A 140,377-nucleotide genomic window follows, 5' to 3' on the forward strand; every position below is an offset into this window, starting at 1 on the left:
TGACAGAGAACAATTCTAAATTTGATTCATTTAGCAATAACTTCAAAGAATTGCATAAGGTGCTGAGGGGGCTCCCAGCGGGGAATAAGACAAAACCTTTTCTCTGAGGCTAGCCCAGTGGGAGGGAGAAGCTGTACAAGATAACACAGGGATGAAGAGGTAGGAGAGGGGTGTGGTGGCTTTGAGGGCCACTGGTAATAACTGTAGCTGTTTTCTAAATGCTGGTGCTTTTTCAGATGACCTGTTCTAGCTCATTTAAATCTTCACAACCCTATGAGGCCAGGGCTATTATCCTTATTTTTATGGTGGAGGAAACTAAGGCACAGAGAACTTAGGGAACTTGTCCTTCGCACCACTGCAAAATGGCGAAGCTGGGATCTGAACAGCAGCCTGGTTTCAGAGCCCTTTTTCTTCAATGTCGTATTTGCTGATGACCTCTCCCCTGCATTTTCTGTGATGTCTACAACCTATACCATATCTTACCCACGCTGGTGCCCACACGGGGACTCAGTGCCACACACCATGGTCTGATGTCCAGTGTAGTAAAGTGGGAATAAAAGGCAGAAGGGCACTGTTTCTAAAAGCTTAATCTCAGCAGCCAAAGCCAGAAGCAGTTAAAGCTCATCCTGTGCTTTGAATCTCTCCACTCTTCCAAGGCCACCACTGGTCGGGGAGGCAGGTCAGGTTATGGTGCGGACTGTCCCATGCTTAGGAAAATCTCCCCCGCCCCCACTGTCAGGTTGGACAAACGTGACCTCTGGGATGTCACTACTCCAAGTGTGATGTCTGGACCAGCAGTCACCATCTCCTGGGAGCTGGATAGAAATACAGACTCTCTGGACAGATGCTGAATCCCGACTTGCTTTCTAGCAGGCTCCCGGTTATTCTTGCGTATGGTAAAGCATGCCAAGCGCACTGTACTCAGGCCCTTCTTTCCTTCTCTGAGCAGTGATGGTACATTTCCACCACTCCCACGACCTGGGTGAAAACGGGCATTCTCAGGATTATAATTCGGGGAGGTAAGTGGATGGATGTCTTATTCTTTGCTCTTAGAGGTGGGCCCAATGATGTCTGCCCAGTTCAGGCCAAAAGAAGTTTCTACTTCCCTAGAGTCTAGAACAGTACTTTGCCCAACACCATCTCTGAAAAGTTAATAAAGTCATTTACATAGTTTGTTGTTGGGTTTTGCTTTTTTGTTGTCGAGAGGAAAGAAAGAGAAGCATGGAGAAAGAGGCTGAAGGTGGGGAAGGCTTGAGGAATACAACTTTTTGGTCATTCCCTAAAGTAACCCATCATTTCCAAAATTTATGGAATGACAAAGGAAGAAGATTAAAGCTACAATCCCCTCTTCAATCAAGGAGCTGCCAATTTAAGGAAGCCACACTACATACCACCTCTGGGTCCGTAACAACATAAAGGGGGGTTTCCCACAAGTTCAAGGGATGCTGTAGGTCTCTCAGCACATCCACCTGGCTAATCTACACAATTCCCCCTCACTCAGAAATGCCAGTGGATATCACTTAAATTCTTTCTTAGATACTTACTGCCTTTTTAAAGTCCGCCCTGCTCTTGAATAGAAGTCCACTGGAGACCCACAAACCTAAAATGTGAAATCTTGAAGATGAGCCCTACAATCCTACTTGAGATGGTTCATAGGTTAAAATGGCAGTTAAAACTTCACACAGTCTTTAAAATCAGAGCCCAGAAGCAATTTCAACCATCAGTGGCACTTTATTTTGGAAGTTTCTATGTATTACATAGACGGCAACTTCCTTTCTGTTACCACCCCCCATTAAAAAAAATCAGAAAGACTGAAAAAACATATGAAATCCCTTATCCAGTTTCTCTAGTCCTAGGTTAAAAAAAACTTAAGTGGTGCCTCTCCTTCATGACAATACTGCTCTTTAAGGAGAAGTCATAGTCCACCCTTATGCTCACTACAGAGTTCGACTCCTTCCTGGGGAGAAAATGGTCAGTGTTTCGGTTTGCTTTGAATAAATTCCTTTCTCAATTATTACACATTATCATTCCCCACTTGACACCTTCTTAGAAACTTGATTGTTGGATGCATTTTTCATTTGGCAAAAGTCCAACGTGGCTTTGCGTGGGATGTCTAAGTGTCAGAAGCAGCAGTGTTGATGTTCTGGTTTCGAGAGGGAAAATATATATAGAGATGCATACATTCCCTGGAAGAACAAATGTAGGAGACTGAAATAGGGTGTGCATGGAGTTAAGAAGGCTGATAGACACTACTTGGTTTTGAATTCTGTGGCTGTCAGCCACTGAAGACTGCGGTGTAGGCCAGAATATAAATCTCTGCAGGAAGAAGTTTGGTTAGGCACCACGAAATGACAGAGCCGGCTGCATTTTGTTCCAAGTGTATCAGAACAGACACAACCAAGGAGGGGCTCATTTGCAATGGGCAGTTCCCCGTGAATGACTACTTATGAGCATTTCCGTGAATGCTCTGTCAACAGAGGCACCGGGGGAAGAGAAAAGAAGTATCCTATTAAAATATACTTCCGGGGCGCCTGGGTGGCTCAGTGGTTGAGCGTCCAAATCTTGATTTTGGCTCAGGTCACAATCCCGGGTTCATTGTATCGAGCCCTACGTTGGGCTCTGCGCTGAGTGTGGACCTTGCCTGGGATTCTCTCTTTCCCTCTGCCCCTCTCCCGCACTTGTGAGCGTGCTCTCTCTCTCTCTCTCTAAAATAAAATTTAGAAAAATTATTTAAATAAAAGAAAATAAAAATATACTTCCATCTCTAACTCACCCAAGACCCTAGGTCTCCTTAGCTCTGTGATTTGCAAGGCCAAAATGAAGTTTAAGTGTGTGTCATTCTAGGTCATCTGGAAGCTGGTTCACCGAGGCCATCTCAGAGGACCTGAGTGTGCCCAAGAAAGCAGCAAGCCTACCCAGAAGGGTATGCCTTAATGATCTTCACATCATCCACAGGGCGGTCCTGGGAGTTCGTTTCCACCATTCCTACTCGATTCACCATTCCTATACCCTGGCACACACGGCCGAAAATGGTGTGTTTGCCATCAAGCCACTGGGTAGGGGCTAGGGTCACAAAAAATTGGCTGCCGTTGGTGTCTGGCCCTGCATTGGCCATTGCGAGAATTCCGGCCCCTGGTGGGAAAAAGGAAGAAAGAGTATGAATAACCCCCAAAGCTCCAGCCTGGAGCGTGTCACACCATCCCAGACTTTGTTCTGGCCTCTGTCCTCAACCACGTGACCCAAACAATCTTGCCCTCAGGGCAGGCTCTCCACCTTTGCACCAAAGGCCATCACTGCACTACCCCAACAACCTCATCTTCCTGGTGTTCACCTACTCCCCAGCTTCTCTATCCATGATGATCCCCACCAACTGCTGGGCCGTGTTCCTGATTCCGCTCCAAATCCCAGCAAGGTCTCCTCCTTCTCTGAGGAAAGCAGACTGTAGTTATAGTGCAGAACTACAGACACATAGTATATAAATATAACTCCCAGTTTATGACAGCAACATTCAACAACTAGAGGCTAGAACACTCAGGCCAGCACTTTGAATTGCTCAGGACCCTGAGAGAGGCGTCATCTTCTCTAATCCACCACGGCTCTTTGTGGCGCCGTAGCTGGGCAGCGGCATGGCACCACGCCACGGTGTCAGGCATGCGCCCTGGATCACAGCCAAGGGCAAGCTTTTAAAGTCCTCTCCCTCTTCCTACCCAGTCCGGCCAGACTCTTTACTTACCCGTGAATTTCAAGTCTGGATGAAGTTCATCTTCAAACTGCTTACCATAGATAGATGCACCACCTCGACCTGCCAGATTAGAAGACAAGAAGCCAGTCAGCTAGTCCCACGCTCTACCTCACGGCAAGAATTATGGTTCAGGGTCAAAAGATTCTTCAGAGTATACAAAAGGAAAGAGCAGTGAGCACACCTGGCCCCTGCTAAGTATATTGCAACTACGTAGCCCAACAGCAGGATCAAGCACAGACATAGCACATTTGGATCACTGGTTTCATTCAGGTAGGAGGTTTCTTTTCAAAATAACACCAAGAGTGTTTTTTCCTGGTTATTAAAGTAATACGTGTTCACTGTCAAATATGCAGAAAGCATAGAACATTAACAATAGGACATTAAAGTCCCCTATAATCTATCTATCTACAGTTTAACTACCATTTATAATTTGATGGATTAAGAGATTTCTTAATTTTTAACTTTTTTATGAGTATTTTAGACAGGAGCGCCCCAAGCCTGAACCCGGTGCCCATCACAGACATCGCTGATCAACCAACATTCCTCCCTGCTGAGCTTCGATGGGCCTCTGTGGCCTACCAACTCAGAACTGTAGGCAGCCATGTTTAATGGACCGGAGATGGCACAAGACTTAAAGAGCTACGCGCCGTCCTGAACCTAGATGAAGGAATAACATTCATTTAAGTCAAAGATACCCAGCTTAAGGAAAACAGAGTGGAAAGTGGCAACGTGGCAGAAAGGAATATCACAGCAGGCAGAGTCCGTGGAGAGGAGAGGTCGTGCATCACTAAAGAGATTATGAAGAGACGTGAGATTAGGAACGCTTTGCTAGCAACATCACCACCTTCCGCCATTTATATTATGTCCACGAAAGTGTGGCGCTGGCACCCAGGTTCTGTTCTTAGAGCAAAATGATACAATAAATATGGTGTTCCCAAAGGAAAAAAAAAATGTCCAAATAGGAGGCAACTCGCCTAATCAACTATTTAGCAAAAAAATATGACTTGCTGAATTACTCTGGTTTCTCCAAGTTGACCAACGAAGACAGAACAGCCTGGAAAAAAGTGAACATTGGGTTCATCAGCTTACTCTGCTTGCCTGGCAGCCAGAAAACAGCCCAGACACTGGGAGCTCACCTCCTCTTACAGCCTGCTATGAAAGTAGGATGTTAATGCACCATGTTCCTCCCAGGCCCCAGGGGCCAGCTAAGGTGTTTCCATGGTGAAAATCCCTTGCAGTACTTAGAATGTTCCACCACAGAGAGCCTGTCATAGCCCCCGGTGCTGGAAGAAAACACTTCTCACGCAAAGAAGAATGGGGGTGAATCCTAACAGACTCAGGGAAACCTCCCACCCGGCCCAGGCTACCTATGCTTCTGGAAAAGTACCCAAATACCAAACTTTATAAAAATTTGTTCCAAAAATTCCAACCTGTCAGTTTACTTCTCAAGAGCAATCATGTAACCAATATATTATCTCAGACTACAGAGTCAAGGTTCCTACCTGAGGCTGGGGGCAGAGGGGGTGGTTAGTGCTAGGGCTGACTATGAAAGAGAGGGCCATGGGCGCAAACTGTGGTCAAGCCCTAAATCCAGGGCTTGAGTGAGCAAACGGAGGGCGAAGTTCAGTAGCGGGCTGTTCGTCGCAGGCTGGGCCTTGGAAGTGGGATCCCTGCAAGCCGGGGGCTTCCAGGATGAAACCTCAGGGCCCCTGCCCTCTAGGAACTGAAAGCCGTCACATAAATGGCACCAAGAACAAGAGGGTTAAGGGATGGGCCAGTCAAGAGTCACAGATGAAGCCCGGGGGTTAAGTCATTAGAAGGAGAGGAGAGGAAAGAGCACGGGGGGCCCCCTCTGTACTCACCAGGCATAGTCTGACCAGTTGCAACTAGTGTGGGGCTCTACAGCACCATTTACACACAATATGTTATCTTTTCATAATCTAATTCAACCCAGTAGGGTTTGCAACAAAATGTCAGAAAGACAAAGAATTCCAATCAAAACATTCCTTTGGGCATGTGAATTGGGGAGAGACGGTAGGGGGACAGCCACGATTAAAGAGTTTTCCAGTGCAGAGCAGGGTACCCAGATGCCAACAATCACTTATAAAGCTGACAATTTGGAAGCTTTGCAATCAAAACTTTGCTGTGTGCCGAGTCTAGTACAGATACAATGGCGACAGGCACTGATCTGTTTTGTAAACTCTGTATTCTGGACGTTCTTTTACTCTTCTGTCCCTTCTCTTCAACATTTATTCCAGGTATTTAATATCTCAGATGTACAAAAGAGACAAGGAATAATGAGACAAACAACTGCACCCTCGCTCAGGAAGAGTGTGGTCAATCCAGTCAAAGACACCATGCACACACTCCCCGCCCTCCGCACCCACCTCCCCGCCAGCTAACAACTACTTCAAAGAATCACGTTTTCCTCTCAGGTAGCCATTGTGCTGGCCAGGAGTCTGTCCCTTCCGTGCTTTTTCCTTTTTACTACCTAAGTATGCACCCTAAAAAAATGCATTGCTGCTGTGCATATTTTTCGGTTTATATAAATGGTATTATACTCTATGTATTCTTCTGCAATTAGCTTTTCTTTGTTCGCCATATTTATCCATTTTGTTCCATGCCGCTCTCTGTAGTATTCGTTCCAACCGTGCGATTGTAACACCAATCTTACCTTTCCTCATGTCGATGGGTGTCTGGGATCCTTCTCCTGTTTCTGCTGTTGTAAACCATGCTGCAGTAATCATTCTTACGCCTCTCTCAGACAAGTGCGGGAGCTCTTAGGGACAACACCTCATGGGCAGGCAGGGTCACGGTTTGAGTATTTCCCCATTACCAGATTTCTTCCAACAGCTTGCCAGAAGTGGCCCCAATGTGCCCTCCCACCCACAGTGCTCACTCTTACTGCTCTAGGCGCTTTAGCCAGACTTCCTAACATTCCTCAGTCTGAGAGGTGTCTGATCTCTTGGGCTTTAATCTGCATTTCCTTGAAGGTGTGCATAACGCCACGTTTACTGGCTATTTAGCTTTCCTCCTCTGTGAACAGCCACTTATCTACTAAGTGGTTTGACATTCATATACATAAAAATATGTATATAATTCATATATATAACATATATAATTCATGTATATATATATAATTTGTATATTACTAGGATTAATATTTTGTATACTAATCCTTGGTCAATTAATGCTTTTGCAAATACTTTCTTCCGGTGGATGAAATTTTATCACTCCTTTTAATGGGGTCTTCTGCTGCACAGAATTTTTTGCAGTTGAAATCCCTCAATCTTCTTCTTCATGATCTTCTGCTTTAAAAAAATATTTCCTTCTCCCCAAGACCCCTCCGATGTCTCTTCTTGCTCACTGCCTGGCAGAAAACTCCCACGATGAACTGGAGCGGCATCTAAGACACGGTGGTTTCAAAGATGACCATACTTGGTGCTACTTACCCCATCGCTCCCATGCCACAGCCCCTTTTGGGACCAGTCCCAAAGCAGTACAGGTGAGCCAGGGACCCATGAAGAGGCCTACGTGAAAGCTCTGCCCGGGGCACCTGACACCAGGAGGCGACTGACCAAACCCATCAAAACCTCTTTTCTGGCAAGAGAGCATCTAACAGCAGGTTAGCTGTTCTCTGAGCATTTCTAACTCTTTCTCTAACCCCTTCTCCATGGCCTACTTCAACCTCAGGAACAAGAGAGGCAGGTACTGACCAGTGCCTTTTGCAGCTAGGGGTAGTCAGATGATCTGGTTCGGACTTACTGATACAAACAGAAGCCTGCTGAGTAGAGTTTCTGGGAAAGCTAGAACTTTCCTGATAAAAAGGGAAAAACATGCTCCTTTGTCTTTCACCCATAGCTCTTTCCCCATCTCTCTTTTTTGAAAGCAGAGGTGATGTCAGGAGCAGCAGCAGCCATATTGCAGCCATAAGACAAGTCTGAGATCCAAGGCCAACACACTAACAATGATGGAATGGAAAGATATAGTAAGCTTGGGTCCCTGACAACTCTGTTGGGCAGCTGAACCAAGGCCTGCAACTGCTTACCTTCAGACATTTTCTTATGCGAGAAAAACAAAAGCTCTCTTTGTTTAAGCCGGTGCAGTTGAGTTTTCTGTTATGTGCAGCCAAAAGCATTCCAAATTGATACAATCGCTGTTAGTAACAGAGTCTTTGGAAGAGGGAACTAACAGGTGGAGCTGCTGCTGTTGGATTACCAGGGCAAATGCCAGATACCAGATCTAACATGGGAAAGAATGCTACATCTCTCCAAGAAGCTTTGAGGGTCTTAGGAGTCCTGTCTTTCTCACTTGCCTCTGGGGCCAGAGAGATCCAGATTTCCATTCCAACTCCACCACCAACTGGCCGTGTAGCCTTAAGGAAGATATTTACCCTCTCAAAGCCTCAGTTTCCTTGTCTGAAAAATGGAATAGTAGAAGTACTTCTGTCGTACTTCTGTCTCGTAGGACTGTTACAGGAACTAAGTAAGATCGTGCACAGAAACCACGCAGTGTAAAGCATGGAGCAAACACTGTATTATCAGCGATGATGAGCTATCTTTTTTTTTTTTTTTAATGTTTTTATTTATTTTGAGACACAGAGAGAGAGAGCACGAGCAGGGGAGGGGCAGAGAGAGAGGGAGACATAGAATCAGAAGCAGGCTCCAGGCTCTGAGCTGTCAGCGCAGAGCCTGATGCGGGGCTCGAACTCACAGACTGTGAGATTGTGACCTGAGCCAAAGCTGGATGCTTAACTGACTGAGCCACCCAGGCGCCCCTGAGCTATCTTTAACGGAGATAACCTGGGCATTTTCCTGTGAGAGGCAACTGTAGGTAGTGATTAATACTTCACCTTAGGAGTCAGCCTGCATGGGTTTTTGCAGTTCCTCAATCGGCAAACCTCCACCACTCCCTCACTGCTCCTTGCTCTGAGTGTAACTCTGCTTATTTCAATGACAAAAAAGGCAGAGAACTTTCACGTGCTCTCACCACCAAATCCACTCCCCTTCCCACATCTCCACCCATTTCCCTTCCTTCTTCTCTCATTAATAAACCGTTCTTGTGACTATCCCACCACCATGTACCTAATCGAGCCCATTCACCGTTATGGAACTTTGCAACTACAATTCCTCCCTCTGCTGTACCATTTTTTTCTTTCTAGTAGACCAGGCCTATCAGCAAAAAAAAAAAAAAAAAAAGAAAAAAAAGAAAAAATGAAAAAAAAAAGGTCTTAAAAATTAAACACAACACTCCAAGTATCCCTATTCCTCTGCGCCCCTTCACAGAAAAACTCCCCAAAAAAGCTGGCAACACTTGGTGTCTTGGCTTCCTCTCCAGCCTCTAAATGCGCTCCAATCAGACTTTTGCCCTGACCGCTCCATTACAATGGCTCTTGCCAAGGTCATCAGTGACCATCACGTCATTAAATCCAATGGCCAATCCTCAGGCCTCACCTTGCCTGCTCCGTGAGCAGCATCTGACAGTTGATGTCACCCTTCTAAAAATCCCACCTTACTGGTGGTGGCTCCTCCCCTTCCTCTACTGGCTCCTTCTCCTCTGCCCCCTGTCCTTTTATACGTTAGACCTGCACTGATGTGTGAAGACCTCCCCTTCCAACCACTGCTCTCTTGCCCCTTTAACTTTCACAGGCGTTACTCCAATCAAGCTCTTGAATGTCTAACTCTGTCTTAGCATCTGCTTCCCAGAGGATCAGAACCGACAGAACCACTATCACCCTAGGCCAAATACAAAAAACTCTAGCTTTGATAAACATCACAAGCTTCCAATTGGTCTCCTTGCTTCTAGCCTTGTCTCCTCTTTTCCAAGCCAGCTGGTTCTCCACATGGAAGTCAGGGGGACCCTTTTAAAACAAGCCTCATCATGGCAGTCCTCTGCTCCAAATCCTCCGGTGACATTTCATCACGCTTAGGACAAAATCCAAAGTCTTCACCACTATGAGACTCCATGACCTGGTGTCCTCCTACCTTCCAAAGTCATCTTCTGTCACTCTTCCCCCCACTCACCTGCCCTAGCCACTTGGTCTGTGCTATTTCTTGCCAAGCATCCTCTGGTCTAAGGCCTCTGATCGCTATTCCCTCTGTGGTGTCCCTGCCCCTGACAGTCTCAGGCTCACTACTTCACTTCATTCAGAGCTCTGCTCAAATGCACCTTACCAATGAGGTCTTCCCTAATCCCGCTATCCAAAATAACACCTCCGTGACTCCTGTGGTTGTCAACTGAGGGTGAATTTGCCCGTTAGGGACATCAGACAATGTGTAGAGACATTTTTGGTTGTCACACTGAAGGGTCTACTAGCTTCTAGCAGGGAGAGGTCAGAGATGCAGCTGAAGAGCCTACAATGCACAGACAGTCCTCTAAGCAAAGAATTATCCAGCTCCAAATGTCAACAGTGCCAAGGCTGAGAATTCCTGCTCTACCCCCTTACTACAGCATTTTCTGCACATCATTTGTCATGATAGTGATAGTGTATTATGTACTTAGTTGTTCACAGTCTCTCCCACTAGAATGAGAACTTCACCAGGGCTTCCTTAATTTACTATTGTATCCCCAGCTCGTAGAACATGCCTGGAATATGGCAGGAGGTCCAAAAGATGTTTGTTAAGTAAGTTAACAATCAAAATAAAGAATAACATTTTTTAAAGCTCCTATTTTGGGTCAAGACTGTACTCACCATTTTACAAACATCGGCTCATTTACGACTCACAACAACTCCATGAGGTGAACACAACCACAGTCTGCATGTATAGATAAGACGACTCAACGAGCTTACACAACTTGTCTACATTTAGTAAGTTCAAGTGAAGCCAAGATTCAACCCCAAGCCCACCAGGCTCTACGACCCTGTTCACCCCACACTCCATGACCTTGCCATCTACCATGGCTGAGTTAAATTTCCTCACTTATTTTTCTTATCCCAGACTCAAGAGTCCCAAAATAGTTCCAGAATAATATTAGATCAAATCTGAACTCCTGTCTGGGAGTCTCCATGAACCGGTCTGATCTTATCCACCATGCTATCTCTAACTACTCTGTGCACTCTGTCCCTAACAGCTCCTTAAGTGTCCCCTAAACATGCAGTTCAAGGACCTCAGAGATCACATTGTATGTATCTGTCCTGGACATGGAGAGGTGGCCGGTCCAGCATGTGAGACACAACATCTGGGGTGCTGCGCTCTCCTTCACACTCACTTGTGCCTCTACTCTACTCATTCTTCTTCCTAAATCTAGAATGCCTTTCCCTGTCCTCCTAAGAGTTAAAAGTCTACATTTCCTTCAAGGCCCACCTCACAATATGCCTCCATCCATGCTAATTCCACTCCACTGTACTTTTTCTCTTATTATGAATTATTCCAACCTATGTCATATATATAACCCAGAGTGTACCACCATAAATTTGCATATTATATTACCTTATAGTTGTTTCTTTTCTTTTCTTTTCTTTTCTTTTTTAAGATTGAGAGAGAGAATGAGAGCAGATGGAAGGGCAGAGGGAGAGAGAGAATCCTAAGCAGGTTCCATGCTCAACGCAGAGCCCAACACAAGGCTTTATCCCACGACCCTGGAATCACGACCTGAGCCAAAATCAAAGTCAGACACTTAACCGATGGAGCCGCCCGGGCACGCCTCTATTGTTGTTTGTTGTAAGAACCATCTTGTCTTCCTGGCAGAGGAAGGAGAGCTGTTAAGTAAAAGAAAATGCCTCGGCTTCTACTGCCTAAGTCTCTTCACAGGACTTGGAACAGCACAGGATACCCAGCAGACTCTGAGCAGATATTCACCCAATGAATACAATTAACGATGAGCTGGCCGTTCCACAGTTAAATTTCAGGTGTTCCTGGGGCTACCAAGAGGAGATGAGGAGTCAGAGGGAGGGCGATGTGCAGCGTAATCAGCATGCAATTAATCACCGCGATCACGCCAGCTGGTGAGCACGGCGAGGCTAACTGCAGAGCGTGAAGAGCGAGAGGAAGAGCCTGACAGCATGCCACGTCTTACAGGGAGGAGAGGAAGGGAAGAAGTTAGTAGAAGCAGATAAAAAAGACAGCTAAGGAAAAAGCCGGCATAGTTATTACAACAAGAGAAATTTTAAAGAGGAAAAATAGTTTAAAATGATGCAAGTGGGGTGCCGGGGTGGCTCGCTGGGTTAAACGTCCGACTCTTGAGTTCAGCTCAGGCCATGATCTCACCAATCGTGGGTTCGAGCCCCGCATCAGACTCTGCACTGACGACGCAGAGCTTGCTTGGGACTCTCTCTCTCCCTCTCTCCCTGCCCCTCCCCAACTTATGCTCTCTCTCTCATAATAAATGAATAAAACTTAATAAATGAATAAACGCAGCAGGAATTCAAAGGTATCTGAATTGAGAAAACACCTGGCAAAGGTGCTTAAGAAAGACTGTGGAAAGAATAGTTAGTTCCAGAGTAGCCAGACCAAGGGACAGGGAGGGACAGAAACAGTACATCGACTTGCTGAAGAGCCCAGGATGCGTCATGCTGTTCACCTGAGATATTTAGCAAAAAACATGTCGCCTAATCAGCTAGCAGTTCATATTAGTGACCCAGGAGGGCCTAACCTTGTTTGCCTTCTACCACAGACCTACCAGCTCAATCATTCATTACACTTGAGGCTGGATGCAATTACTTGGAAATCTTTTGAGTGATTCCATTTCATTAAAATTGCATCATGGAAATGTGACATTATGAAGGATTGCAAAGCAATTACAGAAATATAGGGAAGCTCTGACATGAACAACTCACATCTGAGTCACTTCCAATTCTTGTACATTTATCATGGACTCTCTCAGTTCACTGGCGTTATGAATTAAAATTTTATCTCGTAACGAGAGAGAGGAAGAAGACAGGAAAGTACATCAAAGTGCCGACAGGACACTTTCAGATAAAGAAAGAGGAGTGAGGCAGGCTTAGACTCCCTCCATACCTGATGAAACAGACAAAAAAAATTCCACTTTTTTCCAAGCCCCAAATTCACCAGCATCAACCAAAGAAAAAGGAAAGAAACTTAGTACAAAAATGCTGAGAAGAGTAAGCCAAGGAAAGAGAGATTCTTCTGCCTGCACTCCCTAAAAGTAGTAAGCAGGAAAGAGAGTGTGGAACCCAGAGAATTCTTACAAATAGCCTCCAATTTTGAGAAGCCAACAGAAGTGGGTGAGCAACCCTGAAAAAACTGAAGAGAAGTCCCTGAAGACAGAAGCCTGTGCATACCACAGGGGCTCAGCAGCGGCATGGCAGGCCACCAGCCACGGCCACCTTGGGGGAGCGGGGGGGCACTGGGCCATGCTGGGGTTCAGGACAAGCTACCCCAAAATACAGCACTTGGGCACACTGAATATTTCAAATTGAAGGAATCTGAGAAACGTCAGGTACAAGAAGGACACTGTGACATTCCCTTGGAGTAGGTCCTAAGACTCTCATGTGAAAGGTGCCCTCACTATACCTGGGGAAAAGAACATCCCATTTCTTTTTTTTTTTTGTTTTAATTTTTTTTTCAACGTTTATTTATTTTTGGGACAGAGAGAGACAGAGCATGAACGGGGGAGGGGCAGAGAGAGAGGGAGACACAGAATCGGAAACAGGCTCCAGGCTCCGAGCCATCAGCCCAGAGCCTGACGCGGGGCTCGAACTCACGGACCGCGAGATCGTGACCTGGCTGAAGTCGGACGCTCAACCGACTGCGCCACCCAGGCGCCCCAAGACCATCCCATTTCTAAGACAGAAGGACCCCAAGAGGAAGCTGAACGAACAAGCCTTGATGTTTACTACATTCAGTTCAGACCCCTTTCGTCCTAGCATGTTTTCTCACAAGTTTCCACTCTAGCACAGAACACTCAAACAATGAAACCACCCTAGCACAACACTGTCAAACCTAGCACAAAAACACTCAAGTATAATCATTTCTTCAGGTCTTTTTTTTTTTTTTTTTTTTTTTTAGAGAAAGTGAGAGCGAGCACAAGCAGGGAAGAGGGGCAAAGGGAGGGAGGGAGGTGGAGAAGGAGGGAGAGAATCTTTTTTTTTTTTTTACATTTATTTATTTTTGAGAGACAGACAGAGAGCATGAACAGGGGAAAGGCAGAGAGAGAGGGAGACACAGGATCTGAAGCAGGCTCCAGGAGCTGAGCTGTCAGCACAGAGCCCGACGCGGGGCTCGAACCCATGAACTGTGAGATCACGACCTGAGCCCAAGTCGGAAGCTTAACTGACTGAGCCACTCAGGCTCCCCGGGAGAGAGAGAATCTTAAGCAGGCTCCGTGTTCAGCATGGAACCCAATGTAGGGCTCAATCCCATGACCCTGAGGTCATGACCTGAGCCGAAATAATCTAGCCAAACACTCAACCAACTGAGCCCATGGGTCTTCAATTCTTTATCAAGGCTCCGGTGTCATCAAAACTTAGAACAAACAAATCTGTATGCTTTTCTATCAATCTCTCCTGTTATGGAGACCCAGCTATGAATGAAAAAGGGTAGGAGGATCCTTCTCCTCCACTACAGCTGTTCTCAGGGGACTACCCAGAGTCCAGGGTTGGGGGAGAGGTCTCCAGGGAGAGGGCTTTACTAGAGGCTGGGGAAACAGAACAGAGGCTGGCCCTCACGTAAGGTGCTCACTCAGCATTAGCTCTCCCACTACCTCATCAGGCCAGAATAGGATGGAGAGAAAGCAACCTAGCATCTGGAATGGGAAGGACAATGACAAAGAGGATCCACTTGTACTGTATCTGAACAAATAAAAGGTACAAACAGCATCAGTGCCGACATACATTAAGCATAGATAAGATGAAAAGAAGTGGCACAGAAACTATGCAAACGTATTACAACAAATGGAAGGAGAGAAAGAAAGGAAGGGTTGTAAGAGAAAAAACACCTCGTGGGGCGCCTGGGTGGCTCAGTCGGTTGGGCGTCAGACTTTGGCTCAGGTCATGATCTCACAGTTTGTGAGTTCGAGCCCCTCATCGGGCTCTACACTGACAGCTCGAAGCCTGGAGTCTGCTTCAGATTCTGTGTCTCCCTCTCTCTGCCTCTCCCCCATTCACACGCTCTCTCTCTCAAAAATTAAATAAACACTTAAAAAAAAAATTAAAAAAAAAAAGAGAAAAAACACCTCAGGAACTCAGTCTGGGAGAAAACATAGTCCAAGAAGGGCTTCTCCGCAGCTGTCTCAAGCTACAGATGCTTCAATAGAAATAAGAATCCAATAAAACAAAAGCTCAAAGACGAGATAATAAATCAACAAAATAAGTGAAATGACTGCAGAGCTATGGAAACAGATTGAGAGCCCAATAACACCAATACAGTGCTAATAAATCAATCAGAGCAGTAAAGGACAGAACAGACATGACCACAAGTTGAATAAGGCACAGAGTAAAGGTCTAAGATTATCTCAGTGGATGCAGGACAAAACAGAAAGACATCATCTCACACACTCAGAAGAAATCTAATAGGGGCGCCTGGGTGGCTCAATCGGTTAAGGATCTGACTCTTGATTTCGGCTCAGGTCATAATCTCACAGTCATGGGATTGAGACTCACTTCTGGCTCCGCGCTAAGTGTGGAGCCTGCTTGAGATTCTCTCTCTCCCTCTCTCTGCCCCTCCCCTGCATGCATGCTCCCATGTGCTCACGCTCTCTCTCTCTCAAAATAAATAGGGGACCCCGGGTGGCCTATTCGGTTGAGCATCTAACTTCAGCTCAGGTCCTGATCTCACAGTTTGTGAGTTTGAGCCCCACACTGGGCTCACTGCTGTCAGCGCAGAGGCTGCTTTGGATCTTCTGTCCCCCTCCCTATCTCCCCCTCTCAAAAATGAATAAACATTAAAAAAAAAAAAAAGATTCTTAATAACTAAATAAACATATAAAAATTTAAAAATAAAAGTAATGTAGGGGCGCCTGGGTGGCGCAGTCGGTTAAGCGTCCGACTTCAGCCAGGTCACGATCTCGCACTCCGTGAGTTCGAGCCCCGCGTCGGGCTCTGGGCTGATGGCTCAGAGCCTGGAGCCTGTTTCCGATTCTGTGTCTCCCTCTCTCTCTGCCCCTCCCCCGTTCATGCTCTGTCTCTCTCTGTCCCAAAAAAAAATAAATAAACGTTGAAAAAAAAAAAAAAAAAAGTAATGTAACATATGTGAAAAGCAAAGGTCATAAAACAAAGAATAACTAGTTTCCCGAACTAGGAAATCAGAGCAAGTGACAGAGAAAATATTCACCAATACAAATCAAAACACTTGTCCAGAGCTGAAGGAGTAAATCTGGCCTCCATATTCTCCAAAGCCATGTTTACAACCAGAAGTCAACAGAACAGACCTGTCTAAAAAAATCTGAGGGAATGAGTGTGGCCCAAGAACAGAATACCCAGTCTTTTTCAAATTCTAACATGATGGGAGTTTAAAAAAATGTAACACCCTCCAGCGCCTGCAATACAAACCACTCAGCAGGAAATTCTGCCCTCCAGCCCTTGTGAACAGAAAAGTCTAGTGGTAAACACTGAACCCTCTGAAATGTAGAACCCATACTGTAGCTGAGGGAATGAGGCACAGAATGGAAAATGTGCCCTGATGAAAAATAAAACTAATGACAAAAATTGAGAGCAAGGGAGGGAGGAGTGTAGGTGTGAGGTAACAGAAGAGATATAGATGTGTATATATCTCTGTCCCCAGTTCCAGGCACAGAGCTCCTGAAACTCCTGTAATTTCCTACATGATAAGAATACTAGGGGCAACTCTTGTTCTAACATTTGGTCTTTGACCTGTCCTTGAAATTGGGCTTTTAAAACCCTTTGAAATTCCTAAGTGATAAGAGCATTAGGAGCATCTTTTGTTCTAATGAGGCAGGTGGACTCCTGGATGGCGACTGGTCCCCAGAAGGACCAAGCCACGACTAGAAGCATGGAATTTTCAGCCTCCCATCCCCCTACCCCTGCTTCTTCAGAGAAGGGAGAGGGGCTGAAGTGGAGATAACGATTGGTCATGTCTACATGAAGAAGCCTCCATAAAATCCCAATACTATAGGGTTCAGAGAGATTCCAGGTGGGCAAACACATCCCCGGATCGTGACGTACCCTAATTCCACAGGAACAGAAGCTCCTGCCCTGGGGACCCTCCCAGACCTCACCCTGTCCATCTCTTCATCTGGCTGTTCATCTGTATCCTTCATCATGTCCTTTAATAAACCGGTAAACGTCTCCATGAGTTCTGTGAGCTGCTCTGGCAAATTAAGGGACCCCAAGGAGGGGGTTATTGGAACCTAGGCTTGTGGCTAAAGGGGGGCCAGGGGAAGAGGGGCAATCTTGTGGGGACTGGGCCTTAACTTGTGGGATCTGATGCTATCTCTGGGTAGATAATGCTGGAACTGCGTTAATCTACGACACTCACTTGGTGTCATAGAATTGCTTGTAGTAGGGGGAGGGGGAGTGATAAACCTAAATACATTTGTGTCAGAAGTGAAGTGATCTGTGTTAGCAGTAAGGGAGACATGCAGGAGAAAAACAAAGGAGGAAAGAACTAGGTTTTTCCCATCACAGAATACAGGCAAAACTGAGTTTTTTTCTAAACAACAGGAATGGGTAAAAATTTAAGTACTGACTGCCTCACCTTTCATAACAGGAAATCAATTTTTTTGTTAAGTATACACAAAATTAAATGTTTTTTTGTTTTAAAAACAGTAACATGCATGACATAGTCTATTGTCTTGAAATCATCTCTATTTAGCTAGTGATCTATCCATTCATCCATCCTTTTAACTAGGTATCTGAAAAGAAAGATTTCTAGAATAATGTCCACCAACAGTTAACATCAATTGTTTCTGAGAAGTGGATATTGTGAGAATAATTAATAGTGGCTAGAAATCTTTAGGAAGGGGGCACCTGGCTGGTTCTGTCAGTTAAGCATCTGACTCTTGGTTTCAGTTCAAGTCTTGATCTCATGGTTCGTGAGTTCAAGCCCCACATCAGGCTCTGCATTAACAGTGGGGAGCCTGCTTGGGATTCTCTCTCCATCTCTCTCTGCCTCTCCTGTGCTCTCTCAAAATAAATAAACTTAAAAAAAGAAAAAAGAAATCTTTAAGAAGTATATGTATAAATGATCTTCGTGTTCTTTTTTCTAGTTTCCTATATCTTCTGTATTTTTAAATGTGTCCATATACATTAAAAACATTGAATACCTCTGGTTATAAAGGATAAATAGAGAACAATTGAAAATGACAAAGAAGAACAAGATTAAGAAAAGACTGGCACAAAGATTATCAAACTTATTTAAAGGCAAAAAAAGCAGGAGCAGAAATTAGCAGAGAGAAAACGCAGACTGAGAAGCAAGGGGCCTTGAAACTCACGTTAGCACGCACCAATTTCACTAATAAATCCCATCTAAATGACGGTAACTCCCAAATTCATACCTCCATCCCAGATCTCTCCATGAACTCCATACTCCTATCCCTTCACTTATTCAACATCTCTAAATGAAGACCTGACAACGATTTCAAATGTAATGTCTAAAACCAAAACCAAATTCTTGATTTTTCCCTCCACACATGCTCCTCTCTCAGCCTGCCCTATTTCACTGAATTCAACTAATGTTGGCTTGGGGCACCTGGGTGGCTCAGTCAGTTGAGTGTCCGACTCTTGATTTCAGCTCAGGTCATGATCCCTGAGGGTCACAGGATCCCCAGGGTTGTGGGATCGAGTCCCACATTGGGCTCCACACTGAGCATGGAGCCTACTTAAGAATCTCTCTCGGTCACCTGGGTGGCTCAGTTGAGCATCCACCTTTAGCTCAGGTCATGATCGCACAGTTTGTGAGTTCAAGCCCCGCGTCAGGCTCTGTGCTGACAGTTAGGGGCCTGGAGCCTGCTTTGGATTATGTATCTCTCTGTCTCTGAGCCTCCCCTGCTCACACTCTGTCTCTTTCTCTCTCTCGAAAATAAATAAACATTTAAAAAAAAAAAAAAGATTCTCTCTCTCCCTCTGCCCCTCTCCCCTGCTTGCTCTAAAATTAAAAAAACAAACAACTAACGTCGGCTTAACTATACCTGTCCCCGTTGGGTCACCTCCCTGGATCATGAAGTCTTTGATGATTCTGTGGAATTTGGTGCCATTGTAGTAACCTCGACGTGCCAACTCTGCAAAATTCTTACAGGTCTTTGGAGCATGCTTCCAGTACAACTCCAGCACAATGATTCCCATGCTGCGGGGGGGGGGGGGGGGGGGGGGGGAGGACAGTAGAGTTCTAGTCAAGAACAAGGTCACAGCAAACAGGAATATTATGGGACTGATCCAGGACTCTTTATTTTCAAACTTATGTAAGTCATGAAATTGTAATAAACATCAGATCTCATGCTCAGCAAAGGAAAACACCACAATGTAAATAATATAAACACAGGTATCTTCTTTGAGTAAAACACATAGGAACTTCTGGCACTTCTTGTAAACAAAATAACTGTGGACAACTAAAAATTCAAACTAGCCGGGGGCGCCTGGGTGGCGCAGTCGGTTAAGCGTCCGACTTCAGCCAGGTCACGATCTCGCGGTCCGTGAGTTCGAGCCCCGCGTTGGGCTCTGGGCTGATGGCTCAGAGCCTGGAGCCTGTTTCCGAGTCTGTGTCTCCCTCTCTCTCTGCCCCTCCCCCGTTCATGCTCTGTCTCTCTCTGTCCCAAAAATAAATAAACGTTGAAAAAAAAATTAAAAAAATAAAATAAAATAAAATAAAAATTCAAACTAGCCGTATATATTAAAAAAAAAAAAAAAAATCACTGATCATGGGAAACCAGTATAACCAACCCTCAATTTGGAAAAAAATTTCACTTAATACTTAATTTGTCATTTTTTAAAAAGAAGGTATTATTATATCAGGAATTTGTATTTATTTAAACATGCATAAGTTTCTGGGTAGGGGTAGAAACTTGACAAATGGGAAACAGGATGGTTTTTAATGAGTATTTTTTTTCAAACTTTTGTATTTTTGAACCATGTAAATATATTACCTATTCGTAAAAATTTTAATGGGAAAAAAAGGTACAGTTTGTGTGTATTTAAGAGAGGGTGCAACAAATGCAAAACCTGATTACTTCACATCTCTATACGTATCAAATGGGATGAGCCCTTCCCCTCTACCTCCCCCCGCCCCCCAAGTACTGCTCAGGAAAAAAGTAAAAGACTTAGGTGCCTTCCCCTCTCCTCTACTTCATCACTCACCTAGATCTTAAGCTCCAAGAACGTGAAAATTGAGGCAACTATGTATAGTCTGGATAGCCAGTGCCAAGCACAGCATAAGCACTCTATAAATATATATATGTGGTATATGCTAGAACATAGCTCTCTAAAAAAAGCCTTTCTACCAGCAATTCATCCCCTACTAACAATTCAGCAGGGATCGACACCTACTCTGTGCAAGGCATGGTTCTAGGCGGTTTTTTCCCTCATGGAGCTTATATTCTGGTGCATATTTTTTAAATACAGGGAATAACTTTTTGGAATGGCAATCAGGAAATACCTATACAGTTATGAAATCAACATACCTTTTGACAGCAATTTCAACTTCTAAGTATTCTATAACAAAACTCACAAACGTGCTGCTAAAGGACACGGTATGTGGAAGGATATTCACGCCAGTATTTGTCATAACAAAAAACAAGAGGCAACTTAAGTGTCCTTCAAAGAAGTGACTAAAATACAAAATATCCATACTATGGGCAGCTGTATTAGCAAGTGAAACAGAAGCAAATTACAGAAAAAAACATATATACAACATATATACAGTATGATCACATGATTTTGTTTTTAAGAAACAACATAAAAGAGACGGCCATCTGGCTCAGTCGGTTAAACCTCTGACTCCTGATCTTGGCTCAGGTCATGATCTCACAGTCTGTGAGTTCAAGCCCCACGTCAGGCTCTGCGCTGACAGCACAGAGCCTGCTTGGGATTCTGTCTCTCCCTCTCTCTGTCCCTCCCTCACTTGCTGTCTCCTTCTTTCAAAATAAGAAAACAACAACAAAAAGATAAAAGAAACAACACAAAAGAGATGTTTAGATGTTCGCAGAGAAAGATGTGGAAGGTCATCCAACAAACTATTTACTGTTTTTACAGGAAGAGGTGGCTTTCGCTTACTCTATATACTTTTGCACTGCTTGGATTTAAATGTTGATTTATTTTGCAACTTAAAAAAACGTGAACAGGTGAATTCAGAAATTGCTTTCAAGTTGGGGCCTGAAGTAGGATTTTGGTGGTGGGGAAGATGACCAGGGAGCAAAAGCAGCATCTGAGAACCGTGCTCCAGGGGAAAACAGCACGAGCAAGAGCAGAAAATAGAAAAACAGTAACTGGTCCTTGGCTACTGATGTGGGAATGGCAGAAGATGCAGCCAGAGAGGGAAGGCAAAGGCCAGATGAAAAAAATAATAATCTTGAATGTCAGGCTACCATGCTTTAATTTTACACTGTTGTAGAAGTAAGAAGTTACTTAGGTTATTTGTACTACTTTCTTAAGATCACTTTGGACTTTTTCCAAAGAGGCAGTGGAATGAATGGAGCTTAAGAACCTAGCATGTGAGGCAGCCGGACCAGGCTCCAAATGAGGTTTCCCTACTTACTTGCTGTATGAGTCTGGTCAAATCATTTCATCTGTAAATTCTGGCATTTCTCCTGCTAAAACTGGAGAGAAGGTGGAATAATACCCATGTGGGTATTAAGTGGATTAAACTATATGAGATGCTATATGTCAGGGGCATGGCACTCGCTGGTTAGTGCTCAGTTATAGCACTCTTTGATACTGGGGGAAATGTGTCTCTTCCTGTGCCTTTCTAATAGTTTAATGCAACTAAACTGCTTACAACATTAGTAGTTACTGTAACAGCTGTATAAACAAGCCCCACCTAGATGACCGCAACTCTGAAATTCAAAAGCGGTGTGTGTCTTAGGCACCTCTTTTTTTTTTTTTTTTTTAATATTTATTTATTTTTGAGAGAGAGTGCACACACGCACAAGTGGGGAGGGGCAGAGAGAGAGAGGGAGACACAGATTCTCAAGTAGGTTACAGGCTCTGCGCTGTCAGCACAGAGCCTGATGCGGGGCTCGAACGCAAGAACTGTGAGATCATGACCTGAGCCGAAGTCCGCCACTCAACCGACTGAGCCACCCAGGCGCCCCATAGGCACCTCTAACCTGATTCCAGATGCAACGTCGCTGGCTTGCAACCTCAACACACGCTAGTTGAATGAATGAATGAACCACCGGGTGGGAGGAGGGCAACCAGGCCGCTGTCGCTGAGGTCTCAGGAAGAACCAGTGTGGAGCTCGGACGCGGAAGGTGGCGGTCCCCACTCAGCGCTCAAGCTGCCCTTACGGCCGCCGCTCTACGCTTCTCCACGTGGAGGCCAGCCTCCCGGGGGAGCGTACCCGGAACCCAGCCCCGCGGCAAAGCCGGGGCTCCGCGTCGCCACCGCCAGCCCAGCCCCGAGGCCCGACCCCTCTCACCTGGTCTCCAAGTACACATTGGGCGGCTGCCAGGAGTCTGGGGGGATCGCCGCCATAGCGCAGCGCGCGCAATCCAGCAGCAATTGCTACTTCCGGTGTCGATGCCTGGGGACCCGCCGCTGCTGCGCACACTTCCGGTCCTCGCCGTTCAACCCTTGCTATGGCAAGATTTGGGGAGTTGAGACAAGGAAGAAGGAACCCACTTCCAAGGCGGAGAAGCTGGTATGTGAAGCGAAAAACAGAACGGCTGCAGAAACGGAGAAAAGCGCAAGCTCCATTGTAGGGGGTGGTCTCCAAGTGAAGAGTGCGACACTCTCCTGTAGCTCTGATTGGTTCGTTTAGGCGGGGAAGGCGGGAAGAACCAGAAAATCTGCACTCCGATTGGAGTTATGTCCTAATTTTCCATTGGAAGAAGTTCTAGTTCCACAAAGGGGCTGGGACTTGAAAGAGAGAAGTAGAATGGAAGGGAATAGAAATGAGAGGTGCCAGTATCTGACCTTTGTAAGGCCCTGTACAATTTACATAGCACTTACATTTTATTATCTACTCCACAGAGCAATCCTGTAAAGTAGATATTATTGTTCCCATTTTTCAGATGTGAAAACCGAGACCCAGCAGTTAAATGACTTGTTCATTTGTCTCTAGCCATACAGCAAACCTGAGCCTGAAGACTCCAAAAAGTAAAGCAAAGAGTCTGGGACAGAGAGAGGAAAAGGGTCAGGAAGAAAATGAGAAAGAAGTAAAGGGAGAGACATGAGAATGAAGATCAAAGAGATGAGGGCTAACGCAAGGCTTAGAGTGACTGGCTGGGATATACGGGATAGAAGGTTGTTAGGGAGGCTTGTTCAGGGTCAAAGAGAAGCAAAGTAGAGGCCCTGCAAGGTTTGGAGGGAGGAGGAGAAAGAAATGGGGTAAGTAAATGTTGTAGATGCTTTGCACACTGGTTAATAATGATGGCTACAGGGCGCCTGGGTGACTCAGTTAAATGTCAGGCTTCAACTCAGGTCATGATGTCGTGGTTCACAAGTTCCAGTCCCAAGTCGAGCTCTGTGCTGACTGACAGCTCAGAGCCTGGAGCCTGCTTCGGATTCTGTGTCTCCCTCTCTCTCGCTCCTCCCCCGCTTGTGCTCTGTCTCTCAAAAGTAAATAAATGTTAATAAAGTTTTTAAAAATTAAAAAAAAATAACGATGGCTAAATGAGTTCTTACTTTATGTCAGGCATCGAGCTAAGAACTATGGTGTACTTTCACATTGTTAAAATCAAACACAAATGGAGACCAGACTTGAAAATTTCCTGAGCAGGCAAACCAGTTTAGTCATATAGGCAAACCTTAATTTATCTTGTTCTGTAAAATAAGCGAAACTTAACTTGGGCCACTTCTTGTTAATGCCTCTGAAAATCAAAAACAAAACTTAAACTGTTCTCAAAATTGATATGAAGTAACTACTCTTTTTAAAACTTTTTAAAATATTTAAAAAATATTTTACACTGTCAGCACAGAGCCTGATGTGGGGCTCAAACCCATGAACTGTGAGATCATGAAATCAAGAGTTGGACGCTTAACCGACGGAGTCACCCAGGTGCCCCACTATTTTTTCTTTTATTTTGAGAGAGAAAGGGAGAGTGCACCAGGGGAGAAGGGGAAGAGAGAATCCCAATCAGGCTCTGCACTATCAGTGCTGAGCCGGATGTGGGGCTCGATCTCACAAGCTGAAATCAAGAGTCAGACACTTAACCAACTGAGCCACCCAGCACCCCATGAAGTAACTACTTTTAACCCATCCATATCCCTAGGAAATTCTAATACTATAAAATATCTGAAGAGTAAAAAGCCACACTATCTCCTCACCGGATAAGCTGCTTCATAACGATATACCTCCGAACCTCATTCCATGTTCGGTTTGAGTGCTTCCAGTTTGCAAACTATTTTTTGTGTATGATGCATTTTTACTGATTACTATTTCAGTGATCCACTTAATCTTCAAAACTCCATGAAGTTGATGTTACTATACCCTTTTTACTTTAAGGAAACTGAGCCTTACAAAGATTAGGTGACTTGTTCAGTATCACAGCTGTGAGTATCTACGTATAGTTAGTTCAATCCTATTTCCCTTAATTGTCAGGTCGGAATAAGGGTATACGGTGTTGTAGAGATCAACCAGACAGTGAGCAGGCTGGGCCTCTCCTTCATTTCTGTGCCTTTCTCGCAGAGTACCAAGAATAGGGTGTTCAGGTTTTGTTGAATTAATAATGGGCAGAGAACTACATTTTACACTGATGAATGCTGGGCTACGGTAAGGTATAATAAATTTTACACTTTCTGCAGTCTCGTGTTCATGTCCTCTTTATGACCCTTGAGCTGAACAGAAAGAAAAGTCTTTATCATTGGTCCATTCTGTCTATTGCTATTTGAGTTACCTTTCTCTGGATCTTATGTAGTTCCTTACTATCTATTTTGGGTGCCTTAGGGCACAGTGAGGATGCATTGGAGTTTTACACAAGAATAAGTCAGTGTCTTGTAGTCTCATTCCAAAATCCTTCCCCAAGAGACTCTGTATTTGTTGGCCTTTTGTCCCCAAGAGAACATTGGGTGACTTCAGGGAGGAATTAACAGAGATTTCTGAGTATAACTAATAGTCCACCTTAAATTACTCTGAGTGTCTTGTATTTACTTCATCTATTCTGTTAAGCTTAATTTGTCTTCTTAATAAATGTGCTTTATTAAAACCAAAATTATAAACTCTTACAGAAACATCATTTTGGGGGCTAGAAACTTGAAGATCATCCTCTTTCCCTCTGCTCCCTGTAAGTGATACATCATCAAGACTTATCAATTCTTTTTTCCCAAATTACCAGGCTTATTTTAACACCAGGCTTATGTTAGAAGCCCCCTTGTGGGGTTGGTTCCCTGCCTTTTGGCTTTTCCCCACTAATGCATCCTGCACACACACCAGCCAAAGCTTTCCTCCCAAGATATCTTGTATGTCACTTTGCCAAGAAATGTGAAATGGTTTCCCTTGGCCTGTTCAAGTCCCCAGGGCGCCTGGGGACTGAGTTGGTTAAGCTTGATTTCAAGCTCAGGTCATGATCTCAGGGTTCATGGGATCAAGCCCCCCCGTCTGTGCTGTCAGCACAGAGCCTGCTTGGGATTCTCTCTCTCTCTCTCTCTCTCTCTCTCTCTCTGCCCCTTCCCTGTGTTCTCTCTCAATATAAATAATAAATAAATATAAATAAATAAATAAATAAATAAATAAATAAATAAACATTAAAAAAATAATTTATAAAAACTAACTAAATAAAATAAAGTCCCAAACCACTTGGCCTGGGCTTGAAGGGCCTTCACCCTGACTTCCCCAGCCTGATTTCCTACCATTTCATCCATGCCTTAAATGTGCCACCAACATTTCCACTTTCTGGGCCTTTGCTCAGGCCATTCCCTTTCCTTGCAATGCTTCCCAAACCTCGCCCATGCCTGGGTCCCAACTTCTTCAGAAATCCTCTCTACCCTTCCTGTCTGCGAGTAGGTTCTCTCCCTTTCTCCCTTCTTGGTCTTTAGTCCTCTGCCACCTTTCATTGTTGTCTAGCCGCTTGTACACATTCTCTTCTCTCCAAGTAGATTGATAAGAGCCCACGTTAGGGACCACGTCCAAGTTCGGTTCAGTTCAGCATTCCCACAGGGCCTGGTCCAGGCCTGAACCTGAACAGAGAGAACCTCCAGTGGCTGGCAGAGCTAAGTCACCACAAGCAATTCTGTGGCACAGAGTGTTACTACCTGGAAACCTTCTCGAGGGTTTTTCTAAATGCCAACAGAAGCCCAGACTAAAGAAATGAGTATGTTTATCCATCATTTCCGTCCCTATCCTCTCCCCCAAACCGTTCCTCCTCCTGTGCCCCAGTCACTGTTGTCCTAGTCACCACACATCTTTTGATTCCTCACCCTCCTTCAGCTACATCCCCACACACATTCCAGATTGCCAAGCACTTTCACATTCATGATCTCTTCTCCCACCAGCCAGGTTTTAGAGTGGAGGGCTCTGAGTGACCAACAGGAGGAGGCGACAAGCTGCAGGGCCCACAGGATTTAGTGTGAGCTGGAGCCCAAGCCTTTCTCCTGCCTTCCACCCCTGAACCTTTCTACAATCTGATTTGTTGTACCTGGGAAATCTTCCTTGAGCAGATTCTCGTTCTTCCATTCCTTTTACCTAGACCATCAGAGTTGTTTTTCCCTTGAACTTTCCAAAGTTAATTTTTCCTCCTCCAATCTAGCCTTCGTCCATCCCACGGGATTTATATGGCCATAACAGAACTCTGATCCCATCACAACCCCACTCAAAAACCTTCAGTGGCTCGCCACTGCCCACAGGTCAAAGTGTTAGCATTCAAGTTCTTTCTGGCTATGCCAAACTGATCTTTAAAGATTGTTTAGGGGCGCCTGGGTGGCTCAGTCGGTTGAGCGGCCAACTTCAGCTCAGGTCACGATCTCGCGGCCCGTGAGTTCGAGCCCCGCGTCGGGCTCTGTGCTGACAGCTCAGAGCCTGGAGCCTGTTTCAGATTCTGTGTCTCCCTCTCTCTGACCCTCCCCCGTTCATGCTCTGTCTCTCTCTGTCTCAAAAATAAATTTAAAAAACATTAAAAAAAATTTTTTTTAAAGATTGTTTCTTCTGGGGCACTTGGGTGGCTCAGTTAGTTGAGTGTCTGACTGTTGATTTTGGCTCAAGTCAAGATCTCACAGTCGTGAGATCAAGCCCTGCCTGTGTCTTTTTTTTTTTTTTTAATATTTATTTATTTTTGACAGAGAGAGACAGAGCATGAGTGGGGGAGGGGCAGAAAGAGACGGAGACAGAATCTGAAGCAGGCTCCAGGCTCTGAGCTGTCAGCACAGAGCCCGATGCAGGGCTCAAACTCACGGACCGCGAGATCATGACTTGAGCTGAAGTTGGACACTCACCAGACTGAGCCACCCAGGCCCCAGTACCTTGTGTCTTTTGATGATGAGAGGTGGTTTCTAATTTAATTTTTTTGATGTTTTTATTTATTTTTGAGACAGAGAGAAAGCATGAGCTGGGTAGGGGCAGAAAGAGAGGGAGATAGGAACTGAAGTGGGCTCCGTGCTGACAGCAGAGAGCCTGACATGGGGTTTGAACTCACAAGCCAAGAGATCATGACATGAGCCAAAGTCGGATGCTTAGCCAAGTGAGCCACTCAGGTGCTCCGGTTGCTAATTTTAGTGTGGTAAACTGTATCAATTTATCTTTTACAGAACATCTAAATTCTGACTAGCCACATTTAAGTACTCACTAGTCACTTGCATGGCAATGGTATTGGACAGAGCTACTCTAAAGTTTTGTTTCAATTTTTTTTCATATAGAGCTATAATACACATAGAATTTATTTTGGTGTATGGTGTGAGGTTGGAGTTAAGTTTCATTTTTTCCTATACGTATATATAACCGAGCCAGAACTATTTATTGATAGCATTGTCCTTTCCTCAGTCCTCAGTTGTACCTCTTTGTCATAAAGCAAGTGTATATATATGTGTGGTTCTCATTTTGGTCTCTTTATTCTGCACAATTGGTTTGCCTATCCCTGCATCAGTATCACACTACCTTTGTAGTTAGCTTTATTAGTATGAACCCAGTAACATTTTGATGGCAGGTCTCTAGCAGAAAAGTTAGGATCTTGGCACTAAGGACTGGGCAAAATAAGTAGCCTGGGTTCTAATTGTGACCCCACCACTCTTTGTGTAATCTTGAGCAAGTTAACCTTTCCGTAAACCTCAGTTTGGTTGGTATGAGGATAAGTTTTCAGGGAGGAAGAATTTCTTCTGCATTTCAAGGTCCTTCCAGCTGGACAAAGAACCAAACTGACATGAGACAGAATAACAAGAGAAAATCAAATTTAGTTTCATACATGTGGAGAATGCACACGCATACACACACACACACACACACACACACACACACGAAATTCCAAAGATAGCCAACATGAGACATCCTGAGCTAAGGAGAGGGGCAGAACTTGGGAATACAAAGGAAAGGAAGGCCTTGTTCTATTAGTAGTAAGGCGAGAGATGTTTGGAAAACAAAGATTGCCCTATAAATTTCTTAGGTAAAGAGGGATCTCTATTAATAGTTCTTTCTGGTATAGGCAGGCAGTTGAGGGGGTGGGTAGAGAGCTTTTCCTAAATCTGCTGGGTTTTTATTGCTTTTATTTTTTTAAAGTAGACTTCACGCCCAATGTGGGGCTTGTACTCACCACCCTGAGATCAAGAGTTGCAAGCTTTATCAACTGAACCAGCCAGGTGCCCCTTGGTTTGCTTTTAATTCAAAATAATCATCAGGCCAAAGTGTCCGTCTTTGGGTGGCCTGCCTTTTGGCCCCTATAGGGACTATTTATATGATAGGGTTGTTGAATTGGTTTCACAACCATAAAGGGTTGGTAATGTCTCGCACAGAGTAAGCTCCAATAAATATTTATGAGTGGGCTGTGTGTTTATTTGTATGATTTGTTTGCCTGTCTTTCTTTTAGACTAAGAGCTCCTAGAGGTAAGGGCCTGCCCTCCGTTACCTATCCTTCCCACTCCTTAATGCCTAACACGCTGCCTGGCACGGAGTAGGGGGGGGCCCAATCAAAGGCTGTTGGATGAATCAGCTCAGCTGCTGAATCCGCGCGAGCGCGGAAGAGGACAGACCCCGGTAAAGACTCAAGTGGGCCGAGCAGAAAGAACCTGACGCCAGGGGGAGCAGGAACCCGCACTCTCCAGATATCGCGGAACTTCGCGCGCGCGCGTGCGCGCGGCCAAGTCGCGGGTTCTGTTTCTGACGGAAGCGCGAGGCGTGAGGAAGGAGCTACCCTAGCACGCGCAGCCTTGCCTGTGGCGTGGGAGTTGCTTCCGGGTTGCGCGCCCGGAAGCAGGAAGTTGGCGGCTTACCCTCCTCGCCCGGAGGCTGAAGTCCCCGAGGCGGGAGGAGCCCGAGGGGGCGCGGGCCCCGCATGTGAGTGACTGGGGCCCGAGGCCGGGAGGGGGGAGGCCGCCCTGTGACAGCCTCACCGCCGCTCCCGTCCGTGACACCCTCGCGCGGCCCTTTTCCTCTTGCCCTTGCGCAAACCTCTTTTCTGAGCCTCTGGGGTTTTGCAGATTGACAGCACCGCCGGCAGCTCCCCCAGGGTCGACTCCCATAAGACGTCTTTTCCTTGGCTCCGCGGGGCCGAGCAAAGCGAGGTCGACCCTGTTGGAACTTGTTTCGCAGGTGTCACGGCAGTGTCCAGAACACCATCGGTGCTAGCGAAGTCTAGATTTCACTGCTCTTTTGACAACATTCTTCATTTTTTGGTATATGGAGTGGATTCCTGGCCCCCCTTCGAAACACCTTTTATTAATTGTTACCCGTGGAAGCTTGCCTTGTGTCAGTGGAAGTCTCGGTTCTTGCATTCCCCACAGAAGATTTACACGAGGATCCGCACTGGCATAAAGACCGTGAGAAGGAAGGTAGCAAGCACAAAGCAGTTTTTTAAAGGGCGGTACACTTTCAGGATGGAGTGGGCAGGCCTGGAGTTGGCGACTGCCCCGAGGCTACAGTTGTTTTTTCACTCCTACCAGTAGGGGGAACTTTGACCCTGCTAGGTTCCTGTCGAAACTGTCTCCGGAAACTGTCATGTCCGTTTCCCAACGGGGATGGCAAACTAATACAAATGCATTGTAATGAAGTCTAGGGTTACTCTGGGGCACAAGAGTTAGAGAGAAGCGCAAGCCTTGTACCTGCTGCTCTGGGTCCTAGAGCCCTGGAAAGTTGGGAACCTTTTGCCCTCAAGTCTCTAAACGTAACCTGTTTATGGCCTTCCCTGCCTCCAGCTCATAGCTAACCAAGTGCCTACTCTGTTATTTCCCCTTCAAGGACTTGGGGCTCTGAAATCTTTCAGGTTGAGGGCCAAAGTCAAGCTTCTGTAGCTGCTTCCTACTGAACAGGGGCAGTGTTTTTCATTAGAGTTTCACTCTTTGATATCTGTCTGGGCCATGAGGAGGTAGTATGAGGTTATAGGGTGGAATAGGGCTTGTGTCCTGGTCTCAGAAGGTTTGACCACTCCAGTCCAGGGGCTATAGTAGTCTTGATGTTTTCTCGAAAGGGGCTGATATCCTTGTTGCAGTAAGAGGTGAAGCTGGTCTTGTCTACCACAAGAGGAGATGAACTTAGTTATAAGATTAAGAAGACATGGTTCAGGGGCGCCTGGGTGGCGCAGTCGGTTAAGCGTCCGGCTTCAGCCAGGTCACGATCTCGCGGTCCGTGAGTTCGAGCCCCGCGTCGGGCTCTGGGCTGATGGCTCAGAGCCTGGAGCCTGTTTCCGATTCTGTGTCTCCCTCTCTCTCTGCCCCTCCCCCGTTCATGCTCTGTCTCTCTCTGTCCCAAAAATAAATAAACATTGAAAAAAAAAATTAAAAAAAAAGAAGACATGGTTCAAAAAGCAAAAGGATCATGCAAAGGAAAGGCCCCATGAAGGGAAGTATCCATGACATAAGACCCCAGGATAGGGAGATGGTGGATGTGCTTGCTGATAGGAGACGATGGGCTTGCATTTGAAGTCTTTTGATACTTTCTTGAATAACCTGACTGATGGACATAAAAGCAACATTCTTCCTGGACTAATGTGCCCCTTTGGGCTAAAGTGAGCTATCTAATGCCCTTTGATTTTGGAGGACTACCCCTGAGAGTGACCACCAGGATAACCAGACTGGAGTTGAAGGAAAGCTTACCTGTAAAGGAGGTTAAGACAGAGTAGGTGGCTCCCGTGTCTAAAAGAAAATTAATTGTCCTACCTGCCAGTGAGTTGAGTTGGTGGCCTAAGGTTGCCAAGACTTACATAGTTTCTTGAATGGATTTGCCTAATTCTTGAGAGAGTGGAGAAGGACAGTCCTCGTGATCCCTGTGGCCAGTCCTAAGGCTGCTCCCTAGGAGGGCCCCTAGCAAGAGGAGTGTAAGGACCTCCTGCTTGGATATGGGTGTTTCAGTTACCATAGAGAGGGAAACTCTTTGAGTAACTCCTATGAGGGATACATCTGGAACTAACCAGGCCAAAGAACAAGTGCCCTTCCATCCATCTGGAAGGGTCACATATGCTTGAGTTCCAAAAATAGAGTCCCTTCTGAGGACACAGGTGAACCTTGGTTAGAATAGAAAATAAAGGCACTTTGGGGCACCTGGGTGGCTCAGTCGGTTAAGCGTCCGACTTTGGCTCAGGTCATGATCCCACGGTCCGTGAGTTCGAGCCCCGCATCGGGCTCTGTGCTGACAGCTCAGAGCCTGGAGCCTGTTTCAGATTCTGTGTCTCCCTCTCTCTGACCCTCCCCCATTCATGCTCTGTCTCTCTCTGTCTCAAAAATAAATAAACGTTAAAAAAAATTTTTTTTTAAAAAGAAAAGAAAAGAAAGGCACTTTCAAAAGGGGCTCCCCTAGGGCCAGCAGTGGCCCTAAAGAGGACCAAAGCCAATATGAAGGTGGGCAAAGAGGTCATGACTAGATGTTGTAGAGTTGCGTTGCTACTTTAACACCGTTAAAAGACCCACTCTTTTAATTTTTTTTAAGTTTGTTTTTGAGAGAGAGAGAGAGAGAGAGTGTGAGCAGGGGAGGGGCAGAGAGAGAGGGAGACACAGAATCGAGTCAGGCTCCAGGCTCTGAGCTGTCAGCACAGAGCCTGATGTGGGTCTTGAGCCCAGGAACCATGAGATCATGACTTGAGCAGAAGTGAGACACTTAATCAACTGAGCCACCTAGGTGCCCCTTAAAAGACCCACTCTTAACCTTCCCCCAAAGGTCACCATCACCCCCCGTCCTTGGTCCTCCATGTCTCAATATTGTCAGGGCCACCCATCAGCCCAGATAACCTCCTTCTTCTTCAATACACCTTATTAACAGCCTTGTCCCCTGTTGGAAAAACTCCTGGAACATATGTTCTGGGATCCTTATCAAAAGCTCCTCTTTAACAGTGTTAAAGTAGCAATCAGAAACACTTTCCCAAAAGAATGACTCACCTGCCGAAGTTAGGTTGAAATTATAAAGGCAGGGAGACAAGGGAATAAAACCCACTGGGGTCCCAGATGTTGGGTTAGTACTAACACAGATTGGGAAGGTCATATTAGAGAGTTTAAGTTGAGTATATAACAGTCCCAAAATAGCAGGTGTTGGGAGGGGCCCCTGAGCATTTAGGATTTTTGTGCTGTGTTCCATGACTTTTCTTTGGAAGTTTCTTGCACTTACGTGGGGCTGGGAGGTCCATGTTGGTATCCAGAGACGGGTATAGGTGAAACTAATGGGGTTATTGGTGGTGGCCCACAATGAAGCAGGTGCGGGAGTTACAATGGCTAAGTGGGGTCCCACACATATCCAGCAAGGGGAATTAGAATTGGTGTTGTTGAGATAGCCTTGAGCAGTATTAAGTGAGGGGGGCTACGGGGCAGCATGAGGCAGAAGTGGCTTGTGATCAAAGAGGTACCATACCTATGGATTTCTTTAAGGGTGTAGTCTTGGAAGTCCCCCTGTAGGACTACACTAAGGTATTGGACATAACAGAATAGAGGATTTTAGGATTTATCTGAGATGGCCCCTTTTTGAAGAGCAGTTTGAGGTCTTCCAGTGGCTCACCGGTATACTCAGAGGTATCAGGGTTGTCCTCTTTGTTAGAGGTCACAGCAGGCTTGGCTCGGGAGAGATGGATCCAGCTGGAGATTCCTGGGACCTTGATGGTTGTAGGGGTGGATAAAAGAACAGTATAGGGTCCCTTCCATAAAGGCGTTTGTTGGGATCCAGGAGCTCAATCTATCCAGGTTTTAATTAGGACCTTATCTCCTGGTGGGACCAGGGATGTTGGGTTTGAGTGGTCTGGCTTTAGTAGGACCTGTTTTTCCCATAGAGCCTCTCAAAGGCACTGACTGAGTCCCAAGAATGTATGAACGTTAGGTTAGCTTTGTTGGTAGGCTCTTCACTCCCATAACCAGACAGGAGTTGAAGGAAAGCTTACCATAAAGGAGGCTAAGACAGTAAGTGGCTCCCATGTCCAAGAGAAAATTGTCCTACCTGCCATGTCAAGGGGTCACCCTGGGCTCTGTCACAATGAGGGAAACAGTGGGTGGAGGAGCCCATTGGTGCCATAGGTTGCCTCAATCCATGGTGGTGACAGCTTGAAGGGATGCTGAACCCCTGGTTGTCCCATTAGTGGGGCAGTCTCTCAGTGTCCTGTTTGAGGACATTAGGACAGGCCATATTAGGGAGCTTAAGGAACAGACATCTCTCCAGTGTCCCTCCTTTTTGCAATGGTAGCAGGCTCCTTTTGGTGTCTCCCTTTTGAGGGGGCGACCCTGGGGTGATGGCTGGCATTGCAAGGCCACCAGGAGTTGAGCCTGTCTCTGATCCTTACGTTTTTCCTTTTCCCTTTTTTTTTCCTTCTCCTGGTGCTGGCCATAGAACACAAAATTGACCACCTTAAGGAGTTCAGAGCTTGGGATGTCTGGCCCTAGGGATAATTTTTGGAGCTTCCTCCTAATATCTGGGGTGGCCTGAGTGATGAGTCGACCATTAAGAACTGTAAGACCAGCCTCTCATCTGGGATCAAGAGTATGTTTAGCTGAAGTCTCTCTTAGTCTTTCCATAAAGGTTGTGGGGTTTTCTTCCTTTTCCTGGTTTATGAAAGCCAGCTTGTTATATAATTAATTGGCTTTGACTGGCATCTTGACATTCCATTTGTTAGATTATAAGATGGTCTTGGGACCATTGCCCTTGTGCAGTGTCATAGTTCCAATGAGGATCTGTTATTGGAACTGCCATGTTATCTGCCAGATACCTTGCACTGGAACTATGAAGTTTATCCCCAGATTAGATGGTGGGCTCCCCAATTCTATCTCAGTCTGCCTTGGAGAGAGTCTGATTGAGAATGAGCACTATGTCCTTCCAGGACAAATCAAAAGTTAGTATAAAACCCTGAAGTCCTGACACGTTAACCGTCAAGGTCCTAGGAAAAATCTCCCAAGTCCTTCTGGATTTGGTGGAGATCACTCATAAAGAAGGGAGTTTGGACCCACATGGTGGTTCTGGTTGGCTCAGCTATTTCCTGGAGGAAACACAGAATTGGAAGGGGCTTGTTAGGACTTGACAGTGTTGGTGGTCTTGGATATGGGGCAATGGATCATCGTTTTGGGCTATGGTAGGATTTGGTGGGGCTTGGGGAAGCCTCCTCTGGTGGTGGGGGAGGGGACTTAGGACTTAGGCCTGTGAGGAAATCTAAAGTGGACAGCTGAATTTTGCAGGTTTTGAAAAGCCTGAGGTTTGTTTAACATAAAGGCTTGGACCTAAGGGAACTGAGACCACTTTGTCTGGTCTATACAAAATAGGTCTAGTTTAAGATGGTGTTATAATCCAGTGTCCAATTGTAGGGCCCTGTTGCCCCATCTCTTAGTTTATACTGGGGCCATGCTGTATTGCAGAAAAAGATGAGCCTTTTCCTCTTTAAAGGTTGGGGGTCAAACTTATCCCAGTTAGTGAGGATGCATCCCAGTGGTGAACCCCTGGAACTGCCATCAGGTTTCCCATATGTAAGGGAATAGCAAAGAGAAGGGGAAGAAGTAGACACAGTATTCCAAGAGTGTCCCCTTGGAATGTTGTGTATCAAGAGGAGAGGTGGCCTTTCTACCTCCTTTGAAGAACGACCCTTCAAGGATGTCCCCTCAGGTGAGGCGCACAGCCCAAATTAGTATTATTGCAGCCTGTCCTTTCTTTACTTGCCTCCCCCAAATTGAGGTGCCCATAAGGGAGGGATCTGGTGTATTTTATAGTCCCTAATGAGTCCCTGAGTGCCAGGATGTATGCCCCAGCCTTCAACATCTATGTGGTCCCATTTCCAGATTTCATCCCAGGCTCCTCTTAGGTTTTTTTTTTTTTTTAATTTACATCCAAATTAGTTAGCTTATAGTGCAACAATGTTTTCAGGAGTAGATTTCCTCTCCAAAGTATTAACTCGAGGAGTTGGAATAGACACAAAGATTTGCCCTTACCCTCTTAGAAATAAACTCCCGCTGGGGACTGTGATTATCATGTACCCACCTTGGATTTAAGTATCAGAGGCTGATTGAGACCATCTTTCCGGAAAGGGAAGGGGAGGGAAACACGTAAGAAGGTGTGATTTGAGGCAACAACACAGAGGGAGAACTACTGGTTAGATGAATCATCCAGGAGATTGAATGAGTATGAAAATGGACCGGCCCAGCAGATGGAGAGGCTTTCACATATATACAGCACGTCCTCGGGGTTTGAGGGGCACAGACTTTGTGAGAGTGATGGCAGAAGTGGTTTAGGAGAGGAAGAACTATAGACAGTAACAGTAGTGGCCAAATTGCAGAGTGAGTGAGAGCTGACCTCCGAGAAAGTAAATCAGATAGGGATCCTCTAGCCTCAGCGGGGTGAGGACTGTCTTACCTTGGGCGATCGGAGTCGCGGCACCAAAAGATGTTACTGGGGGAAGCTTGCATGGTGTCAGTGGAAGTCTCGGTTCTTGGATTCCCCTCGAAAGATTTATAGGAGGATCCGCGCTCGAATAACGACAGAAGGGAGGTACCAAGCAAAAAATGGTTTATTAAACCACCAGTACACGGTCATAATGGAGGAGACGGGGGTTGAGGAGTCACCGAGGATACAGTTTTTTCTAAGTAAGTAGGGTCTTGAGCCATGCAGGAGGCGGTCTCTAATGGAAGCTGCCTCACATCTTTGGGGAGATGCCTCCTACCTGTGGAGGAGAACTTTGACCCTACAAGGTTCCTGCTGGAACTGTCATGGCGTCACTCCCCACCAGGGGGCGCAGAACCTGTAATGCAAATGCCTTATAAAGCCAGGGGTTACCCTGGGACAGAGGTTGAAGAGGAGAACGCATGCTCTGCACCTGCTGTCCTTGCTCCGCTAGCCCGGAAAGTTGGAAACCAAATGTTTGTTGTCTTTCTCTCATTAAAAGTAAGCTCCCACAGGTAAGGGCCTGCCCTCCATTACCCGTCCTTCCCACTCCTTAATGCCTAACACGCTGCCTGGCACGGAGTCGGGGGGGGGGGGGGCAATCAAAGGCCGTTGGATGAATCAGTTCAGCTGCTAAATCCGCGCGAGCGCGGAAGAGGACAGACCCTGGTAAGGACTGAAAGGGGAGGAGCAGGAGGAACCTGACGCCAGGGGGAGCAGGAACCCGCACTCTCCAGATCTCGCGGAACTTTGCGCGCGCGCGCGTGTCCAAGTCGCGGGTTCTGTTTCTGACGGAAGCGCGAGGCGTGAGGAAGGAGCTACCCTAGCACGCGCGGCCTCGCCTGTGGCATGGGAGTTGCTTCCGGGTTGCGCGCCCGGAAGTAGGAGGTTGGCGGCTTACCCTCCTCGCCCGGAGGCTGAAGTCCCCGAGGCGGGAGGAGCCCGAGGGGGCGCGGGCCCCGCTTGTGAGTGACTGGGGCCCGAGGCCGGGAGGGGGGAGGCCGCCCTGTGACAGCCTCACCGCCGCTCCCGTCCATGACACTCTCGCGCGGCCCTTTTTCTCTTGCCCTTGCGCAAACCTCTTTTCTGAGCCTCTGGGGTTTCGCAGGTTGACAGCACCGCCGGCAGCTCCCCCAGGGTCGACTCCCATAAGACGTCTTTTCCTTGGCTCCGCGGAGCCGAGCAAAGCGAGGTCGACCCTGTTGGAGCTTGTTTCGCAGGTGTCACAGCAGTGTCCAGAACACCATCGGTGCTAGCGAAGTCTAGATTTCACTGCCCTTTTGACAAAATTCCTAATTTTTTAGTATGTTGAGTTGATTCCCCGCCCCCCTTCGAAACATCTTTTTCTAATGAAGTGTGGACTTGTATGCAATAAACATAGCATGTAGGATTTCAGAGTTATATGACTTGATTTATTGACCCGATAATGGGGTGTTTGTAATCACCATTTGCTACAAAAATCTCCTGCCTAGTGTTCCTAAGACCACCAACCTTGCTGGTCACAGGTTTTCCTATTTAAGAGCTCGTATAGCCTTGGTATTTGCGAGTATATTTAAAGTCTTTAGCCATCGCTTGATAATAGAAACTACTCCCGGATGCTTAACTATTCTGACTTTTTCAGGTTGCTCATTTGGTTGTTTCCATGGTGGAATCCTCTATGGGCATTTCTCCCTTAATGAAATGGTGTGTTCAGGGTTTATCACAATTTCTCTCTAAGGAACAACATCCTTTAACCTAAATTCAACTTTGCTACGTTGAAGTTTGACTAAAGTTCACTTAGTCCAACTTGCATACCAGAGAGTGTCCATGTTAGGCTCTTTCTGCTTTGAACCAAAACAATTTTCAAGATCCAGTTTTAATCCCTGTTCCTCTAACAAGCTACCTAGCAACACCACAGAGATTGTCTAAATGAGAGGTTCCTAATCTACTCACCTAAACCCTCCTTAGGTTGATGTATTTTTAAAAACAAGAAGAATAAATGGTAAAGTAAACCAACCATTAGTTAAATTAGTTTGAGAACAGAATGACCAGTTCCTTTGTATAAATCTGTTCAGAAGATACTGATCAGGTTCCATGACTCTGAGGTGAATTTCCATGTCTGTTGTTAGTTTCTTCTGATATTTTCTCCACTTATCTCTGCTTTCAAGGGTTAAATAACAAAAAATTCAAACGAGTAAATTTAAAATTTTTTTTTTCAACGTTTATTTATTTTTGGGACAGAGAGACAGCATGAACGGGGGAGGGGCAGAGAGAGAGGGAGACACAGAATCGGAAACAGGCTCCAGGCTCTGAGCCATCAGCCCAGAGCCCGACGCGGGGCTCGAACTCACGGACCGCGAGATCGTGACCTGGCCGAAGTCGGACGCTCAACCGACTGCGCCACCCAGGCGCCCCAAACGAGTAAATTTTGAACATCTAATTGCTGTAATTAAATCATGAATCAGGCAGCATCCCATCTGACAAGTAGAGAGGAGCTCCTAAAGGGCTACAGGAAAGGAAAGGTTTTTCAAGGTAGAGAGTGAAGTAAAGGAACTGATTTTTTTTTAGGCATTGCCAGTTTTTTAGGCAAGGTCATTCTAAGGGGGAATGGGGTTTATCAGTAAATGTTCTAGCACTGACCAGGAAATTCCACGTTGGCTGGGTAAAGTCACATTTCCAAGGGATTTGAAACTGCAGTTAGCTTAGATGTTAAGTCTTGGTTTGCTGACTTGGGACCCTAACCTAAGTGACACCATTTTGGGCCTGTGGTTTTCTTTTTAACACAAGGAACAATTTAGTGTGAGGAGACATGGAAATAAATATAATACAAAGCGATCAGAGTTGTGTTTAGGGTTCAAAGGACAAACATCAAGGCTGGAATAAGGAGTTCACTGATTGGAAAAGCATGGGGGCTTTTCCCCATGGTAGGCAGAGACAATTATTTGTACAAAAGCAAAAAGATGTAAAATGGGATGGCAGTGAAGAACGTGAAGAAGGAATAGGAAATGAGACTGAACAGGTAGGCAGTGACCAGGTCATAATGGGAAGCTAAGTAATTTGAACTTCGTCTTATTAAAAGTACCAAGTCTTAAATTTGGGTATTGGGACAAATGTTTTACATTCATCATCTCGTAATCCCTTCACAGCAGTGTTGGAAAGACACAATTACCCCCATTTTATAAAATGATGAAAACTCAGAGGCTTAGATTAAGTACTGTCTCATGACTATACAGTAGTGGAAGATCAGGTGTTTGTATTTAGCTTTTTCCAAGTCCATTTGCCTTCTTAACCACCTTGCTAAATTGTTCCACAGCAGGACATGGGGATTCAAGGAAGTCGCTTTAAATAGACAAGTAACATTAGCTGATTTGTTTCAGAAAAATAATTTGTGGGGCGAGTTGAGGATGGATCAGAGAGGAGAAGGAGAACTGGCAGTATAGAGATTAAATTTATCTTTGTGATGGTCCACGGGACAGATGTTGAGAGCCTTGACTACCATCAATGTAGAGCTAAAAAGGAGATGATGAATGTGGGAACTATACAGGGAGTAGAATCGAGGATTTAGTGATTGGTTCATTAGTGGTGATGAAAAAGGAGGGGTTTTAAATATGGAGAACTGGTGTTTCCATTAATTACAAAACAGAATATAGTAGGAGAAATGGGTTGCCGGGGTGGGGGGGCAGGAATAATAAGGCACTTATGGGCACATTACATATAGGGAACAGAAGGAAATTTCTGCCAGAGTGTCTGGTATATAGATAGATGGATGGGTCTGGAGTTCTGGAGGGTTTTAGACTGGAGAAGAGATTTGGAAATCACTAATAGCTGGTAGTTAAAGCCAGGGAGGGAATGAGAAGATCAAGGACAACTGTGATGAATACCAGCATTCAGGGGTATGGTCTCTGAGAAAAGAGAATTATGCTAAGGTTTGAGAGCACTTGAGGGAGGAAATGGCTGGCAACAGGAACTTCTGTGGAGAGGTCAGTTAAGGTAGTAATTGAGAAAACGTCCTTTTGACTTGGCATGTAGAGAGCCATTGGTGACCTGAGAGCTATATTAGTGGTGTGAGGGGGGCAGAAATGTGATTTGAGTGGTTAATAAAGACATGGAGACCTTAGAAACACGAAGGTGAAGTGATGCCTTTTTTTTTTTTTTCTTTTCTTTTTTTAAGGAACTTGGCTCTGGAGGGAGAACATGAGCACTGGAATTCTAGAGAGAAAGGATTTTTTTTTTTTAATGGTAGAAACTGGAAAAGATGAGGATACGAGCAGGTAGAAATAAAGTTTATTTATTCTAGAGAGAGAGCATGCAAGCAGGGGAGAGGGGCAGAGGAAGAGAGAGAGAAAATCTTTAGCAGGCTCCATGCTCAGCACGGACTGCACCTGGGGGCTCAGTCCCATGACCCTGGGATCATGACCTGAGCCAAATTCAAGAGTCGACCTTCTGAGCCCCCGAGGCGCCCACCCCTTTTTGTGTAGCTAGATGCATCTATTTTGCATCTTAGACTTGCCTAGCTGGCAGAGCTGTTTAGTTTGGAAAGCTGAGCACCTCCAGGTGTTCACTGTCAAATCAGTGTTTAGGACATATTTATAACCATAAGGAAGTTCTGTATTAAACAGGACAAAGGAGAGGTTCGCATTTAGTTGGACCTCTTAACCTGTTTTCTGCAGTAAACAAACTTTTATTGTAAGTTCTGTTAGAGTCATTCTATCGGTTATGCCTCTGTCCTGTTTTTTTCCTAGACTGAGGCACAGAAGGAATTGTGGAGAACATCTCATCAGAGCTGTCAGTGGCTTCCTTCTATTCCTGAGATGCTCCTTCAGAAGTGAACAGCCTCCTGGCTTATCTCCCCTCCCCCCCCCCCCTTACCTCCACCCTGGCCTCCCTTGAAAGCAGAATTTCTTAACCTCAGCACTCTTAACATTTTGAACGGGACAGTTCTTTGTTGTGGGATGTTTAGTCTTCACCCACTGGATGCCAGTAGTGCCCCTCCAGTTTTGACAATCAAAAATGCCTCAGACATTGTCAAATGTCCCCTGGGGAGCAGAATCACCCCTAGTTGAACTGCTGTTCTAGAGCAGTGTCTCCCATTTGGGAGTGTGCCTCTTCTCAACAGGGAAGAGTTTGAATACTTCTGCACCAGGATCCCACTCCCAGAGATTCTGGCAATTCAGGATGTCTAGGGTGGTGCATGATACCTTGATTTTTATAATTCTGCTAGTGACCCTGCCTGTGCCCTTGCAGGTTAAGAGTCAAGCTCACTCTTTGGAACTTCCCTCTGTGGCAAAGCTCATTCCTGCTAGAGTTGGATCTTCTTTCTTTCTGGAGGTAAAGGAATTGCCTTTGCTCAGCTGATTTCAGTCAGTGCCCTCATACTTGATGCTAAGGCATGACTTTGTGTTTGAGGTTTTTTTTGTTTTGTGTGTGTGTGGTGTTTTGTTTTGTTTTTTGTTTTTAATACAAATCCTTGTGTTGAAGGCTTTCAGATCTCAGCAAGGGAGCTGCTTTGCTGGTATGAAATCCCAACCCAAAGGGACAAGATTTTTTGTGTGTGCTTAATTGACATCATATCTACTAGATGCCAGTACCCCTCAAATGTGACCATCAAAATGTCTCCAGACTTTCCAAATGTCCCTGTCCAGAATTGCCCCCAGTTGAGGACCACTTGTCTAACGAAAGCCAGAAAGAGGGCTTATTATGAAGATCCCCACGTGCTCTTAGAAACTTTATGAAGTTATTGATAAAGACCCTTCCGGTAACTTGGGAAATATGTCAAAATCTCAAGGAGAAAGGATGTACAGCTTGCAAAAATATAGTCAGTATCATAATACCATTGTATACTTGAATTACCAAAAAAAAAAAAAAAAAAAAAAAAGAAAAAGAAAACCAAAAACTGTTGTTTTTGCGATAAAAACTGGGGGTTTAGTGAGGTTTTTATGTGTCCTGAAAGTAGGCAGAGATTTACAAAGGTTGTGAAGTAGTCATCAGAAATGGTGATAGTTGATTCTCTTTTGAACCTCACTTGTACTTCTGTTCCCTTTACGGTTCTCCTAAAGGCCCACCAATATGATGTTCTCTTCTGCCTGAGGGATTACCTACACGTACCCCACCTTCCAATACTTTTCAGAATTTTTTACTGGAATCCTTTCTAGAATTCTCCCTGCTCTCTTTTCTAGTCCTTTAATGAGTTTTAGTGGATTTTGACTGGATGTCGTTGGGTAATTTATTGTAGTTTTTTTGAACAAACATTATCCTTGCTTGCTTGCTTGGAATATCTTTGTTAATTTCGACAGGAAAAAACGCTATCTCTGGAATCACTAGTCACAAAATCAAGATGTGAAAAATGTTGTAATAAGTTATCGCTTTATTCTTTTTCCAGGAATCGTTGTAATTGATCACTTGTCCAGTTCTCAGCCAGTCATTTGTGATAATCGAGGGGCATGGTGTTGTGGTTTCCAGACTGCCAGCTCAGAATAGGAAAATACTTGGTAAGGGAGGCAGCATGCATAAAGGTTAAAAGCATCAACTTGGAAGTCAGGCACACTTGACTCCACATCCTGGCAAGTTATGGAACCTTTCTGAGCCTTACTTTCAACATCTGTGAAATGGGGTTAATCACATCTACCTTTTGGCAAAACAAAAAGCAAAGAGACAAACCAAAAAAAAAGACTCTTAACTATAGAGAACAAACTGGTGGTTGCCCAAGGGGAGGTTAGTGGAAGTGGGGGGAATGGGTGAAATAGGTAAAGGGGATTAAGAGTCCACTTACCATGATGAGCACTGGGTAATGTACAGAATTGTTGAATCACTATATTGTATACCTGAAATTAATAGAATACTGTATGTTAACTATACTGGAATTAAAATTAAAAACTTAATAAAAAAAAATCGCACCTACCTTTTGGGATTGCTGTGATGATTTACTAAGATCACGTTTCTTGTGTGCTTAGCACGGTGCCTGCATTTAGGATGGCGCAACTGGAAGTGGTCATTTAGGAATGTAATTGGACAGAAGTCTTTAGTTTCTAATGAATTGAAGTTTTTCTACTTCCCAAAGCCTTCCAATACCCTTAAAATTTTAGAGCTAGAGGGGACTTCGAAAACCTCTTAGTTCAGTCCCTTTATTTTTTTAGGTGAGGAAATAGACCAAGTGACTTAGCCAAAAATCATAACAGTATAGTTTAATAAATGCCATAGCAGGGGTAAGTTCAAATTCTATAAATATACATTTTACAAGACCAGTGCTCTAACCCCTGAGCTATAGGTCCTATAAGTACACGTTTTAAAAACATCTTTACTGAAATTAAATTTATATGCCATAAAATCCACCTGTTTGAAATGTACAATTCAGGGTTTTTTAGTATGTTCACAAAGTTGTGCAACTATCACCGCAATTTAAGTTTTGAACATTTCTGCCACTCCAGAAAGAAACCCTTGGATCTACCGACAGTCAGTTCCCATTCTTCTCCACTCTGTGTCTGCATAACCACTAATTAATCTACTTCCTGTCTATAGATTGCCTCTATTATTAACTTTTTGCATTTTATTAATACAGTCTTGGGGCGCCTGGGTGGCGCAGTCGGTTAAGCGTCCGACTTCAGCCAGGTCACGATCTCGCGCTCCGTGAGTTCGAGCCCCGCGTCAGGCTCTGGGCTGATGGCTCAGAGCCTGGAGCCTGTTTCCGATTCTGTGTCTCCCTGTCTCTCTGCCCCTCCCCCGTTCATGCTCTGTCTCTCTCTGTCCCAAAAATGAATAAACGTTGAAAAAAAAATTAAAAAAAATGTTTTAAAAAAATACAGTCTTACAACATGTCATCTTTTTTGACTGTCTCCCACTTAGCTTAAGGTTTTCAAGGTTCACCTATGTTGTTGGTATCCATACTTTATTCCTTTTTATTCAATCATATTCTATTGTATGGATATACTACATTTTATCCATCCATTTAGTAGTTCATGGACATTTGGATCGCTTTATTTTTGAGCTATTATGAATAATGCTTGGATATCCATGCACAAATTTTTGTACAGAAAGTTTTTGAGAAACTGTCCAGCTGTTTTCCAAAGCAGCTGCACCATTTTATATTCCCACCAGCAGTGTACAGGAGTTCCAGATGCTCAATATCTCCCAACTTATTATCTGACTTTTTTTTTAAGTTTATTTATTTATTTTGAAAGTGCAAGAGAGAGCGAGCACGGGAGGGGTAGAGAGAGAGGGAGAGACAGAATCCCAAGCAGGCTCTGCACTGTCAGCGCGTAGCCCGACGTGGGACTAGAACTCTTATCAGAAATAGAGTTTGCGTATATTTTCCCCCATTCTATGGGTTGTCATTTCACTTTCCTAAAAGTTACCATTTGTAGCACAAAAATTGTTAATTTTTAATGTCCAATTTATTTTTTCTTTTTCTGCTCTTGCTTTTGGCGCCGTATCTCAGAAGCCATTGCCTAATGGAGGGTCATGAAGACTTTTTCCCCTGTGTTTTCTTCCAAGAGTTTATAGTTTTAGCTCTTACGTGTTTGATACATGTTGAGTTAATTTTTGTGTATGGTAGAAGGAAGGGTCCTACTTCATTCTTTTGCATGTGGATATCTAGTTGTCCCAGCACCATTTGTTGAAAATACACATTTTTAAATAGAGTTTACACCATCCTTTTATCTGAACCTTGAAATGAAAGCCTATGTGGCCTAGGAAAAACACAGTCTGAGCAAGAGCAAAGAGTTTGGGGAAGGGATTTAGCCTTTTAGCGTGTGGGGGTTCCCGCCCCTCCCCAACCAATTCCTCAGTCTAGATTACCTGCCTGTTAATTCACCATTGGAAATCCAATACTGTTTTATTTCATTGGTTTGGGTTGAGGCCCTGGTATGAGCATTCATTAAAAATTCTGGTGACTCCAGTGTGGAGGCACACTTAAGAGCTAGTGAACTAAAGGGTTAATAGTCCTACCAAGGACCAAACCGTCAGTATCAGGAGGTGCTGCTGGAAGGGGAGATAGGCTGAGGTGCTTGCTTTTCTCCACGGAGCTGCAAGAGCTGCAAGACCGTTGTCCTTGGCTCTACAGGTGGCAGCATCTCCTTACTGAAAAAATAGAGTTGTTCCACGTCAGTGCTTTCTGGGGTTAGAAGCACTTTGGGCGTGACATATATGAACTAAGACGACTTCTACATGTAAGGGAAAAAGAGACCAATAAAAGAGCATAAATCCCAAGCACTGTTTTTCCTTTGGTAAGTGACAGAAGATGTTGTCTTACAACACAAGCATTTTTTAAAAAGAACGATTTGATTGCATGTTACAAGAGAGTATTCTACTCTGCCACTTTAGTTTCTACCTTTTCTTCTGTGGCCGCTGTGAAACAGTTTGGCTTTAAAGTAACTATGAGAACAAATTGAATTTTGAAATTAAAGATCTTAGGTCTTTCAAGTATATGAAATACAAGTAAAATGCTCTTTATTGTCTAAAACTGTATTTGCAGAAAAGTATGAGGACTCTAGCCTGCAAGGTCTGAGCAGTCCCAGTGCCGTGGTTTTTGTGTTGCCTGAAATTCTTGCTCTGCCAGTAGCAAAACGTGTCAGTACGTTCCCCATAGTAAATCTTGCAGTGCTTAGTTCCTCCTGTGTTGCTAAAAGGCTTATCTAATACAAATGCAAAGAAATAATGGATCAACAACACTCCATATTGCATTTCTTTTTAAGTAAATTACCAGTAGCAGACCTCCTGTGATTGGTTTCAATAATCCTTTTGGTTGGCACTAGTGTTTCAGAGTCCCATTAGGGATTTATTGTGCTGTAGACTAGCGCTCCTCAAAGTGTCTGTGAACCAGTAAACTGTGTTACTAGCCCACAATTAAGGAACACTTAAAAGCTGTGTAGTACTAACTTGACCTAATCTAGACGTTCGTTATGTTCTACAAAAGCATTGGCTTGCAGTGGATTGGGGAAAACAGGAAGCTGGTCCTTCCCCATGAAGCTCTGTTCTAAGTGAAGTAACTTTGAGGGGTGCCTGAGTGGCTCAGCTTTGGTTAAGTGTCTGACTTCAGCTCAGGTCACGATCTCACAGTTTGTGAGTTCGAGCCCCACGTTGGGCTCTGTGCTGACGGCTCAGAGTCTGGAGCCTGCTTCGGATTCTGTGTCTCCCTCTCTCTCTGCCCCTCACCTGCTTGCTTGCTTGCTCTTTCTCTCTCTCTCTCAAAAATAAATAAAACATTAAAAAATTTAAAAAAAAATAAAGGAAGTAACTTTGAGGAAGAAGGTATTTTAAAGAAACCATCTTTCTTTTTACATTTACTTTCTTTCTCTCAGGGATTTTGTACTGGAAGACATGGATCTTGCTGCCAATGAGCTCAGCATTTATGACAAACTTTCAGAGACTGTTGATTTGGTGAGACAGACAGGCCATCAATGTGGCATGTCAGAGAAGGCAATTGAAAAATTTATCAGACAGCTGCTGGAAAAGAATGAACCTCAGAGGGGACCACCCCAGTATCCTCTCCTTATAGCCGTGTATAAGGTAAAAATGTGTTTTGACTTGGAGATTCCTTAAACAGAGCACAAACTCTTCAACTTTCTCCCCAAATTTTACTGTTGACTGCTTCTACCATCTAACCTTAGTTTTCCTATGAATAAGTTGGCCTTTGCTCTTGTTACCATGAGTTACTAGGAAATTTGACCCATTTTGTTAAATATCCATGATGAAAGCTATATATTTATAATTAAACTGTATTTGTGTATACTTTTTAATGGAGGACATAGCCCCATAGAAGCCTGGTGCTGAGTGGCTCAGTTGGTGGAGCATGCAACTCTTGATCTCCGGGTCGTGAGTTCAGGTCCCACTCTGGGCATAGAGCCTACTTAAAAAAGAAAAAAACAAAAGGAAGAAGAAGGTTGGTGAGCCTTGCAGTTCTCATAGTTCTCAAACTTTAAATGTATTTCATTCAGGAGTGAATGTAGCCAATTTGGCAATAAATTATATTTAAAAAAATAAAATATAAATAAAATAAATTTAAAAAATGAAACCATAAAAGGTTAAAAAAATGAACGTAAATGACTTGTTTATGAAAATGGATTAGTTCCTAAGGCACAGTGAAAATAATGGAAGAGGCTGGGGTTTTTGGTTTGTTTTTTTTCTTTTTTTTCTTGGCATTAAAGTATTTTGTTTGCTGGGACAATTATTAATCCTTTTCCTGTCTTTCCTTATAGGTCCTTGTAACCCTGGGATTAATCTTGCTCACTGCCTACTTTGTGATTCAACCTTTCAGCCCATTACCACCTGAACCGGTGCTTTCTGGAGCTCACACCTGGCGCTCACTCATCCATCACATTCGGCTGATGTCCTTGCCCATTACCAAGAAGTATATGCCAGAAAATAAGGGAGTTCCTCTGCATGGGGGTGATGAAGACAGACCCTTTCCAGGTAGAATCCTGCATTTTACTACTTACACGGTGTTCTTGACAGTGTATGGTGGGAAAGGAAATAACATGTACTGACATCTAATGAGAGACACTTTCCCACTTTTGTCTTTAAAAAAATTTTTTTTGTTTTTATTTTTGAAAGAGAGAGAATGAGCTTGAGCGGGGGAGGGGGAGAGAGAGAGAGACAGGCAGACAGACAGACAGACACAGAAAGACAGAGAATCCAAAGCAGGCTCCAGCTTCTGAACTGTCAGCACAGAGCCCAATGCGGGGCTTGAACTCACAAACTGTGAGATCATGACCTGCACTGAAGTCGGACACTCAGCTGACCTGAGCCACCCAGACACCCCTCAATTTTGTCTTATTTAATTCAGTCCCCGCTAAAACTCTATTTGATAGGGGTTTTTTTGGGTTTTGTTTTTTTGTTTTTGTTTTGTTGTCCCTGTCTTGCAGATTGAGGAACTGAGGCTCAGAGAGATTAAGAAATTTGCCAGACAAACACTCCTGGGGGAACCAAATTCAAACCCCCTGATTCCAAAGCACACATGGTGGAGATGAGTATTTTTGTTTATAAGGAAAATTTCAATGTATCTTATTCTACCCTTTTCTCTCCTGTGATCCCTATCCATAATAGATATTTTAATAAATAGCTATTGATTTATTGAAAACATCTGAGTCCAGCTTGCTTTTAACCAGATCCTCGAATAGTCCTTAGCCTGTTGGGCTGGGTTTTTGTCCCACTTTGTCTTACTCTTTCAGTATAGTGTTTTCTCTGCCTCACAGTATGCTTAGTGCTCCTAAGTGGGCAGTTTTGCCAATAAGTTGAATTTAAGAAACATTTAAATTTAGTAACAGTGTATCAGTGGGAGCACAGGAATTTCTGGTCTGACATACCATTTGAGGAGTTTCCTTTTGCGAAGATTGTAACGTGTGATAAGACTTGAAATTTACCTTTTTTTTTTAATGTTTATTTTTGAGAGACAGAGTACGAGTGGGGGAGGGGCAGGGAGAGAGGGAGACACAGAATCTGAAGCAGGCTCCAGGCTCCGAGCTGTCAGCACAGAGCCCAATGCAGGACTTGAATCCATGAACATCGAGATCATGACCTGAGCTGAAGTTGGACGTTTAACTGACTGAGCCACCCAGGTGCCCCTGAAATTTGCTTTTTGAGAAAGAACAGAGGGCATTTTATTTTATTTTATTTTTTAAAGTTTATTTATTTTGAGAGAGACCTTGAGCTGAGGAGATGTAGAGAGAGGGGGAGAGAAAGAATCCCAAGCAGGCTCTACGCTGTGAGTGCGGAGCCTGATGTGGGGCTCAAACTCATGAACTGTGAGATTATGACCTGAGCCAAAGTCAAGAGTCAGGTGCTTAACCAGCTGAGCCACCCAGGTGCCCTGCATTTTATTATTTTGGTGGTATTCATCTTATTTGCCCAGATAAAGGAATATGGAAATTAATTTCACAAGTGTATTATGGGAGTTTTTGTGTAACTGTTCTGAAACCTTTAGATTCCAACATAACTGGAATCTAAACTGTTTAGGAAGCATGCTTTCTCCTCAGTGTTGTGTTCAGAAAAAATTTCCTAGTGGAAGCTACACTTTATAATGTTACTCTTTTCTCTTTTTTAACTTTTTTTTTTTTTTTTTTTTGAGAGTATGAGAGAGAGCGGGGAAGGGAGCTCAAGCTGGGGACGGATAGAGAGAGAAAATCTTAAGCAGGCTCCAAGCCCAGTGCAAAGCCTGACATGGGGCTTCATCCCTCGACCATGAGATCAGGACCTGAGCCCAAATCAAGAGTCAGGTGCTTAACCAACTGAACCACCCGGGCACCTCTATAATGTCACTCTTTAAGCCAAGATCTAATCAGTCATAAAAATCCCTTGTATTGAGTCTCCTTTGAAAGCTATTTTTGTACACTTGAGGAAATTATGGAAAGATTTTCAAAATTATGCTAAAATCAGAGGAAGGGAACATTGTAAAGCAAAAAGCCTTGTGAGGTTTTTTTGGTTTTGTTTTTTTTTTTTTTTTTAGTTAGCTCATATGTATAGAGTTTTTAATTCCAGATATAACTTCCTTGTATTTTTGAAATGTCATCAACAAAGCTTAAAAAAAAAAAAAAAAAAAAAAAAAAAGTGATGTTTCCAACTCCTCTGTCAGAAAGGTCCAGAGCACATGGGGGAAAGACCCAGAGAAACTTGTCAGGCCAGCCTGATGCTGCTTCCTCACACGAATCAATGCATCAGCCTCCTTTCCTGTCTTCCTCTCACTGCCTCCCTAAAGGCATCTTCTGCCCTTTGGCACACAGAGATCAAGTCAGCAGTTTTTAGGACCAAATTGATGGCAGTTACTCTGTTTCTCCCTGTCCTGTAAGGGAAATTTCCTTAGGCTATTGAGTTAGGAAGTGACAGTTGATGGACCACTATTGCTCATTCTCTAAATCAGAGTCTTAATAATTCAAGAAACCTTCGTGTCTTGTCAATAAGCCTAAATATTGGGTTCACTCCAAATGAGTATTTTGCCTTGCAGGTGGAAACTGAATTCTTGGAGCTCAGTTGTAAAGAGAGAGCATTGGAAGGGTGTGGTTTTTAGCTCTTTAATGTTGTTGACTATTAAAGTGCTGCTTTTGGGGCGCCTGGGTGGCGCAGTCGGTTGAGCGTCCGACTTCAGCCAGGTCACGATCTCGCGGTCCGGGAGTTCGAGCCCCGCGTCAGGCTCTGGGCTGATGGCTCAGAGCCTGGAGCCTGTTTCCGATTCTGTGTCTCCCTCTCTCTCTGCCCCTCCCCCGTTCATGCTCTGTCTCTCTCTGTCCCAAAAATAAATAAATGTTGAAAAAAAAAAAAAATTTTAAAGTGCTGCTTTTACTTACCAGTGTGGATATTGATGCACCATATATTCTTGTGTGTGATCATTCTGGGAAGCTGTGGGCATGTACAACTAATAGCATTTTGCATAGCATTTGGAAGGAAACTGAAGAATACATAATAATATAAGGGATAAATAGAAACATATGGAGGAGAATTAGGTACAAGAAATAGGAACTGCTGGGCCTGTAAGAGGGCTAGAAAAGGAAAAAAAAAATAAATTATCCTTCCTGATATCATGGTACCAATGAACCACTGCCTTTTAGTTAGAATTACTTAGCAGTACCTTTGAAGTAAATGTAGAGGGAACATGGCCTGGCAGATTCAGCTCCCTAAAGGAAAGCCCTCAAGCATATTGTTTCCTAAGGGCTGGCCTGTCAAAGGCCCCTGGATCATCTGACACTCCTTGCAGTGGCGCCTTGGGAATGACCGAGGGCACTGGGAGCAATGGTGAATACCTGACCTCTGGTAGTTTCTCCTCTTGACTCCACCCAGGGAATAAGAGGCAGCAGAGGTGGGGTTCTTTTTCTAGGTTTCAGCCTTCGGTAGGAAACCCTGCTCCTGAATTCTCTTGATGAGAAGAATGGAGGGACTCCATAGTGACTCACGTCAGCATCCCACTCTGCAGCAGAAAATAAATAAGCTGACACTTATTTAGTACTTACCAGATGCCAGGCCCCGCTCTAAGGGCTTTCCATATATTGCTTCATTTAATCTTTACATTATCCCTGTGAGGGAAGTTCTGGTTGTATGCCCGTTTTAAGGATGGAGACACCAAGGGCCAGTGACATTATGTCACTTGCCTAAGGTCCTAAGGCTACTAAGTCATGGAACCATGATTCAAACCCATCCTCGCAGTCTGAGCTCTTAGCTTCTGCTGTGAGTAGGGTGTCGCTATACACTATACCCACAGAATCTAGCTTTTAGTTTGATTTGGGAGTTCTGTGCTCTCTCTCAGCTCACCAGATGCCTCCTTTCCACTCCCTGGTGCCCAGAACAAGGTTTTTCTGGCTGGCATTGCATGTCCAAAGATAAACCATCCTTTGGGCCCTGGCCCTTTAGAATTTTCCTGAACTAGTCTTTTCCTAGGCATTCCGCCCAGCTCATCTTCCCAGTCTACAGCCTTATGGGTAATGTGTGACTTGTTTGACTTAATCCTTTATCTGATTAACCCATAGTTTTCCCTTCACGGTCACATTCTTAGTCCCCCCCAGTCCCGACCTCATATCTTTATGTCCACTTTGATCCTACCAGCCATCCTCTTGGCTTTCATCCTTCCATGGAATCACTGAGTCTTAGAGCTAAAGAGGAACTTGAGCACTGATCTAATACATAGCCTTGTTTTGTAAAGAGGGAATTGAGGACAGGAAAGGTGAAGTAACTTGTTCACCCAGCTAAAAATGCCTCACTGGCACTCGAACCTTTATTTCGTAATTCTAGTATGGTGTTCTCTCCATCACACCACACTCACTGTCTGCTATCTTTGCCCTCAGCCAAGCCAGGCTCCTGCATGTTAGGCCCAATTTGTTTACTTGGGACATCAGTAATTTTTTTTTAAGGTTTTATTTTTGGGGCACCTGGGTGGCTCAGTCGATCGAGCGTCTGACTTTGGCTCGGTCATGATCTCACGGTTCGTGGGTTCAAGCCCTGCTTCAGGCTGTGTGCTGACAGCTCAGAGCCTGGAGCCTGCTTCTGATTCTGTGTCTCCCTCTCTCTCTGCCCCTCCCCTGCTCACACTCTGTTTCTGTCTCTCGCTCTCAAAACTAAGTAAACATTAAAGAAGAATTTTTTTTGAAAGATCTTATTTTTAAGTAATCTCTACATCCCACACAGGGCTTGAAATCACAACCTTGTGATCAAGAGTCTCATGCTTTATCGACTAAGCCAGCCAGGCGCCCCTAGGCATTTATAATTTTTAATTATGACACCCATTGATGCTGAGGCGGTCTGAGATAGTCTCATATACAATGGAAAAGTGTATCTCTGTATCTGTACCGCATAATTGGAACTTTACATATCCATGACCTTTCAAGGGAAGGTTGGAGTAGATCCAGCAACATCAAGTGGTTTTAGGAGTAGATCATTCAATGACTTAGAACTGAGGACCAAAGCAGAGTCTAGGCTAGTGCCCAAAGATGAACTGCTTGGACCTCAGAAAATGCCCTACTATTTTATTTGCAAATAAAATTTGAGGTGATGATAACAAATATGTCAAGCACTTACTGTGTAGGAGGCACTGTGCCATGTACTATGTTGTGTATTTTCTCAGTCCTTACAACAATTACAGAGGTAGTTACCATTTTTCTGTCCCTTCCAAAGATGAGGAAACTTGATATGCAAGGGGGTTGACTAACCTAAAGTCTCACGTTTAGAGTCCACTTAAATGTATATATATATATATATATATATATATATATATATATACACACACACACACACACACACACACATATACATACACACACACGTACATGTATACATACATATATATATATATATATATATATATTTTTTAAGTTTATTTGAGAGAGAACACACATGTGTGAGCAGGGGTGGGGCAGAGAGAGAGAATTCCAAGCAGGCTCTGCACTGTCAGCATGGACCCCAGTGCAAGGCTCTATCTCATGAACCACGAGATCATGACTTGAGCTGAAATCAAGAGTCGGACCCCAACAGAGCCACCCAGGTGCCTCTAGAGTCCATTTTTTAAAATAGAAGTATAGGGGTACCTGGGTGGCTCAGTCTGTTAAGCATCTGACTTGAGCTCGGGTCACGGTTTCACGGCTCGGGTTCGAGCCCCACGTCGGGGTCTGTGCTGACAGCTCAGAGCCTGGAGCCTGCTTCAGATTCTGTTTCCCTCTTTCCCTGCCCCTCCCCTGCTCATGCTGTCTGTCTCTCTCTCAAAAAATAAACATTAAAAAAATTTAAAGTTGAAGTATAATTGATCTACAATGTTACGTTAGTTTCAGGTGTACAACATAGTTATTGGACAAGTCTGCACTTTATGCTGTGCTCACCACAAGTGTAGCTGCCATCTGTCACCACACAAGGCTAATACAGTACAACTGACTGTATCCCCTATGCTTTACCTTTCATCCTCATGACTTACTCATTCCATAACTGGAACCCTGTATCTCAGCCCCCTTCACCCATTTTGCCCATTCCTCTCATCCCCCTTCCTTCTGGCAACCATCAGTTCTCTGTTTTTTTGAGTCTCTTGCTGCCTGTTTTTAAAAAAATATTTTAATGTTTTTTTATTTATTTTTGAGACAGAGAGAGACAGAGCATGAGCAGGGGAGGGACAGAGAGAGAGCGAGACACAGAGTCTAAAGCAGGGTCCAGGTTCTGAGCTGTCAGCACAGAGCCTGACGTGGGGTTCGAACTCACGAACTGTGAGATCATGACCTGAGCCGAAGTCGGACGCTCAACCGACTGAGCCACCCAGGCGCCCCCCCCCCTTTTTTTCTGATTCCACATGTAAATGAAATCATATAGTATTCATCTTTGTCTGTCTGACTTAATTTCACTTAGCCACAGTACCGTCTCGGTCCACCCATGTTGTTACAAATGGCAAGATCTCATTCTTTTTTATAACTGAGTAATATTCCAGTGTATGTGTGTAATATGTGGGGTTTCACTTCTCTGTCACACTTTTTTAAAATTTAAAATAGCTATTATAAGGAGGTTTTTTTGGAGCAAAGAAACGTTGGACATTAAAAGAAAGTTAGGAAGTTGCCATCCAACTTCCATGGGCCTTTCTGTCTGCTGCTGCAGGAAGAGTGGATAGAAAGAGAGGGAAGGCTGGAAAGAAGGCACATGCAGCAGGTAAGGTGGCCGGAGAAGAGCTCCATCCTGGAGTGGCCTGGAATGGCCTGCTCTGTGCTGCTGGCTATTTTCCAGGATGGGATTTTGCTCACTTTGTGCTATCATGGTTCCAGCCGATTGTATAGCGAACATTATCAGGTGAAGCCATCCTATCTGGAAAGATAGAGGCCACGTTGGAAGTCTGGGTACTTCTCCTTTTTGGGGCATTTTATGGGAAGGGGAGGAAGCACCCCAACCATACACCCCATACACACCCAAGACAGTTCACTGCCTGGCGATTCCCCAGTCCCTTCCCACCAAAATATAAACACTTTCTTTATCCACCTTGGTGATCTCAGGGCTGTAGAGAAATCAAAAGTAGCTCTTCCTTTTGAAGATTGGCTCCCCTAATTCAGATGGATGGCATAAGTTACCCCATTCCAGTGATCCCTTTTCCTCATTACTTCCCCCTCTTCCTTTGCTGGACGCCAGCCTGGCCAGTGTCTCTGCTCCTGTAGAGTACCTCTCCAGAGGCCTGCCTTCTTAAGATGACTGAACCCTCCATTTCATAAGTTTTCGTGGCCTCCAAAGACATTTCTATTTGAAAAATACATTAAAACCCATACAAAGACAATAAAAAGGTATACGATTTTTATGCTTAAAAATACACTTTTAATAAAGTAAAATTTCTCTTGATCCCTTTAACTCCTCCACCAAACCAACCCCTGGTAATAATTTGATATACATCCTTCTGAGTTTTTCCATGGCTGTACAGATAGATATACTTTTGGGTACACACGCACACATAGAGAAAGGTCTTATGTAGCTTGCGTAAATACTTCCAGCTACTACCAGAAGTTGGGTGGCTTAAAACAACAGTAAATCTGGGGTGCCTGGATAGCTGAATTGGTTGAGCATCTGGCTCTTGTTTTCTGCTCAGGTCATGATCCCAGGGTTATGGGATCAAGCCCCGTGTTGGGCTCTGTGCTGGGCTTGGAGCCTACTTAGGATTCTCTCTTTCTCCCTCTGCCTCTCTCCCCTAAATCAAGATCTCAGTAAGACTGTACTACCTCTAGGGAAGATTCTTCTTTGCCTGCTTCTGGTGATTGCCAGAAATCCTTGGTATCCCCTGGCCATGATAGCAGAACCCCAGTCTTTGCAGCCATCTTTACATGGCCATCTTTCCTCCATGTCTTTTGTATCCTCTTATCTTCTCATAAGGATACCATTTAGATTAGGTTTAAGGCCCACTCTACTTCAGTAGGACTTCATCTTAATTAGTTACATCTGCAAAGATTCTGTTTTCAATTGTGGTCACGTTCTGAGGTTCCAGAAAGACTCGAATTTGAGAGGGACACTATTCAACCCAGTATACACATTTTTCAGGATCTTATACTATTCCATTCTGTGACTATTCCATAATTTAAATTTCTAGTTTTTTGTTTTTTTGGTTTTTTTGGGTTTTTTTGCTGTTATAAAATGCACCTGGGACATTCATATATACGTACCTTTAAAAAGTTTTTTAAAATAATTTATTTTTGAGAGTGTGCATGCAAATGGGGGAGGGGCAGAGAGTGAGGAGGACAGAGGATCTGAAGCAGGCTCTGTGCTGACAGCAGAGAGCCTGATGCAGGGCTCAAACTCACAAACTGAGATCATGACCTGAGCCGAAGTTGGATGCTTAACTGATTGAGCCACCCAGGTGCCCCCATATATACATATACTATTATTCCTGTAAGAGATTCTTAGAAGTAGAATAGCTGGGTTAAAGGGCATTTTCAATTATAATAAATACTACCCAGATTGTCTTCATAAACTTATACCAACTTTCATTAACAGTATATGTTGCTCACCAGGACTGGATATTGTCACTGTTTTGCCAGTTAGAAAACTAAAGAATGGTATCTTATTTTAAGATGTATTTTTTTTTACTATTATTGCAGTTGGATATCTTTTCATATGTTTTATAGACCATTTATATTTATTTTTCTGTGAATTTACTGTGAATTGTCCCAACATCATTTATTGCATTCATCCTTTCTTCACTGAATTGAAATTGACCTTTATCACAAATCAAATATTCTCACGTGTGTGTGTGTGTGTCTGTCTGTCTGTGCCGGATTTGTTACTGCATTCTTTGTTCTGTGTTATTAAACTTTTTGTCTGTTACTTTATAAGAACATAGTTCTTATTATTTGCAATAGTTATGTTTCATAAAGTCTATGCAAACTTTTTGTTGCTTTATAAGAAGATACAGTCCTTTCTCATTATTTTCTGTAGTTATGTTTTATGAAGTCCCTGCAGACACTGAATTAGTGTTTGCACTAGTTACTAATTAGTAATTACTAATTACTGACCCACTGCCCCTAGGGAAACTCAGAGTTAGGTTCCTGAGAGTCTCTGGGCACATTTTCATCAAGTGATGAATACCTGACTTTGTTTTATGTATATTTTGTTTAAAGATACCTTATTTAATATATATTGTTGATTCATTAACACTGAATTCACGTCAACAAGCACTATAACTCCTACCTAAACAAAGCTTACCCAACACATGTATTTTCCCTGGAAGGCACATCACAGCCTGCTTGCACTTAGGAGTGCTAGAGAGTACTTTAGCACTGTGCTCCGAGGCCATTTTTTAATTAGTGAACTAGTTGTTGAGTTTTGGGTTCATAGCAAAGCTAAGTAGAAAGTGCAGAGAGTTCCCATATACCCCGTCCCCAAAAACAGCATCCTTGGGAGCCATTCTGAACTGCAAAACCACAATAAGAATGCGAAAACCGTGGCACCAAGTAGCCAAAAGGACACTCGTTTACAGTTCGAAGGTGAAGCAAAAAGGTAGAGTGTTGTCTCCTTCCACCTCAGCTAGAGTTCGCCCCTCTGCATCACCACAAGAATTGATTGGGGTTACAAATAAATTTCAGAGAGTAAGCAGGTTCACAGATCAGAGTCTGTAAATAATGAGGATTGACGGTACTTTCTGAATTACAGTAGCTTTATAGAATGCTGCTATACGTTTTTATACTTAGTAGCGCAAGTTCCTCATTTTTTTCTTATTCAAGACTTTATTGTCTACAACTCTTACCGTACGATATTAGACGAATAAGCCAGTTGAAAATGGGCAAAAGATTTGAGTAGACATTTCTCCAAAAAAAAGATATGCAGATAATGGGAATGTAAACTAGTGCAGCTGCTTTGGAAAAGTTTGGCAGTTCCTTGGAAAATTCAACACAGAGTTATTAAGTGACCTAGTAATTCCACTCCTAGGTGTGTACACAGAAGAATTGGAAACACATGTCCACACAAAAACTTGTATGCAAATATTCATAGAAGCATTGTCCGTAGTAGCCCCAAAGTAGAAATGTCCAGCAACATATGAATGAATAAGCAAAATGTAGTATATCCACGTAATGGAATATTACCTGACAATAGAAAGGAAAGAACATTTGATATGCACTGTAACATGGATGAACCCAGAAAACATGCTAAATTAAAGAAGCCAGACAAAAAAGACCCTATATTGTACAATTCCATTTATTTGAGATATCAGGATCTGCAAATGCACGAACACTAAAAGATGAGTAGTTGCCTAGTGCTGGCGGCAGAGGGGTTAGAATGGGAAGTGTCTACTAATAGGCATGGGGTTTCTTTTTAGGGTAATAAAAATGTTTTATAATTAGATAATGGTGATAGTTATTCAACTGTGTGAATATACTAAAAGCCAATGAATTGTACACTTTAAATGAATGAATTTTTCTCCCTCTCTCTCTGCCCCTCCCCCGTTCATGCTCTGTCTCTCTCTGTCCCAAAAATAAATAAACTTTGAAAAAAAAAAAATTTAAATGAATGAATTTTATGGTCTGGGAATTAAACCTCAATAAAGCTGTTTTTTTTTGTTTTTTTTTTAATGTTTATTTATTTCTGAGACAGAGACAGAGCACGAGTGGGGGAGGGGCAGAGAGAGGAGGACACACAGAATCTGAAGCAGGCTCCAGGCTCCGAGCTGTCAGCACAGAGCCCGACGCGGGGCTTGAACTCACAAACTGTGAGATAATGACCTGAGCCAAAGTCGGTTGCTCAACCGACTGAGCCACCCAGGCACCTTTTTTTTTTTATTTTAATGTTTTATCTACATGGAGAAATAAAATAATGCTCTTTCCCTCCAGTCTTGCCCTCTTTATGCCCAGCATGGAGAGAGGCTCGAGCCATCCAGTGACTCATGAGCAGTGAGGGGTGAGGGTCCTCAGGTCCACCATCTGCCTGAGGTGTATCATATGAGGCTCTTAATGTATTCTTTTTTTTAAATTGTTTTTTTTTAATTTTATTCATTTTTGAGAGACAGAGACAGAGGGTAAGCTGGGGAGGGGCAGAGAGAGAGGTGGACACAGAATCCAAAGCAGGCTCCAGGCTCCGAACTGTCAGCATGGAGCCCGATGCGGGGCTTGAACCCACGGGCTGTGAGATCGACCTGAAGTCAGATGCTTAACACAGACTGAGCCATCCAGGCACCCTCTTAATGTATTCTTTAATGGTATCTGTGCCTGCGGGGGGTGTCCTCTATAGATTTTAAGCAGTGACCATGCTTTGTAATTCATTTGTATTACCTAGAATGCCTTCTGGCCCTTAAATTATTTCCAGAGTTACTTGGGGCAGGGGATGGATTATTGCCTGTTCTTATACATTTACTCTTGTAGATGAACTTCAGAATGAGATTGTCACAGCCTCACCCTACTCCTACCTTCATCAGAAGCAAACTCTGGTGGGAACCTATCCAAGTTCTACTGAATATACTTTTGGGTAGACTTGGCGTCTTTGTAGTATTTAGCCTTCCTGCCCAAGATTGCGGTATGATATGTTTATTTATTCAGGTCTTATGTTATGCCCTTCTTGTTAAATTTATTGCTGGTTGTGAAAGAGGCCATTTTCCGTTCCAATTTTTAAATGACTGTGGCCAGGAGAGTAAGAAGTAATTGATGTTCCTGTGTCTGGACGTGAATGTCTTATATTCTGCCACCTTATTGAGTCCACTTTTTAGTACTCTATTCTTTCTTTTTCTTTCCTGATTTTCCTTCCCAGGGTTTTCTTCTTCCACCTGCTTCTGAAAGCATCTCTACCTGGACATCCCAAGAATATCTAAAGTTCAGAATAAAACTGAAATTAACTAAGTTACAGTTAAAATAATGTGTCTGTGCTCTTAGGTTCAGAACTGCTCACTGCTAGCTCTTGAGACACCTTTATAAATTGAGAGAAGATGCCCCCTTTCTCCTGACACATGACTCTTATCTCCTGGGGAGATTGCCATACCTAACTGATTCCGTCTGAATATGACGCATGACCGCAGAAAAATGTCATAATGAATCTGCAGGTGTCTGGCGTCTCCTGTGTCCGGGCTCTCTTAGACGAGGTGCATTCAGGCAGTCTCGGCTGCAGAGGCATTCTTGTAGCACTGCTTATATTTTATTTTATTTTTATTTTTATTTTTTATTTTATTTATTTTATCTTATTTTATTTTATTTTATTTTTTTCAACGTTCATTTATTTTTGGGACAGAGAGAGACAGAGCATGAACGGGGGAGGGGCAGAGAAAGAGGGAGACACAGAATCAGAAACAGGCTCCAGGCTCTGAGCCATCAGCCCAGAGCCTGACGCAGGGCTCGAACTCACGGACCGCGAGATCGTGACCTGGCTGAAGTCGGACGCTTAACCGACTGCGCCACCCAGGCGCCCCTATTTTATTTTATTTTTAATAAAAACGTTTATTCTTGAGAGAGACAGAGACCGTGCGAGCAGGTGAGGGACAGAGAGAGAGGGAGACAGAATCCAAAGCAGGCTCCAGGCTCTGAGCTGTCAGCACAGAGCCCCGACGCAGGGCTTGAACTCACAAACTGCAAGATCATGACCTGAGCTAAAGTTAGACGCTTAACTGACTGAGCCACCCAGGTGCCCCTTTGCAGTGCTGCTTAGATCTGTAGATTTTGTCTTTGCTGCCTCAGTTTACCTCATTATATTTCACCTCTCATCACAGGACAAGTTCCGCCACCCCACCCACCGCCAAAAAGACAAAAACAAAGTAAAACCCAGTCGTCCTCTTCCCAGCCTCTCTGTTCCCACTCTAGTCACAATCCAGAATAACCTTCCTGAAGCATCAGGAAACCCCTGCCTGAGGCCTTTGATGGTTCCTTGTTTTGCTCAGAGTCAGATGTGCTTCATGCCCTGGAAGCCCGCATCATGGCCTTCCTCCGCAGCTACTTTTCTCGTTTCCCCCGCCACCCCCTCTGTGCTCTTCCCCAGATGGGAACTCATGGTTAGCGCCTGTCTCCTGTCACTCTCTGTTTGCTCATCTGTAAAGGGAGAATAGCGCTGCCTCCTCAGTAATTCTACGGCAACAGGTAAATGATACAGCACGCGATGGTGACCAGCACCGGGCCTGGCACTTTCCACTTTCCCCTTCCTTCCCTCTCCCTCGTGAGGATTTTGTAAACTGAAATGCTGTATAATTATAACATGTTTAGATTATTTATGCCTCACCGTATGTCCATTACCCAAAGTTCTTGTATTTAGGCAGGAATTCATATTTGACCTCTAATCAGGAACATTTGAAAATATTCCAGAAGGAAAAATAAGGATAACTTTGCAGCCTCAGTGTGCCACCAAAACAGGTGCCATTGAAGGGTTCCCGGGTGTCCTTGGAGGCCCCTGGCAGGCTTAAGGATGCAGCATTGTCTCCTGGCTGTGACAGTCTGTCCACAATTAAGGCAGGTGAGGAGGGGAGGTGACAGCCTCCTCAAGGAACACAGGATCTGTCTGCAGGAGATGGAGGGTGTTTGGAGGGTCCTCAGGAGACGTGCTGAGAACAAACACAGTCCTTCCCTGGTGGAGATTTCCTCCGCCCCGCTACTACTGCCTTAAGAAAACATGGAAAAAGCCCTTGCTGCCGGCCACAGCAAATGTTTTCTGGTTAAGAGTCATTTTCCAAGTGTGTTTATTGGTTCAGAGAATTGATTTCATTTCAGCCCCATTTGGTGGTCTGTTTATCTTTTGTTCTAGGCTTTCTCCCGATTCGGTTTCCATTGGGTTTTAATCAGAAACCATCTGGTGAAAGCATTTTGGATCCAAATTAGAGTTTATCATAAGAACAATCTCCAAGAACACAGATGAAACCCAGAGTGGAACAGAACACAAACAAGAAATAATGCAATAACACTATCAACAGAACAGTGTCAGAGGGAGGGAGGAGGAGGAGAGGGAAACTGAGAAGGGATGTGTAGAGAGGGAGTCAACCCTTCAGAGGAGGACCAGCCAGGGATAGGGGGTGGGCAGGCAACTAGCACTCACATCAGGGGCTGGTGGGCCCTTCTTCCCTTGCTGACCAACCTGCAGCCCTTGGAGGGGTAGAAACCATGGTTAGTAGCCCTTACCCACTTCTGAGCCGGGACAGAGCGCTGTCTGATGGGCACATGCAACTCACTTCGCTCCAGAGATGGGCCCCTGAAATGTCCCGTCTCCTCTCCATCCCTTCTCTCTGCACCCTTTTCTTGCTCTCCCTTTCCCAGAGTCATCCTGGCCTCCACTTGGAGAAGACACGCAGTGGGGCTCATCACTGATGATGGGACCTTTGCCGGCCCCTCCCCCAAGTGCTGTAGACTTTCAGACGCTTGGGTCACGGGTTAGAAAACAGTGGAAGATTTACCTCTCCAGCCCCACGTCACTGAATATACCAACTGGTCGACGTTGCTGCTTTGACTTAGGAGATACATATACGTGTTAAAAAAATATTTTCTGTAAAGTATAGAAGATTATAAAGAAGAGCATAACCTCTCCTTCCTACCCCATCCCCTGTGCCCTCTGCCCCTTCCTCAGAGGCTACCTACTTCATATGTATCTTTTCAGAGGTCACCAGTGCTTATCATTGTTAGCTTTTAAAAATTACTATTATATCTCTCCTTTTTGCTTTCACTGCTGAGGCTACTAGATTTACCTGCTGTGTTCTTCCTGTATCTGCCTTCTCCACTTCCCTTCCTGTCGCAGACTTTGACTCTTGGTGGGCAAACAGTTGTGAGCAGAATGAGTCGAACCCCATCCCTGCCAACTGCAGTGGCTGTGCTCAGAAATTACCCCTCAAGGTGATGCTCCTGGAAGACACCCCAAAGAAATTTGAGAGACTCCATCCTCTGGTGATCAAGGTGAGCAAGGAACGCGCTTCTCCCCCTGACAGATGATCTGTTCGATGCCCAGAAGGCAGCAAGCTCTGTGACATTCCTGATAAGTAATTCTGTGTTATTTTGTCTCGCTCTTGTCCGCCTTGCAAGACGGGCCAGCTCTTGCTGCCAGAGGAGCTTCAGCATTTTTTGTGCCAGTACCCCGAGGTGGCGGAGGGCTTCCCCGAAGGGCTTTTCACCAAGTGGTGGCGCTGCCTTCCTGAGCGGTGGCTCCCATTTCCTTATCCATGGTGAGTGCGGGAAAGGGCACTTAGTCTGTGTGTGGTGGCAAGGGGGCAGACCGAAGGTCCAAACAGTACCCCTGAGACCCTCCCATGCCCCGCACTGTGTGAACACTCTCCGGTACCCTCTTTGAGTCAGACAATACTCAGGAGCTCGCTGTTGAAAAACCAGTGATGGGAGATAAAGAGGATGAAGTCGAAGAGGTGCCTTGGAAGGGCTGTCGCCACGAGTGGACACCGACATTGCCTAATAGCATCACAGATTATCTCTGCGCATGTTTTTACGCAGAATGCCTCCTGAGCATCGGAGGGCTAACGAGAAAGCCTGAAGAATGGAAGGGAAGCTTCATTTCCTGGCACCTTGTTTGTGCCAGGCAGTGTGGCATGGTGGTTAGTGCCTGTTGCTCATTGGTGATGCTCATAATAGCTCTAGGAAGTAGGAATTATCATTGTCATTTTCAGATCAGAAAAGTGGGGATCAGAGAGGTTAAGTACCTTGCTTAAGGTCACCCAGGCAGGATTGAAATGCAGGTCTGTCTTCCCATTTCTTCCTGTGTCCTATAGAAGACATGGTCTGTTTTTTGGGGTGAAGGTTTCTGTCTAGAAGAAAAGAAAGCCAGTTTCCATCTAGAACCATTCCAAAAGAGAATTAAAATGGCTTTTTTTGGACCTTTTTGTTAGATAATTTCTCAATGCTTTTGTCTTTCTTAAACCTTTATTTGATTTCTTACTTATGCATTGATTTGCATGATTGAATACTCAACTTTAACTAGTCAGGCCTCCCACCGCATGCCACAGCGCCTTAGGTTCATGATTTTTGCCCGTTCCTCCTCCCTTCTGTTCTCCCGCCTGGCCTGTTACTTCAGTCTCTTTTCCAAGATAGAATGAATGGACCGTTTATTTCCTTCCTCTATATGTTGTTTTAGCTGGATTTTATAAACATCCCACCCACACGTACAAATCGTGGCTGTGGAGTTGTGTGTGTGCTTGTGCATGTCACAGTTAATTGATTTGGCATGACTGTTCCTCATGAACCTGATACTTAAGATATTGTCCTGATATTTTTCCCTCGTTACCCACCGCCCACAGTTTTCCCACCGTGCTTAGCTCTGTTAGTCATGGAGATAGAGGCCGGCTTGCCCAGCTGAATTACTTCTGTCTCTTCCAAACTTTTACAGGAGAAGACCTCTAAACAGATCACACATTTTACGTGAGCTTTTTCCTGTTTTCACCTACCTGCCATTTCCAAAAGATGCCTCCATAAAAAAGTGCTTCCTTCTTCAACCGGAACCTATTGTGGGTAGTAAGGTAGGACATTTTGAGAGGACTTGGGTCGAGGCTTTTCCTCACTTAGCCCCGGGGCTGATGTCATAATCCCTTCCTTCCCTACGTGTCAACTCAGGGTGACTTGAAGGGACATCCACATGACCTGAAGTTCTCTGCCTGTTGCTTGCCAGGGGACCTGGTGTGGCCTGCCCTGTTATGAAGGCATGCTTAAAGTCTAGTTACCTTGCAGATCTGTTTCCTGCTCTAGACACTTGGGGGCAAGCTACTTTTCTACATTAGGAAGTAGAATCCTAAAATTTGAAAGGACCCAAGCATGCAGTTAGTCTGAGTTCCCTACCTCAAAGTGTAAAGCAGGCAAACCGTAAATGAATGCCCCAACTTACTCATTTTGTGTCTAGGGACACTGAGCCCCAGAGAGAGTAATGATTTGCCCAAGGACACAGGAAGTTAATAGGAGGGCTCTACCCACCCAATTCCCAGGTTGGCTTTCCCCAGAAATAAACAAATAAGAAACTTCGGGTAGAGAACTAGCTAAGCAGAAAGCTTGAGAGGTTTGGGGACAAAAGGGTTGATGGGCACGTGCCCAAGGCAGGCAGACTAGTTTGGGTGGCAACACTTCTTGCTCAGTCCATGGCCAAGTACCCAGAGCCCACTTTTACCCCTCTGGGGCGAGTGGACTGGGTAAAAGCCGTTCTGAGTTGTGTCTGTTTACTTTTCTCTGAATTGCCCTTTTGTTGAGTCTCATTCCTGAGGACCGTTTTTGAGTTTGGATTGGTTTGGAAGAATTAAAAGGATGAAATTTCCCAAACTGTGACCCCTACCAACTCCGGGTTGTGTTTTCAACCTCCCAATACTATTGTTTGGCTCCAGATTTGCTGAATCGTGTTAAAGGAATTTCAAAGCCTATAAAAACAATCATTTTGTCTAGGAGTGAGAACTTCTGTCTGCCAGCAGTAGGGTGGAGGTGCTGGGATCTTGCCTCAGATTTTAAAGACGTTTATTCTGCTGTCCCCAGCTAGAACTCCGGGCCCCAGTATGATTTCATCTTCATAATTATGATACAATTTGGGGCGAAAGCTTTTATCTTTATCTTGGTTTTCCCACTTGAATCTGAAGTTAATTTCACCAGTCTGCTTAACAGGGACTCCGAGGAACCCCGCCAACAGGGTAAATACTAAGTTACTCAGACGCCTATCAGAGTCATCTTGTGGTTCGCAAGCATGTTTTGGGAAGGGGAGTGGTCCAAATAGGCAAAAATCCTGAGAGTCTGGTTTCTTAGAGCATCTGCTCCCCGCCCTGGCCCAGGCTTTCCTTTTTCTTCAGCCTTGTTACTCCGCCCTGTTGTCCACATCCCTGGGCCCCTAGACCCTGGTAAAGTCACATGTCTGTGCGCCTGGGATCCCAGAGGCAACCTTAGAATAGAAGATGAGAAGTGGGGTCTGATTGCAAGAGGCGAGGCACTGGGGAAAGAGGTGAAGGGCTCCAAGGCCCACCTCACCCAGTCCACGGTGTTGCCCAGGGCTGGCCTGCTCCATCCTGGTGTCCATTTCTTCCCATCCTGGGTGGGGAGGAACCTGGTTCTGCCCCCTCTCGGGCCTGTATGAAAAAGAGATACATCCACTTGGTTTTGGTCTTCTGGAATTTCTTCAAGACCGCAGATGTCAGGGCTTCTGCCAGTCATTTGCAAGCCAGTAGTCCTCCTTAGTTAGTCTTCCTTCTGTCATGACAGTGGCAGTTGAATGGCTCTAGTGTTGCCATGGAAATGGAGTCGTGGCCACGGCCTGCTCTGAGAGCAACAGAGAGCCCAGGGTTGGAGACACAAGAAGATGGAGCTAAAACCAAACCTCTGGAAGCCCAAGTGGTGAAGAGAAAATCAGGACACGGCCCAGGGAGTCAGACTTCAGACCCTTGCGCTATGCGGACACAGAAAAGCTATTCCTGGAGGGGACAGGGAGGGGAGGTCCTGAAGGTTTTCTCTCACCATCTAGGTAGGAAGAGGAGCCTGAGCAAGGTCAGCTTCTCCCTTTGTCCCTACTCCCTGCCTACCCCAACACCACCTTTGCAGCTGTTCCTGGCACACAGCAGGTTTCCCTTAATGCCTACTGGCGGCAGTGGTATCCCTCATGGTGCAGTAGTTACCTGTGGGCGTGCATAGCCCAGTTGTCTCCTTGGTATTCAAACTCTGAGGCCAATCTTACTGTCACTACTTTTTAGTCAGTAGCAGGATAGATCTGCTCACCTAGGTCTTGCCCGAAAGAGTGAACTTGAACTTCCTGCTGTTCAATTCTCATCAAAACTCTGGCAGTAAGAAATAATATCCTAGAAATGATACTACGTTGCCCAAAGGATATGCAGACCGTCTGTTTCTCTAAAAAATTCCAGCTGGAGTACCTGGGTGGCTCAGTTGGTTAAGCGTCCAACTTTGCCTCAGGTCATGGTCTCACGGGTCGTGAGTTCGAGCCCCGCGTCGGGCTCTGTGCTGACAGCTTGGGGCCTGGAGCCTGCTTCGGATTCTGTGTCCCCCTTCTGTCTCTGCCCCTCCCCCACGCACACTCTGTGTCTCTCTCATAAATAAATAAATATTAGAAAAATAAAAAAAATAAAAATCTGGCTCACACCAGACCCTCAGAAGATTGTATACTTAGACCACTATGTGTTGGCCTCTGCTAGACTTCTGTTAAAATGCACTGAGATGATTTGCCTTTAGCCTACTTTGGAGCTGTGGCTAGAAGTAGTCATGAATTACGAAGCTCGTGCTAGATCTACATTCGGGCTATTTGTTGAGGATGTCTCTTTAGGAGAACCCACAGAAGAGATTTCACCCTGGTCTCAAGATCAGGAGATGCCACGCTTACGAGAAACTAGTTTGTTTTTGTCTTTCGGACATAATCGCGAATTGTGTTATTGGTTCTGTTTTCTTTGTTGCTTAGGCTGGTATGAAACTCAGAGCCATATATAGACAGATTTGTGTACGTTCATCTCCCGTGCCACTGGGTTTTATTTTGTTTCCTTTTCCTTCCTCTTCTTCCTTGTTTTTTTTTTTTTTTTCTCCTCTCCAGATGCATAGAATGCATGACCTATTTATCATTGGCAGCGGCGAGGCCATGTTGCAGCTCATCCCTCCCTCCCAGTGCCGAAGACACTGCCAGTCCGTGGCGATGCCGCTAGAGCCAGGGGATATTGGTAGGTGGGGCCCCCAGGGGGCAAGGTCAGTTTCAGGATCTTTGTAGTTTTTAACTCAGAAAATATTCTAAGAATTAAATATTGCCTTCAGAAAGCTTCAATTAAATAGAGTCAAAAAGAGCATTCCTTTATGGACAGAGTCAGTATTTATGCTCGGTAGAACAACTAATAAGGAAATGTAGCAGAGAAGGGCCTCGTTTTGTATATATTTAGAATATGCGATGTGTTCCATTGGTCTTAGAAACTTCAAGTTAGAAGGCATTATAGAAAATGTTTAAGGGCACCTGGGTGACTCGGTCGGTTGAGCGTCCAACTGCAGCTCAGGTCATGATCTCACGGTTCGTGAGTTCGAGCCCTGCCGAGAGTGCAGAGCCCCCTTCAGACCCTCTGTCTCCCTCTCTCTCTGCCCCTCCTCCACTCATGCTCTCTCAAAAATAAACATTAAAAAAAAAGAAGCAAATCTTTAGAGCAATCCTTTATTTTACAGATGAGGAGAGATTGAGACCCAGAGAGGAGAGGTGACCATCCCAAGTTCCTCCCATCACCTAGGCAAAGCATCAAGCTTTAAGTGTCTCCTTCACCAGGGGCAGGCCAGGGGAGGTACAATTCTAGATTTGAGGAAACCCTCTCTGTGTCTCTTTTGCTAATAACGCAGTGCGAGCAGTATGTAAGGGCAATGACCCCATGAGGAAATATTCCCTTCCGTGTGGGTCCCACTGCCAAGTCATAGCCTCACAGTCATGACTCACCGTTGGCTCCATGATTTCCCAACTGTGGCTTATTCTGTGCATTATATTCTAAAAATCCTTTCCAAAGAAACAAGTTTGAATCAACTGCTGTCCGTAGCAATCAGTTTGACAGTAGAGTTTTCTTGGCGGAAGCAGATAGTAAGTATCACTATTGCCCTCTGTGTTTTTCCTGCCTCACAAAGCCTAGGGGGAAGCCTAGGGTCCCTGACAGAGCCCAGACTGGTTTCCCAATTGATTTCTTTTAATTTTACCTCTTTAGAAGACCCCAGTCCCTGGAAACCTTTCATCCATTTGGAAGTAGGATACAGACTGCAAACCATGACAGGCTTTAATCCATGTTACATAACTTATTTCAATGTAGAAATGAAAATCATGCACAAATTAAGCGTTAACTGATAATGGAGCACAGCTGGCCTGGCCCCTGGGAATTACTGCAAAGAAGAGGATTTTTGTGTAGAAATTGTTTTTGAAGCTATTTTCCCGTAGCGGAGTGACCCTTCCATGAGGCATGTCTATTGCACAAGCCTGTATGGATGGCATTTGGGCTTGAGAGTGCGTAGTTATGCTTGAAAAAGTCTCTGTCTTATGTTCTGCAAATGCCAGACAGTTCAGACAACTACAGAAACACCTTAGTAATCCAAATTTTAGGTTCCTGGATCCCACAAACCTCTAGAATGCCAATTAAAGAATTGGGGGGAATAAATGGATGGCTGGCAGTGATCAAAGAAGCTTTGAGCATCAAAGGCTGGTGGGAATAGCAATGAAAAGCCGAAAATCCGGAGCATGATAACCTGCCGGGCTGTGACTGGCCGGCTTGCTGACGAGAAGGAAAGGAGCCCTGTGGGCATGAAAGGCCAGCCGCAGGACAGCAACGTGGAGAAGGGATGGGGAACTGACTACAACAAGAGGGGGAGGGCAGGTCTGGGAGAAGAACGGGGTAGGGCCGGCTGGGGAGGACAGTGAGCTTCTGAAGCAGTGGCAGAAATAGACGCGGTGGCTGCGGCTGCCACAGTTAAAGATGAGCACAGGAAGCGGACCCTGACAGCAAAGGAGAATAATTCAGTGCTTGTAGGACAGCTGGCAGCTCTAGCATTTTGGGGGGCCCTAAAGAATGGCACTGTGATAAGTAGGTTCTATGGTTTTTGCCGAAGTAAGCATTGTCCTCTGAAGGCAGACAGGAAGGGGACAGGAATACACATCACCAGAAAACCTGTGATGAGAAGCATTTTCAAGAATGCTTCATCATCCACCTGCCGTGGTTGATGAGTCACTGCCCATAGTGGCCTTTCTTTCTTTCTTTTTTTTATTTTTTTATTTTTTTAATGTTTATTTTTGAGAAAAAGAGACCGTGTGAGCGAGGGAGGGGCAGAGAGAGAGGGAGACACAGAATCCACAGCAAGCACAGATGCGGGGCTCAAACTCATGGACCGCAAGACCATGATCTGAGCCGAAGTCGGACGCTTAACCGACCGAGCCACTCACGCACCCCCATAGTGGCCTTTCTTGAGTCACTAAGTAGAGGTTAAATTCTGTTCAGTGCTCTCAATTTAATGATGGGTAAGGTATGTCGCACTCTAGATAATTTTCCATCAGGAGTTTATTGAAGTGTTCCAAGTTTTTAAAGCTTTTAAGTCTACCTTCCTACTCCACTCAAATAATGTAGGGTCAGTGTTTCCTAAACAGTTCTTCAGATCACTGATGACCCTAGGGATGGGAACAGGAGCCCCTTAGAAAAGCCCTTGGCAAATAGGGCTGTTGGATCAGTTGATTTGGGGAACTGCCTGTCTTGTGATTACATAGTGCACATTAGTGTACAGAAGTCTCCAGAAGCCTTAGAGGAACCTAGTGTTTCTCAAACTTTCTCAAACTTCCTTGACCATGGAACCCATTGGACTATCCTAACAGCATGTTACTATTTGCAGAACACAGTTCAGGAAGTGCTGGTCTGAGCGATTCTGGATGTTCTATAATGAGGCCATGTGACCGATAACATTAGGAGACTTGGATGGGGGGGTCCTCCTTCCCTCAGAACTCATCGTATCTTCTTGCCATGAAAGATGAGATGGGTCTGAGAATTGATGCCCAGCACCAGCCTCATCTAGAGCATCTTGCTTTTGTAAATCTACTGAGTTGTGAGTCATAGTTAGCCAGGTGAGTGGTGGTGATGAAGCACTTGGGTTCGTAGTGGCTCCCATTGGACATCCGGTTACAGAGAGGACCAATAACGGCATATTTATGCCAGGCAGACCTGCCTTGTTCGTGCCCACAGGTGTGCCCAGTCCCTGCCATTCACCTGCTTTCCTGTTGCTGTTTCCCTTCAAGGCTATGCCGGTGCCACCCACTGGAAGGTCTACGTTACAGCCAGAGGGGTCCAGCCTTTGGTCATCTGTGATGGAACCACCCTCTCAGAACTATAGGAAACAAGAACTGTACAGAGGAACAACTTTGAGGTCCGAAGACCAGATCGAAAGGGGAGAAATAAAAACAGAAACGAGGAAACCACTTTCTAAGGTTACTTAGTTATCTGCCCTATGCATGCGTGTATGAGCCAGCTGTATGCTGGAGGCAATGGCCAGAGCCTGGCCCTCCCGACTCTTCCAGCCTCCCTGCTTGGCCCCAGGATTTTGCCGGTACCTGTCTGTGAGAGACTGGGCTCTTCCACACCTTCTGGAACCGCAGCCTTGAGGCTGCCCCTCAGGCAGGAAACAGGGCTAATGCCTTCCCTTACTTGTGTGGTGTGATCCCCTCTGCTGGCTCCCTGGCCACAGAGAGGGTAGCCAACAGGTCCTGACTTCAGGGCCATCCCTTACGAGGTGGGCCTGCTTGTCCTGTCTTCCTGGCCACACCACCCGATACTTTTATGGAAAGCCATGGTCAATTAAAGAAGCTGTTGCAGTTTCCCAAGCAGAATGGAATCTAGAACCAAGATTAAGTAATGTCATTGCACTCAAGAGATGCACTGCCTTCCCAGTGTCCATGGCCCTTGGAGTCTCAGTGATGTCAGGTTGGAGTCTGATTATAATTGAAATGGTAATTGCCGAAGTAATACTTTCCTCCATCTCATCAGGTTCTCATGCCGGCCCCCCCTCCCCCACACCCCCACCCCCAGGACCCTTCCCTTCCCTTCCCACTCGCCTATCTGGATGGTTTCTCAGAAGCTGGACTCCTGGTCCTCCCTCGGCAGAGCCCTTTATTGCTGAGGCAGCACCGCTTCTGTCAGCTGGGTCGCTTTTACCAACTGTCTTCAGAGGGGATGAGTTAGAGCGCTGGCCTGGGGAGAGGGCACCTCCCCGGGTTTGATCTTTAGGGTCCAACTTTCCGCAGGGAAGATGTTTTACAGATGTGTCAAGCTGATGTTGTAATGTGGTTGGGGAAGGAGCTCCAGACCCCACGTGTTTGCCAGCTGGGTGTGCGACTGTGGGATCCTCTGTCTCAAAATGATTTCTCTCTTTGTACTTGGGAAACAAGGTGAGGTATTTTTATTATTTGTAACAGTATAAAGCTGTGTTCTTTCAGTTGGGTGGTTCACTATGCTCATTGTTTTCTCCAAGTGCTTTTAGTGTGTATTAACCAAATGGTGTAAATGAGGACATAGTTTTCTTCCTTTTTTTACCCCCCCCCCTTTATTCTTTTACTGATGCTGCTAGATACCTGGCCTCTGGCGCTATGCCATCACCCAGCTGAAGGAAAAAACCACACTGTAGCCTCTGGTTCCGAATTGCAGAAATCGGATGAATCCAGGTGGCCGTGACAGGGTTAATGGCAGGCGGTGGTGAGGACAGAATGTGTGACTCCTTGCGGGGTCCCCTTCATCCTTGGACGTACCCCTGCACCTCCAAGGACGTCCCTGGGCCCTCTCTCAGCCCCTCTCATGAGCAGCAGTGGGGATCATCAAGTCCCTGAGGGGCTGGTTTGTGAGCTTGTAAAGGAGAAGCATGGTTCACGGAGCTCAGGGTGGAAATACTCTGCCTCCACGGACTTAAATGAAACTAGGATGAATGGTACCTGAGGGAATTTTTTCTTAAACAAGTCCGCGCCTTGTGTGGGTTAATGCGGGAAAAACAAAATTTTTTGTCCATATTAAACTCATGCTGCTAAGCCGTTATGATTTAAGAGGTTTGAAATCAGAGGGATCATTTCAAGGCCAGCTTTGCGCAAGCTTTTAGAGCCTTTGCAGTGTCCTTACCCCTGCTGCGCACAGAGAAGGCTTATATGTAAACAAGTTCTTCAGAGTTTTCTTAAATTAGGCCCTTCGGGTTAACGAAAGAGAGGGTTCCTTAGTAGAAAAAGAAACTATCTTGATGGTTGAGATTTCTGTTTTGTCATTTTGAATCACCCCGTGTTCCTTCCCCAGTTCCCCCCTGCCCTTCACACCACGAATGTTCATAAAATACCCACTTCAACTCAAAACGTTAAAGACTAGGAAAAGTTTTCTTCTTGTCGCTCTTGCATGTGTCGCTCTTCTGAAGTGTCCCCTGGGGAGTCCCCCAAGCCCCTGAGCTGTCGAGCTCCACAAAAAATGGTGTAGCCGCAGATAAGCTGAGACTTTTCATGCATTTCCGACTCACTTTACTTAAAGTCTACCCAGTTCAGAACTGAGGGTAGATTTCTGTTAGGAAATTTTCCACAGAGGGTTTTCTGCTCTTAATTACTGGATACACAGAAGTAATTGGCCTTATCCTCAAGGCAATTCTGATAAGCAGGGTACAGGAACGGCTTCCTACAGGAATGACCCGCAGTGGCCAGCCAGTCCATCTCTCCCCAAGGCTTTGTGTGAGGGTGCTGCTCACCCACCCCCACCCCCAGCTCCTCCACGGAAGCAGCACAAGTCCTTCCACATGACCCGGTGCACGAAAGAGGGTCATCAAGATGAGGAAGAAGGGTGGGGAGGCATGTGGGGCCACCTAACCAACCCCCCACCTCCACCACCACAGTAAGTACAAAACCGCAGGGACTCGCAAGTTTGTTGAGTGGTTACTGAGAGGTGACACGGTGGTGACCTCCGCACATGGGTTAGGTTCGCTTTCTTGTAGGTTCCCAGAGTAGAGATTTGGATCCCCAGATCAGCTCTGTGGGGAGGAAGGTTGCTCTGGCAGCAGTCTGAAGCACTTACCTCCAGATGTCCTGAGGTCCAGAGGAGTCCAGTATTGACAAGACGCTGTACTGGTTCAGGCTTATAGAAAGAGGCAGAACTTATCTTCTTCCCTTATCTCCAATTTGCTTTAGGGAAGAGCGGAAGTAAAATAATACGGTTTATGAAAACAGAAATCTAGGGAGTGCCTGGCTGGCTCGGTCGGTGGAGAGTGAGACTCTTGGTCTCAGGGTTTGTAAGTTTGAGTCCCACGTTGGGTGTAGAGGTTATTTAAAAATGAAATCTTTAAAAAAACGAAACAAAACAGAATCTACTTATTTGGTGAAAAACAAAACAGTCTAGGAAGTGAGCAGATTTGGGCTCATTTTCTGAGAGAAAGAAGAGTAACATTTGCCCAGTCCATCCTAAGAGTGTCTCCATATACGTGATCTCCTTTAGTCGTTACTCAGTCCTGCAGACAACTAGGGCTTAGACCAGTTAACTGCTGGCCAATAGGTAGTTGGTTTTGCAGTGTATTATTTTCCTGCTTCAGCACAGTGTGGTGCCCAAGAATGAAGATGTGGGTTTAATTGTCTCGGGTGTGCCCCCATTGGGGAGGAGGACTGAGGGAGGGGGTCAGCAAGTCGGGAACTCTTCAGGGTTTGTTTTCAAAACTGTCTTGGACAGAAATGGAAGAGGAGAGAATTTAACCAGATGACTTTCATAAAAATCCTTTCACTTTTTCCCTCCCTGTTTGAAAACTCTTTAAGAGTGAGTGTGGCTGGAACACAACTGTGTCCAGCCATTTTCCCATCCCCACATGTTTCCAGATGTGTGACCAGAAGAGGGACTCTGCCCAATTCCAGTTGTGGGTCCCCTTAGAGTTTACCTCACTTGTTTTTCAGTTCTCGTTTCTGTTCCCTTCTTCCAAATTCCAGCATAGACCTCTGTGGAGGAACAATTATTTTTATAAAAATCAAAAGTTCCTTAGCTGCAGGTGACGGCCTCAGTCATTCTAATATAGTCGGGAATGAGTTGCTTCTTAACCAGTGGCTTCCACGATGAACATTCAAAACCCCAGAGCACATGTTCCCTTCTCATCTAATCCCTGCCCACAGGAGAAGCCCAAGTTATAGGGGAAAGAGAAAGCTGCCTGTCTGGTTGCATGGAGAGAGGCAACCTTGGCTACCTTTTGAGAATCCGTTATTAATCGGAGGGGTCTTTTAGGCCTTTGAGCTCTCCTAGTGATGGGGGAGAAACTCTCCTGAGTTCACAACTCTTTGCTTATTAACTTTCAGCGGTGACCCATCACGCACTAAAATTGGTCAAAGGAAGGCCATGCCACAGATGTGCTTTAGATGGCATTCTAGACTGAGATTCTCTCCGTGTTTGGAGCTGTTCATATTATGCGCAGAGCTGATGGTGTCAGGGCCAGGAGGCTAGGAAAGTGCCGGTGCTTATAGAGATAGCCCCATAGCAAAGGAAAAACAGGAGGCTCTGGGAGTGTGCTGTGTCGCCATCAGCGTGCGTCTCCCTGGCTTCCTCACCCCCAGCCTCCCAATGTCCAGCGGCTTCTTCCACAAAAGCATCTCCAAGAAGATGGACAGGTGCTCTCCCTGTTGTGCGCCACACCCAAGTCGGGCCCACCCTTGGACGCAGTGCTGGCCTTGGTGAGAGGTCCTCCAGCCAGCTTGTCTGATGTCCAGGTCCCTTAGTGTCTGGTTTCCCTGCCCTGCATAATTTAAGCATTAGAGCTAAATACATCTGTCATCTTCCTCTCTCCGGAGACTGGGAAATGTCCAGAGCTTTTCAGAATAGTGGAGAGAAGAAATGTTATGTAACTCCTAGTGGAGGCCTGGGGCTGACCCAACCGTTTCTCTTGCACTTAGCACGTCTGTCGGCGGCATGAATCCAACCGTGAGCCCCAGCTGCAAACACCTGTGTAGAGAAGGGAACCCAGTCTAGCGTTTCAGACAGAATCTGGGGAGTCCAGACCTCAGCTCTGTGCCAAGCTTGATTGCCCTCATTTCCTCACAACACCTCTGTGGGGTAGGTGAAGTCATCCTGTGAAGCCACCTTTACTCAAAGACCAGCAGCGTCCCAGCCTTCAAATTCCAGCCCCTTGGGCCACTTTTGGCCCTCTTAGGAACAAATTCTCACTTATGCACAAGAATCAGTGACAAGATCAGACAGACACATGGCATTCCCAGGAACCCCTAGTCTCATGACAGGCAACTTCCCCTCCAAACTTCTTGCTACAGTTTCACCCTCAGAAGCTAGCTGTGGTCTCTCTCCCCGCTCCTTCCCGTGGAAGAGGCAGCGACAGACACTGAGGCCGGGGGACCAGACGGGGGGTGGAGGTAGGCAGGACAGCCGCCGTGCATCTTCGGGGAACCGGGGAAGGTCCCGGCAGGCAGAGGCAGATGGACACCTGTCCCAAGCACACGTGCTCCGAATAGTGTGAGCTGTTCTAAAATGCGTCCAGTGCAGAATGTTGACAGTAACTTAACGTGCTGCAAACTCGTACGACTTCCACCGTGTAAAGAATGTATGTAAATTAAAGTTTTATGTAATGAAAGTTTTTACTTTTGCAATTAAAAGTGTGTATGTCGGTTGATAAAAACTGTCCCATACTCGGTGTCATTCTTAAATTTCCAGTTCTCTCTTGTCCCATAACTGAGGAGACCTCTAGCCACATCCTACTCATGAGGCAGGCCCCAGGGGCCTGGTCACTTGTTCCCCCCACGCCGCCGCCCCGGCCTTGGTCCTCCCTAAAATTCTCTCCCAGCTTTATGAGACTCCTCTTTTCTCCACATCCCTGCACTTGGCCCAGAATTCAGATAAGACCCCGCATGCCCTTTTCTGTCTCCCCGGCCGGCTGCACATGGGCCGGATGTCATCACAGTGTCGCCTCACCTGTGGATGTCCTCGGTCCTCACAGGGGGACAGCCAGGCCTCTTGCTGGCCCACGTGAGCCAGCTGCCACTGATGAGGGCCACTCTCAGCCTTCTGTTCACTCGGTGCAGGTTTGAGTTAAGTCCTTTTGGTGTGGTAATTTCTTTTTGGTAGTGTCTTTTATCTACACAGTTTTATATAAATGCATAAATAGAACTGTTTCCTATATACTGCTTAGTGTCCTGTCTTTCCTTGGTTGCTTGCTAGAGATTTTTTCCTCTCCCCCATGTGACTCGCCCCCTTCCCTGATCAGGTCTATGTAATATATACACAACCGTGCGCGTGTTTCCATGGCTTCCTCCATGCTCTCTAATCATAATCCTGAATCAAGATTCTTGTCCTTGCTTTATCTAAAATGTGACTGTATTCCAGGCACGTGTCTGTCACTTTCCTTAGTACCTCACAGAGTTCTCTTGAAGTCCCCTGGTATAGCTCCAAGCCTTCCTATTTAATGGTTGATGCTCCAAGGTGTGGACGCCCCCATTTATTCCATTGTTCTCTTACCGATGGTAAAGTCCTGTTTAATGACTGTTTGGATTCTAAGTCAAGAAGCTTAGAGTTCATTTTAGAAACGCTTGTTTTGGGGTGCCTGAGCATGGAGCCTGCTTGGGATTCTCTCTCTCCCCCACTCGCACGTGCCCTCTCCCTCTCCCTCTCTCTCTCGATAAATAAAAAAAGATTTTTTAAGAACAAAAATACTTGTTTTAAAACAAGAACATTCATCCTTCTTTGCTCCGGCTAATGCATATTCTTCAAAAATTCGAATCTCAACCCATTCCACGGTAGTATTCATTTGCCTACTTGGAAGCTGGAGTTCAACAAGAAAGGGGCCAGGGCTTGATCTCATGTAAAAAGGTGACAAAGTCACCAGGTTTCAGTGTCCTTCTTTCCCTGTAGCACTTGACACTCCTGGAGAACGTCTGCTTCCCTTGGCTTCTGTGAGATTCACTACTCCCTTCCTGAACCTCCTCTTTTCCACTTCTGTCTCCTTTGTAGAATTTCCTTTTTTCCACCTGACTCTGAAACTTTGGTGTCTCCTACCGACCCTCCGCCCTCTCCCTGCAAGGCCTTGGCTCTGTGCCTTCCCTTCCACCCAGGGCCGAGTCACCTCCACCCTACGTTCCCCGCCCACGCTTCTCGCCCGAGCCCTAGTTTTGTAAACCCAAGTGTCGCAAGCTCATTCCCCCAGTTTGTCTCCCAAAGTGCCTCTAGTTCACTGTGTCCAGAACGACTGTGGCAGCCTCAGAGAGCTCCTGTCTTTTCTCTCGGCCTCTGCTTCTGATCAGGACCAAGCTCTGGAGAGTTCTGCCTCCCTGTTGCATGTCCTGTCCTGGTTTAGAGCCTTGCCACTCCACGCCTAGACTCTGCCAGTGGTTGCCTGTTTCTTGGGTACACTCTGCCGTCTCAGTTCACCACCCACAGGGCTGCCACAGTGCCCTTGCTGCGGCACCTGCCCCCGTACGCCCTTGCTCAGCACTCCCCAGTGATGCTCCATTACCCACAGCGTACGTCCCGGCCAACCCCTCCAGCACATTCCACTCCTGACCTTTGCTTCCCCTCCTCAGTTACTGTGCCTCGCCCCTACGGAACCATCTGTAATTCCTGGAAACATCCAGGCTGGTTTTTCTTCTTCTTTCTTTCTTTTCTTTTCTTTTTTTTTATTTTTATTAAAAAACTTTATTTTTTTAGAGCACTTTTAGGTTCACAACAAAATTGAGCAGAAAGAGTTCCCATACACCCTCTGACCGCCCCCCACCCCACCAACACAACCTCCCCCACTACTGATGTAATCAAACCTACATTGACACCCTCATTATCCCCAAAGTCCATAGTCACACTAGGGTTCTCTTGGTGTTACACACTCTGTGGGTTTGGACAAATGTATACTAACATGTCTCCACCACTATAGTATCATACAGAATAGTTCACCACCCTAAAAATCCGCTAGGCTCTGCCTAGTCATCCCTCCCTCCCTGCTAACTAATCCCTGGCAACCACTGGTCTTTTTGCTGTCTCCATAGTTTTGCCTTTCCAGAATGTCAGACAGCCTTTTTCTTTTCTTTTCTTTTTTAATGTTTATTTATTTTTGAGAGAGAGAGAGCACGCGAGCTGGGGGAGGGGCAGAGAGAGAGGGAAACAGAATCTGAAGCAGGCTCCAGGCTCTGAGCTGTCCGCACAGAGCCCAATGTGGGGCTCACACAAACTGTGAGATCATGACCTGAGCCGAAGTCAGACTCAAACCACTGAGCCACCCAGGCGCCCCAACATTTTCAAATTAATTTCTTTCACTTAGAAATATGCATTTAAGTTTCTTACATGTCTTTTCATGGCTTGATAGCTCTTTTTTTTTTTAAGTTTATTTTTATTTATCTTTTTTTTTCAAAAAAAATTTTTTAACGTTTATTTATTTTTGAGACAGAGACAGAGCATGAACGGGGGAGGGTCAGAGAGAGGGAGACGCAGAATCTGAAACAGGCTCCAGGCTCTGAGCTGTCAGCACAGAGCCCGACGCGGGGCTCAAACTCACTGCAAAATCATGACCTGAGCCGAAGTCGGACGCTTAACCGACTGAGCCACCCAGGCACCCCAAGTTTATTTATTTTGAGACAGCACAAGTGGAGATGGGTAGAGAGAGAGGGGGAGAGAGGATCTGAACTGGGCTCTGTGCTGACAGCAGAGAGCCCAATGTGGGGCTTGAACCCACCAACTGCGAGATCACTACCTGAGCTGAAGTCAGACACTTAACTGACTGAACAAACCAGGCACCCCTAGTTCATTTCTTTTTAGTGCTGAACAATTATCTGTGGTCTGGGTATACCATTGTCTATTTATCCACTCACCTACTGAAAGACATCTTCGTTGCCTCCAAGTTTTGGCAATTATGAATAAAGCTACTATAAACATCTTGTGTGCATCATTTTGCACGGACATAGTTTTTTTTCTTTTTTGATTTTTTAAAAAATGTTTATATTTGAGAAAGAGACAGAGTGCGAGCAGGGGAGGGGCAGAGAGAGAGGGAGACAACAGAATCCGAAGCAGGCTCCAGGCTCTGAGCTGTCAGCACAGCCTGACACAGAGCTCAAACTCATGAACCACAAGATCATGACCTGAACCAAAGTCGGACACTTAACCAACTGAGTCACCTAGACACCGCTTCTTTTTTTTTTTTTTAATATTTATTTTTGAGAGAGAGAGACACACACACACACAGCACGAATGGGGGAGAAGCAGAGAGAGAGAGGGAGACACAGAATCTGAAGCAGGCTCCAGGCTCTGAGCTGTCAGCACAGAGCCTGATGCGGGGCTCAAACCCACAAACTGTGAGATCATGACCTGAACTGAAGTCAGTCTAACTGACTGAGCCACCCAGGTGCCCCTGTATAAACATAGTTTTCAATTCTGTTGGATAATTACCCAAAGAAGCATGACTGATGGATCATATGGCAAGAATAATGTTTAGTTTTGTAAGAAACTGCCAAATGTTTCCAAAATGACTGTACCATTTTGCCTTCCCACCAGTAATGAATGACAGTTCCTGTTACAACACACCCTCACCAGCTTTTGGTGTTGCCCATGTCCTGGATTTTGGCCATTCTAATAGTTGGGTCGTGAAATCTCATTGTTGTTTTAATTTGCAATTCTCTGTGACATATGCTTACTTCTCACGTGTGTAACCTCTTCTCTGGGGTGTCTGTTCGGGCCTTTGGCTATTTTGTAATCAGGTTGTTCGTTTTCTCATTCTTAAGTTTTAAGAGTTCTTGGTATATTTTGGATACCAGTCCTTTATCAGTCATATCTTTTAGAAATATTTTCTCCCATTCAGTGGTTTGTCTTCTCATTCTCTTGACATTGTCTTTTGTACTACAGAAGTTTTATGTTTTAATAAAATCTAGCTTCTCAATTGTGTCTTTCATGGATCATGCCTCTGGGGTATTGTACCCAGGGTCCTCACCATAACCTAGGTCATCTAGATTTTCTCATATGTTATCTTCTAGGAGTTGTATAGTTTTGCATTTTATGAAGACTGTAGGTCTGAGTCTAGATTTCTTTCTTTCCCTCTCTTTCTTTTCTTTCTTTCTTTCTTTCTGCATGTGGACATCCAGTTATGTTAATAGCACCATTTGTTGAAAAAATTACCTTCACTTTACTGTATTATCTTTGCTCCTTTGTCAATGACCAGTTGCTTGTATTTATGTGGGTCTCTTTCTGGGCTCTCTGTTGTATTCTATCGATCTTTTGTCTTATTCTTTTTTTTTTTTTTTCATTTTTTTAAAGCTTATCTATTTATTTTGAGACAGAGAGACATTGTGGGAAGAGCAGAGAGAGAGGGAGAGAGAGAATCCCATGGAGGCTCCACATTGTCAGCACAGAGCCCATGCTGGTCTTGAATTCACAAAAAGTGAGATCATGACATGAGTCAAAACCAAGAGTCGGACACTTAACTGAGCCACCAGACACCCCACTTTTGTCTTATTCTTTTGCCAATACCACACTGTTTTGATCCCTGCAACTTTATAGTAAGTCTTGAAGTCGGGTGATGGCAGTTCTCTGACTTTGCTCTTCTCCTAGATTACTGTGTTGGTCATTCTGGGTTCTTTGCCTCTCCATATAAACTTTAGAATCTCGGGCGCCTGGCTGGCTCAGTTGGTGGAACACACAACTCTTGGTCTCAGGGCTGTGGGTTCAAGCCCCATGTTGGGTGTTGAGGTTACTTTAAAAAGTATTTAAAGGGGAGCCTGGGTGGCGCAGTCGGTTAAGCGTCCGACTTCAGCCAGGTCACGATCTCGCGGTCCGTGAGTTCGAGCCCCGCGTCAGGCTCTGGGCTGATGGCTCAGAGCCTGGAGCCTGTTTCCGATTCTGTGTCTCCCTCTTTCTCTGCCCCTCCCCCGTTCATGCTCTGTCTCTCTCTGTCCCAAAAATAAATAAACGTTGAAAAAAAAATTAAAAAAAAATAAAAATAAAAATAAAGTATTTAAAAAGAAAAAAACACCTTTAGAATCATTTGCCGATATCCATGAAACAACTTGCTGAAATTTTAATTGGGGTTGTGTGGAATCTGTAGATCAAGTTGCATCCGGGTTGCTGTTAATTCGAAGTTATAATTCCTATCCCATGATAATATTTGTGAATTTCGATATGTCCTTTCATTTGCTCAGTCTGGATTCCAGTTTCTTGTGCACATTCTTCCAACATGACACATGTCCTGTAGGCTTTCCTAATAAATCAAACTGACAAGCCTCCAGACACCATGTTGAAGACAGATATTTCACCAGTCTTATTTATTCCAGAATAAAGACTTTATTATTTTTGTAAAAATGATGCATTCTTCTTATAAAGAATTGAAGAGAATGTGGGTGATCTTATGAAAATCTCCACCCAGAGATAGTTAATGACATGAGGTGAGCAGTATTCTAGCATAGCTAGGTGAGATAGAAATGCTTTTATTAAAATTGAATTAGTCATGCTATTTAAAAAACAAAAGAGAGCAATTTTATGTGAATCTAACAGAAGAAAAACTGAAATAGGCATTTCTTCCCTGTAAAACAAAAACAAACAACAATAAACCCCATATCTATATCTATATATCTATATATATGTTTTATGTGTATATATGTATGTATGTATGTGTGTGTGTGAACTCAGTCCCTAAAAGAACTCTGAGGTTAAGATCATAAGAAACATTAAGAAACTGTAATTATGGGGTGCCTGGGTGACTCAATCAGTTAAGCGTCCAGCTCTCAATATCGGCTTAGGTCATGATCTCATGGGTTCGTGAATTTGAGCCCCATGCTGTTAGCACAGAGCCTGCTTGGGATTCTGTCTCTCCCTGTCTCTCTGCCCCTCCCCTGCTCTTTCTCTTTTTCAAAATAAATAAGTAAACATAAAAAAATAAATAAATAAAAGGAGCTGGAATTATTCTGGGGCATCTGGATGGCTCAGTTGCTTGAGCATGCAACTCTTGATCTCAGGGTTATGAGTTTGAGCCCCAGCTTGGGTGTAGAGCTCACTAAACAAACAAACTACAATTCTTCTTTTTTTTTTTAAGTGACATTGTGCCATTTTTTTAAAAGTTTTATTTATTTGAGAGAGTGCAAGTGGGGAAGGAGCAGAGAGAGAGAATCCCAAGCAGGCTCCATGCTGCCAGCACAGAGCCCGACGTGGGGCTCGAACTCATGAAACCGTGAGATCATGACCTGAGCTGAAACCAAGAGTTGGTCGCTTAACCAACTGAGCCACCCAGGCGCCCCTAAACTAGAATTATTCTTAATAAGGCTTTCTTTTTAGCTGGCATGGTTCAAGGCTCTGAAGATGAGCAAACCGCTTGCTTTTTCTGTCGCCTTACCTCTTAGCTTCTCAGTTTGTGTTAATCTTACCTATACTGACATTATCAAAATCTGTGCATTGCCTTCTGCTCTGGAAACTTAATTCTCAAAGTTACTTAGACCTCATCTTATATTTAAGCTGATTTGTGACTCACCAATTTGTATACTTTTACTGTCACCTTTTCATTCCTGAATTGTTTTCAAACCCTTAATTGGCTAGATTTCATCATAAAGTTCCTCAAGGATGGCTCATGAATGCTGCACTTTCTGTGTTTGAGAATGTTTCCGCGGTTTTTCTACTTGAATGCAACTTGGCTGAGTGAAACATTCTTGCATCACACTGTCCTTTATTCAGAACTTTGGAGCCATTTCACTGTTGTCACGTGGCAGCATTGTCTGCTGGTAGGGACCAGACAGACCAGCCTAAGAGCCCCCTTTTAATCTGTGTGGTTGAAAAATTCTTTCTTGTTATCTGTTAGTGTTCCCTGGAACAAAGTGTGCTCTTTTGAGCAGCGGTTCCATGCTTCTTTGGGGGGAAGATGCTGTGTATTTTTTTTTCCTTCCAGTCTTATTGAGAGCTAATTGATATACATCACTGTAGAAATTTAAGGTGTCCAGCATGATGGTGTGATCTACAGATATTGTGAAACCCTTGCCACAGTAGGTTAATTTCATATCCATCATCTCCTGTATATACCATAAAAAGAAAAAAAATTTTGTGGTGAGAACTCTTCGGATCCAGTCTCTTAACAACTTGTATGTTCTTTATGAATACTTTTTCTTTTCCATTTGTTGGGTTTTTGTTTCAGACTCTGTTTATTCCTTTGTTTCATTGTCTTGATTTTTTTTTTTTTTTTTTTTTTTTAAGAGAGAGAGAGAGTGAGAGCAAGTGGAGAGACGGGGCAGAGAAGGAGACAGAGACTCCTAAGCAGGCTCTGCATGGTCTCACAGAGCCTGACACAGGGCTTGATCCCACAACCATGAGATCATGACCTGAGCCAAAATCAAGAGTCAGACACAACTGACTGAGCCACCCAGGTGCCCCTCATTGTCTTGATCTTTTATAACTATAGTGTTCTCTCTGTTTAACACTTGTCTTTTTTTCTCATTTCCCATAATTCTCTCAAGCTTTCCCTCTAGATCAATTTATTTTTTCTCCAGCCATATCCAGTTTCTGATGCACTAGTTTTGTCAAAGTGTTTGTTCCCTTATCTCATCCTGTCAGTTTATCTTTGCTTACTTTCTTGAAAGCATGGTGTTCATGTTTCTATAGCTCAGAATGCTATTGGGGCTTCTTTTTTTTTTTTTTTTTTTCTGTTCTTTGGGTGACATTTTCTTCTAGACTTGGTTTTCATCAGTTAAATACACATGTTCCTCTCCTGGTTTTTTTGTTTTTTGTTTTTTGTTTTGCATATATTTTTGTAACTACCATGCCATTTTTTTTTTCAACGTCTTGTGTGCTTAATGTCGCAGCTCTGGCCAGGTCCGTTGTTTGCTTCCGTACCATCTGAGTACATTTTCCATTCCAACAGCATCTGTGCCCACCACTAAAATTTAACAAATGTCAACATTTTATCGTATTAACAAAGTATTGATTTACACAACCTATTTAGTACTTGTTACAAAAGCCCCATCTTTGCTCTTTCATAACTGAGGACTCTCCTCACCAGCTAGACCTGAGACTGTCAGGAACTCATATTTTTTTAACTACCTACCATATTCCATTTTCTTGTTAAAAAAAAAAAAAAACTGGGGCGCCTGGGTGGCTCAGTCGGTTAAGCGGCCGACTTTGGCTCAGGTCTGATCTCGTGGTCCGTGAGTTCGAGCCCCGCGTCGGGCTCTGTGCTGACGGCTCGGAGCCTGGAGCCTGTTTCAGATTCTGTGTCTCCCTCTCTCTGACCCTCCCCCGTTCATGCTCTGTCTCTCTCTGTCTCAAAAATAAATAAACGTTAAAAAAAAATTAAAAAAAAAAAACAACAATTTCCCACCGCCCCCCAAAAGAAAGTACTGAAAACTAAATTAACGAAAACCTAGTATATACAAGAAAACACAGCATTAATCTAAAAACCAATAGATTAATAGCCCTTCCTTTCCAACCACCCAGGCACATACCCTGGGCTTCCTCGCCCCTCAGAAAGCTGTCCCTTGGAGTGGAAGGGCTGGGAACTCCGGGGCCAGAGACCTCAGTAGGACTCCCGGTTTTGGTTTGCTACTGCAGTGACTAGAAAGTTCCAATAACCTCCCTGGTTTTGGTTTCCTCATCGCTCAGTGTGGCTAATCTTATCTTCAGAGGGTCAATATATAGGTACCTGAGACCATGTGAGTGAAGTGCCCAGCTCTGTCCCTGCACAGAGCAGGTACATACTGCACGTTCTCCCCTCCACTGTGGGCAAGAATCCTCCAGCCTCAAGAGCCATCTTCAAGGGTGCCTGGGTGGCTCAGTCAGTTGAGCATCCGACTCTTGATTTTGGCTCAGGTCATGACCTCACTGTTTGTGAGCTTGAGCTCCACATCAAGCTCTGTGCACTGACAGCATGGAACCTGCCTAGGATTCCTGTCTCCCTCTCTCTCTGCCCCTCCCTAACTCATGTGCTCGCTTGTTCTCTCTCTCTCTCTCTCAAAATAAATAAGCTTAAAAAAAAAAAAAAAAGAAGCAGAACCATCTTCAAAATCACCAAGGGCAGAGCTAGACCAAATCCAAAAGATTCTTTGACTACCCCCCTCATTTTTCATGGATACAGGAGGAAGTTGAGGCCCACAGCTGAGCAGGAGTGGAAGAACCCAGCCAGTGTTCTCTACCATCACTTTTCTTAAGTTTATAGAAACACTGTCAGGGCACCTGGGTGGCTTGGTCGGTTGGGCGTCCGACTTCGGCTCAGGTCATGATCTCACGGTTCATGGGTTCGAGCCCCATATCAGGCTCTGTGCTGACAGCTCAGAGCCTGGAGCTTGCTTCAGATTCTGTGTCTCCCTCTCTCTCTGCCCCTCCCCTGCTTACACTTGCTTTCTCTCTCTCTCTCATAAATAAACATTAAAAACAATTTTTTTTAAATGTCTGGGGGCCTAAAATGACTTCTCTTGCGATGTCTTGTCTTTCTTTTTCTGGGGACCCCTAATCCTATCTGCCTACAAAATCCCCCCTTGCGATATATCACTCCTCATTCTTGAGGGGTATAGGTCGAAGGTCATTTTTCTGTAGCTGCTTCCTGCCAAGAATGGGTGTGTGGTCTCCCCAGCTGGAAGAGTGGAACTCTCCTTAAAGCTAGACAAGTTTTGTTCTCCTTAAAGGTGTTTCCTAAAGGTGGGGACTGCTGTCACAGAACAAGCTGCATTTGCGACAAAGTTTACCAGGAGTCTGAAGATGCATGGGCCAAACAATATAAGTAGAGCAAGTGTTAACAGGGGCCCCATCAAAGTTCATAACCATGAAAACCATCCCCCAAGTAGACTGTTAAAGATTGAGCCCCAGGGCCAGTTTTTTCCCTAATATTTCTATAGTTCTTTTTATGACCTCTAGGCTTTCTTCAACTTGGTTAGAGGTATTAATGTAGAAACCACATTCATCTCCTGGAGACCACAGGGACCCCCTGCCTTGGCCGTTAGGACACTTAGGACCCTCCTATTTTTTGATATGACCTCAGCCAGAGCATTGAGGGCAGTTTCCTCATATTCTATTGCCACTACTGTTGCTTTCCAAGGTTGTTGAATATATATATATATATATATATATATATATATGTATGTATTCATATATGTATTCATATATGTATTCATATATGTATTCATATATATATATATAACATTACATACATATATATTTTTCTTTTTTTGAGTAGGCTCCATACTGGGCATAGAGCCCAATGTGGGGCTTGAGCTCACGACCCTGACATCAAGGCCTGAGCTGATACCAAGAGTCAGACACTTAACTGACTGATCCACCCAGGTGCCCCAAGAATGGATATATTTTTGATTGACTTTTCTAGTTCTGGGATCTCAGTGAACCAGGAAAGGCCCCTACAGGTAGTATGCCCAAGACCATTCCCATCTATTATAGGGTTGCTTGGACTTAAAATCCAAGTCCCTCTTAGTCAGGGATTAGACTCCTGACCTGTTTAAGGCAGTGGCTAGGAATGGGCCCAATTTAGGGATATGGGTCCTAGGGAAGTCATATTATAAACCTCCAGTAGATGGGACACCTGGTTGGCTCAGTCCGTTAAGCATCTGACTCTTGGTTTCAGCTCAGGTCATGATCTCACGCATGGTTCCTGAGTTTGAGCTCCAAATCAGCACGGAGCCTGCTTCAGATTCTCTCTCCCTCTCTCTTTGCCCCTCCACTACCCTTCCTCTGCTGTCTCTGTCTCTCAAAAATAAATAAACTTAAAAAAAAAAAAAGGGTTACCATGCATAGTAGTTGGGGGGCTGCACACAGGGAGTCTGCTGTTAGTCTCCCTAATCTGAGTAAGGTGGGGGCAGTTTAGATGGGTCTGGAGAGGAGATAGGGTGGATCTGGCAGAGACTCAGGATCTGGAGGGGACAGAGTTGCAGATGGGACTGAGGGCTGGGGACTTCAGGGCAAAGGATCTTTGGGGCAAAGGGAAGTCTATGCGGTCTTCAGGGGTCCCACCAAAAGAGCATGGTCTTACCCTTTGGGTTAGATAGTTGGATAGGCTTAAACCCACCTTTCTTCTGTAGTCCCTTATTCTGGTGGAGGGCCATAACGCCTTGTACATAATGGATCTCATCCCATCTCTCTTCCTCCTTACAAAATAGGTCTAACTGAAGTATGGTATTATAATTTAACAAGCCATTTTCTGGCTTCTTCTCCTGGTCTCCTAGTTGGTACAGAGGCCAAGCAGTATTACAAAAGAACACAAGTTTTCTTTGTCATTGGGTACACCCAAAAGGCTTCCAGTAACCCAGGAGGCACCCTAGCAGGTGGTCTGACAGGATTGATGTCTGGTTCCCCATATCCTTGGATCTCTGCAAAGAATTTGTCTCCAACTGCCAAGAGGTCTATCATAAGGGTTAGTGGAGACACAGACTTGCTGCTCTTAGCACACTGAAAATTCCCTTCTCCAGAAAGCTGGTAGGTAAGCTCTCCCAGTTGATAATTTAAAAGTGTACACTCGGGGCACCTGGGTGATTTGGTCGGTTAAGTGGCCGACTTCAGCTCAGGTCATGATCTCACAGTTCGTGAGTTGGAGCCCCGCGTTGGGCTCTGTGCTGGCAGCTCACAGCCTGGAGGCTGTTTCGAATTCTGTGCCTCCCTCTCTCTCTGCCCCTCCCCTGCTCATGCTCTGTCTGTCTCTCTCTCAGAAATAAACAATAATAATAATAACAATAATAATAATAATAAAAGATGTCCAGAGTGGACACTGACTCCATTCAGTGAGTCGAGTTGCAGGTACCTAACAAATTAGGTGCCAAGAGGAATTCTCCTATGCCGTTCCCCGCAGGTTCCCCAGCAACACAGACTGCATGACCTCAGTGAGCTGCCTACCGTGTCAGTCACCTGTTGAGAGCTGGAGGACCCCAAAGGGTTATGTCCTAACCGGGTATCCAAAATACGGTCCCCCAAGTTGGGTCCCCTTCTTGGTAGGTGTGAAGCGCAGAGACACAACCAAGCCAAAGAGTGGGAAAAGGAAGGGTTTTACTTGCAAAAGTTGGGAGGACACCGGGGACGTGTCCCAAAGCACTATGGCTCCAGAACAGTGGAAGTTTTAAGCTAAGGGTGCATGCATATTCACGAGAAGAAATTCAGCATAGAACTGGGCCCAAGTCACCCTAAGCTGACAGGTCCTAGTTGACTGAAGACACGTGGGACAGAAAGGTCAGCAGCATCAAAGAGGGCCACTTATGTCCCATTAGAGTCCCGGGGAGGCCTGGGACAGCTGTGCTCCATCAGGAATTTTCTGCACCAAGAAGCCAGCAGACCAGGAGAGGTCTGGGCCAGACGCCAGCCCTGCTGAGGCCGAGGGCTCCCAGCCACAAGCTTTGGGAATTGGCTGAGCTTGTTTTTTTGGCGGGGGGGGGGGGGGGGGGGGGGGCACAGAGAGGAAGCCTCTGTGGGTCTTGCAAAAAGCTGGGGCCGGGTTAACATTCGGTGTCAGCTAGGCAGCTAAGCTTTCCTCTTTGGGGTAATACGCTGTGGTCCCCTCCTGGGGGTGATGCCCTCTCCTCAGAGCCCCCCAGCCCCCATTCCCTGAGCCATGCAACTTCAGACCAGAAGAGTAGCAGATCCCATTCAGCTCCTGGGAAACTCCTGCCTCTTTCCACCTATTCAAAACAGTTCCTGTTTACCAAGTGCCAAGTGTTTGGCCTTCATTTTATTTATTTATTTGTTTGTTTGTTTTATTATTTGTTTTTGAGAGAGAGACAGAGGGTACAAGTGAGTGAGAGGCAGAGAGAGAGAGAGCGAATCGGGGTCACCCAAAACGGGGCTGGAGCTCACAAACCATGAGATCATGACCTGAGCTGAAGTCAGATGCTTAACAGACTGAGCCACCCAGGTGCCCTGGCCTTCATTTTGTTGAATCTCCCCAGAAATTCTCTGAGGTTCGTGTTATCTCATTTTACGTACGTACGAAGTGAGGTTTGAGGGGTAAATGACTTGCCCAGCTAGTGAATGACGAGATTAGAGCCTGGGTGGCTCCGACCTGCTTCTGCCCTCACACGGGGGCAGGCACTATATTTAACATATCAGTCCTATCTGTAGAGGCAAGTTTTGAGACTGCCATTCTTATTTTTTTAATGTTTATTTTTGAGAGAGAGAGAGAGAGAGAGAGAGAGAGCGCGCATGCGTGTGCAAGTGGGGGAAGGGCAGAGAGAGAGGGAGACACAGAATCCGAAACAGGCTCCAGGCTCTGAGCTGTCAGCACAGAGCCTGACGCGGGGCTCGAACCCACAAGCTGTGAGATCATGACCTGAGCCGACGTCGGATGCCCAACTGACTGAGCCACCCAGGTGCCCCCTGCCATTATTTTTAAGTGAATTTGGTCATTCAAGTGTCCGTTTTTATTTATTATCATTTTTTATGTTTATTTATTTATTTTGAGAGAGAGAAAGCACATGCAAGCTGGGGAGGAGCAGAGAGAGAGGGAAAGAGAATCCCAAGCAGGTTCCGTGCTGTCATTGTGGAACCTGATGTGGGGCTCCATTCCAAAAACCACGAGATCATGACCTGAGCTGAAACCAAAAGTCGGACATTCAACCAAGTGAGCCACCCAGGTGCCTGCTGGGCCCTGTCCTTCTGAAGGCAGGACCCAGAATCACAAAGGTAACTCATCGTATGAAGAAGGTGGGCTTCCCAGAGAGTCCTAGAGGTGCAGATACTGTGGGTTCTAGGTGATGAGGCCCGTGCCCTCAGGAATTCAGACCCACCAGCTCCCAGGAGCCAGGTGGCCCGCCCGTGGTGGCTCCCTTCCCCGGGCACACGCACACTCCCCACCATCTTAGGGGGAAGACTGAGGAGAAGGGTCCTCGAAACTGCTTCAGAAAGAAAGAACGCTAAGGGTTTCCACACAGAGGTATCATTTTTAGTTTGTGGCAGAATGACGGGAAGGAGGTGTGAGGGCCCAGGATTTGGGGGTAAGGGGAGGCAAAGGCAGGAAGTTATTCCACAAGCTGGGAAAGTATGGGGGGGATGAAATTGGCTTCCAGAGCTGCCCGCCACGCCCCCCCCCCCACAAAAGCACCATAATGGCAGTAGAGACTTGACTCTGGATGGAGCCATTCCTGACTCAGTTCACTTCCCAACAGCACTAGGTAGAGGGGCCTTGGAGGGGCTCGGGTGAATCTGCCCCGGGGGGTTCGTGACAAGCTGCAGATGTCACATCCCTTGCTTCAGGCTGAAGAGAGTGAGGAGCAAGATGAGGGAGACCAGAAGAGGGGCGACTCTTTGATTCAGCACCAGAAGGAGGAGAAGGGAAGGAGATAGCGTGTTGGCAGTTGCCCAAAACACGGGTCTGAAAAACCAGGACGGCGGTTTCCAGGTGAGCAGGCGGCCTGGGGTGCAGAGGGAGGGGCATAAATCAGATTGGGTGTGAGGGAAGGAGGCCTGGCATCTTCTCTGTGATCCCCTTATTCAGGACCATCCATTTTCAGCATTTTGAGCAGGCTGGCTTTGACCCTTAGTACACGGTTCCCGGATGCTCTTTGAGGCACATGTCTGTCCTTTCAAAGGATCTGTGTCTTTCTCACCGACTGCTACCCCTGCTTTGGAGCCACTGGGATGAAACGAAGGTCAAGTTCTGCTCTTGCTGTACCGTCTGGCGGCTGGGACTATGAAAGCCACGCTCCCAGGGGAATTTCCATTCAGCACCAGGGAACTTTTGTTTTCCTGCAGATAAGGAATGTGGCAACCAGCACCCGGAATCCTAATAAAAGAGCAAGCCAAGCTACACTGGTGAGAAAGGGAACTAAAAAATAACATCCAAAATCTAAGAAAAAGAGGCGCCTGGGTGGCTCAAGTCCGTTCAGCGTCCGGCTTCAGCTCAGGTCATGATCGCGTGGCTCGTCTGTTCGAGCCCCACGTTGGGCTCTGTGCTGCCTGCTCGGAGCCTGGAGCCTGCTTTGGATTCTGTCTCTGTGTCTCTCTGCCCCTCCCCAACTCACGCTCTGTCACTCTCTCTCTCTCTCTCAAAAATAAGTAAACATTTAACAAATTGAAACAAAACAGTTATTTATAAAGATAAATAAATAAGAAAAAGCCAGTCGCTTGCAGCTGTCCCTGAGTCTCCCAGTGGCCTCACCTTGACACCTGACTGGGTAAGCTGCAGCACGGTCCTTCTCCAGCATATTTTGCAAACACTGAAAATGGTAATCATAAAGATACAGAGCAAGCTGAGAAATTATTTACAGCAAAGTATCTGGGGGAAAACGTCAGGAGGCAACACTGTATGTGTGCTGTTGCCTTAAGGAAAGAGAAGGGAAACATACCAAGGCTGTGCTTCTCAAACCATCCGAGGTGAAGGACCAGTTTGTTTTTGTAAAATTTCCAGTCCACCACGAACCAACAGTTTGGTGAAATACCATAAAAACAAATGCCAAACACACATCTATCAAAGGACCGATACTTTTAAAAACTCTCAAAATCCAACAGTGAAAAAACCCAAACCAATCCAAGCTGGAAATGGGCATTGGACACGAACAGACCCTTTACCAAAGAGGATGGCAAGGAAGCACATAAAATCACGTTCGCTATCATTTTCCACCAAGAAATGCAAATGAGGGGGCATCTGGGTGGCTCAGGCCGACTCTTAGTTTCAGCTCCGGTCATGATCTCACGGTTTGTAATTTCGAGCCCCGGGTCGGGCTCTGCTCGGATAGCACAGAGCCCGCTTGGGATTCTCTCTCTTCCGCTCTCTGCCCCTACCAGACTCGTGCTCTCTCTCTCTCTCTCTCACAAGTAATAAATAAATAAACTTTAAAAATTAAAAAAAAAAAAAGGAAATGCAAATGAGATCCTCACTGAGGCCTCACCAGCACCTGCTGGAATGGGTGCAGGGGTGTCCTAGGGCTGCATAACGAATCACCACAAACCGGGTGGCTGAAAACAACAGAAATGTATTCCCTCACAGTTCTGGAGGCTAGAAGTCTGAGATCAAAGTGTTGGCTGGGCTCCCTCTGAAGGCTCTAGGGAAGAATTCTTCCTTGCTTTTCCAGGCTTTTGGGGCTGCTAACAATCCTTGTGTTCCCTGGTTGTAGCTGTATCACTCTGCCTCTTTTGTCACATGGCTTTCTTCCCTGTGTTGTCTGTGCCTTGGCATGGCCTTCTTGGAAGGACACCAGTGACTGGATTTAGGGCACACCCTAATCCTGTATGACTGCTCCTTAATTTGATTATATCTGCAAAGACCTTATTTCCAGATAAGCTCACATTCACATTCACCCCCTCCTGGGGGTTAGGACTTGAACATATCTTTTGGGGGGGGGGGGGCACGTTCAACTCACAACAGTGGCTAAAATAAAAAATAGAGTTAACTACAAATGCTGACAAGGATGTGAAGAGCTGGGTCCCTCATACACTGCAGCTTGAGAACAGTGTGAAAGGGTTTTTTAAATCATTTACTTATTTTTTTAGTTTTTTTTTTTAATTTATTTTTGAGGGGGGGGGCGGGGACAGAAGAACTCACTAACCACGAGATCCTGACCTGAGCTGAAGTCAGACGCTTAAACGACCGAGCCACCCAGGTGCCCCAGTTTTTTTTAACATTTATTTATTTTGAGAGAAGGTGAGAGAAAGTGAGTCGTGGGGTTGGGACAGAGAGAGAGAGCATCCCAAGCAGGCTCCGCACTCAGCACAGAGCCCAACGCAGGCCCTGATCTCACCAACCGTGAGAGTCGTAATCAAGTGTCACAGTAAATGTGTACTTACCGTAAGTCTCAGCGATCACGGTCTTGTGCGTTTATCTCAAAGAAACGAAAACTCACGTTCGCACAAAAATCTGTACACGATGCTGATAGCAGCCTTATTCATAATAACCCAAACATGGAAACAACTCAACTGTTTTTCAGCCAGTGAAAAGTTAAACCATGTACTTCTAGACCACAGACTACTGTTCAGCCATATGATGGAGTGAGCCATTGATACTTGCAACAATGTGGATGGATCCCAAAGGCATTGACGCTCAGTGAAAAAGTCAATCTCCAAAGGCTACCTGCTGTATGATTCCACTTACAAATTCTTAAAATGATAAAACTATAGCCATGGGGACATATGGAGACCGTTGCCAGGGACAGCGTTAGAGGTGGCAGTGTGTGACTTTAGAGGGGTAGCAGGAGAGGGTTGCTTTAAATTCTGTCTTGGTTGTCGGGAGGTCTACACGATCTGAGATCAAGTTGCACAGAACTACCCACACAGACACGTACACATATTCACAGATAAGTGACATCTGACTAAAGTCTGTAATTCAGTTAACTGTACTGTACTAACATCAGCTTCCTGGCTTTGATATAGTGCCACAGTTATAGAAGGTGTCACCATTGGGGGAACTAGGCAAAGGATTCATGGAACTCTATGTTCTTGTTGTGACTCTTTGAGTCTATGAGTATTTCAAGATAAAAATAATTAGAAAAATGAAATGGGGGCCCCCAGGGTGGCTCAGACAGAGAAGCACCTGAGTCTCGATATTGGCTCAGATCATGATCTCAAGGTTTGTGAGATCGAGCCCCATGTTGGGCTCTGCGCTGACATTGTGGAGCCTTGCTGGAGATTCCCTCTCTCTCCACCCCGACTCAAAATAAATAAATAATTTTTTTTTTTTAAGAAAAATGAAATAAAAAAGATATACAAAATACAAGCCCCAATTTTTAGTTTAGTTTTTGTCTTTTTTCTTAAATAGGCTTCACACATGGAGCCCAAAGAGGAGCTTGAACTCACAACCGTGTGATCAAGACCTGAGCCAAGATCAAGGGTTGGACACTTAACCAAATGAGCCACCCACATGCCCCACAAGCCCCGATTTTGAAATCACAAATTCCAGGGGCGCCTAGGGGGCTCAGTCCATTAAGTGTCCAACTCTTGATTTAGGCTCGAGTCATGTTCTCATGGTTCCTGTGTTCAAGCCCCGCACTGGGCTCTGCACTCCCTTTAGGAATCTCTCTCTCCCTCTCCCTCTGCCCCTCCCCCACGCAGGCTTACACTGTCTCGTTCTCAAAAATAAATAAGCTTCAAAAAAAAAATAAATCACAGATTCCACAGGCATAACTACACTGCTGTAGGAGCTTCTCAATGCTCACTCTTGTCTTCTGCACGTGTTGTGCTGAGGAGCTGTAACGAACATCTGGCGCCATGGCATCAGGCCATGGACCACACTTTGAGTATCACCTGCTCAGAGATAAAAAGGAAATACTAGAGGTGGAATTTTTTCCCCCTCTTTGGCTTAACTTTTTCGTGGTGGAGTGACACCGCTCTATGAAATGAAACTTGATTTAAAATATGTGTGGATAATAACCCCATAATAATAAAGAAATAATAATAAATATATATTTATATACATTTCCACTTAGAAATAAATATATGTATAAATTTACATTAATGAAAAAATTTTTTGATTTATTTTATTTACTTATTTATTTATTTAAAACACATAAGTGACTTGGGCTCTTTAGTTTTCCTTTTCACAAACAGCGGAAAACTCCTTGGAAAAGAAATAGAAATCTAGAGGTTTTCCAAAGGTTAGCTCACAACTATTTTCTCTTTGGTAAAATAAGCCCAGGTGACAGGAGACACATAGACTTCCTTTTAAAACATACCAGACAATGGGGCGCCTGGGTGGCTCGGTCGGTTAAGCGTCCAACTTCGGCTCAGGTCATGATCTCCCGGTCTGTGGGTTCGAGCCCCCTGTCGGGCTCTGTGCTGACAGCTCAGAGCCTGGAGCCTGTTTCGGATTCTGTGTCTCCCTCTCTCTGTGACCCTCCCCCGTTCATGCTCTGTCTCTGTCTCAAAAATAAATAAACGTTGGGGCACCTGGGTGGCTTGGTCGGTTGGGCATCCAACTTCGGCTCAGGTCATGATCTCACGGTTCGTGGGTTCGAGCCCCGCATCAGGCTCTGTGCTGACAGCTCAGAGCCTGGAGCCTGCTTCAGATTCTGTGTCTCCCTCTCTCTCTGACCCTCCCCCATTCATGCTCTGTCTCTCTCTGTCTCAAAAATAAATAAATAATAAATAAATAAATAAACGTTAAAAAAAAAAAATTCTAAAACATACCGGACAAGTGTTAGCCACCTACCGGGAAAGATTTCCTCCATCAAGTTTACAACAGTGGAAACTCAATCAATTCCATAAAGAAGTCTAAATGACGCTATCTTAGAACAATATTCTTTGTATTTCGAATATTCCCTTGAGAAAGTGCTTGACATTCTGTCCACAAGTTAGCCATACAGAGCTAACTGGTATTTATTTATTTATTTATTTATTTATTTATTTATTTATTTATTAAATATGAAATTTATTGTCAAATTGGGTTCCATACACCACCCAGTGCTCATCCCAACAGGTGCCCTCCTCGATGCCCATCACCCACCCTCCCCTCCCTCCCCCCCTCCATCAACCCTCAGTTTGTTCTCAGTTTTTAAGAGTCTCTTGTGCTTTGGCTCCCTCCCTCTTATATTCATGAAAACTTAAAAGCAATGAAGAAAATACGTATTTCCTCCCAATCATGGTTTATAGATAAAAACACAGCTGATGTACACCGCAGCCAATCCTCCACGTGCCTGATTCTGTCACCTCTCCCACCCCCTCTCCTTCCCTATCCACTTCCTGGAACTTCACCTCCTGTCTTCCACTCTGCTCTCCTGGCTGCTGGCCCTCAGCCTCTGACTCTCCTGCTCTCCCGCTCTCCAGCTCCCCCTAGCGGCAGGTCCCAGGCTCTGGTCCCGCCCCCCACTTGTAAGGACATTCTCTCTCTGAGCAAGGTTCCTTGTGTGCGGTGATTTTGAGACCCACCTCAGAGCTGTCCTCTGAATAAATAAGATCGCCCACGTGGCAGGGGCTCCGAGAACCACTTGGGAATGTGCACCTGCAGAATGGGACTTTCGAGCGGCACGCCCTTGTCCCCAGACACTGAGACTGGCCGTGGTCAGCCTCCCAGCCCTTGTTCCCATCTCAACCTCCCCTCTCTGGCAAATCAGGCTCCTCTTTTTCTGTCCCCCTCGCCACCCCCCCCCCCCCTCAACTCACACCAGCGCCCCTGCCCCCGTGTCCTCCCCATGCAGCTGCTCAGGGGAAAAGGCAGGCTAGGCTGCTGTATTTTTTTTCCTGCTACAACTTGAGGCCCTGTTAATTCTCCCACCTGTAATAATAATAATAAATAATAATAATAATAATAATAATAGATACATTCATATTGGCTAACTCAATGAGCACTTAGAATGTGCGAGGCACTATCCCAAGCCCTACCCATGTATTAACTCAATGCTGACAACCATCCTATGGGGTAGGTTCTGTTCTAAACCCAATTTACAGATGAGGAAACTGAGGCTAACAAGCAGGGAAATAGCTTGCCCAAGGTCACCGACCTGGAAAGCCCCACACTCTTACCCACAACACTATCCATGTTTCCTGGTGCATCTCCTGCGTCATGACAGTGGGGACTGGGTCTATCTTTCTCACCCAGCTCAGTGGGGAAACGCTGCAAATCTTTGTTGAGTGAATGAATGAATGAATAACGAGTGAACGAATGCTGCCCATTGTACTACAAAGCTGTTTTTCCCTGTCACGCAGGGCAGCCCGAGTGTGGTGCCTGCTTCCACCCAGGCAGTGTCTGAGAACTGTGTCCTTCCCACTTCTGTCCAGTCCCTCCCAGGCGGGGTCTTCAGCACTTTACTCCCTGGGAAGTTTTCTTCTAAGTCCCCTTATTTCTTTTTTTTTTTTTTTTTAAATTTTTTTTTTCAACGTTTATTTATTTTTGGGACAGAGAGAGAGAGACAGAGCATGAACGGGCGAGGGGCAGAGAGAGAGGGAGACACAGAATCGGAAACAGGCTCCAGGCTCCGAGCCATCAGCCCAGAGCCCGACGCGGGGCTCGAACTCACGGACCGCGAGATCGTGACCTGGCTGAAGTCGGACGCTCAACCGACTGCGCCACCCAGGCGCCCCAAAGTCCCCTTATTTCTATCTCAAGCCCAAGCAGCTTTCAGGGACTTGCCACATTCTCCTGTCCCTAGAGGAAAGATACCATCTCACAGCTTTATCCGCTAAACCCCCTGGGAGAGCTGCCTTTCGGGCTGGGCTGTGGTGGAATCTGGTGATTCGTACCCTTCTCTCCTCCACTCCCTCCTCCTCCCGACAGACTGACCCACTTTCCTCAACTCTTCAAATTCTCACGCTCCACTCTACTTCCTAAACCTGGCTTCTCCTTTTTCCAGCAACCTATTTATTTCCTTAATCACCTTAAGCATAGCTATTTGAAAGTCTTCCAGACTGTTCTATTATCTCAAATTTGGGGGACAGAAACCCTCCCATTTGTGTTGTATGCTGCTGCTCACCATAGCTCAGTTCCCTCTGTGTTTTATAATTTCTGATTGTGCGCTAAAGCGGGGGTTTGTTTTCCCTCGTGGATGACCCAAGTGGCCTGGGCTGTGAAAGCTCCCTCCAGACATGATTTTCCCTTATTTCTGCTGAGACTACTCCCACCACCACCACTACTCAATATCCATCCTACTTTGGACCAGTTTAAGAATTCCTGGGGCGCCTGGGTGGCGCAGTCGGTTAAGCGTCCGACTTCAGCCAGGTCACGATCTCGCGGTCCGTGAGTTCGAGCCCCGCGTCGGGCTCTGGGCTGATCGCTCGGAGCCTGGAGCCTGTTTCCGATTCTCTGTCTCCCTCTCTCTCTGCCCCTCCCCCATTCATGCTCTGTCTCTCTCTGTCCCAAAAATAAATAAAAAAATTAAAAAAAAAAAAAAAAACGTTGAAGAATTCCTAAGTTTTGGGGCACCTAAGTTAAGCGTTCGACTCTTGATTTTGGGTCACATCATGATCTCACGGGTTTGTGAGATTGAGCCCTGCATTGGGCTCTGTGCTGCTTAGGATTCTCTCTCTCTCTCTCTCTCTCTCTCTCTCTCTCTCTCTCTCTCTCCCCCTTCCCCTCACACGCACTCACACTCTCCTTCTTAAAATAAATAAATAAACTTTAAAAAATAGGGCGCCTGGGTGGCTCAGTCGGTTAAGCATCCGACTTCAGCTCAGGTCACGATCTCTCGGTCCGTGAGTTCGAGCCCCGCGTCGGCCTCTGGGCTGATGGCTCAGAGCCTGGAGCCTGCTTCCGATTCTGTGTCTCCCTCTCTCTCTGCCCCTGCCCCGTTCATGCTCTGTCTCTCTCTGTCTCAAAAATAAATAAAAAACGTTTAAAAAAAATAAAAAATAAATAAATGAAATAAAATACCAAGTTTTGTTTGTGGTAAAATACACATAACAGAACAAAGTTTACTCTTGCCCATTTTCATGTGTGCAGTTCAGTGGCATTAAAGCACATTCACACACTCTGCAACCATCACCACATCCAGTTTCAGAACTTTTTCATCTTGCCAAACTGAAACTGTATGCATTAAAAAAATAACTCTTCATTTCCCTCTCCTCCTGGCCGCTGGAAACTACTGTTCTACTTTCTGTCTCTATGAATTTGACTAGTCTATGTCCCTCATATAAGTGGAATCATACAATAGTTATCTTTTTGTGTCTGGCTTATTTCACTTAGCAGAATGTCTTCAAGGTTCATCCACTCCTTTTTTTTTTTTTTAAGTTGGCCCCACACCCAGCATGGAGCCCGACAAAGGGCTTGAACTCACGACTCGGAGATCAAGACCTGAGTTGAGATCGAGTCGGAGGCTTAACTGACAGCCCCCAGGTGCCCAATAGATACCCTTCCTTTTTAAGGCTGGATAATATTTCATTGTATGTATATACCACACTTTGTTTATCAGTTGTTCTTTGATGGGCATTTGGGTTGTTTCCATCTTTTAACTGTCGTGAATAGCATTGCTATGAACACTGATGTGCCAATATCTGTTCAAATCTCTGCTTCAAATTCTTTTGGATATATACTCAGAAGTGGAATTGTTGGATCATAATGTTATTCTGTTTCGTTTTTCTGGGTAACCACCATACTGTCTTCCACGTGGCTGCACCATTTTACGTTGTCAGGAGCAATGCACAAGCATTCCGATTTCACTATATCTTTGCCAGCACTTGGTATTTTCAGAGGAGTGTTGTTTTGTTGTTATAACAGCCATCCTAATGGGTGTGAAGTGATATCTCATTGTGTGTGTGCGTGTGCGTGTGTGTGTGTGTGTGTGTGTTTAAGTTTATTTAATTATTTATTTAGAGAGAGAAAGAGCGTGGGCATGCACACACAAGTGGGAAAGCAGCAGAGAGAGAAGGAGAGAGAGAAATCCCAAGCAGGCTCTGTGCTGTCATCCCAAAGCCCGACGTGGGACTCCATCTCAAGAACCATGAGATCGTGACCTTAGCCAAAACTAAGAGCTGGATGCTTAACCGACTGAGCCACCCGGGTGCCCCATCATTGTGGTTTTGACTTGCATTTCCCCAATGACTAGACATTGAGCATCTTTTCATGTGCTTTTGGCTCACCTGTAAATCTTTGGAGAAATGTGTATTCAAACCCTGTGTCCATTTTTTAATCAGAAATTTGGGGTTGCTTTGTTCTTGAATTGCAGGAGTTTTTTAATATATATTAATCCCTTATCAGGTATAGGATTTGATAATATTTCCTTCCCTTCCATGGGTTGCCTTTTCACTGTGTTTATTTCATTCTTTGAGATGAAATTCATCTATATTTTCTTTTGTTGCCTATATTTTGGTGTCACACCCAAAAAATCCTTGCCAAATCCAGTGTCATGAAGTTTCCCCCCATGTTTTCTTCTCTTGTTTTGTAGTTTTAGCTCTTATGAGTAGGTGTTTGATCCATTTTGAGTTGATTATTTTTACTTTTGTATATGGGGCAAAGTAAGGGTCCAACGTCATTCTTTTTCATGTGGATATCCAGTTTTTCCCACACGACCTGTTGAAAAGACTATCCTTTCTCCATTAAATGGTCTTGGCATTCTTGTCAACATTTGATTATACATGCAAGAGTTTATTCTGGGATCTGCATTCTACTCCATTGGTCTACATGTCTGTGTTTATGCCAATGCCACACTGTTTTGATTATTGTAGCTTTGAAGTAAATTTAAAAATCAGGAAATGTGAGACCTCCAACTTTATGTTTTTCTTTTTCAAGATTGTTTTGGCTATTTGGAGTCCTTTGAGATTCCATATGATTTTAGAATCATATGGGGGATGGGTTCTTTTATTTCTGCAAAAAATCATCATTGGGATTTTGATAGGGATTGCACTCTATAAATTGCTTTTAGTATTAAAACTTATAATCCATGAACATGGGATATCTTTTCACCTATTCATGTCTTCTCTAATTTCTTTCAGCAATGTTTTGTAGTTTTTGTTTGTTAGTTTTGTTTTGTTTTAGCGAGAAGGGGAAGAGAGAGCATGCACATGAGCGGGGGAGAGGAGCAGAGGGAAAGAGAGAGAGAATCTTAAGCAGGCTCCATGCTCAGTGCAGAGCCCGATGCAGGGCTCGAGCCCACAACCCTGGGATCATGACCTGAGCCGATATCAAGAGTCAGACACGTTAACCAACTGAGCCACCCGGGCACCCCAGCGTTTTGTGGTTTTAAATGTACAAGTCTGTTGCCTCCTTGGTTAGGTTTACTCCTAAGTTATTTCATTCTATTTATTGTTATTATGAATGGAATTGTTTTCTTAATTTCCTTTTGGGTTATTCATTGTTAGTGTATAGAAATACCACTTGTTTTGTGTGTTGTTTTTGTATCTTACAGCTTTGCTGAGTTCCTAAATTAGTTCTAACAGGTATGTGTGTCTGTGTGTGTGATCCAAGTTGTGTTTGTTTTTGCTTTTGTTTTTACCCAGAGACCTGAGCAGTAACAGGTTTTCTTGACATCTTCCAACGCCAGAGAGTAGACTTTTTCTAGGTCCCCATTCCCTGAGAGGGCAGCCTTTAAGAATTCCAGCTGAGGGGCACCTGGGTGGCCCAGTCAGTTAAGCGTCCAATTTCAGCTCAGGTCATGATCTCACGGCTTGTGAGTTCCAGCCCCGCAGCCGGCTCTGTGCTGACAGCACGGAGCCTGGAGCCCACTTTGAGTTCTGTGTCTCCCTCTCTCTCTGCCCCTCCGCCACTCGCACTCTGTCTCTCAAAAATAAATAAACATTAAAAACATTAAAAAAAAAAAAAAAAAAAAGAATCCCAGCTGAACTCAAGAGTACTGGTTCCAGATTCCTGCCTCAGGAAGGCCAAGACCTTGGTCCCTGCCCCTGCATGGTCATTACCATCAAAGTGCTTGGCCACCGGGCCCATTTCCCCTCCAATTCCCCGCCCCCCACCCCCACCCCCCCCCAACTCCTGCTGCATCAGCTCAGTCATGCCTCTGCTTTTCTGCTCTCTCTTGATTTCAAAAACAGACACATTCTATTTTCTCGATGTTCAGAGCAGGAAAGGTCCCAACATCCCCCTTCCAAATGAGCACCTCAAGCACATGCATTCAACAGGCACATAGAAGCCAACATTGCTCCCTAGTGAAAAGCGCAATTCCAGGATACGGCTAGAGTGGGAACACCTCAGTCTCTTCTCTCGTGGGCAGGAGTCCTGCCCACCCGTCCCCCACCCCACCCCCACCCCGCCATGGGGCTGGGGGCTGGCCAAGGCCGTGCCATATGAGTAATCGTTGGCTACGGTTACTGAGGGCTACCGTGTGCCAGATACTCTACTGGATGCTTCACATACATTTGATCTCATTTAATCCTTCCAGCCTGATGAGGTAGGTACTATTACGGCCACTGATTTAATTGACAAGACTGCCAACAGTTCAGCTGGCAGAGGAGCAGAGTCAAGATTTAGGCTTCAGTTGGCCCGTTCCTTTTACCAAACACATCTTGGCTTCCTCTGTTCTCCCGTAAGTCAAATAGAGTTTCCTCATCTTCCCCAATCCTCAGGGACGGGGTCCATGTGGTTTTCTTCCTCTTGCTTGTCCTGGGGCGCCCAGTGGGTGTGACTTGGGTTGCTCGATTTTGCCCCCCCGGGGGGACCTTTCCACAACTCAGGAGGGACTGTGGACCGCACAGAGCTCTTGGCCTGAGCCCCTGTTACGGGAGAAAGGAGGCTGTTGCCAAGGACTCCGAGGGGAGATAAATGCCGGGAGTGGACTCAACTCTGGTCAGGACCCAAGCACCCAGCCCTCCCAGAGACACTGTGTGAGCCGGGCCGGCCCTGCAGACAGCCCCTCCCGCCGCCCCAGCCAGGGTGGTGCTTGCGTGGGGAGGACTTTAAATCCGGCCGCCAGACCCCTGGCCGGGAGAGGCGGAGAGGACCGGCCACCATGCACAGCTCCGGCAGTCTGCTGCTGCTGCTGCTGCTGCTGGCGGCCACCACGGGCCCCGCCGGCGCCCTCAGTGATGATGAGAAACGCGTGATGGTGGAGCTGCACAACCTCTACCGGGCCCAGGCGTCCCCACCCGCCGCTGACATGCTGCAAATGGTGAGTGCGCCTGGGGGGGGGGGGGGGCGCTCGCCTGCCCAGACCGAAGGGGCGCTGAGCCAGGACCCCCCCCAATCCCTCCCACCCCCGGGGTTGAAGCTCCCTCAGAGACTCATCTCTCTGGTCAGTGACAGAATTCCTGATATTATGTAATTCACAGGTCCCCAGAGGCAGCCCCATTATACAGATCAGGAAACTGAGGCTCGGCGGGGCTTGCGGGTCCCACAGCCGGTAGAGCCAGACCTGGGAGCCCCAGCTTCCCACTCCAGTGACTCCTTCCCAGCACTTCCTAAAATGCAGGTGCCCCTGATTGAGGGGACACAGGAAGTTCCTAATACAATGAGAGGAGGAACAAGGGCAGCAGGAAGGGCCCCAGCACCTAGGAAGGAGGGGTGGTCTATGGAGGTGGGTGAGAACAGGAGCCAGAAGCGGCCCGGATCACACAGTTCAAATCCTGTCTCGGTCACGCAACAAGACCCGTGATTTGGGGGAGTCCCTTAAACTGGTAGGGACCCTCAGTTTTTCATATGTAAAATGGGATCCTAATTAGAGCTACATATACATCAACATGGAGTGAATCTCACAGATATAACACTGGGGGGGGGATGAAATCTAAAATATATATATACGTACAGTAGGACATACAGAAGGTTTGTTTTTTTTTTAATTTTTTTTAACGTTTATTCATTTTTGAGACAAAGAGAGACACACGGCATGAACAGGGGAGGGGCAGAGAGAGAGGGAGACACAGAATCGGAAGCAAGCTCCAGGCTCTGAGCCATCAGCCCAGAGCCCGACGCGGGGCTCAAACTCGCGGACCGCGAGATCGTGACCTGAGCTGAAATCGGACGCTCAACCGACTGAGCCATCCAGGCGCCCCCAGAAGGTTTTAAACATGTAAAAAATACTATTGCATATCGGTGGGGACACATGCAAATATTGTCAGCATACAGGGACGTTCCTATAGATGACAGAAGCCAGATTTTGGGTGGCAGTAACCTCTGTCGAGAGGGAGAGTTATTTGATGGTAGGGTCAGGAGGCAGGGTGTTTATGCTCAAGATGAAAAAAGATAAAATCAGAAATTCACCCCTTTCCTGCCCTCCCTGAGAGCTGAACTGGCCGTCCTCTGCGCCAACCTGGAGGATTCCTGGGCAGTGTCCAGGGACGCCACAGTTAGTGCCCCAGAGCAAGGTCACACCTGGGGAAGAGAGCAGTGAGCCTGAGGGTCCGAGACTGGAGTTATTGCTCCGTTCAATCTGGCGAAGTGATTCTGGACCGGTCCCTCTACCTTCAAAGGCTTCCATTTCCTGATCTATCACTTGGGACTGGCAATTCCTACCCTGAGGGTCAGATGGGACGATGTATGACAGAGGTCAAGGAAGGCCTCTAGAAATGCACACAGCAGGACCGTTCAACCCCTGTCGGCCTGGCAACCAGGAACTGTAGACGATAGATGAGGAGCACGGGAGGCTGGCACCTGCTCTGCCAGTAGCTCCCTGATTGAGGCCTGGAACTCATTGTTGAGCCTCAGTTTCTTCATCTGTAGATCCCTGATGCCCTACAGTCTCGTTGGCTACCCAAGCCAGGAGCTGCTTTGCGGACAGAGGTGGACCTTGGGGTGGGGCCACATTCTGGAAAGCAGTTTGGATATTCAGGGGATACGGTGCTGTCTGGTGCGAAGTGATGGGAGGAGGGGATGGCCTGGGACACAGGGATAAATTTGGGACAAGGCTCAGGCTCGACCTCAGCATGCGGTATATACAGACACTCTGGAGACAGACGGCCTGGTTCAAGCCTTGATTCTGCCATGTATTAGCTGTGCGACCTTGGCCAAGTGCCTTAACCTCTCTGTGTCTCAGCTTCCTCATCTGTAAATTGAAGATGATGACTACATAGCAAGTCCCTTGTAAGACGGTTGCCAGGATCAAATGAGTGAATATTTATAAAGCACTTAGAACAGCGTGTGGCGCACAGTAAGGGCTCATAAGTGTTGGATTAACCAAAGAGGGAATGAATCCAGGATGACGCAGGTGGCAGTTATCATGGACGCCTTTCTCTCCCTGAGCGTCCACATCTAATCATCACCGCTTTTACCTCCCAGAGGGTTCAATTTTCCTTGAACCCTACTTCCCCATCCTCATTCCTTCCTACAACCCTGATCCAGTGTTTCATTACTTCTCCCAAGGACTCCTAAAACGGTCTCGGCCTGCTCCCCCAGCCTCCGGCCTCTGCTTCCAGAATGAACAATCCAACACATGGGCCTGACCTTGCTCAAAACCCTTCAATGGCTCCCACTGGCTCCTGACCGCCTCGGGATAGACCTCCAGCTCCTGAGAAGGCTCTCTCTGTGTGTCTCACCCCTGCTTACACCTCCAGCCTCCTCTCCTGCTCAGTTTTTCCCTCAGTAACCTCAACAGCTTCTCCTTCCCCAGCCAAAACGTTGTATCTCACCTCTAGGCCTTTGCTCGTGCTGTGCCCCGGTTCAGATGTCTTTCCCCGTCCACCTGACCAATGCCTCAGTTTTAGCACTTAGCTTAGTGCCTCCTCTAAATGGCCCTCTTTGGTGCCTCTATAGTATCCATTGCATATGTGTCATTTAGCACACGGTGGCCCAATCACCAGTTTATGACAATGTGAACTTGGGCTTCTAGGTCCTTGCTCTCACCTCCAGGCTGGTACAGTGCCCAAGACTGTGTGTTGAATGAGTGGATGAATGAACGGACTTGCTTCCAGATGGTGACCACGTGGCCAATGTGGGTGGGTGCCGTGACTCTCAAATACCCACGGGGGGTCTCTGGAAGACTGAGAAGACCTGAGACCCACAGGAACGACTCTACTGGCAGAACTCCACGCAGCCAGCCCGAACAGGAATCACAGCCGGGCTCAGTAGGGAGACCGCTTTTAAGCAGGGTCTGTCTCGGTCATCAACAGTTGACACATGCGTATCGAGCACCTGCTATGAGCCAGCACTGTGCCAGACACTGGGGTGACATACCCTGAAGGAGGTCGCAGTTTAGTCTGGAGCCCAGCACATCATCCCAGACACCCAGATCCAGGTTCCCCGTACCTTGCCCTTTCCCTCTCCCTACCCGCCCTTACTTACTCCCAGAGCCTGAAGACGCTCCGGGACCAGGGATTTGGGACAAAAACACCCAGGGAGGGAAAGGGATTCACCCATAGTCACAAAGTGGGGGGGTCCCAGTCCAGTGTGACCGCCCCTCCCCCCCCCCCCTTCGCAGGCAGCTGCTCCTGAGAACCTCGTGTGGGTGAGGAGCCCCATCCCCCCCTCCTCTCAGGGTCGCCCAAGCTCTTGACACTTTACAGGCCGTCTGGCTCCCACAGCTGGCTGGGCCCCCAGAGGGTGGAACAGGAGTTGCCGCCAGGCCATCCATTTCTAGGAGAGGCCAAGGACAAAGTTTAATGGGATCCAGGCCTTCCTCCTCAATCCTTTGTTAATCCGTCTTCCCACCCACACTGGGCCTGTCCTCCTGGCTGGGGACCCAGAGAACTCAGAGGTCCCTTAACCTAAAATGCCCCCTCCCGCTGCCTCACCTGAAGTCCCGCCTGAAGGACGGGACGTTGGGATCTGACACCAAGGCTCTGAAACTAGGCCTCTTCGTAAGGGTCACACAGGGACACTTAATTTTCTTGGGGAAAGGGGTTGTCCGTTGACAAGAGTTGAGAGCACCTGGGAATAGCACTTGGGAGGGAAGCCTGGAGCTGGTAAAGCCATGGAGGCTGGGCGACCCCAAGGGGAGAGTGGGACCTGAGAGGGGAGTATCGTATTTATGGTGGGAGGGTGAAGGGTTGGGAGGGGCTGGATCAACAGTGCGGCCCTTGAACATCTCACTGGACGTTCTGTGGTCTTCAGAGCAGGCAGACAGTCTTGGGAGGTAGGCAGGGCACAGCCGCCACCTTTCACACAGGAGGATATTAATATTAATTAATAACAACAGTGTCACAAACATCGTCTCATTTATTCCTCCCAAAGCACCACGAGACTGCAGAAAGGTCAGGCACTCTGTCTAAAATCACACAGCTGGTAAACGGTCCCAAGCTTAGCTCACTCCATGGCCTGGGGTGGCACCCTCCCATCCCCCACCCCCACCCCCACAGAAGCCCGCCAGGAGCACAGACCTGTTCCTGATCTTGGCCAAGAGTCACCCCAGAGGAGGGGAGGGTCTCCGGCCCCCAGGGGCCCCCAGGACACCTTCAACCTTCTTCTCTGATCCCCAGAATTGTGGGTATCCTCACCTCTCTCTCCCGCAACCCTCTCCCACCTCCACCGAGCCCAAGGCGTTCCTCACCTCCCTCTCCGACCTGCCCCGCAGAGGTGGGACGAGGAGCTGGCCGCCTTCGCCAAGGCCTACGCGCAGAAGTGCGTGTGGGGCCACAACAAGGAGCGCGGGCGGCGCGGGGAGAACCTGTTTGCCATCACGGACGAGGGCTTGGACGTGCCGCTGGCCATGGAGGAGTGGCACCACGAGCGCGAGCACTACAACCTCAGCGCAGCCACCTGCGACCAGGGCCAGATGTGCGGCCACTACACGCAGGTGCGAAGCCGCGGGGCGGGTGGGCGGGGACGGGCCACAAGAGCACTGGGCGGGGCTACATGACTAGTGGGCGGGGCCGCACGAGCAGCGGGCGGGGCGGGGCGGGGCGGGGCGGGGCGGGGCGGGGCAGAGGCCACCTGTCCCTTCACCGCCTGGGAGTCCGCTTCTTAAACGGCCTAAACCATTTTCAGTTGACTACAAAACCCACTAGTCGTTTGCAAATCTATGTGGCCCCTCCCGTCCTCCTCGGACTGAGAGGACCTAAGTTAGGTGTCGCAGAGCCAGTTTCGTGGAGGGTAATTATTCTAGGCAATCCTGATCGACGTCTAAGCGGTCCTGTCCGACCTAAGTTAGGCAGGGCTGTTTGTGCCCATGGTCTTCTGTCTCATTGTCCCTCTTCTGTCATTTCTCATAGCGTCTAAGTTGCTGCTTCTACTCTGCCAGGGACCGATAAAGCAAATAGACTATTGTGTTCTTCTGCTTTTAAAAACTATGTGTAAATGAGAGCAAATCGTCACTGAGCGAAGGTTCCAGGGAGACTCCGAGAGCATTTCCTGCTCCTCACAGTCACATTTTGCTTACGTCAGGGTTCTCACTGCACTTTGAAAGTTGGAGTTTGCAGATAAGAGGTGTTGGGTGGGGGTACTGTAGGGGTGTGTGTATGGGTGTGTAGAGGAATTAACATTAGTGTTCTTGAGTTCTTATTTTCTCCACCCAATGCTCATTGTTCAAACAATACCATGACAATTTTTTTTTTTTTAAATAAACATCTTCACACCCATATCCACGAATTCCACTTTCCAGGGCTTTTGAGTGGTATTTTTAGTGCTACTCTTTAGGGAAGGGAATCCTAGTATCATCCACCCAGATGGAGAGGTTGTAAGTGCCCAGCAACCCTCCCTGGTTCCCTTCCCTCTGTGCCCTGCAATTTTTCACACTTCCCTTACCCCCAGCATGAGCGCGCGCGCGCAGGATCTTCCTGCAAGGATTACCATCAGTGCCCAGCGGGAGTGGGGCTGCTCCACCTCCAGCCCCATGTTCTCCAGGGCTGACTGCACATGAACTCTGGGGTCATTTCTGCCTGGGAGATGCTCCATACTGGTACCTTCAGCTGACTTAAGTAGAAAAACCCCAATCGTGGGGTTGTGTGTAGGATAATAGCCAGAGCTAGATCTCAGAGCAAAAACTGACCTCCATTTGAGCGACTCCCGAGCAGAGTGGGCCTAGAAAACAAGGGGAGGCTGCTGGTCTCAGCCCATGGCAGTGCCCGAAAGTTTTGAATTTAAAAATGTTATACTTAAGACAGAATTCCTTCTAGCAGGTAGGGGGCCCAGACTTAGAAACAGCAGAGCAGATCCCTGCTTACTTGTGATTTGGGGGAAGCTCTGCTTCCAAAATGGCTTCTTCTGTTTCTTGGATTTTGCTTGTTACTGATATCCAAGATTCTCCCATTTGAGATTCATTCCTTTGGATGTACCCTGTTTAAAATGCACAGGAAATTGCAAAAAAAAAAAAAAAAAAAAAAAAGCACAAGAAGAATTTATGAGGGTATATACAAAGGGAAGGTTTTCAGAGAGGCCTGTCCAAACAATGTGTGTGGTTGGCAGGGGGAACTAGATTGTTCAGGACAAATTCCACACCACCGCCCCCCCCCCCCCCCCCAGCAAAATCCCTGTTTAGAGTTTTGTCCTGAAGCTGCATGTCCTCAGACTTGGATCTCACAGGTTGTAGGGATCCTCTTCTCCCCACCCATAGAAGACTGGTGTAGAGACACTAGCTAGGGACAATCCCACCCAGACGAAACTGTTGAGTTTGCCCTCCTTCAGGTGGTCTGGGCCAAGACAGAGAGGATTGGCTGTGGCTCCCACTTCTGTGAGAAGCTCCAGGGTGTTGAGGAGACCAATATCCATTTGCTGGTTTGCAACTATGAGCCTCCGTGAGTGCCCAGGGAGTCCTGGGGGTAGGGGATGAGCAGGGCCAAGGGGAGGGTTGGGTTGGCAGTCTAAGAAAGTGGGAGGGGGCCAATCTGGGGCCTTGGGGGAGCTGTGAGGGCACCGATGGGAGTCTGCTCTCATTGACCCAGCAAGTTAGTTGGGAGCAAGTAAGACCCAGGGGTACTACCGGCCTAGGTGTGTGTATGAGGGATAAGGACAGGGGTTTGTAGGGACCGCCCCCCGCGCCCAGCACAGTCCTCGCCTCCCGCAGGGGGAACGTGAAGGGAAAGAGGCCCTACCAGGAAGGGACTCCGTGCTCCCTGTGTCCCTCCGGCTACCGCTGCGAGAACTCCCTCTGTGGTGAGTTGGGGGTGGAGTGGGGAGGAGAAAGAAGGGGAGGGAAGGGATGCCTACAGGACGGTCCTAGAGCCTCCCGGGACTTCCAAGAGGTGCACGGGCAGGGGGAGGGGCCTGGCGGGATGCGACCTCCGGGGGCCCTTGGCGGGCCCACCCTATGCGGGTTCCCAAGCCCAATTCCCCTTCCTTGCTCAGCCACTTTGGCCCCCTGTCATTCAAAGTGACCGGTTTTCAACCCCCCAAGTGGAGGGTAGAGGAGAGTCCGGCGGCTCCCGAGCACCGGGCGAGGTGGGCGTGACCGGAGGGAAATGTTCCCCCATGTGGGCGGAGCCTGGCGGTGGGCGTGGACTTGAAGGGACCCGGGCTGCGTCGGGCACAGGAACCTAGCTGGAGAGTCCCCTGAAAAAGTGATTGTGTGAGCGCGGAGAGAGGATTTGGACGAGGAGGATGGAGAAGCCACTGTTACAACGTTATAATAAAACAACAAGGTTATAAAAAAGTATCATTTAGGGGCCTGGGTGGCTCCGTCGGTTAAGCGTCCGACTTCGGCTCATGTCATGATCTCTCAGTTTGCGAGATCGAGCCCCGTGTAGGGTTCTGAGCTGACAGCTCAGAACCTGGAGCCTGCTTCGGATTCTGTGTCTCCCTCTCTCTCTGCCCCTCCCCCGCTCATGCTCTCTCTGTCTCTGAAAAATGAATAAACCTTAAAAATTTTTAAAAATATTTTTTAAATAAGTATCATTTATTATGAATGAAGGACATAGTCGCTGGAGAGGATGTGTTTGTGTGTCATCGTCAGACATTTGGTCGCCTCATCTTGATTGCGGGGGGGCTCCGGACACGGGGTCCTGCCACAGCGCTAATGCCAAAGCCTTGTTTCTTATCAGAACTCATCAGAGACCCGGAGGAGGCTCAGGATTTGCCTTACCTGGTAACTGAGGCCCCATCTTCCCTGGCAACGGAAGCTTCAAGTTCTAGGAAAAGCGGTATCCCTTCTTCCGTGGCAACAGAAAATCCATCCTCCTTGGTAACAGAGGTCTCGGGCCCCCTGGCAACCAAGGCTCTTCCGGCTGTAGAAACCAAGGCCCCGTCTCCCTTAGCAACGGAAGATTCCCCCTCCATGGCAACAGAGGCTCCACCTTCCTTAACAACTGAGGTCCCTTCCTTTTTGGCAACTCACAGCCCCTTTGCCTTGGATGAGGGGCCAGCAACCTTCTCCAAATCGACCAATGATCCCATCTCCCAATTGGCAGACAAAGAGGCCAGCAGGACAAGAATGCCCCCCAAGACCCCAGAGAGTTCTCTGCACCCCAAGATGTTCTTGACAGGGACACGGGAGCCACGACCCCACTCCCAGAAAGCAGGCAAGGCCGAGGCCGAGTTGTCTGCTTCCAGTGAGGTCTTGGCCTCAGTTTCTCCAGTCCAGGACAAGACAGGTGGGCTGCCGGCCGCATTGGACCACGTGGGGCACACCTCCTCCAAGTCCCTGTCTAACTCCCCCAATACCTCTGCCACCTCTAATGCCGTGGGTGGGCGAACCCTGGCCCTGCAGTCGTCTTTGCCAGGTAAGACCTGTAGTGTTTGTCCCACTTCCCCGTCTTCCTCTAGAATGTCGGCGCCCTGCCCCCAGCATAGGTGTTATGGCCATAGCGGGGCATGCACCCTCTGAGTCAGAGCTTCCTCCCTGGCTGCTGGGCCCCCACTTGCATGCCTGGCAGGGAGGGTGGGAGGTCGGGCAGAGCTGTCTCCAGGCTGAGGCCGTCTCCCTCCCCACAGGCGCAGAGGGCCCTGAAAAGCCTAGCATCAAGTCAGGGCTGAAGTCGGGCCCTGGTCACATCTGGGGCCCCCTTCTGGGGCTGCTGCTCCTGCCTCTGCTGGTGCTGGCTGGAATCTTCTGAAGGGGTCATCACTCAAAGGCAAGGCCTGGTGGGGGGACCCTGGCCTCGTGCCCGCTCCAGATGGTCTTTCTCCAAGCAAGAGGCCACAGTTTCCTGGGAAGGTCCTGCTCTGTGGCCCAGTAGCTGCCCCCCCTCCCCGGCCCCCCAGCCTTGACCCCAGCTTCTGGCCAGACGCCAAGCCAGTAACCTTGTGCTCTCGGGAGGCCTAAGGCCAACTCCTGGCTCTGCCCCAGGAGTGCCTCTGCCTCCGTGGGGGTCTCCCCTTAGCTAGCTGCAGACCGTGCTGGGCAGTGTTCCTGCGGCCACTTGTGCCCATTCTCCCGTTGTCCTGCGGTCACGTTTCTGCTCTTCCAGGGACAGAAGATATCGGTGCTTCCCAGAGACCCCTTGACCCCTCCTAGTCCCCTGGCTTCTTCTTTAAGCCATCTGAGTCTGAGACTGTTGCCAGGAAGACCTTCTGCCTTCCCAGGGTGAAGAGATCAGCTGTCCTCCTGCCATCTCCCCCACCCTGTCCCCCGCCCCCAAACAAGATGCTTCTTGGCTGAAGGCCTTCTGGAAGGGAAAGGCTGCAGGGCACGCCTCATCCACAGATGCCTTTGGGGTGCGAGGCCTGGTTGGCTATGAGTTCAGGTTGCCACCTATGACTGCACCCCCTGCCTGGACCCCTCCTGCCCCTCCCACCTCAATCCTGGGTCTGGGTGGGGGTTCAAGAGAGATCCCTGCCCACCGGCCCTGCCAGAACTGTCTGCCTCGGCAGGTAGGGGGGTTCTTCCTGAGCGCCCCCTCCCCCTACTTGCTGGTGTAGCCCCGGAGGGGGGTTTGTGAGGGGCAGATGAAGGACAAGCCCCACCTGAATGGGGTTCTATGGGGCGGGGGGTGGGCAGGCAGGGACCAGGGAAGGGAAGCAGCCCCTGACTCCTGAATAAAAGCCTGTGTAAGAATACCGAGTGTCTGTGCTTGTGAGGGGTGGGGGGCAGAAGGAGGGCTCTCTGAGAGGCCCCGAGGAGGTTCCCCTCCCAACCACTGGCAACGGTTCCTTCTCCCACACCTCCTGTCCCCACACACACGCCATCCAGTCCTTCGGGGCGTCTTTCTTTTCCTTCCTAGAAACAGTCCCCCTCCACAACTCACATCTTCAGGCAGCCCGCGGGAAGGAGAAAGGGCCAAGGGGCTGGATCCCCCAGCTCCAGGAGTCACCAGTGGAGGCTAGTTGGGTTTTAGACCCAGAAGCAAGGAGTGGCATACAACCTCTTTGCAGGGTGCTGTCGCCCAGGCCCGTCGGGCACACAAGATCGGAAGGCTTTGCCAGCCCTCGGTGCCTGGAGGAATCCCGAGAAAGGGTTCTGGAGTCTCAGCCAACATTCCCCCAGGGGACAACGGCAGGACCGTGCAGAGCGCTGTCCTCCGGCAGGAAAGCACAAATGTGGGGGGGGGGGGGGGTGGGGTGCGGCTAGCAGCAGGTGACAGGGCAGCTTGGGATCAAGCAGGGGCTGGTGGGGAGGGGGAGAGCGCCTGTCTGGAGTGTGAGCAGTTAAAACAGGAAGCATACAAGTCAGGCTGTGTGGTGACCGTAAATATATATTACATAGTCGTATTTATGTGTATGTGTATGTGTATATATGATACAATATATTAAGATATCTTAAAGATATAAATTAAGACATAACTCATATAGGGGCGCCTGGGTGACTCCGTCAGCTGAGCGTCTTGACTCTTGATTTCGGCTCAGGTCATGATCCCAGGGTCGGGGGATCAAGTCCCGAGTCAGGCTCCGTGCTGAGTGTGGAGCCTGCTTGGGATTCCCTCACCCCCGTCCCTCTCCGTCACGTGTGTTCTAAAATAACTATATATAACTCATATAAAATTCACCCATTTAAAGTGACCACTCAGTGGTTTTTACTCACAGGGTGGTGCAACCATCAGAACATTTTAGAACGTTCTCATCACCCCAAAAAGAAGCCCCACACCCCAGGCCCTAAGCCACCACTAATCCACTGTCTATGGATTGGTCTGTTCTGACATTTTGTGTAACTGGAATCACACACAGGTGGCTTTTTTTTGGTCTGGCTTCTTTCACGTAACACATTTTCAAGATTTATCCATGTGATGGCATGAAGCAGTTACTTCATTCCTGTTTATCACCAAGTGATATCCCCTAGTATAGAACACCTTTCATTTATCCATTTGTCAATTGGTGGACATTTGAGTTGTTTCCAGTTTGGGGCTATTTTGATGTTGCTATCAACATGCGTGTAGAAGTTTTTGTGTGGATGTATGTTCTCATTTCTCTCGGGTATCTATCTAGGAGCAGTATTGTATGGTAGGTAACTGCGGGTCACGTGATCACTGTTAACTTTTTTTAGGAACTGCCGGATAGCTTTCCCAAGCGGCCACGCCATTTCACATTTGCACCAGCAACAAGTGTTTCCATTTCTCCACGTCTTTGCCAACACTTGTTATCTTTTTAAAATTATAGCAATCCTAGTGAGTGTGAAGCAGTATCTTATTGTGGTTTTGATTTTCATTTCCCTGATGGCTAATAATGCCAAGCATCTTTCCAGGTGCTTATTGGCCATTTATCTCTGGAGAGAGGTCTATTCAAGTCTTTATTATTGAGTTGTAGAAATTTTTTTTTAAATTTTTTTTCAACGTTTATTTATTTTTTTGAGACACAGACAGAGCATGAACGGGGGAGGGTCAGAAAGAGAGGGAGACACAGAATCCGAAACAGGCTCCAGGCTCCGAGCTGTCGGCACAGAGCCTGACGCGGGGCTCGAACTCACAGACCAGGAGATCATGACCTGAGCCGAAGTCGGACGCTCAACCGACTGAGCCACCCAGGCGCCCCTATAGTTTCAATTCTTATATTTAAGCCTTTGATCCATTTTGAGTTAATTTTTCTATGTGGTGTGAGGTGGGAGTCCAACTTCGTTCTCATGCATGTGAATATTCGGTTGTCCAAGCACTTTTCGCGGAAGACGATTCTTCTTCCGTTTAATTGTCTTGTTGCCTTTGTCCAAAACCAACTGACCTTAAATGTAAATGTTTATTTCTGGACCCTCGATTCTATTCCATTGATCTATAGGTCTATCTTATGCCAGTACCACACTATCTTGGTTACCATAGCTTTGTAGTAAGTTTTGAAACTGCAAAATGAGCCCTCCAATTTTGTTCTTTTTCAAGACTGCTTAGGCTATTCTGGATCCCTTGAATTTCCACATGAATTTTAGTTTCGGCTTGTCAAATTTCTGCCAAGAAGTCGTCTGAGATTTTGATAGGGATTGTGTAATCTGCCATCTAAAGTTTTCCAATCCATGAACATGGGCTGTCTTTCCACTTAAGGTCTTTACTTCTTTACTTTTGTTCAACAATGTTCTGTAATTTTCAAAGTATAAATTGTATGGTTTTTTGGTAAAACTTATTCATAAGCATTTTATTATTTTTGATGCTATTATAAATGAAATTGTTTATTAATTTCATTCTCACTTTCTTCAACTGTGTGTGTAAAGGAGTATGAGTGATTTTTGTGTATCAATTTTATAACCTGTACCCTTGCTGAATTATGTTATTTCTATGTGTTTAAACACTTAAGTGTTTATATGTATTTTTGGTGGATTCTTTAGGATTTTCTATGTACGAGATCATGTTGTCTACAGACATAGTTTTACTTCTTTCTTTCTAACCCAAATAACTTTATTTTTTAAAGTTTATTTTGAGAGAGAGAGGGAGGAAAGAGCACTTGAGCTTGAGAGGGGCAGAGAGAGGGAGAGCAAGAATCCCAAGCAGGCTCCGTGCTGTCAGCACAGAGCCCGACACAGGGCTCATGATTTGTGAGATCATGGCCTGAGCTGAAATCAAGAGTTGGACACTGAACCACCCAGGTGCCCCCCAGATAACTTTTAATTCACTTTCCTGCTTGCCCTGGTTGGACCCTCCAGTACAATGTTGAGTAATGGCAAGAGCAGACATCCTTGTCTTTCCTGAGCGTCGAGGGAAAACGTTAGATTTCTCATCATTCAGTCTAATGTTAATTATGGGTTTTTCATAGATGCCATTTATCAGGGTGAGGAAGTTCTAAGGTTTTTGAATGTTTTTGTCATGACAGGAAGTTTGACTGGCACTCTGCGGCCTCCAGGCCTCTGCGGAGTGGGGAGTACTCTGCTCCAGCACTATGCTGCACGGCCCCAGGCATCTGGGGACCGGTAAAGCAACGAGGGCTCTGGTAGGACCCAGCACAGGCCACCACTACCAACTTAGGCCTTTCGGGAGGCCTAGCAGAGGACTTCCTGGTTTTGTCCTTCAGAATTAGGTTTCCCAAGAGGAGAGGATGGAGACTAACTCCCTGTCACCCCTCCTCTTGCGGACAGCTCAGCTGTGCCCCAATCCAACCCAATCTCTTTTCTCAGCTAAAAACCTGGTCGCACTTTAGTTTCCAGGTCGGACAGGGAAATACCAGGGGCTTGGACGGTGGGTGAGACGTTAGCCTTCAAACACGGAAGAGAGTAAACAAAGTTAACATACACAACACCCACATCTGAATACTGACCTGAAAAACAGGAGGGGCAGAACCTGCACTTTGCTCACCTAAAACCTGAGACCGAGCATCCAAGGGGGATTTTCTTGCTGTTTCTGGGTGCAGAAGACAGCCTGGGAAATGTAGTCCGGGCCCTGAAATGCCCAAGTCCAAGCGCCCCTAAATCCACAGGGGCCTTAGGAGGTAATCAATGCAAACACAGGATCTGAAGGTGAAGCAACAGGAAGAAAAGTCACCCCGCGACAGTGGTCAGTGCCATGGGGGGAAACCACACCGGGCTGGAGACAGGGGACGTGCCACAAGGCAGACGTGCCTCTGAAGGGCCTTCCTTCTCTGGAAGGAAATGGTGCCAGCAAGGCCTGGCCCACTGTGCTCCCCTTCCCTGCCGCTTCAGCAGTCTGAAGGGAGTTAAGAGACCTCAGTGGCCTCAGCCACCGGACATTTACAGGACATCCACACGGGCATGCTCCTGAATTCCTGGGGAACAGGGATACATAAAGCAAACTGCCCGCAAGACAACTGTTACTAGACCACTGGGGAAAACCAGTTCTGCAAAAACATCCCAGGGGCCTTCCCGTCCCTGTGAGAAGCAGGACCACGGTCACCAGACCCCAACTCTCTGAAGCCAGTCCTCTAGAACAAGGGCAGAGAAATACTCGGGGAACTCAGCTGGTATTCAAGCCCCATCAGATGGAAGCCCATGGTCCCCAGAGGCCAGCAGGTTCCATTTGTAAGTTTTGGGGGTTTATAAACCCCAGCACCGGGCAGACAAACTGAAGGGAGATCTGCCTTTGCCAGAGAAGACAGAGCTCGGCGCTTTAGCTGGGCCCATGTCTACCCCTTCTGCTGTAACCACACCAAATGACTCTTGACAAAACCCAAGAATGTCATCCGCAAACCGTGCTGAGGCGACAGGGGTTTGGGTGGAACATTTTCTGAAGCTGGGAGGGCCTCTCCAGGCGATGGCTTAAGTGTCCAACTTCGGCTCAGGTCAGGATCTCACGGTTCGTGAGTTAGGGTCCCACGTCGGGCTCTGTGCTGACAGCTCAGAGCCTGGAGCCTGCTTCGGATTCTGTGTCCCGCTCTCTCTCTGCCCCTCCCCTGCTCACACTCTCTCTCTCAAAAATAAATAAAAATTAAAAAAATTAAAAAGAACGGACTCTCCACAAAACTCCAAATCACCACCGATACATTTATTTGAGGGAGAAAAGGTCAAATCTTATCGGGAACTTTTAAACCGAACAGTACGAGAGACACTGACCTGCCTAACTTCTGGGTGTTCACAACTGCACAGGTAACCAGATCCTGCATGTGAGGCATCACCATTAAACCGACGAGCATTTGATGAGGGAGACACATTCTGAGCAGTCACACGATTTCCCATTCAGAAGGTGCCCGCCTTGGCATCAGAAAAGTAGTGTTGAGAAGAACGAAGGCAGAACGTGGCAAGGGCTTTCTCGCACAGGCCTAGACATGATGGCGGCCTCATGAAAGCGGATCCCGCCGTATTTACAAAGCAGGGGGGGCAACGCCCCCAGCTGAGGCGCAGGATGAGGCTGGGGTGGACGTGGGTATGAGGGGGGGTGGGAGCTGACCCCGTGAGCCTTTTCCCATCCTACCTGGGCCTCCACTAGCCATTCTCTGGCCCCCTTCACAAGGCAGACTTGGCACGTGAGCGAAGGAAGGGGATTGTGCCCGAATGCCCTGGGCCTGCCCCACCCTCCCCGGACCTAACAGATAACCAATCCACTGGGTGCAGCCTCACCCCCACCCAACCCCCACTTCTGGACAGACGCACGGTAAATACGGAAACCGAAGCCCAGCTGGCTGGAGCACATCTAGGTGTCGTTGGGTTGGACTCATCTGACAGGTGCCCGACACGGTCAGGCCCCACCCCCGGTGGCCAGGCTGACGCAGCATGTTTTTTCAGGCGATTCAGGTTACTCCAGGGCAAAGCACGATCCTGAGGACACCCGGCGGAAAAGCAAGCTGGAGCCACGGAAAAGCTGGCCCTGGATTGGAAGCAACAGTCGGGTCAGTGAAAGGGGCCACCAAGCTTCACATCCTGCCCCTGAGCAAGGCCAGCAGGGGACAAGAGAGGGTCCAGCAGCTCAGAGACCCCAGGGTCAGGCAGGGGTGGAGGGCGCAGGCTTGCAATCCTAGAGGGCAGTGTCAGAATATGCCACGTGCTGAGGCACAAGGGAGCGGACTGCCTCACGTCACAGGGTGTCCAATGTCGCTGGGGCTACTCAGCAGGAAACCCCCAAAGAGGAGACTCGCTGCCCTTCTGGCTTCAGACACTTCGGGGACTCCCTAATGCCCACGGGATGTGACGTAGACCTGACGGGAGCCACTGGGAAGAACTGTGTCTCTTGCTCCCTTGCTTCCTCCCACCTGTCCTCTTCTCGACCCTGAGGCCTGTCAGCGTGCCGGCTCCTCCCCCGACCGCTGCCCCACTTTGCTGCGAGGCAAACCAAGGCTAGGAAAAGGCAAGGGTCTGCCCTGAGCCAGACACCTGGATCCTTGACCTCTGGGCCCAAGGGCTGCAGCCCAGCAAGAGGGTGCCTGGGCAGAGAACATGAAATCCCAAGACGGGCACCCTCGCCGCATGGCCCAGTTCAAGCCTCGGGTTCTCCTGGACACCAGGATGACCCACAGAAGGGAGAGGTCAGCCTCGGACACAGCGGCTGCTCGTCAGAAGTGCTCCGGGCCACTGCGCTGTCAGCCGTGTTACTCGAGGTCTTAAGGTCCTGGGCTTCAGGTTCACCACCTACCCCATGGGCTCCCTCACAGTATGAGTCTTTAAAAGTTGAGGAAGAAAAGGAGACGGTGTCTAATGTAAGATCGATAAGCAAATTCAGATCTAATGACCTCACATCTTTTCTAAAATAAAGTGAAAATTTAACGAAGATGCCTTACACCAAAGGTCTCCGTTCTTTATCCTCCCTACTGACAACACTGGACCCCAGGACGATCCCTTGTCTTCCCACGCAGCGTCGAGTCCACAAAACCGTCTCACCTGATTGACGTGGGGGAAGAGTGGGGGGAACCTCCTCTGTTAGGAGCTTTGCCTACCTGCACACTCAGGTATTTCCAGCAGTGGATCCAAGATTTGAACACGGGGGAATACGGGGGGAGCCCAGCCTGCAGCCTGCCCAGGAAGGAGAGCACGTCAGCCCCAGTGAACAACGGGAGACGGATCAGCCAAGGGACAGGAGACCTCAAGGGGTGGCCCGGAGCTGCCACCACCCACCTCCTGAATCCCAGATTCATCCCCAAGGGGGGCAGTGAATCCCAGAGGACGCCAGGATACCGGGGACCCAGCCTACACACAGAGCAGTCAGGAGAAAGCAGAGCACCGGACAGCCTCAGCTGGACTGCCACCCCCCACGGTCCTGGCAGGGTGCCTGGGGGAGGGGTGCACACCTACCCGCAGTTGTTCACAGCCATGAGGTCACCGACCAGCAGGAAGGGGTAGGTCAGCATGCTCACCGCAATCTGAGATCCGGGGAGACATGAATGGCAGCGACCCCACCACCACCACCAGCCCGTACCCCGGCCCAGGGAGCGAGGACACGCTGTCCCCACACCCTACACTTAGGCCTGCCTCCAGCCACCATTAGAGCTGGCTTCCTAAGCCCAACCCAGGCCCACAGGGCAGCGGAAAGGGCAGCGGGCTGAGCAGCTGGCTCAACTTACCCCCATCACAAATTTGGTATAGCTCCGGATGGCCAGGGCCTGGCTGAACTGGAGGGACAAGAAAGGGAGACCGGTTTGCTACAGGAACCTTGGGATGCAGACTTCAGACAAGCACCCTCGCCCCATGCTACCTGGTCTGCGGCCCCCCCACCTCACCCCGCACACCGGCCTCACACACCCTCTGGGCTCGGTTCCTCGCACACTGCTGCACAGAGTTCCCTTTTAGGCCCGCCGGTGGCTTCCGTGGCCTTGTAGTCAGAGCCAAGGGCAGCTCTGAGAGACGGAAGTGGGGTAAGTGGACCGACAAGGCTTTGGAGAGCCCACCAGGGATGGTGAGGAGCACACGTGCAGGCTACGTAAACGGGATCACTGGCCACTGGCCTGTGAACCCCAACGAGCCGTGAGTTCCAAGGGCGTGGCCTGGGTCTGCCTCGATCAGTGTCCAGGGCTTGGCACACAGTCGGTGGTCAGCAGGTGGACGAAAAGACAGACACCCCCCCGAACTCCCCAGACACAGAATCCTGGTCCTGCAGCAAAAGGCGAGGGGGAACTCGAAGCCTACTGCTACCCTCCCACCTTAGCAAAGTCTCACCCCCTTCCGAGCCCCAACATCTGAATTCTTTGCCCAGGGGACGGCCCCTCGCTAGGAAGGGTGACTACCTGTGCCTCGGCTTCCTGGGGCGTGGCCATCCTGCCAGGCGGATGCCCAGTAACCCCAGACGGAGGCTTGCGCGGCTGCCTCACAGGCAACCTCGCCTTGGCCTTTAAGCCACACGCAGAAGAGCGCTCGCAAAGCCCTTTCCGCCACGCTGGTGACTGCCGGTGCTGGTGCTAAGCGCAGCAGCCCCTGGTCAAACACCCGCCCGCCTGGACTCGGGGGAAACCCTCCAGCTGTGGGCCACCCCTCCCCCCACTAAGATGCCCCAGCTGTCCCCGCCTTGCTCTGCACGTGACAGCAGCAACACGCCACCCGCCCCCTCCCCAAGGCCCTGAGAAAGGGCAGGGCCCTGGGTGTGTGCCACTCTGACTGCAAGTGGGAGCTGGCCTCCAGGGAGCTTTAGGAACCTGCTTACGCTGAAAGGCCAGCGAGACTCCCTACCCAAGGCCAGCCCTGATTTCCCTGAGCAGAGGCTCTCAGCTGGGGCGGGACATTCTTCACCACACGACACATGCCCAGACACAGACATATGCACACTATGAACCCCCACCCCCACCACGAGGTGGTTCTGACAGACAGGCCCCCAGCCCGCCTATCCTCCTGGGGCTGGCAATCCCTGCTCTTAGCGTGTCTGGCTACCTGCCCATCACTGCTCCCCAGCTCAACCTGGTTCAGGCAGAACCTGTCAACCCACCAGGTCCCCAGACACCTTTCTGAAACAAGCGCCTTTTACAAGGATCAAAGCCTCCTCATGCCTGACCTAGCCTGCTGAGGTCTGTGCAGACCAGGCTGTATGGACCACTGCTAACAAGAGTGGGGTGTGCCTATAAGGTATACTTCCTAGCCGAACTAAAAAACCTCGAGGCGGGAGGAAGCACCCTCAGCCCAGCACAGGGAAAGACCCAGTCCCAGCCCTGCTGAGTCCTAGCCGAGTGCCTCTGGAGAGCCTCTCAATCTTTGGGTCTCAACTTCTCTACCAGTAAAATGGGACATTACACCTGCCCTGTTCCTTTCACAAATGGGGTGCTGTTGGGATCAAATACCATAATGTTCACAAAAGAGTGAATGTTAAGCATGAAACATGAAGCAAAAGTTAGAGGATTATTAGCTGGTCTGTGTCCTGATTTCCTGATTCCTACTTGGATCATTTCCTCGGATAAGCTGGGATCCGTTTTATTTCGAAAACTGCCCAAGGACATGCATTCCACGAACTCCTCCAGGTCTGGTTGCGGATCTTGAATCTCCTCTCTGGAGCCCACTCTCCCCAGAAGCAAAGCTGCCCCCGGGACAATGAGAGGCCCTCTTAGGCCACTCCCCAGAGACTCCCTAGCCCTCAGGACCTTGGTGCTCAGATCCTAGAGTCCTCGAGTCTGCCCCTGACCATCAGCGGTACACAGAAAGATTGACAAGTCCTTGTTCCAACCAACCTGGGAACCTGGATTCTGGTCGTTTCCCAGCCCCCCTGGGGTGTCACTCACGCTGTCATCCACCAGGTAGGCATTGATGAAGTGGGCCAGCAGGTTACAGCCCCACAAGAAAACCACATCTCCAAGGAGGTGAGGGATTAAGCCGCTAAAAAACAAGGTGAGCAAAGATGAGCAGGGGAGGGAGGGGAACATTTCTTGGGGGCTCCACGCCCAGGAAGGAGGCAGGGATGTTCCAAGCTGAAAACTTCAGCATATCCAAAAGTACCGCCTCAGGACAACAGCCTGCAGGGGCCATGTGGGCCAGTGGCTACCCACGCCAGGAAGGCAGTGTGCTTTTCTCCGTGGGGGTGTCACACACCAACCACATCTGATGCCAGTAAGTCTGTGGTCTCACAAGTGGTTTTCAAACTACAGAGGCCCGGCCTCAAGATGTGAATGTTGCTAAATCTGGGATTTTCAAATGCAGATTATGAAACAGGGTCTACACATTGATAGTTTTCTCCCGGCCTCTTTACCTAATCAACTCTCACAAAACACTCTGCTCCATGCATCTGTTGTCTTCACCCCTAGAATGTTCCATTGAAGCCATTCCACACAAGCTTTTGCAAAGAGGACTGACAGTTAAAATGATGGCCTTTAGAATTAAACAGCTCTACAAAATGCGATGGAAGGTCCCTAAAATACGGTGCAGAGGGCAAAAAGCCAGATTGAGATCAATAGGTCCTGTGTGCTATTTGTGGTTTTTTTTTAATGTTTGTTTATTTACTTTGAGAGAGAGAGTGCATGCACATGCGAATGTGAGGAGAGGAGCAGAGAGAGAAGGAAAGAGAGAGAATCCCAAGCAGGCTCTGTGATATCAGCGCAGAGCCTGATGTGGGGCTGGAATCCAAGCTTTTCAAATATTTTGAAATAATGTCAATATCTAAACACGCATATCTAAACATGCAAACATGTTAAAAAAAAAACAAACACAAGTTAAAAAAACAAACAAACAGGGACACCTAGGTGGCTCAGTCAGTTAAGCATCTGACTCGGTTTTGGCTCAGGTCATGATCTCACGGTCCGTGGGTTCGAGCCCCATATCAGGCTCAGTGCTGACAGCTGGGAGCCTGGAGCCTGCTTCGGATTTTGTGTCTTCCTCTCTCTCTGCCCCACCCCTGCTCACGGTCTGTCTGTCTCTCTCTCAAAAATAAACACTAAAAAAATGCTTTTAATGTTTCAAAAAATATTTGCAAAGCTCAAAAAAATGTATATGACACATCTAGGTTATAAAAGGACGTGACTAAAATGAACTTCAAGAATGCCATCTGCAATCTTGCTGCCCCGACCTGTGCTCAGACTAACCACTCACATAAGCTTTGGTGCCTCCTCAGTCCTGTAACACATATGTATCACCTGGTCTGCAAATACGTGATAAACAGAAGAACCCAATGAGCAAGCATGTGTTGCGTCAGAATCTATTCACACACCAGAAGAGGACCACAGAGTGAGTATGGAAACAGCCAGAGGTGGGGCCATGTAGTTTTATGGTCTGATGTACCAGTCACACAATCAAATATTCATTTTACTTACACACACACACACACCTGAATATAGGAGTGTGTGAGTGTGTGTATAGATCAAGGTTTTTCAATCCTGGCAGTATTGACACTTAGGGACAAATAATCCTTTGTTTTGGGGGGCCGACCTCTGCATTGCAGGATATTTATTTTAGCAGCATCCCTGGCCTCTACCTACTAGATGACAACTGTGACAAGCAAAAGATGTCTCCAGACATGACCAATGTCCCCTGGAGGCAAAAATCACCCCCTGGTGAGAATGATTTATTATATATTACATATGCACACACACACACACACACACACACACACACACACACACGCACGCACGCACCTACATGGTCATTTCTTGGTTACATGAGAGATCCTGCATAAAAACTCCTGACCAACTATAAAGCCACAATGAACAGAGGACTCCGTGCTTAGAATATTACGTATGTAATAGCACGTATGTCACTGCCAAGGTCTTAACAAGGCCAAACAAAAGCCGTATGTCAGGCTTGGCTCTTGGGTCTGCTTGTGGTTTATTCTGTCTGGACAGTCTTTTTGGTCTTTCTTTTACATGTGAACTAAGGCGGATGCAAGACAGCGAGGAGGGCAGGGATCCGTGGTCCTCGGGAGATCACGTGCCCTGCCTCTGGCCGCTCTGCACAAACACAGGCTCAGCAGAGCCAGGTTTCCCGACTTTTCAGGAGAAGCCAGAAGTATGGATTGTCATGTGGAATACCCTAAATAGAGTGCCCTGGCTCCTGAAGATCGGCCTCTGGGCAAATGGACGGGGTCTGGGGAAGGGGCCCGTCAGTCCGTCTCCCCAGTGTGTGGGACACGCAGTACCATTTCTGTGTGAGCCGTAATCTGCAAAGGGCGGGACGGCATCGGTCCTGACAATCCTTGGCTCACGCGAGCCTCAGGGCTGCACGGAGCCAGAATGCAGCTATGCAGGCAGGATGGAGCCCAGTGGTTAGTCTGAGCCTGGCAGCTACAGCCTGGGAGGTTGAGAACGTGTCTGTTAGTAGAGCCACGCCACGTGGCCAGCTATGGGGTACAGAAACTCACGTACACAAAGAATCCCAGCAGCCCCTCCTCTTTGAAAATCTTCCCGATGGAGCTCAGCACGCCGCTGTGAAGAAGGCAAGACAGGGGTACAAGGTCACCCAGTCACTGTGGAGAAGACCACCCCTGGGGGGTGGGGGGGGGGGAGAGGAGAGGAGAGCCCACCATCCCTGCTCAAAGCCATCCAGTCCAGGCTGGGATGCAGAGAGGAGATTCTGTTACCAGGCAGAAACCAAGTGGAGAAGATTAGAGAGAGCTCTCGTCTAGGAGTGAGGGGCACTGACACAGTTCACGGGGATGGGAAACCCACTCACCCCAGGATAGGAGCCTAACGGTTCTCTACTACTGCCTGCTGTGGATCTGGAATTTGGGAATTGGCCTCCAGTCTGGGCTGCTGCAAAGGTAACGGGACCTTCTCCTGCCTGGCCCTAGTGCCTATCCCTGGCTCAGCAGCCTTCCAGCAGAGAAGACTGCATGCCCGACAGCGTGAGAGCAGGAGGGGTGGTGAGCGGGGAACCACCTGCCCAGAGGGCAGAAAAGAAACCTGAGGCAGAAGGTCCTGTAGCAGAAGGCCCTAGAACCAGAAGGCCCCGGTGCAGCCTGGGAAAAGTCACCTGGCCCTCCCCTGCAGGCGCTTGGAGATCAAAGAACAGGCTGCCGTCAGGTACGAAACGCAAAGCAGGCTTAAGAGCAATCTCTACAACTTGTGGCTCGCAATGCCAAGTGGCCTATCCTGAGCAGAGGCCCTACAAAGCCTAGGTGGCAGGGGAAGTTTAACAGAGAGACGATGGGAGCCGAGGTTGCTCCCAAGGCACCCAGCCCTGCCAGGCCCCCCAGCCCTTCTTCTTGGCCACTGGGGCTCTGAGCCAGACCATCCCCTCCTGGTCGTGTCTACGAACCTCGCGGTTTCATTTTGGGAGAATGGGCCAACGTCCCATTAGTGAACCTCAAATGAGGCCACGGCAGCCGAGTTGCCTGGGGCAGCGGCCCCACAGGACAGCTGCCAAAAACAACTGAAGCCAGGAGATAAGAGTCTTGGGAAGGGTAACAGAGATGTGTCCTCCTGCCACGTGCCTCTAGGATCTGCCTCCTGTCCTCCACGGGGTTTCGTGGGGCAAGGAGGACAGGAGGGCATAACCGTCCCGGGGAAGAGCTCTGTCCACACAGCTCTGCCCCCACGGCACTGAGCTCACTGCCGGCCCGGCAGATGCCGGGAGGTATTCGGTAAGCAAGCAATGGAGTGGGCCCCCGCCCACGGGGTGGAACCGCCTCTTAGCAGAAGATGAAACGACCTACAAGTCAGCTCTGTGAGAGCTGGAGAAATGGTTAGGGCAGAACTAGGGGGTCCAGGACGGAACCCTAGTGCAGTCCCAGGTGGCACGGTCCAAGCCAACTCCACTCCCACTCACCCCTCTGCAGGGCAGCCCCGGACATGGGATGGAGGGGAGAAAACGCCCCTGGACACTGTCGACGGCCGCCCACTGCCATGTTCCTCTGAAGCTAGCACGTTAGAACGAGAGTAGAGAAGGGACAGCAACTGACCCCAGCACGGCCTGTCCTGGCAGATTCTGAAGGGTGACAGGACCACTCCTGCCAGTCCTGGAAGAATTACCCACCTGTACTTGGCCTCCCGTCCCACAAACTGGACCATGCAGCGCATTGAGATGACTGAGGAAAAAGAAACACACGCAGGTGATGTCGTGGCCAAAACCCAGGGCACCCAGCTGCGGGGTGCCCGGTGCAGCGGCCGCTGCCCAAGGCCTGTGTCAGAGCGCAGCAGGGGAGGAGGGCCTCTGGGATTTCCCCGTCGTACCCCGTGAGCACAGCATCCCATTTCTTCTTGCCCGGGGAAGGGCCCCTGCTCCCTCTGGCCAGGACTCCCCGCCAATCTCTCCTCAGTGCGGTTCCGGGGGAACACCCCACCCCACTACACTTCCCAGGGCTCTACCGCCGCCAGCTTCAGTCCACAAGGGCTCATCCCACAGGTGAGAGGCAGTCTCCAAAGGGGTGGCTCACCGTGCAGGGGGTGGGCCAGCATGCGGGACACGCACTGCATCATCATCTCGTAGGAGGTCTGGAAGAGAGCAGAGGGCAGGGACTTGGTCTGGCCTCTCTCTCGAATGGGCCCTCAAGGGGAACACAAGCTCTTACAATGGACAAACTGGGATCCCACAGCCCCCGATGGGGCCAGTCTACCTCGGACAGACCCACCTGTCACCCACTCCCCATTTCTTCCGCCCAGGGGTGCGGCTGGGTCTCAGGCCAGGCCCTATAATGGCTGACAGGCTTTCTGGGATTCCTTGCAGTGGCCATGCCGGGGCTCCTTCCACGTCCCACCCTACCCATGCGGAGTGAAGAGCCAACCCTGTCTCTTCAATGACCTGTCCAACTCGGCAGTGAGAAACAGTCAGACTCCCCTCCGGGGCCTGTCCCTCTCCGACCCCAGATGCCCACCTCCTTCACCACTTTCTTCAGGGAAGTCTTCATGTCGTCCTTGTTGGAGACCTGCTCGATCTCATCCGGAGGGAAAACCTGAGGTACAAAAACAAAGGAGTGGGGCGCCCAGCTGACGCAGTCGGTGGAGCATGTGACTCTTGATCTCAGGGTCGTGGGTTCTAGTCCACGGCTGGGCATAAAGCTTACTTAATTAAAAACAAGAACAAAACCCCCCAAACCCAAAAAACTTTGCCAAAAGCAAAGTTCAGCTATGCCTCCTCAATGTAACTCTTAAGGGACAGGAAGGGCAGGAATCAGCTCCTACTATTTTCCCTGCAGCTAGGTTCACCTCTGGTAACCCCAGGGCTGGAGCTTGGCGGAGGGTGGGGGAGGGGACCCCTCTCCCCCCACCCGCGGTCACAGCTTGTCACAGCTGAGGGAAAGCGGGAGGACTAGGGACGGGAAACTTCCCAATCAAGGAGGTATTGACGCACCAGGGTCTGGAGCCTGGCTATGGTGCCTGGGTGTCCCCTGGGAAAGGAGAAACCAGACCAGTGCGCATGGCTGCCTCTGGGGCCACCAGGGAGCTTGGGGAGAACCTCAGGCAACCGATCCTGGCTTCGCCCCCCAGGCTCACCTTCTTCATACTGCCCCGGGTCACAGTGGAGAGGGCATTGGACATCAGTCGGGGGCTCAGGCCTCGGAACAGCCCTATCTTCCCATCCACCTGCACGATGTACTTGGCTACAAGAAAGCAGAGGTGGCAGTGTCACCATCACCCCCCCCCCCCCCCGCCCCGCCAGACCCACCGCCAGTCACAGTCACACCCAGAGCAGATGCAGCCTGTCCCTCAGCACATGCTGACTTCAGTCACGGAAGGGGGCAGCTGTCCAAAGCCCACAAGCAATCAGGCCCCAACCCCAGAGTCTTCTCTAGCCCATTTCTTTTTGTAAAACCTTCAAAATGTATTTTTGCCAAAGTCACAAAATTTTTTTTTAAGTTTGAAAAATCGACTTGGCAAACTCAGCTAGTGTTTCAACTCAGCAACTTAACTGCTACAACCCACAAACCAATTCTGTTGCTTATAAAAGAAAATGTTTCTCTGGGGGCGCCTGGCTGGCTCAGTTGGAGGCACGTGCGACTTCTGATCTAGGGGTTGTGAGTTCGAGCCCCACATTGGGTGTAGAGATGACTGAATCGTTAATTAAAAAACAGTTCTTGGGGCGCCTGGGTGGCGCAGTCGGTTAAGCGTCCGACTTCAGCCAGGTCACGATCTCGCGATCCGTGAGTTCGAGCCCCGCATCAGGCTCTGGGCTGATGGCTCAGAGCCTGGAGCCTGTTTCCGATTCTGTGTCTCCCTCTCTCTCTGCCCCTCGCCCGTTCATGCTCTGTGTCTCTCTGTCCCAAAAATAAATAAACGTTGAAAAAAAAAAATTAAAAAAAACAGTTCTTCTTGGGGGAGAGAAAAAAAGGAAAAAGGCAGAGTGCCCGCAGGCAATGATGAAGTTTGCAACCTAAGGGAGGAAAAAGGAAAAGCTCCCAGAAGAAAGGCTCAAGAATGTCCCCTGAGCATACCAGGAAGAGGACCACCCTTACCCTGTGCTGCACCCAGGCCCCACCTAGTACCTGTTAGCATTTATGACTCACAGCAGGGGATGAGGTGGGGAAACAACATAGCTAGTGGAGAAGTAACAGGCACCAATGAACTATTCTAGAGAAAAAACTTAAGCAGTCAGGGAAGGTAGACCCTACCTGTATGAATCAGTGTTTTTTCATTAGGATCTCTAAAAGGATACCTCTCTTAATGTTTCATTATTTTTTTTTTAAGTTTACTTATTTACTTTGAAAGAGAGCAAGCGAGCATGAACAGGGGAGGGGCAGAGAGAGGGAGAGAGAGAATCCAAGCAGGCTCTGCACTGTCAGCATGAAGCCGGCCACCGGGCTTGAACTCACAAACTGTGAGATCATGACCTGAGCTGAAACCAAGAGCTAGAGGCTTAACCTACTGAGCCACCCAGGCGCCCCGGGATTTTGTTTTTAAGTAATCTCTATACCCAACGTGGGACTCGAACTTACAACCTCAAGATCAAGAGTCGCATGCTCTACCGACTGAGCCAGCCAGGGGCTCCAATGTGTCATTATTTTAGTATCAACTGTTAAACTACGATCATTTTTTTTTTTTTTTTTTAAACCTGCATACCTAGAAGCTAGCAGAACTTTCTCTCAGACACTGTGCTCCCCTTCCAGACCTGACTTCAGCTCCTTAGCACCACGCAGTGGCAGGAACCGGCAAATGCGCCTTTCTCTCCACCGCAACATGTCTGCCAACCCAGCATTTCAATGTCGCTGCTAGAACGGGCTCATGCTGGGGCCGGGAGCACCTGTTCCCTGCATATTTAGCTTCCTGAGATGGGGGTGGGACTGGAAAGAGAAGAGCAGGAGGGGACAGGACACTGGGTGACACGGCAGGGTGCCCTGCTTCACAGAGTGAACCAGGGGAAGAAAGGTTTATTTTGGGGGAGGGGAGCTCCAGCCAGCAAGAGAGAGCCAGGTAGGAAAAAGTCTTAGAGGGATCATGAGTGAGTCACTTAACCTCTTTCTAGCTGATCTGCCCACCAGTAAAAAAGGAGCAGGAACTCCTGTTTCTCAGAGCAGAGGAAGGCAGGCAAAAATTCCTCCAGGGGCCTTTGTGGGCCCAGAAGGTCCCACAGCTGGCCAGGGTTTCTCTCCAGGAATTTCATTGTTACCCCAAAGAATGTCACGACAGCTATGGCACTTTTCAACATGACATGGGGAGGAGTAGATGTTGTCCAGACAGTATCTAGACATGCAGACAGCTGAGCCCCCTCCCTGACGGGAGAGCAGGCAGGGTGTCTAAAGCGGCCTAACGGGCATCTGTTTACAACATCTGGACTGAAACAACATTTACACACACGGCGTGAGCAGGGGCACCTCAGAGCCCTGCTCATCTCTGCAGGAGGCAAAATGTGGGTCAAGACCCCTCTACCGTGAGACCTTCCGGGAATGACTGTGTGACACAAGTAGAGACAGTCTGGGCTCTGACCTGGGGTCCCTCATTCGGCTAAAGCGTGCGTAGAGGCCACAATGGAGGGGCTGGCAGCCGGCCACGCCAGCTTCCCACAAACCCAGTGTTAGCTTTGTACACTGGCTTTCCTGTGCCTACTTCTGGGCCTTCTCCCTCCCCCCTTCACTGACGGTTTTTAAATAAAAACAAATACGGACACTTCCCCACAAAATGATATGTTCTGCCTGGCCCTAGACTACTCACTGTCATGGTGGCAAAAATGGAAGAGAAACAGGACATCAGATTCTGCCAAGAGTGTGTGAAATTTAAAAAAGGTGACAGGAGGCAAAACCACAGGTTATTCAGCAGCAAGATTTTCAGGGGCGCCTGGGTGGCTCAGGTCGTACTCTCACATTGAGTTCGAGCCCCACATCTGGCTCTCTGCTGTCAGCGCAGGCCCTGCTTCGGATCCTCTGTTCCCCTCTTTCTCTGCCCCTTCCCGTTCACACACGCATGCACACTCAAGCTCTCTCTCTCAAAACACACACAAAAAAAGGTGGGGTGCCTGGGTGGCTCAGTCGGTTAAGCGTCTGACTTCAGCTCAGGTCATGATCTCGCCATCTGTGAGTTCAAGCCCTGCGTTGGGCTCTGTGCTGACAGCTCAGAGCCTGGAGCCTGCTTCGGATTCTGTGTCTCCCTCTCTCTCTGCCCCTCCCCTGCTCATGCGCTGTGTCTGTCTCTCAAAAATAAATAAATGCTTAAAAATATATGATTAATTAATTAATTAGAAAAAGATTTTCAGAGAACATTCTAGACTAACCAAACAAGAAAGAAGAGCCGAAGTGGAGGGAGCCTGAGGGTATCGGCCGACTGGGAACATGGAGAAGCAAGGGCACATTTAAAGAAGTCCAAGGAGGGTAGGGACTGGGAGAGAGGCAGCAATAATGGGTTTGAAAGGCTTTTGGCCAGCTGGCGCCTGGGGGTCTGGGGACGAGCAGTGGAGGCAGCCAGGTGGGCTCAGGTGGCATTGGACAAGCTCCAGTGTGGCGGGCCGCTGGTGGACAGACCTCCCAGGCAGCAGAGCCGCGGAGGGGGCTGGGGGCTGCTTGCCTGAGGGGCCCGGATGAAGAAGCAGACACAGCTTTGCAGACTAGAAGCGCAAGGCCAGAGCAGTGAAGCGATCTGCCCGAGCTCGTGCAGCGGGTCGGGGCATGCCAGACGTGAAGCGCAACGCAGCGTGTGCTGGCCGCCCTGTGGCCCCTGTGTGGAGGTGCCTGAGTGGGGTCCACTGCCTGGGGGACGCAGGGGAAAGAGGAGGCAGAAGGAAAAGAACCCAGGAAGCCCCCGACAGGCCTCCTGCTGGACTAAAAGGAAAGCAGAAAACTGGTAACAGCCCAGACTGCTCAGAAATCAAAAGGAAACCTCCCCGGACACCCCCCTCCCAACACTTCCAGGCACAACTTGGGGCGGCAGGGATGACAGGGACCAGTGTCCTGGCCCGGCCCCTCCTGCTGCCTGGGGCTGACGGCTGGCAGCTGCTGGCAGAGGAGCTGGCCCAAAGCTGCATTGTTCACCTGCTCCCGCCCCAGCAACCCTGCTGCCTCTGGTCACTCTTTGATCCCCTCCTCCCTGCCAGTTCTGAGCCTGGGTGCCGCGCTGTCCTGTGTGTTCCCGGGGGCCAGCTGGGCCTGCTCCCCCTGTGACGTGTGACTCGCTTTTTTTGTCGGCGCGGGCCCTCCTGCCTGGAAAGCACACTCACCATAGGTGAAGAAGCTGGGCAGATAGAGGACCTTCCTCCCCAGCACATTGGTCCCGATGGTGGGGGGCATCGGCTCATGACCCACCTTCAGAATCAACAAATACAAAAGCGAGGTCAGATTCTATGGCTGGTCCGGCTCACCGCTTCTCATACCCCAGGCCTCTGCCTCTTCTACAAATTCCAATGCTGCTCTTGCTGGTTTCCCCAGCAAAACATACCAGAAATGTCATCAGAATCTAGAACCGTCAGCATCACGGAAGCTCCCAATGAACGGAAGTGTATAGTCCCAGATCCCTACCCCCTACCATAATCCAAGTCACCCCATCCCCCAACATTCTCACCTTCAAATGCCAGACATTTCCAGTGTTTTTGTGTACTTCAAACCCTGCACTCACCTCAGAATAAATCTCAGTTAAGTCCCATCTCTGGGCTAAAACTTCAGTCCAACCTCAATCCCCGGTGTGCCAACTCCGAAACACATCCCACCCCCACCTCGGTCCTGAACTTCAGGACAGCTCAGCTCCACCCCAGAGTGTGGCCCACACTCAGGTTCCTTTCTGCACCCAACGCAGACGCTGACAAATCAGTCGCTCTCGCTCCCAGGCCGAGCAAACTGTTACCTCCAAACTCGGCTGTTCCTCAAACAATTCCTCATCTGTATCCTAATCTTGATCACTTCATATCCCTGTGACAGAAGGACCCCCCTCATTTCTGTAGGCCTATCATAATTCTTGTATAGATGCAGGTTATGATGACAGTAGCCATTAAACTCATGGCACGATGGGGGGTGCTGGGGGGAGGGAAGGACATAGCCACCCACACACCTTTGAGGAGGTGGGGTCTCTCCTGAAGGGTGAGGCCATTTATTATGCTGCCAACTGATGAGGAGAGAGACTCTGCTGCCAGGGAGAAAGCAAGGTGTCTGGGAGACCAGCACCTGAGTGGAATAGGAGAAGGCCCCTTCCAGGACACAAGCCCTGACCCTCAAAGGAGGCCAGCCAAGCCCCTGTACCACAGCAGCTCCCTTAGGATGAGGAAGGGAGCAGAAATGGCAGAGTTGGGATGTTCTGTCTTAAAAACTGGACTAGGTATGCTTCCAGGGTTTTCCTGGGCTAATTTCCTACCTTCTTCACCTTAGTCAAGTGTTTTTGAAAGTTCTGGCTGTCCCTGTCGATGTGATTTTGAGCTACTAGAGAGATTACGGACTATAGATGAAAAACCCTCCACGACGGTGACCTTCTTTAAAAAACAAATTCCAGCCCAGGGGAGTTGAAGGAAAGACATGAGCCAGCTGACCCGTGCAGTGAGCCCTCCCCTGCTAGACCTTTCTCCTTCTTGGATAAACGTTCGAAGGTTCTGACTTAAGTTTTGATTTTGTTCTCTTCGATAGGCGGTATTCCCTTCACACCTTCAACTCCAAGTGTGAGCTACTGTTCTGTTGCTGTCTCCACCTAGTCACAACTTGGGAGTCCGAGTAATTCCAAGCGCACCTTTAAGTCTGCTGTGTCCCCTCACCCCATAGTCCCCCAGTTTGTTGAGTCTATTTCTTGCACTTGTACCTGAGATTATGAAAGGCACACATCGCAGCCCTATTCCCCTCATTCTCAAGTTTTCATTATTTGTGCCCGAGTCCCATTCACCCTATTTCATCCCCAAATCTGTTTCCCCAGTCCTAACCACAGCCAAAGCTGTAACTCTGTATCGGGCACTGGTGGGGTCAGTTCATCACCCTCAAATCCCCAACTCCCGAAACTTAACACAGACGAACCCTGATATGAGGCCCTGCGTTCTTAGTCACTTGATCTAGTCAACCCCCAGACCTGCCACTCCAATCTTGCCACCTGCCCCCTCAAACAGGTTCTGCCTTTTCTGCAAAGTGCTGCTGACTCCCGAGCTCTACCTACTAAGGTTCCACCCCGAAACACGTTACACTCAGCACCAGCTGGGTTCAAATCAGATAGACCACCCAAGTGGGCTCACCCATCCTCCCCCACCCAGTGCTTTGGTGTTCCTCATTCCCAATTCCCTCTTCGAATCGCTTGTATTTCAATTTTCTCCTCAAACCAGTAAACCACATCTACCAAGGTCCAAACGATGAACCCTCCCCCCCACCATTCCTTATGCATTTCAGCACCCTCCACTCTACAGACTCTCCTATCTCCCACCCTAAAAACACAACCCTCACCCAATCTCACTCCGTCAGAGGAAAAACTCAGCTCTTGGGACCCTTACTTCTCATCTCGGGTAACAACCAGTTCCAAAGCCCCACTCTCTCTCCCAAACCTGTAATCTCTATTGCTGAAAATACAATCCTAATCCCCCAAATCAAGCAGCCCTCACTCCCAAAACACAACCAAATGCCAGTCCCAATCTCCCCCCACCAGCCATTTCCAAATCTCAGTCACAATTAGACGCTAGTCAGGCACCCTGATGTCCCCGACCGAATCTCCTCATTCCTTGTCATACTCCCGGTCACACCTAAAAACCCCTTGCCCCATTCCTCAGATCCCAGATTCCAATTGCTCCCATTCCAACCGAACGCCCCCCCCCCCAATCTCTCAGCCCAGTTAAAGAGATAGTAAATCTAACACCCATTCGCCTCAACTCAAACCTCAAATCTTGGTTGGTCTCCATCTCAATTTTCACACCCCCGCCCTGCCGCCGTTCCCCTAACTGGAAAATTCTAGGCTAAATCTTCAGTTCCAGTCCAGGCAGGAATCACCCCCATCTAAACAGTGCTTATCTTAGCCACCCACCTAATTCTGCCAAGTGCACCCCCTCCACCCCTCCTCCTTCCAGCTCAATCTCTCTCTTTCTCAAGCAGTCCACTTCATCTGCAAGGTCTTGCTGGCCACCACCATATGCCAAGTGCCCCTGCATGGCTCCATTCCAGAGTCATCCCCACCTTGGCCTCAGTTTCTGCCAGCCTCTACCAATCTTGCCACCTTAAGTCCCAACCGCCCCTCCTGCCTAATTCCAATACTTCCATAACCCATCCCCCCCATACAAGGACTGTTGAGTCCCACCTCCCGACCCCAACTGTGACTTTCATTTTCTCTTCCAAGTGCGTCATCCCTTTCTCCCTAAAAGCCTGCTTCTGGCTCCCCTCTCCATAAGAATCGCCATCACACCCCTCCCCCACTGCGTCGCCCTATCTGTTCCCCTCCCTCAAAACGCGTCACCCTGTCCCCTCCTCCCACCAAATCTGTCGTCGCCATCAAACTCATAGCGTTCCCTTGCTAAATCCTCTGCCTTCGCCCTGTCCCACCAAATTCCCTCACCATTAAATCCAATGCCACCTTCTCCTCTCCACCTCCCTCCCCCGAGGCTGATGCTCTTTCTTCCTTCTCTCCTAAATTTTTGGCCTTGGCCTCCAGTCCTTTGTCCCCTCAGACAGCTTTAAATCCATGTCTATCAAATCCAGAGCTCTTGCTCCCCTCTACTCTAAATACGTGCTCTTCATCTAAATACTTTGCTTTGGCCCCCCAATCCTCCTCCCCGCCCATTCGCCAAAACTTCCCGCCCCTCCCCCATTCTGTTGCTTCTTTACTCGCCCCCAAATGCTGCCCCTTTCCTCCAATTCCAAGTTCATCACCTCCCTTCCTTCAACCTCCAAATCCTCTCCTTCATCCCTTCGACCCCTCCCCTGCACCCGCCAAATGCCTTGTTCCTTTCATCCTTTCCCAAATCTGTCGCTTCTATCCCTTCACCCCCAGACCCATCAACGCTTCCTTTCTGTCCCATTCCTTCAGCTCACCAAACCTGCCGTCTTCCGCCCCTCTTCCCAAATCCGTCACCATAGGCTCCCTGCCCCCATCCTCCTCCAGATCCCGGCCTGTCACCTTCACAGCAGCCCCCATCTCCCGACGGCGCCCTGGCCCCCACCTGGATGAGCAGCTTCACATAGAGTAGCGGGTGGCTGAGCGCCGTCACACCAGCGCCCAGCGCCACGAAAAGAGCCTCGGTGGTCGGGGCGTTGTCCCCGGAGCCCAGGCCCCCGGACGCGCCGTCCATCCTGCGGGCGGAAGGCTGCGCCGCGGGTCGAGGGTGGCGCGGGTGTGCACGGTGCGCGGGCGGCGGATCGCGAGCCCGAGCCTCGACCCCCGCCGCCGCTCCGCCGCGAGCTCCCGCTCCTGCTCCGGCTCCCGCCATCCCCGCGGCACCGCCGCGAGCCCAGGGCACCACTTCCGGGTCCGAAGCCCCCATGGCGCCGGGCGGCGAGGTCACTCCCCGTCACGTGACGGGGACGCCCCGCCCCTAGGGCGTAAGGGGGCGGGGCCGGGCCACACCACTCGCGGCTGTGGGGGAGCGCGGCTGTGTGGCGCCGCAGGTGGTACGCGCCGGATGTGGGCCTGGGGCGGGATTGGGGCCTGGACCGTCGCTGGGTTGCAGGCCGGGCGTCAGTGGTCGCGAGCGGCCCGAGCCGCGGGTTCGGAGAGTGTGAAGATTGCCGCCAGCCGGGGCGCTCCCCCCGGAGCCCCCTGGAAGGCGGCCGGGGCGGGGCTCGGCGGCTCTGCCAGCCAGACGCCCCCAATATGGTCTTGGACGCTTCAAGCCCCCTCCCCGGCCTCGGGAGTTTTCTCCGCAGTCCTGGGCCCGCCTCCTTGCGGCCCAGAGCACAGACACTGTGGCCTGCGAGGCCTCCTCCCCCAGCTTGAGCCCCTCCGCGGTCTCCAGTCGTGTCTTATCCCTTTGCCCTCCTCACTAGACCAAATCCAGGCGCCCCTTAACGGCTGTGGCCATCCTCCTTTGCAACTGAGCCTTCGCGAACGTCCCTTAGAGCCCACGGTTAGGAAAGTGGCCCTAAAGTATTTGCGTATCTCCCTCACTAGATGGAGAGGGTTTTAATCTGTCTTTCCTTGGGAGCATACGCAGGTCCTGGGCTAGGCTCCGAAAGTCTTATAGTTAAATGGGTAGCGATAACTGGCCCTTCAGTCACACTTACTATGTGCCAGACATGGTCAAGTGCTTTGCGACGACGTGTTAAGAACAATCCTCATGACAACCCTGCGAGGAAGGTACTTACTACAGCAATTGCCTTGTCCCTGTTTGTAAACGTGCCCACCCTCACCCCCAGCAACACCTAGAACAGTGCCCTGCTGGCTGTGGAGGTGCTCAATAAACGTTTCTGTTCATATGGAAAAGAATCGAGTATCCCGGGGTCTGCAGGGACACAGCAGTGGGGCACCTGTCCCTTTGCCTGTACTTATCCTGTGTTCACTGTGAGAAAGTTCTTTAGAATAGACACATGCCTTCTGACCACTTAGACCAGGTTTCCTGCAGTCTGCCCTTCCTGACTCCCTTCCTGCCTTGCCCCCTAAATAGTCAACTCTCCCCTTGCCACTCCTGACAATAAATACTCCATACACTGCCCACGTTGAAATCCTGCCTGTCTGCTTCCCTCCCTTCCTCTCTTCGTTCCTTGGGCTCGCTAACCCAGGCTTGTTGTGGTCTCAGTCAATACAAAGCTTTCTAGCCCTTTCAAGTTATGTGCTTCCCCCTTGAAACATAACCTTCATCAAGCCTACCTCTAGCCCCCAGGAGCACTTTAAAGGACCTCCTTTTGCCTGGATTCTGATTTCGCTTTCTTAAGGGAAGCTTTAAAGTCAAGTTCACCCAACAGCCTCTGATAACTGCAGTACATTAACTCTCCACCCAGAAGAAGTCAGGGCTCTGGGGGACAGGATGGGGGGGGGGCAGTTTACTTCACTTTACTTCTGAAACTTCTTCACACAAACCGTCTCCTTTTCTGGGTTTTTCCTCATCATCTTTCTCCACCTGGTTTTCCTGCTGAACTTGACTGGGTGTTCACCAGACAGCCTTTTACTCTGTCTCATTTACATGATCACCTAACTTTTTGTGTGTATTTGGTCCTTTGAGTCTGTGGTTCCATAAGGCAGCTACATTGTTATCTTGCACCAAATATGGGGATGTACCTACAGTAAGTGTTCAGTAAATTGGTTATAAGTGACTGAACAATTTCCCTAAGCGAGGAAATTAAAGTAAAAATAGATCAACTAAAGCGATTATAACTCTAGGACAACGAGGAGCAACAAATGTAAACTGCACCAAAGCCATATTTCCACAACCCATGGCTCATAGGGACACCCAGAGGGGGGAAAATCACACAGAAAAAATCATGAACCACTCAAAACCACATTCCATCGTGAAAGTGAATGGGCAAAAGAGGAGGGTTAATACTCCTGAGAGCTTGATGTAGTAAGGCAATCTGAAAGAAACTTTAAGGGGGGAAATGTAGTTTTCACATGGTGGCCAAAATAAAGAATGGAAAGTACTGGAAAAAAGGACAGTGTGGGGGCGCCTGGGTGGCGCAGTCGGTTAAGCGTCCGACTTCAGCCAGGTCACGATCTCGCGGTCTGTGAGTTCGAGCCCCGAGTCAGGCTCTGGGCTGGTGGCTCGGAGCCTGGAGCCTGTTTCCGATTCTGTGTCTCCCTCTCTCTCTGCCCCTCCCCTGTTCATGCTCTGTCTCTCTCTGTCCCAAAAATAAATAAACGTTGAAAAAAAAATTAAAAAAAAAAAAAAGGACAGTGTGAAAAAACAGGTATATTTGAACAGAAATCAAACAAATCGTTTAGAAATGAGAAGTATACTCGTTGAAATGATTGAATGACAGAAAATCTTGCTCAGCATTCCCTCTACTGAGCAACCTAGCAGTAGTACTTAGAACTATACTTAGTACTTCTACTTAATAGTACTTCAGTTAACTCTGGGCTGGGTTAGTGGCCCCCTTGTGGTCTCATTACCATCTGCACTTACCACATTGTACTGTGGCTGCCTGCTTTCTGGTCAGTCTCCCTTGTTAGATTGTAAATTCTGTTTTTGGTTTGTTTTATTTTAGAGAGAGAGTGAGCCAGGGAGAGGAGCAGAGAAAGAGAGAAGATCCCAAGCAGGCTCCATGACCAGTGTGGAGCCTGGCACGGGGCTCAATCCCACAACTCTGGGATCATGACCTGAGATGAAATTGAGAGTCAAATGCTCAACCGACTGAGCCACTCAGATTGTAAATTCCTTGAGAGCAGGACCGTTCTGTTCATGTTGGCATAGTGCCTGGCACATGGTAGGCACCGACTAAATATTTTCTAGAAAATGAATGAATAAGCAAAAGTACTTTTAAAAAATTGTGGTTATTTACAGTAGTGCCGCGTACAGAAGGAAAACTTTAGGAAGACCCATATGCCCCAAAGAAGGATCAAACAGCAGAAAATGAATAAGAAAGAAGACTTGTAGACCTTGAGAACTGCCAAGTATGTAAACCACCAATCCCTGGGGTCCTGTGGGGAACTAATGTTACAATGAAAAGAGAATATGAAATAGTAAGTAGCCATTAGTTGTAACTAGGTTGATATCACAGTAAACAGGCTAGGAGGGAACTGGAGGTGATCATGCCAAGGTCAGCATGAGAGTTCAGGCCTCACATCCGAGGGGCAAGGCACACCAGATATTGGAGAATTTATGCAGCTGTAAAGAAGATGGGCTTGCTCTGGATGCAGGCTGGTTTACTAGTTCTGGGTGAGAATATTCTGGCTACTGTCTCTGTTCACTCTCTTCACTCTGGGTGGGAATGGGGAGCCCCGGCCTCTTTTCTGTCATGGATCCCTGGGGATCCGTACCCAGACATCAACCCCACCCAGAGGCCAAGCTACAAAAGGAGCCCAATTTAAGTTCTGGCACCCCACCCCACCCTGCCCCAAAACACGTAGGATTCTACTGAGCAGTTTCAAGAGCTAAATTCAGGGGCACCTGGGTGGCGCAGTCGGTTGAGCGTACGTCAGGCTCTGGGCTGATGGCTCAGAGCCTGGAGCCTGTTTCCGATTCTGTGTCTCCCTCTCTCTCTGCCCCTCCCCCGTTCATGCTCTGTCTCTCTCTGTCCCAAAAATAAATAAACGTTGAAAAAAAAAAATTTTAAAGAGCTAAATTCAAGCAGCTGTCCTTTTCAGGGACTCCTCTGCAAAGGGAAGTGAGCCGTACCTCCAAAGGTCCCACCAGACACTGTTGCTCCTGGCTTCCAAGTATCAACTCCATTTGTTTTTACGATATGAGGCCAGGGCTATGATAATTACCCTCAGATGATTATTTCCACAGATGAGGAAACAGACGCAGAGGTTAACTCGCCCAGGGTCACACAGCTAATAAGAAGCGGGGCCAGGATTCAGATCGGAATCTGCCTAAGTCTGCTACCACACGCTCTTAAACAGAGGTCAAACGCAGAAAATGGACAGGTGTCCAGAGTGATGACCCTGGGCCTCCAGAGGCTGCCCCCGGCAGGCCGGTCACTTCAAGGGTGTTGCTGGCGTGAAGGCCTTCCGGATCCATGGTCCGAGGAGAGAGCAAGCTTTCAGCACTCGCCAGACACACGCTGGCAGCTCACAGCTCCTAACGACGCCGAGGTAGTCACCATGCCCATGTGAACCAGAGGGGTTCACAGGCTGGTGCCAGCCTCACTCCCGTCCTCCTTCTTTATTTATTCATGCCTGGTCTAGAGACAGCCCCTCCTTAAAGGGTCATCACTCTACCCCTGGGATTGCCCTCTCTGCGGGCCATCTCCAGCCTTGGAGCTCCACAGTTGCTGACTTCTCTAGAAAGAGCCTACCTGGTATAGGAAGCATGCAGTCTGGAGTCAAATGTCTGGCTCTGAATCCTGTCATTGTCGCTCACAGCTGTGTGGCCCTGATGGCCTCTCTGAACCTCGGCTTCCCCAGGTCCGCAATAAGAACTGGCAGTAAGGAGGGGCGCCTGGGTGGCTCAGTCGGTTAAGCATCTGACTTCCGCTCAGGTCATGATCACACGGTTTATGGGTTCAAGCCCCATGTCAGGCCAGCCCCACTTCGGGCTTTGTGCTGACAGCATGGAGCCTGCTTCTGATTCTCTGTCTCCCTCTCCCTGTGCCCCTCCCCCCACCACTCACATGCGCACTTTCTCTCTCTCTCAAAAATAAAGAAGCATTGGGGCACCCGGGGGGGCTCAGTCGGTTGGGTGGCTGACTTTGGCTTAGGTCATGATCTCATGGTTCATGACTTTAAGCCCCACATCGGGCTCTGTGCTGACAGCTCGGAGCCTGGAGCCTGCTTCTGATTCTGTATCTCCCTCTCTCTCTGCCCCTTCCCTGCTTACTCTCTGTCTCTCTCTCAAAAAAAAAAATAATAATAAACATTAAAAAAAAAAAAGGAGCACCTGCTGTATGGTTCCATTTATATGAAGTCCTTAAGCAGGCAAAATTAATCTCTGGAGATAAAAATCAGAACAGTGATTACCTTTGGGGGAGGAATGGCTGGACAGAGGCATGAAGAATTTTCTGGGGGCGTAGGAATGCATTATCTTTGTTGGGATGGTGATTACACACGTGGCTACGCTAGGAAAATCTCACAAGCTGTACTCTTAAGACCCGGGCATTTTATTGTGTGACCATTATTTCTTAATTGAGGAAAAAATATTCAGGACTAAGATTGTTGTTTCCTCGTAGTGGGTATCCAGGGGAAGGTGACGTCAAAATGTCTACTGCACATACTCACACGAATTCTTGTGTAACTAGAAAACAAAATGACTCCCTTCTCCACTGTTCCCTACCAGCCCTTGGCAGAATCTGAATCCTCGTGTGTAATCCTGTGCTGGTAAGTTTAATAACTGG

At 47.5% G+C, this 140,377-nt stretch overlaps 4 protein-coding genes and 2 long non-coding RNA genes across 19 annotated transcripts; 3 read left to right on the plus strand and 3 right to left on the minus strand.

Annotated features, from left to right (window-relative positions):
* Positions 1-1,711: 1,711 nt before the first annotated feature.
* Positions 1,712-22,548, minus strand: PPIL1 (peptidylprolyl isomerase like 1). The gene is made up of 4 exons (XM_086706715.1): positions 22,228-22,548; positions 18,788-18,942; positions 3,734-3,802; positions 1,712-3,132 (listed from the first exon to the last, which is right to left on the minus strand). Exons 1-4 carry the CDS (start codon positions 22,281-22,283, stop codon positions 2,912-2,914), a joined length of 501 nt encoding a protein of 166 aa, XP_086562841.1. The 5' UTR covers positions 22,284-22,548; the 3' UTR covers positions 1,712-2,911.
* Positions 22,549-29,065: 6,517 nt separating this feature from the next.
* Positions 29,066-75,117, plus strand: CB2H6orf89 (chromosome B2 C6orf89 homolog). 9 transcript variants are annotated; one of them, XM_086706720.1, is made up of 10 exons: positions 36,338-36,677; positions 40,936-41,019; positions 44,747-44,909; positions 45,984-46,191; positions 46,881-47,094; positions 61,792-61,946; positions 62,073-62,212; positions 63,382-63,511; positions 66,550-66,673; positions 69,745-75,117. In XM_086706720.1, exons 4-10 carry the CDS (start codon positions 46,003-46,005, stop codon positions 69,837-69,839), a joined length of 1,047 nt encoding a protein of 348 aa, XP_086562846.1. In that variant the 5' UTR covers positions 36,338-36,677; positions 40,936-41,019; positions 44,747-44,909; positions 45,984-46,002; the 3' UTR covers positions 69,840-75,117. The 9 variants fall into 9 exon arrangements, with proteins under 9 accessions (XP_086562843.1, XP_025781225.1, XP_086562847.1 ...); XM_086706717.1 differs by lacking the exons at positions 36,338-36,677; positions 44,747-44,909; positions 66,550-66,673 and adding exons at positions 29,066-29,223; positions 39,863-39,962; XM_086706718.1 differs by lacking the exons at positions 36,338-36,677; positions 44,747-44,909 and adding an exon at positions 29,074-29,223.
* On the minus strand, positions 42,036-63,273 carry LOC147580917 (uncharacterized). Its single transcript, XR_015251203.1, has 3 exons — positions 62,699-63,273; positions 42,461-42,512; positions 42,036-42,158 (listed from the first exon to the last, which is right to left on the minus strand). It is a non-coding gene; the product is annotated as an uncharacterized LOC147580917 (long non-coding RNA).
* A 12,683-nt stretch (positions 75,118-87,800) lies between the features above and the next one.
* Positions 87,801-91,266, plus strand: LOC147580918 (uncharacterized). 3 transcript variants are annotated; one of them, XR_015251206.1, is made up of 3 exons: positions 87,801-89,047; positions 89,618-89,762; positions 89,875-91,266. It is a non-coding gene; the product is annotated as an uncharacterized LOC147580918 (long non-coding RNA). The 3 variants fall into 3 exon arrangements; XR_015251204.1 differs by having other exon boundaries at positions 87,803-89,047; positions 89,859-91,266; XR_015251205.1 differs by having other exon boundaries at positions 87,808-89,047; positions 89,953-91,266.
* A 10,327-nt stretch (positions 91,267-101,593) lies between these two features.
* Positions 101,594-111,524, plus strand: PI16 (peptidase inhibitor 16). 3 transcript variants are annotated; one of them, XM_086706722.1, is made up of 7 exons: positions 101,594-101,838; positions 106,171-106,392; positions 108,219-108,328; positions 108,598-108,686; positions 109,571-110,248; positions 110,460-110,599; positions 110,936-111,524. In XM_086706722.1, exons 1-6 carry the CDS (start codon positions 101,680-101,682, stop codon positions 110,579-110,581), a joined length of 1,380 nt encoding a protein of 459 aa, XP_086562848.1. In that variant the 5' UTR covers positions 101,594-101,679; the 3' UTR covers positions 110,582-110,599; positions 110,936-111,524. The 3 variants fall into 3 exon arrangements, with proteins under 3 accessions (XP_086562848.1, XP_086562849.1, XP_086562850.1); XM_086706723.1 differs by having other exon boundaries at positions 111,051-111,524; XM_086706724.1 differs by lacking the exon at positions 110,460-110,599 and having other exon boundaries at positions 101,596-101,838.
* A 4,763-nt stretch (positions 111,525-116,287) lies between these two features.
* Positions 116,288-134,970, minus strand: MTCH1 (mitochondrial carrier 1). Of its 2 annotated transcripts, none has more exons than XM_086706726.1 (12): positions 134,617-134,970; positions 130,732-130,816; positions 126,585-126,691; positions 125,966-126,043; positions 125,528-125,585; positions 125,128-125,179; positions 123,519-123,578; positions 120,951-121,044; positions 118,815-118,862; positions 118,546-118,613; positions 118,191-118,266; positions 116,288-117,127 (listed from the first exon to the last, which is right to left on the minus strand). In XM_086706726.1, exons 1-12 carry the CDS (start codon positions 134,935-134,937, stop codon positions 117,056-117,058), a joined length of 1,119 nt encoding a protein of 372 aa, XP_086562852.1. In that variant the 5' UTR covers positions 134,938-134,970; the 3' UTR covers positions 116,288-117,055. The 2 variants fall into 2 exon arrangements, with proteins under 2 accessions (XP_086562852.1, XP_086562851.1); XM_086706725.1 differs by having other exon boundaries at positions 120,900-121,044.
* Positions 134,971-140,377: the final 5,407 nt, after the last annotated feature.

This window comes from Puma concolor, chromosome B2 (assembly GCF_028749965.1).
Source record: "Puma concolor isolate L17-30 chromosome B2, mPumCon1.1.hap2, whole genome shotgun sequence".
Taxonomy (NCBI): Eukaryota; Metazoa; Chordata; class Mammalia; order Carnivora; family Felidae; genus Puma; species Puma concolor.

Excerpts from the sequence above, each read along its gene's own strand:
- PI16 (XM_086706722.1), top strand. The coding sequence starts at position 101,680 with ATGCACAGCTCCGGCAGTCTGCTGCTGCTGCTGCTGCTGCTGGCGGCC. Across the intron at positions 106,393-108,218 it reads TGTGCGGCCACTACACGCAG|GTGGTCTGGGCCAAGACAGA; the intron begins GTGCGAAGCCGC and ends GCCCTCCTTCAG. Across the intron at positions 110,249-110,459 it reads CCTGCAGTCGTCTTTGCCAG|GCGCAGAGGGCCCTGAAAAG; the intron begins GTAAGACCTGTA and ends CCCTCCCCACAG.
- CB2H6orf89 (XM_086706717.1), top strand. The coding sequence starts at position 39,886 with ATGAGCACTGGAATTCTAGAGAGAAAGGATTTTTTTTTTTTAATGGTA. Across the intron at positions 41,020-45,983 it reads GATCTTCTTTCTTTCTGGAG|GGATTTTGTACTGGAAGACA; the intron begins GTAAAGGAATTG and ends TCTTTCTCTCAG. Across the intron at positions 46,192-46,880 it reads TCCTTATAGCCGTGTATAAG|GTCCTTGTAACCCTGGGATT; the intron begins GTAAAAATGTGT and ends CTTTCCTTATAG.
- PPIL1 (XM_086706715.1), bottom strand. The coding sequence starts at position 22,283 with ATGGCGGCGATCCCCCCAGACTCCTGGCAGCCGCCCAATGTGTACTTG. Across the intron at positions 3,803-18,787 it reads AGGTGACCCAACGGGGACAG|GTCGAGGTGGTGCATCTATC; the intron begins GTATAGTTAAGC and ends CTAATCTGGCAG. Across the intron at positions 3,133-3,733 it reads TCCAGACTTGAAATTCACGG|GGGCCGGAATTCTCGCAATG; the intron begins GTAAGTAAAGAG and ends TTTTCCCACCAG.
- MTCH1 (XM_086706725.1), bottom strand. The coding sequence starts at position 134,937 with ATGGGGGCTTCGGACCCGGAAGTGGTGCCCTGGGCTCGCGGCGGTGCC. Across the intron at positions 130,817-134,616 it reads ATGTGAAGCTGCTCATCCAG|GTGGGTCATGAGCCGATGCC; the intron begins GTGGGGGCCAGG and ends TTGATTCTGAAG. Across the intron at positions 125,180-125,527 it reads GCTGGCCCACCCCCTGCACG|TCATCTCAATGCGCTGCATG; the intron begins GTGAGCCACCCC and ends CTTTTTCCTCAG.